Consider the following 144179-nt stretch of genomic DNA (forward strand, 5'->3'; position numbering starts at 1 on the left):
TCATAGACACCTAGGATCTCACGGCTGGCACAGGTCTGGGGGGTCTTGGAACGGTCTGTGACACACGAACAGGGACACCTATCGCCATTTAATTGCTCAATCACCCTAACTTTGGGGTCTGTCTCCAGCTAATCCTCTACACTTTAACTTCCTATGTATCTCAAATAAAAGAACACCGTTAGGTAACTCTTACGTTGCCAAAGCTTTGTTATTTTGAGACGTCTAATAAAACTAACGGCAAAATCATTTGACTCTAAGAGGCAGCCTCCATCTGAAACTTTGATAAACTCCAGGTTTTAGGTGATGATAATCGCTCTCCTGTAAGGACCCAAGGGCCAGGCACGATGTATGCATTCCCACAGAGCCCTTGGAGACCCCCTCGTGAGGCAGGAACTGTTACCCCGAGCTTGGAAACTGAAGCTTAGGCAGGCGAAATGACAGAGAAGCTGGATCTGAAGCCAGCCTGAGCCGAATGCTGGTCTACACGGCCTGGTGCTGGGCTGGGTTTGTGCGTCTTTCCCTATTCCACTGTCCCTGCTCCCAGACCCCTCCAGCACTCAGCGCCTGCCACGGCACTGACGGTTCCACGCCAACTGGACCCGCGTGGGGGTTAGATTTATCTCGTGACTAAATTGTAAGTACCACTGGGTCCCCATCCTCTAGCACATAACTCAGATAAAATAACCTATAAATCACAACTGGGCAAAGACTTGTAGATTAGGAATGGCTTTCTGCTGGCAAAGAACTTTTAATTAGCATATCATTTATATTTCAGTGACGTTTCAGTCAAACTTGAAAACAATCTCTCTCGCTGACTAAGCCTCAGAAACTTCGCACGTTTCACTTTCGGCTGCAGAGAAGAAGTATCTGCTAAGTGAACACATGCACGCGGGAGAAAGGTATTTGGTTTTGACTGGTCCTTAAACGCCTACAAACTTGGAAAATGCCTACGGAATTATCCAAACCTGGGAGGACTTGGATTTGAAGATCTTGAGAAGGATCAAGGTCGAAGTGACAATTTTGCTGCCCCTTTTGAGTGAGGGCAACAATGTTTGCTAATATGCAAGCTATGCAGTCTTGGCCGCATTTCTCTCTAGGCCTCTGTTTCTATTGTCGCAAAAGGACTTAAGTTGGTAGGCTGTTTTTTTCATACTTTGACCACCGGCCATAGCAAGAAATTAATTCTTCGTCATGACCTAGTACATACACACGTCTACCTGCAACAGATTTCATGAAACACAACTTATCCTTAACTTCTGCAGTACTTTACCTCCTGTCATGGTTTCTCTTAGAAAATACAGCTTCGCCACTCACTAAAATGATCCCCTATTTACAAATGTGTGAAAATCACTTTTGGTCTCATGCTATCTAAGAACAAAACTCTGTTAAGAGTAGGAAGGTAATTTCCATCTCCTTCTTCCCAATAATGCTTGAAAAATGATGAGATTTCCACCGTTGTGAGCACCGAGTGAAACGCAGTACCACCTCCTGTCGTTTGCTGGGATCCCTCCTGCCGGTTCAGGAGCACAGAAACATTCTTTTTAGGAACTTTAGAGGCTGCAACATCTTACAATGCGGCCAACAGGCTCGGGCCCTCCTCAGTGGGTCTCCCACCAAGTTGAGACATGGAGCGTAACTAGCCTTTCAATTGATCTTTTCCTGCAATAAAACTCACGAGGTCTCCTGCCCAGGTTCCTCTCCCTTTAAAGCAAAGAGGTGGCCAGGCTGGTACTGAAAATGGTTTTCCTGGGGTTAACCTAGAAGAAACATAAAACGTGAACTATTTTCTGTGGGCTGTTCTGCAATGTTTGCACAGTCCTGGCTTATCCTGCGTCTGTCAATGAGTCCGAGAGCTGGAGGGGACCTAGGTTCTCAGGACTTGAAAAATGCCAGGGCAGACAAAGCAGTCTCTAAGCAAAACCAAGAAGCACGCAATTAAAAACTTTGTTTGCACAGATGCGAAGGCATGGAAATTTATACGGCAAGGTCTGAATGCCAAAGTTTGTTTGTTTTAATTACACACCCAACCGAAGGCATAAAATTTCACAAAATGAGTGCCGTGAAAATGTCATCTGTTCTATTTTTAGATTGAAATATGGAGCTCTGAAAAGCAGGGCTGTCATAAATGTTCACACTTGGGGATAAGATGACTTCTAACCAGGGGGAAAAACACTCCCACACCCAGATCCAACAGTGGTAAACAGTTTTTATTCAGGCAATGAAACATGGAAAAAATATATTAGTAATCATTATAATAATTTCATTTGTGTGAGTATAACTTTTACAAATATTTACCTGACATATAAAAGGGAAAGTACTGTGCATATAAAATTTATGTAGATGATTATTCCACACAACACAATCCTGATAGCAGTAGTCGATGCAGCGTTCGCTTCTCCAGACGAGAGGCTCCTCACACGCGGCTCGGCGCCCGCGGGCACGCAGCGGAAGCAGATGTTGGCACGTGAGCACACATGGGCATCTACTGGCAAACACACACTTGCTAACAGCAACACTCAAAGGTTTGCTGCTACCTCTGAGGTCTGAAAGGAATGCCTGGATCCCGTCCCCCTGGGTGACAAGGACGGCGTGGAGGCGGCGCGTGGGGCCGGTAACCCGCAGGCGGCCTGCGTCGGGACTGGGCATGGTGTCCGAGTTCGAATCTGTACGTGTTCACGTGGAAATTATCCACAGAGCACGGGTTAACCACGTGACGAGGACACACTTCATGTATATTTCAGATACCACTGAAAGGCAGAGGGGGACAAAGTGATACCTTCACATATCTACAGTGAAGAAGGGACACAGGGAAGGTTCGAGCCACACCTCAGCTCTGTGCCTGGCCTCCTCCAATGAGCTGGAAGCGTTATTCGGGCTGCCACAGGCCAGCGTCACACGTGACATCTCCATATTAGAACTATAACCAGAATATATATATATATATGTAATAGCTGTAACCATATTATAGTTAATAAGGTCATTCCTTAGGAATCTTGTTTGTCCAAATCTAACTGCATGCTAAGAGGCACAGAAATGGGATCGCATTTGGACAAAGAACTACGAAAAGTGCAATCTTTAGTCTCCAGAACGCTGGCTCTGGGCACGAGGGCGTGGGTCTTCCCTGGAAATGCTGCCCTTGACATCATCTTCCAGAGGAGACCCTTAGAGAGAAGTGTCTAGAGTATCAGTTCCTTTACCTTTACTGTGGGAGACTCGAGGTTTGAGTGATCCACTGCTTTCCTAAAGCCACTGGAATCTGGAGGCCAGTCAAACCTTTTTGGACAGAAGTCTCCTCAAAATGCTGCTTCCTTAAAATCTTTGAAGATGACTTCTTAGACCTTTGGCTTGGCATTCTGGGATTCCCAGACTATATTTTATTCTTTTATAAGCAAATAATAATCTGTTATCTTTTAAATTCTTTAGAATATATACATCTTTACTTTAAAATCCTTTGCCTAAATCATTTAATCTTTCAACACCTAGTTTCTCTCTTGCCAACAAGAGGATAAAGTAAGAAACCCACGTCATCCGAGAACAAGCTCGCACGGTCACGGACTACAGAGGGACGACGGTTGTGTACGACTCTGGAGCCGGCTACCGCTGGTAGTGAAGAACCAAAGGAAATAAACAGGGAGCGTTAGAGCTTCTGCTCTAACACACCAAAAAAGGGTGTGCTGAATCATCTCCAACCACGGCACATCAGACTTCCCAAGGCCTGCTCTTCGAAATTCTATTCTGAGCCGTAGAGCCACCGCTGGGCCCTCTTGTTACCTGCCTCGATCGAAAATGAGTGTGTCACCCTGGCTGTTTAGTCAGCCCAGGAGCGTTCGGGGCACCTGATTCTGCCCGTGTATAAACGGCACTCAGTCAGGGCTGCCTCATAAATATCTAAGTGTTTGTGGGAGGGTGGCACAAAGCGTGGGATAAGAAGGAAGGGTAACTGGCTGGAAAGAAAGCTCAGCTTGAGCTAGCCTCCAAAATGAAACGTAAATCTCCCCTTAGATTCCATATCATTCTGGAAGGCTGCCAGAACCTCAGAGTTTTTCACCATCATGTGCTTCTGCACTTCCTAATTTGGGCTGGGTCTGAAGAAGCCAGAAACCACGTGAGAAAACTGGGCTTCTCAATATTTCCAGAACAGTTTTACAGAACAAAAGGTTTGGGCAGGTCACTGGCTTCCAGGAGCTTCTCCAAATTAAGTAAACCTCAGGAGGTCTGACTGTAACTGACCAGCCTACCAAGTGACAGACTAACCGTTCAGTCTGTCTCACGCTAAACCTTCCCATTAAAATTCTTTTAGGTAAAGACTATCGATCTACACTTTGGCAAAGTCAAAACCTTAAGAAATAGCTCTGGGTTCAGAGCCTCAACAAGACTGATCACCTAATACCCTCACACCCAGCTGGGACAGCAGCTTCCTTTCACCTCCCCTTCCCGCTCTTGTTAACGGGGTTTATTACTGCCAACCTAACAAGTCATGACCCTCATACGCTTTGAAACAAAACTCTAGGCTATATTCTTACTCTTTAGAACTCTGAAAAGTTTTTTTTTTCTTTTGCTTATTTTTAAAGAAAAACAAACACACTTCTGCCCAAGATATTCTCTTGATTTGCCACCTGAACAAGCTACATTTTTATTCTTGTTGGAGAACATCCATCTATTAAGTGAGGAGGAAGAACATTCCCTTGTACCGGCCACGGCTGAGAAGCCAGCGGCGGACACTGCTTAACCAGGGCCCTTTCATGGTCCTTGTGCGGCAACCTCATTCACTGGGGTCTTTTTAGGGGGTCTCTTCCACCAGCGTGCTACGGAAGGATTGTCGTCACCTTGGTTTTAACACACAGCTACTTTTTTTATATACATAAGAAGCCTAAACGGAGGACTGTGGATTTAGGATGGAGACAGCTATAAGCCTTTCATGCTTCAAACAGATCAATATAGAACAAATAAACGTGGATATCTCACCAAAACACAGCAGCAAAAAGGTTTAGCAACGCTTCTTTCTGCAAAATGCAAAGTTAACTTCCCTAGTAGTGGAGGACTGAGAGAGACCCGTTCCACCAGCTGGAGACACTTGCACGTCATCGATACTGTGACTAGTTATCGCACTCACACTGAACCACGGCGACTGCTTTCAGAGCCCAAATGATTGTCAAGTCACTTCTCCAACCACAGATCATTTCTGTTGTTCCTTTTTGTACAAAATATTAAGACAGTAGGCTTTAAAATACAGCCTAAGCACCAATTACGATAAATGCATATTGGTAAGATGTGACTTCTAGCTTTAAAAGACATTATGGACCTCCCTGGGGCTAAAGACTGCACCCATGTGAATAGTACACTGCTAAAGAAAAATGCATTTTTAAAGATCTACAGAGGTTCTCCACTAGGCACAATTCATTGCTGAAGTTGGATCATGCAAGAGTTTTTACAAGAAAGGTACGAAAACTTACAGGTACTGAATATAGTGCATATCACCATGAAGACTTTCAGGGTGTAAGATTAAGACAAAAGAGTGCTTTCAAACACTGCATGGATTTGGTTCTGCCTACCCAATGGAAGGGAGTTCACTGGCATTACATGGAAAATTTCCATCTCAGGGTTAATGGCCCCATCACTCTGACCCACATCCAGGAAGAGCTTTAGGAATTTGGCTTTGTGAGTGTGGCTCTGCTCCCTGCACTCCTCTCCTCCAGGATCCAAACGCTCTTTGTTTAACAATACTTAAAATGTGCTGATTTTTGGAGTGGTTCACATGATTTTTATAGCCCGTTTTGTTAAACATTCTACTAAGTTTGAAAGGATTTTTTTGCCTTAAAAAAAAAAATTCAAATAACAATGCACCACACTCGTAAAAAACCAACTGTTTCTTCACCTTGCAATTGCTGGCAGGATTACAGTTACCTTTTAACTCAATGAGATCGCCTAAGCCTTTTACAAGTAGATTTTGTTTGCATATTTGAAATAGAAAGATGACGAAGGGTCAATGCTGATTTTGTAGCAACAAACAGAAGCAGAGGAGACTGAACGGCTCTGGGACAGACTTGCCAGACCTCGGCTCGGAGGGAGTCCTGCCAGCGCTGCCCTTCGTGCAGTCTGGGGACGGACCCCAAAGGGGCCATCCCGGTCAGGGCAAAGAAACACTGTGGCAAAATGTCTCCCCCAGACGTAAAACCTGAGTCTGGGTCTTCACACCTTCAACGCCCCAAATTCTGAGGCTGGCATTCTGGGCCACGACTCTATTTCAAAACAGGGTTTTACATTTATGGAAATACGGTCTTGTGTGGAGAAGCCCTTATCTGACTCTGCTTCAGAGAACAAAACAGCAGCACATATATAGACACACGTGTGTGTGTGTGTGTGTGTGTGTGTGTGTGTGTGTGTGTAAACGGGTACTCAGAGTCCCTTCTTGTTTATAAACTAGAAGTAACAATAGGCCAGATTACTTCCTCCCTCCAATAAAACCACTGATGTTGAACACTAAATTTAAAAGATGAGATAAATAAGTCACCAAAAAATTCAGACAGGTGGTGGACAGCAGATGACCCAAACAGGAGCCACAAAATCCCAAATTCAACGTGCTCGGAAAAGAAAACGGACGAAAGACAGAAATCATGACCCCAAACTTAGCAGCCTGACCAAACCTGTCGGCGGACAGCGCTCGGACGCCGCTCCTCCCGGGACTATGCGGTGCTCCAGGGTTCCTTCCGGGGCTGTTGTGTCGGCAGCAAAGCGGGACAGGCAGCAGTAGGCATGTGCTTTTCTAAAGTTGTTTTTTTTTTTTTTAACTCTGCAAAGGGACAATTATTCCTGGATAAGGCAAGATAACTGTGGTTAAGAGAAAAGCAGCCAAATGCAGATCTGCTGAGCTAACGGGGAAACTCAGTCAGTCTTCCCCAGCTTCGCAATCAGCTCGTCGCAGATTTTCGTTAGTTCCTCGATTTCTTGGTTCTGAAAGACAAATGACATGGTTAATGTAGGCCACTTCGTATCCTGAGATCAAGGCAATGACAACCAAATAGTCTGAAGACTGGCTATGCTCTGCCTTGACATCCTAGCTCAGTGGTTCGTAACTTTTCTACATCAGAGACCCTTTAAAGAAAGGGACCCTTCTCCCCTAAAAAATGTTCCTGAGTTCACAAAGTCATGCTTCAGTTGAGGAGGGGATGAGGGTAACCACCAGCCCTCTGCAGCTCGTCCATGAACCTCTTAGTTCTCAAATTTTCTTGTTATCACAGGAATTACCTGCAATACTTGTTATAAACACAGGCATCTGGGACCTCACTCAGCCCATGAGCACCTCCAGGGACCTGGGATTCTGGAGTCTGAGCATACCAGGGAACATGGTCTAGGGGTTAGCAAACCCCATGGTAGAAACCCTTGCCCCCAGCTGAAGGGATGCCACAGGCATGAGTCCAGAATTGGAGACACAGTAGGAAAAACAGCAGAAGCACACAAAAAAAATGAAGTCCAAGAATCACCGAATACTGAGAAAAAGGGACCTGACTTTTATCTATATACAGTAGAATTTCTCAACCACGGCTCCACTGACGTTTTGGGCCGGACCAATCTTTGTTGTAGGGACTGTCCTGTGCATTGTTAGATGTTCAGTAGCATTTCTGGCCTCTACGAATGAGATGCCAGTTGTGACAACTAAATACACCTCCAGACGTTGCCCATGTCCCCGGGAGGGTAAAGCTGCAATGCGGGGGCAAGATGGCTTCGTGTATTACATAAAAAAACAAGAAGAAAGAAGAGACAGCCTCACAGCCTAAGAAGCGTCTGGTCCCCTAAACTTTAGTGAATGCAATTTCCTCTCTGCATCCTGCCTGGGGACGTTTCCTACTCATGTGCCTGGGAATTAATGATCTGCCTTGTTTGTGTCCACCTGAATCCGTCCCCAGAGGAGCTGGATCCAAGTGTCTGGGCAAAAAGACAAGGCTTCTCTTTCATCCAAATCCACTACAAGCTAGCCACTGCCAAGGGGGAAAACCAAGTGTCTCTCCCGCCGTCACACCACACCCTCTGTGTACCTTCTGCTGGAGGGCTCTTTCCAGGGACTCCACCTTCATCTGTTCCTTCCGGAGTCCGGCATGGAGAGCTGCGCTCTCGGCCTTTGCTTTTGTTCGAACCTGAGCAATCTCTTCATTGGCTCTGTTTGTGGTGTTTTGTTTGCAGGATAAAGGGACAAGAAGCACCTGGTTAGTCATCAGTCATTGGTAAGGAATCAAGATACTAATTGCGGACGTCTGTGAGACACAGACTAAAAGAAATGACAACACAGTAAGGGAAACGTCGGTGACCTAAATCATTCAATTTAAATTTATAAATATTCAACTGACACACAACTGCTAAGGAAATTTCCAAGGTGCAAACCAGTGGTAGAATTAATCTCACAGGCCACAGTGAGTTCAAAATTTATATGTCACTAGAAAATGGAATCATGTGACAGTTTCTACAGTAATCTTAGTTTTTTTTTTTAACCTAGGATAATAGCAGGCAGGGTCATCTGCGGGATTGTCACAGCTAGAGAGTCAGGACACTAACCGCTGACATCCGACACTAGAACTTAAAGTGACTTTACTAATGAGATACAGAAGAAATTTTAAAAGCCATAAATGTCAATTGATAAATAGACAATTAATTGATGAAAGGATGCTAAGAACTCATTAGTAGCCAGAGGCACGTAAATTTAAATGATAAACTTTTCAAAGTTATCAGATTGGCAAATATTAACCAGGATGATCTTATTCTATGATGGCCAAGATGCAAGGAAACAGGCTCACGGGCTGATGGGGGTAATGAAAACTGGTGCTGTTTTTGTGGAGGGTGATATGGTTGCAACTATTATGATTTAAAATGCACACATCTTCTGACCCAGTGATTCCCTTGAAGTAACGTATCTGCAGCAATACTCCCACTTTGCACAATTGTGAGCACAAGGATGTTCACTGCAGCATTGTTTACGACAGAAAAAGTGTGAAACTGTCTAAATGCCCATCAATAAAGGAATGTAATAATCCTACAATCTAATAAAATAACTAGACAGAACTATATGTTTTGACATGGAAAATGGCTATGACATACTATTAAGTAAAAAAAGAAATTTGTATTTTAGGACTCCGATATTATAAAAAAAAAGTCTAAAGCCATTTTGGGTAACATTTGTAAAGGCACAAAGAAAAAACTGGAAGGATACACAATAAGCCTTTGAAAGCAGTACGTCTGGGAGCAAGAATGAGAGAGGGGAACTTGAAATGTTTTACAAATAAAAAGATGATAGATAGCAAAAGTACAAGTAGGTATTGCCTTTTAGTTAAAGAGAAGTTGGAAGCATTTTTCAGACTGTTCCCCAGGATAAATTCCAAATGTGCCGGATTTAAGGGTTAAAAAAAAAAAAAGCCATAAGAGTATTAGAAGGAAAACATGGGAGAATATTTATATCCAGCCCAAAGAAGATCTTTGTTACCACGACAGAAAATCCTGAATAAAAGAAATGACTGACAAATTTCACTACATAAAAATAAATTCCTGCATTATCAAAAAACACTAGCAGACAAAAAACAAATTAGAAAAACCATTCACAACTCATATCACAAAGGGCTGGCATCCTTAGTGCATAAATATAATAATATATTTATATATACAATATATAAATTAGTAATAGAAAACCAGGCAAAGAATAGAATCATTCACGGTAAAATGAATATGCGTATAGACAGTTGCTAAAATATGTTCAATTTTACTTGTAAAATAAACACAATCAAAACTACACTGAATAAAATAAATGCTGTATTTTTTTATCAAAAAAAAAAAGAAAACCCCAAATAAACTGAAATACCACCTTTATCTACTGGATCTGCAGAAAACCAAAAATTTGGTGTGTTGTCCAAGCTGTAGGGAGAAGAGAAGCTCTCATACTTCATGTAGGGATAAACTGATGAAAGTTGAATGAGGGCAATTTGACAACATTTATCATAATTACAAATTCATATATTCTTTGGCCCAGCAATTCCTTTTCCAACATACAACCAGCTCACCAAATGCATGCCCAATGAAAATAATCCAAGGTTCCTTACTGCAGCCCTGTTTGTAGTGGATGGTAAATAACCTGAGTGTCCCACAGGAGAGGGGTTGGGTTAAATAATTGACACATTTCACACTGGAACATTATATGGCTGTTAAGAAAAATATGGGAGCTCTTCATGGATTGCTATGGAAAGATTTCCAAAATACACCGCTAACTGAAGAAAAACTAAAGTATGCTGTCATCTGCATAACAAAGGGAGACTCTCACCACAGTAAAAAAAAAAAATGGTGATCACATGGTGTGCTGGAGGTGTGACAGTTAAGGCTACTGTCCTGTGATATATAAATAGAGGAAATCAACAGGTTGTCCACCTTCCACTTGAACAATGATTTACATTAACTTTATCTCCTTAAAGCTGGGGGAGACGGAGAAGGGGAAAAAGTAGATCTGCAAGGACTGGAGGAACTAATGACCAAATTACCTGGGGTGAGGAAGTGTTGGGGGGGGAGGAAGTGGGATGGGGTGGGAGAGAGATACTGTGTATCTTTTTATTCTTTTTAATGTTTGAACCATGTGAAGGATCTACCTATTCGAAAAATTACATAATAAAACACACGTGCGCGCAAAGACACGCCAATGCAACCTGGAGTTGCCCAACAAGCTTGAGGGTTTTTTTGGCCTTTTTCAGCTTTCCCACCACACCATGAACCGTGAAACAGATCTTATCGCGAGCTCTCACTTGTCTAGTTTTTCTTCTGCGTGGATCTTCAGAGCCTGGTAACGCTGTTCCTCTTGTTTAACTCTGGCTAAGTAATCCTGAGCACATTTTTTCAAGGCTTCTTCATTCTGTTCCAAAGTGACAATTTAAAATAAAAGAAACTCATCATTTTATTTTTCTTCTACTAGTGACAAACCTTATGTACCAGAGTTTTCATTTGAGAAAACCTAATTAATTCAGATGCCTTTAGGTTATACCCCCTGATAATTCAAAACAGGCACAAATAATTCTTACGGAAGAAATTCTAGATAATTTCTACATGTATAAATTTTCAAAACACAGTAAGGTTCAGTTATACCAATATACCCAGTTTAGGGAGGCCGTCATTCAAAAGCGAATAGCAGAGGTGCCTGTCTGGCTGAGTCACTGGTGTCCATGACTTGGGGTTGTGAGTTCAAGACCCACGTTGGGTATAGAGATTACTTAAAAAATAAATCTTAAAAAAAAAAAAAAAAAGAACTCAAAAGCAAATGGCAACCTTAGCCTCATTTTAGGTAAATTGGCCATTCTCATTTTTATTTTACTATAAAAAAAAAAAAGAATGTTCCTATTGATGGTATGCAACTAAGGTGGGTAAATATGCCCACTTACATGTAAATTTGAAACATTATACTTATTTTCTTCCGGAATATGTAGACTGAATTTTTCAGTGCTAAATTTTCCCTTTACTAATATTAAATTAAATTGGTGAATTATCAAAACAATTTCTAGAATTCTCCTAGGGGTTCCACACTTCTTACACTCCTTGCCACACTCTGGCTGTGGCCTGACCCAGGAGGGGGACGACCAAGACGTGCCACCTGGTGGGTCAGATGCCTAAACCACCAGAGAGAGAGAAAAGGGGAAAGAAAGTCTCTAGCTTCACTGGAACAGAAGATACAAGGCAGGTGATGTATGGGCCCCGAGCCCCTATTTAGAAGGCTACCCACACCCCTGGCATGTAAGTTTAAAGATCCATTACGGAGAAAATACACTACTAAGGAGACAAAAAGAAAAGGACATGCTACCTTCTTGAACCCTTCCAGAACACCCTTCAGGTTCTCATATCTCCTGAAGAGATCAGAAAGGGACCTTTCCACAGAGTTGAGGTCGGCCAGGGCCTGCTCCTTCTCCATGGTCAGTTGCTGGAAGCTTTTCTGAGAGGTCATATTTGTCCTCTGTTCATCTTCTGTGAACCACAATCAAAAGAAAGGGCAGATTCATACAACAGATGGTTATCAGCTGTCCTCTGTGACCAAGCTGTATCCTTGGTGGGGGACCCAGCAGCAGACATAACAAAGTTCCTCTCAAGGACTTACATTAGAGGGGGATTCAGATGGTGACAAGTGATGGGGGAAAACCAAAGCGGAACAAGAGGGGTGGGGTTCCTTTTTCAAATAGAGTGGCCTCTCTCAGAGGAAAGATCTGAACGGGGACAGAAAGGAGCTGAGGGTGGGAGCCATGCAGCTACCGGGCAGGAGAATATTCCAGCATCAGAATAGCTGTGGCAGAGGCCCTACGCTGGGAAGGCATGAGGTGATGTGGACCGTAGAAAGTATGACTTCAGCGCTTGAGCAGAGAAAGACTTAGGCAGTCAGTCCTGACGATACTGGCTGCAGAGTCGTTTCTAAATTCAATGCAGGAGCACCAACCACTGTCGTTTTATAAAAGGTCCCAGTGCGTCGCGTACAGGGAAAAAGTACAAACTGCAGCAGAGTAAGGACACTGCACGCCGACGAAGAGCCCACCCAGGGGTTACTGACGATGCGGGTAGGTCATCAACACTCTGGGTGCCAGGTGGAGGGTTTTTCACAGAATTCAAGCGTTAGCTAGCCTCTCAAATGAACCTAACTACGGCTGATGCTCATGATCTGCAAATTCATCTCCTTTCTAATGTTTATTTGTAAACCCCAGATCGGTACTTGTGGTGCATTCCTGGTCACGCGCAGGGTGACAAAAAAATGTCAGTCACTTGACGTCACATTCTTGGCTGAGGCTGCACCAGGCGACACGCTGCCTCCTTGTTTCACACTGTAAACAAGTGTCCTTTTCAGTCCATTTAGTATCATGATTTTTGCGTCTTTGTACTTTCTGTGGGTGATTTTGCTGTCTAAACTGGTCCCCGAGTGCCATGCTGAAGTGCTATCGAGGGCTTCGAAGAGCAAGAAGGCTGCGATGTGCCTTAGGGAGAAAATGCCCTTGTGAGATCATCTTCATTCAGGCACCAACTACAGCACTGCGGGCCATGAGTTCAATGTTAATGAATAGACATTAAACCAGATGTCCTTAAACAGGAATACAGAAGACAAGGTTATGTATTGACAAAGATGTCGGGACCAGAGGCCCACAGGGACCTCACTCTGTACTTCCCCTAAAGCAATGGCTTGGTATTTGCTAATTCAGTGTTTGTGGCAACTCTGTAGAACGGAACCACTGCAAACAGTGAGCATCAGCTGAATCTAAACGAGGGACGAATGGGAGCTTGTATTTGGAATCATCTCTGGAACCTATGGATCACACCACAGAAAAAAAAGTCCAGGAGCGCCTGGGTGGCTCAGTGGGTTAAGCATCCACCTCTTGGTTTCGGCTCAGGTCATGATCTCAGGGTTGTGAGACTGAGCCCCAAGTCTGGCTCCCCGCTCAGTGGGAGTCTGCTTGAGAATCTCTCTCTCCTTCTTCCTCTGCCCCTCCCCCGCTCACGCCCGTACGTGCTCTCTCTCTCAAATAAACAAATAAAATCTTTTAAAAAAAATGTCCTTACCAATCATTTGGGCAATGGTCTTTTCATATTCAGCCACAATTTTCCTTTAAAAAAAAAAAAGATTATCAGAAGAGAATTTTCAATGGAAGTTGGGGAAATGCTGCCCTAAACAATTAAACACATTAACAAATGAACATTTGAACATCGCATATGATGTTCAATGAATATGTNATATATATATATATATATTACTGTAAGATTTGTTGATGGTCAAAAAGGTTTATCTGAAGATTCTATGTTTAACAAGCCTTCCATTTATTTTATCTACTTATAGAAACTGCCTTCACTTTCTCTGTACCTCACGTAAACGACCTCAAGGCAATACATTAATTTTGCCTGGACAACTCAATCTTTTACAAAATAAGTGAATGACATTCTTGGTGTTTTTCCTAAGGAGTCTGATCTGAGTTCAGGCTTTTCTGGCCCCCATCCACCCTTTGGGGCAGTCTGTGCTCTCTGATCCAGTCCATTTTACTGTCCTAGTTCCAAAAGCATTTCAGTTGTTCAAACACTTTAAAGATCACCCTGTCGTGTTAACCTTTCTTTCTGGAGAAGTGCAGTGAAGTTTCCCTGACCCTGTCCAGAGAGATGAGTGCTCTTCCCCGTGACCCCTCGGTGAGAAATGACAGCTCCCCCGCCCCTCACTGGTGGTGCCCATCACTTTGGTCCGAGTTTCTTCCGACAGCCGTTGTAAGCTAAGGGCAGGGGCTGTCCCCTCCTCTCTGCCACACCCAGCACGGGACCTCACGCCCAGTAAATGCTCACAAAGCAAATAATAGAAGAGCTACAATTCGAGTGGGCATAATTAAAATGTTTCTTCATCATTCAAGTGCTGACTGTACCAGTGTATAAATTATGCTTTTTTCTTCTTCTTTGATGCTATGTTAAATAACTTCACAGCTTCTAATTCTCCTTTCTAGGGAATGAGCAGCAAAAATAAAAAGATTTCAATTTAAGGTCAATCGATTTTGTTTCCTGTTAACATGCTTTTCTAATCTATTTGGTGGTTATGAAATTTGAAGCCATCATGAATCACTGATTTTAGAAAAGTATTATGAATTACAATGCCTCCATAACCGAATATGTCAATAAATCTTAGTGTAAGTGGATTTTTTCACATAAATTGATGTCTCTTCATAAGATGAGAATTATGTGGGTTCTGCTTACTTGTAATGTCCTCAACAACCCACAAGAAGCTACGTTATTTGAATAACTGGTCAGCAGCACTCATTAAAAAACACCGTCAATCACAAATTAAGATGCAAATATCAATGCCATCTAGTTCTCAACAGCTGGTTCTGTGGTAAGCAAATACTTAGATTACTACTAAATCTAATAACGCATGAAGGTACCCAACCCCTCCCCCAAACCTCTAGTCTAACCTCATCTCCAAGACTTCTTGTCGGGTTTCTTCGTATTTTTTCTTCCATTCATTTGCTTCAATTTCCTTAGTGATTATCTAAATTATAATAGAGATAAAGCTTGGTTTTAACTCCTGAATCCATTACAGTTTGAATTTGAAACTGAAAACACACAGCCAGGTCCATCCCAAGACATTCCAGCTACGTTGGGAATATAAAGCCCCAACATCTGTGTGTCATGCTCACAAGCATTTGGGAAAATCTCCTTTCTGCCACACGGGATGGTGGAGATGCAGCCCCCAGAGTTGAGGTGAATGGAACACCTCCCGGGGAAGTTCCAAGTGATAATCACAGTCTCTGTGAACTTTACGCAGGTCCAGAGTCTGGCTCTGCAGGCCCAGAACCATGACTGGGACAGGGCCCCAAAGGAAGAGCCATCGGCCTGGCAGAGGCTCACCTTAGTCAAAGTACTAATTGTACTTCAGCATAAGAAACAGGACTATGACAGCATCAGACCATTAGCATGACTAGCACATCCTCTTCTACGGAGATTTCTGACTGCTTGAGAAGAATGGAGTCATATGGTGACTAACATAATATAATAAAAAAACATTAAAAAAATAAAAAAGAATGGAGTCATAACTAGGGGCTCAGACACTCAAAGCCCCCAGCCAGGCGCCCCTGTAGCTCATCACCGGCAAGCTCCTGCTCGTCGGACGAGCACCCGTATCCCTGTTTGGGACGCCCTTGCTAAATCACGACCTCAAACTCCGCGTGCCTGAACAGAGCTTAGACGGGCATCACTGTTCTCCTTCTATTATACTTCTCTATGCTTCTCTCTAATTGATACAGTCTTTCTTTTGGTGCCTTTAACCAGAATCTCAAGAACCTAACAGCCAGCCCGTCTGCTTCAGGGGACGAGGCACATTCTTGCTCTGCTCCATCAGGCGGTCATCTCATCGCTGCACTCTCAGGAGGGAGGTGAGGTCGTCTTATTGATAAGATTCTGGTAGGCCTCCTCACCGCTGCTCCCAAGTTCTGACAAGGGGATCAGCTGACATCCCTCATTAACAATCTAATGTTATTTTTTAAAGCTTTAAAAGACTTATATATGAGGCTCTTAACTACTCTCGTACTATAAAAATAACATTGCTACACCAAGGGAATTCCCTTCTTAAAAAAAAAGGTGGAATCATCAAGAAACACACAAACCAAACCCATAAAATACAGCACAGAAATAAAACAGGAGAGGGTGGTAACTGAGTAAGAGTACACGACTGCATCTTCCATATTTCTCTGATCACCCAGAAAAGGCCCAGCAGTAATCTATTTTGAACAGAGGCTGTTCAAGAGACACAGGAAAGGAAGAGTTGATTTGTTTAATTAAAGAATGGCTCAAAGCAGGAAGCAATTTTACATTATTGCAAGTCTGTTAAACGAAGGCACTGATTTAGTTACATATGTGGGAAGAGTTGGCAGAATTTGAGATTTAAAAAACTTCAAGGCTGAAAGATAAAGAAGCGTTGTCAGCTTTCCCCCCGGGACTCCAGCACCAATGAGAGTTTTACAGGGAACCCTTTCTATGAGCTACACAAGCTGCAGGAAATCAGAACTTCCAGCCGGGGAAAACACAAGCCAAACAGAGATGGGATCTCCCTGCCGGTGCACAGGCTTCACAAAGACAGGGAGTGATAAGTGGACAGAACACGAGGGCCTTTACCTCTTCTCTTATGAGGGTGAGCACGGCTGTCTTATCTGATTCACTGAGGCAGATGCCATCCAGGGGGCTCTCCCCTCCACAGGCCACAGACACGGGGGCCTTCTCCACAGAGGACTCCAACAGTCCCTGCGGGGGCAAGAAGTTACACTTAATACCTTCAGCCTTCAGCTTCCTAACCCCAAGCATCCTTCAATAACTTCCACATTACTCAATCGGTTACAATGTTAAAAAACATGCTTGAAGACAAAAACACAGCAGGGGAAACTTTCCCCCCCAAAAAATCTAGTTACAGTACTATCTAAAGGAAAAAGTATGCTAATGAATATGGGGGTTGGGGGAACGAGTTAACTTCCATTTAACAGACAGCCTAGTGAAGTTTTCTTCTTATCCAAAAAGGAGAAAGTGTGATTGTCACAGTGACCGGTCACCAAAGAATCACATGCATGAAAAGGAAAAATGTCTCATTTTTCAGGGAGTTTCTGGGGATGATGCATTCCATGTAACTTTTCCAAAAAAAGTATCAACTTTTAAACATACTGAAGTATCAACTTTTAAACATATTGATAATTTCATGTACCTCCTTAGTCACTTTGGATGGAAACGTTTCTAAAATGGACTAGTAACTTTCAGGCCTCAGGAAGCAGAAATGGCAAACACATCCGAATGCTGACTCCCCTACCCCCACCCCCAGAATGAATGATTCAGGGCCACCAGGAACTTCAGTTGCTCTGTAGTGACGTCCCATCCCGCCCAGCGATGCTGTCAGATGGACAGCACGAATGGTCCCTGTACAAAGTGGCCACAGGTGAAGTCCAAGTCTGTGCCTGTACTTTCACTTTTTGGATTCTTGCTGTTCAGTTTTCAGTTCCCTTCTGATGCAGCAGCTTGCTTTTATTGTACACTCAGGTTCTAGAAAGCCACGGTGGTTAATATTTTTTCACATGAACATGGACTTCATTCCCTGCTCTTTCCTAACAGGCATTTTTGGCAGCTATTTCCTCCCACCTGTGTAAGTAAACATTTTTGTGTAAATAAGAAAAAAGCTGATCTAGTAACATCCAAAATGCCAGCCCAAGTGACTTGGCAATAATCTCAACACTTGTAAGAGTCCGTATAAACTAATCAGTTAGTGATTGGTTATAATTAATCAGTTCTCTGGTGTCTTGTTTCAACGAAGACTGAACGGAAAGTCCAAAGTCAACTTAGACCAGTGGCTTTTAAACTTTTCATGGTCATTACAACTCACTGTTTCTCTAGAAAATGCTGAAAAATTCACGCATAATTTTTGCATTTAGCTTCATGGAGACACGCCTGATACAGAGAACGCTGACTTAGGCCACGAAAATGGTGAATGAGAAAGCCACAAGCTGACAGTGCCTGTTTCAAGCAGCATCTGGAGGAAGCAGCCCACCCTGCTGACAGGAATCCACGGTTCCCCCAGAAACACTATCCTGGGGTACATCTATCACTAAGCCAGAAGCCACTTGTGGTGGGCAGCCTCAAACATGGCACCCGATGACCCCCACCGTGCTGGTACTCATCCTCTCATGTGGACCTGGGGACTCACTTCTAAAGAGACTATGGTAAAAGCCATGGGATGTCACTTTTGAGATTAGTTTACAAAAAGACCGGTCCAGCTTCCACATTGTGAAGAACTCTCTAGGGAGAGGCCCACGTGGCAAGGAATTGATGTCTCTGCCAACAGCTAGCGAGGACCTGAGACGTGCTGACAGCCACGTGAGTGAGCTTGGAAGTGGGTCCGCCCCAAATTGAGTCTGGAGGTGACCGCAGCTCTGGTCAACACCTTGACTGCAGCCTATGTAAGGTCAGAGGCACCCAGCAGAACCACGCCAGGATTCCAGAGCCAGAAAGGAAGACATCAGAAATGTTTCTTATGGATAATGAATAACCTCTGGACATTTGAGTCAGCCCATTAACTTCCTGTGCCCTGCTTCTCCTCAAGAAACTTGCTCATACCTTGCTTCCCATGTAACTTACCTACAGGGAGGTAACACCCTAGGTCAAGCTGACACATTTGGTTCACTTTGTTGTTAAATTTCTGATTCTAAGTTAATACATTTTAAAATCACTCTTTTGTGTTTTTATTGGTTGAAGCCAGAATCCCCAAGTCAAATCAATTCTAGGAAACAGCCCTCCTGTGCCTCCCAAGATTTTGGGAAATAAGCCAAGAGTTTTCTTAGTAAGGAAAATATCAACGTCTATTCTAGAGATTGCCATCTCATTCATTTGTTGAGGGGATAAATGAGCTGTCTCCCACTTGCTCAACAGCTTAATGTGCCTGGAGGAGGCAGCACTCCGAGTTGGAGGCAGGTAATCAGACCTCAGATGGGGGAAGATATATCCAGATGAGAGGGCTCGGCAGCATGCAGCCCTCCCCTGGTCACTCCCTTCCGCCTGGCCACGTGCTCTCCGGTCATGGCTCAAAATGCAACAGCTCTTACAAGGAATTTATGGCAATGGCCTATTTTGGCCACCTTTTTTCAAGAACCCTAGGATTTAGCTCTTCACCTTCTTAATCTTTTATGTTGCTTATCGAACAGCATGGAAAGCCTACAGAGGCAACCATCACAAAGAACTGACCCAACAATCTCATCCTGGGCTGGGCAATCTATTATGTTTAATAAAGATGTTAACCCAATCAGTCAGTCCCAGCCTTCCAAAAGGGTCCTATTTCATGTCCCCTAATCCTTTTCCCTGTTCCCAAAGCATTCACAACTGAGGGCCGAGAAAGACCTGTCTCTAGACAGTGGAACTCAGTGTAGTCCTGGTTGCAGACTGGCTGTGAGCATGGATGCCACCAAGGAAATCTCTCTGCTCACGTCCTTGTAGTGGGAAAATGAGCACCACTGGTCTCTCACAGCAAGCTGAGTTCATCCCATCTTTTGTCCTTGAACCCACTGGAGCAGTACCACTCCAGCCACTTTGCTCTAACAGAGACATCCTTGGAAAAATCAAATAAACTCAATTTTTAAGAAGTTTAAGCCTTCCTAAAAAAATAAATTGACTCCTAACTGAAAAAACGCTGCAGACAAAATAGCTGATAAGCAAGATGAGACTTATTGCCCACCACTGACTGTGCTCTGGCCTTAGTCACCTTGCCCTGGCTGCCACTGACTGTGGGCCACGAGACTGCAACAGGAATGCACTTCCAAGAAACGCAGAGAGGCTTAAACAAATGAAAGCTAGATGAACCACATGTCTTTATTCAATGGGTAGGTTCACAGAACTGAAAGGAATTCCATATGGTAAGAGTCAGATGTGTGAGGGAGAGAGGAGACAGGGGAGGCTGGGGAGAAAGGAAGAGTCCCAGCGCAGAAAGCCACATGGGCCACCGCAGGAGTCTGAACTTCTTCGAAAGACAAGGGAAGCCAACTAAGAGGTTTAAGCAAAGAGTAGCAAGATCAGTTTTGTGTTTAAAACATTACCTTGGCTTACGTAAAAGGGTGAGAGAACAGCCTGGAAACAGGCAGACTGGTTAGGAAACTACCACCATATTTAAAAAGACGGGTGGTGGCCACAGACTGGCGAAAAGTCCGTGGGTTTATAACATATGGTTTCTGGACATTGAAACCACAGATTTTGCTTGTGGGAATAAGGGGGCGGGAGAAGCCCAAGGGGTCCCCAGGTTTGCAGGGTGGGTTATCAGTAACACTGACCACTCAGACATTCAAGGAAGAAACCCTGGGTGACTTTCACCAACTTTGCTTCACCACCACTGCACTCCAGCCACCATGCGCGTCTCCCAAGTCACCAAACAGTGATGGTTCTACCTGATAAATCTCTCTCAGCCTCCACCCCATCCTTTGAACTCTTACCCATCATGATGCTCCTTACTTAAAACCCCACAATAGCTCCCTACTGCTTCTACCATGAATTTCAAACCTCCTGGCACCATGTCAATGGCCCCTGATGATCTGGCCCTCAGCTACTGTATGTAGACCACCCTCTGATCACATGAAATGACTAACACCTCCGCTTCCTCATAAAGCCCACGCTCCTCGCTCCCTGCCTCTGCGCAGACCAACTCTGCTGTCCCGAACGCCCGTCACTGCTTCATCTGGCAAACCCCGTTCTCTCTTTACAACTAAGTTCATATGGAGGAACCTAAGACGACACCACCTTGACCACGTGATCAAAATTAATTCCACCGATAACGGGACACCCTGGGATACACAAGGTACTTCTGATGGCTTTGTGCCCAAAATGCATAAACCGAATTTAATTATGAGGAAACACTGGACGGACCCAAAATGAAAGATATTCCATAAAACACGGACCTGTATTCTTCAAAAGCGTCAAGGTCAGGAAAGACAAAGAAAGACTGGAGAATTATCACAGACTACAGGAGGCTGAGAACCCGAGAACTAAAAGCAACATGGGATCCTGAGCTGGATCCTACACCAGAAAAAGGACATTACTGGGACACCCGACACAATTTAAATACGGCTTACAGCTTAGATAATAATACTGTACTGGTGTTCATCGATTTTGATAACTGTACTGTGATTTATAAAATGTTAACATTCAAGGAATATGGGTAAAGATTTACAGGAATTCTTTGCACTACTTTGTAAGTCTAAAAAGTGTAACATAATTTTGCTTTTAATGAGCTTAAATTCAGCCTCCCCAACACCTGCTGTGCAGGTGGTCAGCCCTGGCTCCCCCAGCCCCTGGAACACATACGATTACAACATGCACATTCACAGGTATCGTCAGGTTCCATTTTGTATCAACTACCAGGGTGTTCAAGAGAAATACAATGCAAGCCACTGGTAATTTAAAATGTTTCGGTAGCCATTCAGAAAGTAAAGAGATACACAAGTGAAATTAATTTTAATAATACAGCTCAGTTTACTAATATATCTAAAATATCATCTCAACATGTAATCAATATTAAAGTTCAAGAGTTCGAGACATTTTATTTTCCTTTTTTTTTTGTCCTAAGTCTTCAAGACTAGTTATATTTTATACGTACAAGACATCTCTATTCAGACTAGCTACAGGTCAGGTGCTCAGTGGTCACATGAGGCTGGTGGCTACTGGACAGCTCTCAGGATAGACTGTGAGCCCTCAAGTGAAGAAACTTTTATTTATATTTCAGCCCATCACCAAACGATGACTAGAATTTATTTAATGAATTAATGTGGGCTTTAAAATAAATACTGGAAAAAAAAAAAAAAACCAAACCTGAGCCCCATACCTCCCCGGCCCCCCACAAGTGTAGAACTTACGGTCATGGCGGATCCATCTTTTTCCATCTTCTGGCACGTCTCTTTCTCTATGCCTACAACACAGAGAGTCATTTTTACAGTTATCCCAAGAAGTCAGTTCCCGTCTTTCCCGGTGAAAAGACTCTGGAGACCCCAGTGCAGGTCCAGAGTGACGTCTATGAACCCATGAACAGCATTTCCAGATTTTCAAAGGCGCACTGGCACTTTGTTGATGGATGCATTGTCTGTGTTAAAAGTCCAAAATATTCAGGAGAAAGGGGAGGGTGCCGTCAGCCGGCCATATGCAGAATCACCATCTTCAGGTGGAAAGAACAGCAAGGCTGCCCCCTTGTGTCCGAAAAGTTTTGTAAATAAATCGTTATAACCAAGAGACTATGTCAGAAAGAGGGAACTACAACGTGAATGTTATTTTTATTACTGGACCTGAATGAATTTAAATTCCAGCCCAGAAGGGTACCCTCAGACTAATCAATGTAGCAGATAAAACAATAAGCTCTAAATTCCAATGCCCTAAAAACTAAGTTCATTGTCCCCATACGCTTTCAAACTCGTCTCCAATCTACATTCCACTCTACCACCACCAAAGGCAACATTTAAAAAAAATAATAATACTACGCTTTTTCTAATTAAAGGGACAGGTACTCATTGAAGAAAATTTTAAAATGAAAGAGCACACAATTTTAAAGCTATGATCCTCCATGTAGCAACAACGAACTATTTTAGTGTACTATCAACAGTGAATTTTTTTTTAAAAGATTTTATTTATTTATTCAACAGAGACAGAGACAGCCAGCGAGACAGGGAACACAGCAGGGGGAGCGGGAGAGGAAGAAGCAGGCTCCCAGCGGAGGAGCCTGATGCAGGGCTCGATCCCTTAACGCCAGGATCACGCCCTGAGCCGAAGGCAGACGCTTAACCGCTGTGCCACCCAGGCGCCCCAACAGTGAATTATTTAAAACACAAATGTGACCATCACCTGCTTCCAGACCTTCCAGACCTTCAGTGGCCCCCCTTTAGCTACAGGATCAAGTCCAGGTTCCTCAGTACGACCTTGTTTTCCCACTTGTCCTGAATTCACAGAGAACTGCTGAGCATTTCCCAACATGGCAGGTTCCTTCCCAGCCCGGGAGAGATTCTCGTTCCCTGGGGGCACATCTATGTATGCATTTATCAAGACCTGGCGCAAAGGCAGACGCCCCGGGAAACAGAGTCTGATGCTCCTGACGGAGCCAGAACTCCTCTCCCACCTCCACAGCGCCTACCACTCCGCATGACCGCAGCCTCTGCTTGCTCCCAGGACACGGCTCCTCAGTCACATACACTGGAGCACTAACTATTCACGAACTCTGAGGACAGCACCATGGCTAACCCAAGCTCTAGAAATTTCTGTTGGAGGAATGTCCTCCTAGTAAGGGAGAATATAATCCCATCAAATATCTACATGCTCCTATACCAGAGGAAATTCAAAGATGAATCACTCATAGTCCTTAACCTCAAGAAGTTTATCAAAGACACGTTATAATTACGGGGAACAGGAGCAGTAAGAAGAAATGCGGTGGGAACATAAAGTATATGACAGAAACCTGAAAGAACAGACAGAACTTTTATAGGAGATGGCAGGGAAAGGTATTTCAAATATAAGAAATAATGCAGGTACAAGGGTACTCAGCATCATCCCTGGGATGATGTCAGAGCAGAAACCAGCCTGGGAAGAAACATGGAACAGTGCCTGACACGTCTACTCTACAGATGGGAGATGGAGACGTGGGCAGTGGGGAAGAGGCTGAAGGGAGAACTCTCGAAAAGTATGGACTTCCACCTGCTTCCCTGGTTTGATGACATGTTGTGATTTCTGAAGTTCTAAGTATAAAAGTCCCCAGATCAAATTACATTGCTGCAAATCTGAGTTTTTAATAATGTTTATGGTAGTCAGGAACATGTTCTAAACATTACACAAGTCAAGTTTAAGGCCACAGATGTCACTTGCGACCTGGACAAGGGCCTCAGCTCTAGAATGTTCTTATAAGTTCAACAGCAAGAAGCTTCAGCATAGGTTAGTCTAGTTAGTTCTTATGAGAACATTAAGGATTTTTCAGGATATTGGTCGATTTTAAGCTACCACATCGGTGAGCGGGAAAATGTATATTCTAGTTATGAAAGCAATCTCTTCCATGTTAGCAGCGTGGTTAAAAGACCGTGAAACCAGATTCTTTTGAGGTTCAAATCCTAGTTCTACCATTTGCTAGTCAAGAGACCTTGGCTGGCTGACTTAACTTCTGTGTCTTACCTTCCTTCTCTGAAAAATGGGGGAAAAAAATACTACTGACCAAGGAGTAATCAGTTAATAGACGTAAAGCACTTAGGACTGTGGCTGCACGTGGCAAGGCACTACACGTGTTACTGTTATTTCTCTAAGTTGAACAACAATCACAACATGGCTACAGGCCATGATGTGGTCCTGGTCCCATAAAATCATTATTCAAGTAGTCTCATACATCAGTGTCTCCTGTGCATTCTGCCACTCATCCCTATGTCTCTGGTACTTCGATAAGACACCCTCCTGTGCCTCTTTTCTAGGTAAAGAAGCAAAATAAAATCAGCCACCTCTATGTATCCTCCAAGTGACCCAATTCTCTAATCTCTTTAAAGCGCCTCCTGCATTAGGCTTTCAGGCATTTCTAGGCTTATGTACATTAGAAAGATGAACATATACTTCCATACCTGCTTCTGAGGATGAAAACTCATGATTTATGGTAGACACGGGAACATTGGAACATTCAAAGTACTCCAGGTCTTCCTCTGGCTCACCTTTCACCTCGGCCCCAGCTGATTTCTGACCAGATGAAGTGGATGCCAATTTCTCCTCGTCAGTAGCGTGGCCATCCCTATTAGAAATGTCTGAAATCTGAGAGATCACTGCTCCTTCATCCTGGGAACGCAACAGACCAGATGCTACCGTTTAGGAGGACCAGCAGTGGGAAGGCCACATCTCAGCCACCATTCCACATAGATACCCAGTAAGACTTCACCATAGACTTCGGTACCAATCAGGGAGGAAGCTGGGGTCTCTCCATCATAGACTACTAAGCTTTCCAGAACCTAGCTTCTGTTATTCACACATGAGGTCCGAAAAATTAACCTTTTCCAGCCTAGATTTATAAGCAAGAATTTTAAGTGGTCCACAGTGGTTTTCAAATATTTTGCTCATATACCCCTCTGAATTGTTTTGGAATATCAATGTACCCCCATTGTATTTTCAGGTGACATCCAAAAACTTTTCAGCATAAATATAAAAAATTGCAAAGGATATAGTATCTGGTATACTTTAAAAATTGGCTTTGCTTAATTCAATCTAGTTACTCTAGTGATTTGATGATGCCCTATCATCTACTTAAAATCAAACATGAACACACACTCTTTAATAGTTTTAATAGTCAGACATTTGCATCATTGCTTTTCCTCTCTGAATTTTTATTTCCCTTCTACTTCCACCAAGAAATCGTCCTTAAAAAAAGCATTTGTATGCTTGAAAGTCTTTTGAAGTTCTCCCTATCATTTTTCTCATTTAAAAGTTAAAAACTAAAAAAAACTTCTATGACCACAGGTCTCTAAGTACTAATATTTTTTTCTTCTGGAGAGTTATCATTATAACTAACTAATGTACAATTTATCCTAAAATTACAACTTTTGATAAGTATTATCAAATACAAAAGTTTTTACTAAAACCAACTATCGATTATGTTTTGTTGTACCAATTATTTAAAACTTTTGCAGTGTGATACATGTTATTTTTCTGAATCATATCAAAGGTAAATTTCTCATGGTTCTTGTTGCCTGCTTTAGCAGTACTGGAAAGTGGATACTTCACACATTTGTAATAGATGAAAAAATAAATGAGGGCAAATCTTTTTTTTTTTTAATCTTCAGCCATGTACCAAGTTGTTGGTCCAAACTGTGTAAAATAAGTTAAATTTAAAATGCATTTTATTAACCAATGAATGTATTTCTGTAATCACAGTTATGCTAAAATAAAGTTTTAAAAAGGGGTCTCATCACAATCAAATGGGTCCGGAGTTTTGTTTCTTTTGTGTTTCCCAATTCATACAGTAATGGACAAGTATTTATTGCTACAAGGAAACAAGAGTCCATATGAATTTTAATCCTGTTTTTCATTTTTATAATTATAAATCAATAAGAAGCCTTAGATAGTTAAGCCTATTTATACAAATGAAAGAGAAAAAAGTTTTGCGGTAGAAATGTCTCTCAATTCTTGGAACCCCTTTCCAAGTTACGTACCAAAAATTCTAACATCAAAAATTATTTTGGGGGTGCCTCTGGGTGGCTCAGCCAGTTAAGCACCTGATTTTGGCCAAGGTCAAGGTCTCATGGTCCTGGGATAGAGCCTTGCTTCTGGGATCCCTGCTCAGTGGGAAGTTTGTTTGTCCCTCTGTCCCTACCCTGGGTCATTCTCTCTCTCTCAAATAAATAAAATCTTTTATTTTTAAAAAAATCATTTTTTACTGAGATATAATTGACATACGACATTGCGTCAAAGATAATTTTTTTTTAAAGATTTTGTTTATTTATTTGACAGAGAGAGAGACAGCCAGCGAGAGAGGGAACACAAGCAGGGGGAGTGGGAGAGGAAGAACCAGGCTCCCAGCTGAGGAGCCCGATGTGGGGCTCAAACCCAGAACGCCAGGATCACGCCCTGAGCCCAAGGCAGACGCTTAACACCTGCGCCACCCAGGCGCCCCATCAAAGATAATTTTTAATGATCTATCAGGTGACAACTCAGGTTCTCCTACTTTGTTGAAAGCAATGAATTAGAAAACCGTCTGACTTAAAAAAAATTATTATCCAATTATCAGAGTCAACCACTTTCTAAAAACATGCACCAATATTTCAAATCTGCCCTTTGTTTGGTGCCCAGACATTTCATACCCAGTGAAAATGCACCTTAGTAAGATTTAGAGTGAGAGGAAACTTTACCCCAAAGAAGTGGGAAAAGGGTTAATGTGAGGGGGCTCCCCTGTTCTCAGGAACCTTTTCAGGTCACTTTAGGAAGTTAAGGGTCTGGAAATTGGTTTCCTCAAAGCCGGATACTCAGACAGTTGGAAACTCTTCATTAATCCCCCAGCTCCCCACGCCCCACCAGGAGGATACAAACTCCAGTTTGGGGGACCCCTGGTCTAAGAGACATTCTGGTGATGGGCACAGACTCACCTGAGAACAGCCATCCAAAGTAAGAGACTGTGTTTCATATTTCTTCACCTTACAGCCACTCCTGGAAAGGAAAAAAACAAAAACAAAAAACAAAAACAGGCCATTTTGGAATCACATTGACAACTTCCAAGCTATGGGATGGAGCAGAGAAAGCAATGTGTGCAGAGAGAAGCCAAAGCATACAGCACCACACACGTTCTACACCTATACATTAGAGAGGGCAACACCTTTCACGTCTCTGAATCTCCTCCCAGGAGACAGGGCAAGCAAGGGACTATAGCTCAGCTCATTCTCTGAAAAGACCTCCTCACGTGCTTCTGTGGGATGTTTAACACCAGTACTCTGACCCCTACAGTTTCTGCTTACACACCACCAAGCCTTTCAGAGGTACCCTTAGCACCTAGAGACATTCAGTTAGTTCATCTGATCCTTACTCCCTTGGCTGTAACATTCATTAGAAAAATTACCACACTGGACCAGAGTCTTTAAAAAAGTTCTTTATTGCACTAAAAACCACATAAGTCTGATAAGACAGTTCCAGACCTGTGTGCTAACAGAGAAGAACTATGGTCAATGGAAAGTACAAAAATAAAAATATTTGTGTAAATGGTTACCATTCCTATTAAGCAGTAAGATGGAAAACGAATGTCATGTATTTGTGCAAAGATTGGAAGTGGGGAAAACTCCAAGCACCTGTTATTTTTTAACTAGCATAGAATTTATGACCCGAAGACTGGTTCAGATTCTGTTCTAACGAACGTAAAATTCCCAGTAAAAAAGCCACTCTGACAAAATTAATAAATAAATTTACAACTTCTTCTTCTGCGGGGAGGGGAGGTGCACATAAAGTTACCAGAATGTGCACGATCACTATCTAGTTTCCGGGGTTTTGTTCCTAATGCTCTTACTAAATGCCACCCCCTGCCACCGAACCACCAAACTGGAGTTGCCTCTAACATGTATCCCCTGCCCCAAGCCAGCAACCTTATCCTATCAAAAAAGTCAATTATTTCCAACAACAGCAGAGCAGTCCCTCAGACCACTGTCGGGATGATCTCGGGGCCAAGCCAGCGCTCATTATCAGAGTGCCACGTGAGGCGTGCCAAGCCAGAGGACGCAAGCTCTTGCACCTGAGGTGGAAGGCGCATCTCCACTCCTTTAGGTACAAATTGCAAGGCTAAGCTGACTCATGAAGTGGCAAATGAAATGCAAAAAATCATCAGAAGGTCAAACTCAGAAACAAGCCAACATGCTATGGAGAGATGGTCTGGGGAGAGGAACTGCCAACGGTCCCAGGGACAAACAGAAACAGCAGGAGTACTTACAACAGAAAACAGAGAAATTTCACTTGTTCAGTAGTCCTGATGCACCAATAAATCAGAGACAGAAAAGAGACAGACAGATGGAGAAAAAAATCATGTAAAGCCTGGAATATTTATCTGTAGTCTGGCAGATGTAAAGGCTGCAAAATTCTTTCTATGAGGTGGGATACAAATAAAAATGTCATACTCATGAATGTTATCACTGGTGAGCGAATGATTATCAGGAACCTCTCTCTAACAGACTAAGAGTAGTAGAAACACTCAGAAATGGCTCGTATTCGAATTTATAGATGAAAAGGGAACTTCCAAATATTTGTCAAAATATAAAACCAACATTTCACCACTGAGAACATTTACTCTTAGATGTCTCGTCATCCAGATTAAAGGCCATGTGTGAGTACGACAGTTGACAATGGATCTGCTTCTAACTACCGTAGGTGTGTATCACTAAGAAGCTTGCAGTGATTTTACATAATTTATCTTATTTGAGCTTTTAATATACCAATCATAGATGGTACAATGTCTCCACTTTACAGAAGAAGCTGAGATGCCAATTGCATGCATCTTTTAAAAAGCCCCACAAGTAACCTGCTAACAGAACTTCTGACTTTCCACTCGATCCTACTTCCACAGGCACACCTCCAGCCTTTCCCACCGACGAAGTGATTTTCTAAAAACCCCGGAGTCACACAAGAGGTGGAGCACCCTCTCTTACAGAAAGAACAAGGAGACAAGAGTTCTGATTGCATAAGTGTTTTAAAAAAAAAACCTATAAGGAATATTAAATCAAGAAGTTCACTCACCAAGCACAAAACAGGAGGAAAACGCCACTGGGTGAGGGCAGCAGGACCCGAGAGGGTACTTCTCGCTACTGAGAATTAGGTGTAGGATAAACTCCGTCCCTCTTTGGTCCAGATTTAATCCGATCTAACATGAATGCACTGGCTACACAGCGTCGACATGCAGCTAGAAGGGAGGCCCCGATGACTCCTTATCAACCTTGCTAGCCAGAAGCACCCCGTATTTCGGACATCCCACGTTTCCAAGCACCAAGGCAGTGACGGGGCCAACACATACCCGAAGCACTGACTAGAGAAGGTAACTAACCTCAGTCACAGAAGAGCACCCTAAGGGTGCCCAATCAGTATTTTCCAGCAACCATTTAACTGCTCATATGTATCGAAGAACAAATCAAGAACTACCACTGGCATTTCATTCACCTTAGACATTCTGGGGTTGCCGAGGAACTGATTTCTCATGGCTCAAGCTTCTTGGTCCTGATGCTTTCTGCTCTTTAAACTTTCTAACGTGATTCATCATGCCATCTAGCATGTTCCGTCAGGTCACAGTAATGCTGACCATTACTTCCCTGACTCGTCTATGGTGACAGCTGGAAATGATGGTACTTCTCATTCTCCCTTTTCACATTTCATCCTCCATGTCATTGGTCCTTCTCTGTATCTCATTTTTAGTAAAATGTCACAGCCATACAAAGGGATATATTGTCATCAACTCAAGTTCTGTGAAAAGGTAACTCTGTAACAAATATAAACTGAAACTTTAGACGAATAAGCTTGATCACTCTGAGAACTCCAAGGACCTTGGAAAAGTGGTTACCGAGGTCCCAGAAAGCGGGACAGGGTGGGGAGACAACATACGACAAAAGACCCATTTAGTCAGAGTTACACGAATGTTTAAAATGTTCTTGATTCTCATTGGACATTTCCTGCCTTACTGATGGAGCCAGAAGCTAAACACGGAGACATAAGAATTCTAATCAACTTTTAGCGGTAGGTTTGTTTCCAACAAAAATCACGGCTTCCTGTTTTAAGAACTTTCGGGACCATTTTGCACATGTTACTGATACTAGACAGGTAATCTGGAGGCTTGGAATTTTTGTTTTATCCACAGGAGAATCTGAAGGAGAATCTGGCTAGCTAGCACTGACACTTCAATTCTCTATATAAAGTAATTCCTGACAGCCCAGATAGGGTTTCAGAAAAATATCAAATCTCTACCTATCGTACACTATTCTTTTTTTTTTTTTTTTTAAATAAGAGAAAAGCACCCAAGGTGTGGAGCTCAATAAGCTGAGGATTCAGAAACAAGGCAGACGCCTGAAAAGGAAGCCTCTGGTACTGCTAACTGTACACCAGAGTCAAGCAGAACAGTGAGGACTGCCGCAGAAAGCTACGAGCCATGTGTCTGCCCTGATGCACCTCAAAGGTAACTTCAGTTGCCCAAAACAAGAGCAGCCGGCTGCCAAACTCAGAGAGTACACAGAACACAACACCCACACCCGTCGTCACTCACGTTATTAAACGCGACTTTGCCTTCTTGGGTGATTCTAAGATTTCATTAATAGGATTACCGGCGGGAGAACAGAAGTCACTGCTCACTAACGTAGTTGGTTTAAAGGGATCCATGGATTCGTCAAAGTGGTAGGAGCCCTTAGAGGAGAGAGGGGGGGAGTTCTGCAGAGTTGAGTGGCCCCCAAAGGGACTGAAGTTGTGGTGATCCCACTGGCTGGGATCCAGCTTCGCGGGTGCCTGGGACGGAGGACAACTGTCTGCAGCGGGGTCCACAGGCTGGTCCGCACCTTTGGCGCCTACCGGCTTACTAACGCTATCTTTCTGTACCTTGGGAGGCAGCCTGCTACCCAGTTTCCTGCCAAGCTTCCTTGGAAGGCCTTTCCTGGACTCTACATTTTCCACATCTTCTGTGAAATCAAACTCTAGTTTTAGAGGTGAGTTCCTCGACTCCTCCAGCAGCTCAACTCCTGAATCGTTGGTGTCACTGCTGGGAGCGCTTGATGTTTCCTTAATATCAGGGGGAGATTTCTGGATCCTGGCACCTCCTAGCAAAGGATGTGTGTTCCCATCCATCTCATCAGGGCAGAACTGATAAGACGCCTGGGGGAGAAGCGTGCCCTCCAGGGCAGTATCAGTTTCAAAGAATTCGCCAATGGTCTTCTTCCTCAGAGAGACGGGCTTGGGTTTTCTTAGTTTGCTTCTGCTGGGAACAGTCTCTGGACAGGAGCTGCCAGCCTTGAGGTCAGCTTCTGTGGAGGCCTCCAGTGTAACCCCCATGGTGCCTTCTGTCATTGCCTTGTCCGGGGTGGCTTCTGGTGTGTTGGAGGGCAAAGCCTCACCCGAGACCACAGTTACAGAGCCATAAGCAGCCTTTGTTCCTAGAGCTGCCGGGATATCCGGGGGATTCTTGGTTTCTATTGAAAATGGCCTCACTACTAAAATTTTGCTACTCTCATGTTCGGGTTCTTCTTTGAAATCCTTGACCGCGTAAGAATCAACAGCCTGCTGGGCTACCTCATTTCCTGAGGTTCTAGGACAAGTCTCAGATGAACACTGTTCAACCACTTCCGCTACCAGCTGTTCATCGGCTTCTTGTGATTCTAAAACAAAACACAAAAGCCATCTATTAAAGACTTATCTTTTTGGCATGGTTAAATATTCTCTACTAGCTGAATCCACAGAGACAAGCAGCAAGTTCCTCCCTCTTTGCTTTTATTAAGCATCTCTAAGATTCAGCAAGGTCAGCAGAGCAGCCTGAAAGGGAACAGCCGATGCTACACTCTAAAATCACTTTTCCTATCCCAAATTGTATATGTGTTTTAGCACAGTTATATAAACAATAATTATGCCAAATAGAGCTACTGAAGAAAGAGCTAAATAGATTGAGAGAGTATTCCACAGTCTAAAATAACTGGGTTGGAAAGAACGTTAGATAGTGCCAGCTTAGGTAGAGGGGTCAGATCTGGCCCCTGACAGCTTTAGGGTCCGAATGTTATGCAGGAAGCAGATTTTCATCTTTGGATGTCAAAAACAAGTGTTACCTCCTCCCCAGAAGATTGTTTAAATTATTGAACTGTTTCAAAATTAAATGAAAAACCCACCATGGCCTACCTGCCATGGCCTGCTCAGAGGAACTTCTCTGTAGACTTAAAAAACTAAAAGAACCAGGGGCACCTGGGTGGCCAGTCAGTAGGGCGTCTGCCTTCAGCTTGGGTTGTGATCCCAGGGTCCTGGGATCGAGCCCCGCATCAGGCTCTCTGCTCAGTGGGGAGTCTGCTTTTCCCTTTCCTTCTCCCCGCCACTCATGCTATCTCTCAAGTAAATAAATAAATAAAAATGTGTGTGTGTGTGCGCTTAGGAAAAAAAAAAAGCCTTGAAATAAAAAAAAAAACTAATTTGAAAAATCAGATGCAGAAATGAAACAAATAGTCCTGGGGCACCTGGCTGGCTTAGTCGATAGGGCATACATGCGACTCTTGATCCCAAGGGTTGTGAGTTCAAGCCCACGTTAGGCATAGAGCTTACCCAAAAAAGAAAAATCAACTGGATTTAATTAAACTTAAAAAAAAATTGATGTTATTTAAAAACAACAACAACAAATAGTCCTTATTTTACTAAGACAAAAATCATACAATAATAAAGTTATTTTTTCTTTAGAAGCTCTGTCACTAAGCTGGGCCAGGTACTCTCTCAAAGCACTTGTGAAGAATAAAGATCGTCTTTAACTTGGGTTTTATGAGAAGAAATGCTGCAGTCAGGGAGGTGTACATGAGGGTATTTCTTTAAAGCACAAACTAAGATAGTGCTTTCCTGACTGAGATACCTAAAGTAAGAACAGAAGAGCAGCAGCGAGAACCGAATAAATTGGTATGATCATGGTATCTCATGATTTTAAGGGGAACTCTGAGATGACTCTCTAATCCTACTTCCTAACCCTAATCCTAATCCAGGATCAAAAACACTGAGCCCCACGGGAAGAGTTTTTTAAAGCACTCAGATATGTTTTCTCGACTCCTTTCTGACTAGAATTAGGTACGCAGTGACTTACAAACTGTTCTGCACAGTCGCTTCAGATATTCCACAATGTCCAATGTCAGTTTTGTTTTCAAATATACATTTAACTACTATTAATACTGTACTTTTTAAGAAGCTCTCAATACATGGTATCTGGGATTTGCTTTAAAAATACTTCAAAAGAATTTCTTTTTAAAAATAGAAAGTAAAGGGGCACCTGGGTGGCTCAGTCGGTTAAGTGCCCAACTCTTGATTTTGGCTCAGGGTTGTCGGGCTCTGCACTGGGCATGCAGCCTGCTTAGGATTTTCTCTCCCCAACTCTCTCTGCTCCTAGGTAGCTTCAGGATGAGGGCTGGTCACCGGAAAGGCCAAGCCAGCATGATGGGATTGGAACGTTCAGCCCCACCCCACCCTCACCTCAGGGGAGGAGAGAAGCTGGAAGCGAAGCCTCATCACCAACAGCCAATGATTTAATCAAACATGCCTATATAATAAAACCTACATAAAAACCCCTGAACAACAGGGTCTGGGGAGCTTACAGGCTGATGACCTCCTCAAAGTGCTGGAGAGGTGGTGCACTCAGAGAGGAGAGGGCACGGATGTTCTGCACCTTCACCTCACTTTGCTCTTCGCAGCCTGAGTTCTGTGAGTCATCTAAACAAATCACCAAACCTAAGAGGAGGGCTGCGGGAACCCCCAAACTTAAAGCCAGTTGGTCGGAATTACTGAAACTATTTGTAACTGGCATCTGAATGAAGTGGGGGGGGGGAACACACAGTCTTGTGGGAATGAGCACTTAATGTGGGGCCAATGGAAACCATGGATAATTAGTGTCAGAATTCACTGAACTACTGATGCCAGGTTGGGGTCAGAGAACCCGAGAACATACAAAACAAGAAATTTGTCTTGAAACAGTGAATATTCAACAGAGATAGCCACAAAGGCTATTAATGATGCTGTTAAACACTGCAATACTGTATTTTTCCACCAAAAAGATTGAAACACATGAGGAACCACTTCATATACTTTTTCTAAATTTTACATCTGCAAAATTGTTAGATACTCCTAGTAACTCAACTTTGAAACACAAATTTCCTTCTGCTCCTCTTTCAGGCTTCCAGGACAGTTGAGCTAAAGTATATTTTCAGGTACTAAGTGTTTCAAATCCTCATTGGTCACTACTAGCTTGTATAAATCAAGGTTTTCTCAATAACATATAACCCAAACACAACTCAAATATACCGATTTAGATTCCAATTTCGTTATTTTGGATTTTTCAATTTCATAAATCCCCTTATTTTAAAAACTGATGCTTTGAATCTTTACAACTATAAGATATATCATTTCCCACGATCTATGCAGTCCTTTAATAAATAGCTCTATTTATATTTTTCAAGTGATACCAATAATAATGAGATGATCTCATCTCAGTGTAACCCACTGTGGCATAACTGAGCACAGAGCAAATGCAATATGGAGAAGAACTGCAAGAGGGTCGAAATTCTAGGGGCTTCGGCGAGGGTAATGAATAGGAAGAGAAATATGGAATATTTAAGAAAGAAAATGAGGTAAAATTGATAAGGCCAGTCCCTGGCTGGCCATAGGACTGAAGCCGATGGAGGTATCAAAGATGATTCGTAAGTTTTTAACTTATGGGAAGACAAGATGTATTACCATTCAATGACATTCCGGAAATACTAGCAAAAGAGTCTGGGGGCTGTGGGAGTGGGGCCAGGAGTTTGGCTTGGACACGCTGAGAGCTGTTTGGGTCTTTTAAGTAGAGATGTTGAGTAGGCAGTAAGCTCAGAGATCTGGGTTGCGAATAATACTTGACATAACTGAAACCATGGAGGTAGATGTGAGTCCCTTAAAAGCCACACGGAATACGACATAATTATAAGTTATCTCCATTTTACACTTTCATCGTTGAGCCTCAGCATATTTTAAATCTGAATTTTTAATTTATTTTATTTTTATTTTCTTTTTAAGATTTTTATTTATTTATTTGAAAGAGAGAGAGGGAGACACAGAGCACGGGCAGGGGAGGGGACGGGGCGNGGGGGGGGGGGGAGAGCAGAGGGAGAAGCAGGCTCCCTGCTGAACAGGGAACTGACACAGGGCTCAGTCCCAGGACCCTGGGATCATGACCTGAGCTGAAGGCAGATGCTTAACTGACTGAGCCACCCAGGTGCCCCAAACTTGAATTTTTTAAAGTTGGTATCTTTTATTAAGAAAAAAAAAAAAGTGTATCTAAAAGTGATTAATTCAATTTAAAATTAAACTTCAAGAAAAAATCAAGCTCATAGATACAGAGAGCAGATTGGTGGTTGCCAGGTGGAGGGTGAGTGACATGGGTCAAAAGGCACAAACTTCCAGTTATAAAATACGTAAGTCATAGGGTTGAAATGTATGGCATGGTGACTACAGTTAGTAACAGAGTACTGCATATTTGGAAGTTGCTAAGAGAGAACTTAAAAGTTCTCATCATAAAATAAACTTGAAGCTATGTATGGTGACAGATGTTAACTGGACTTACTGTGGTGATCATTTTGCAAAATATACAAATATTGAATCACTATGTTATACACCTGAAATTAATGTCAATTATATCTCAACAAAAAAAACCTGAATTTTAATCATCTGTGTAAATTAAGAATAACATTATTAATAATGGCATCATAGTTATATATAAAGTTGTCCAAATATTTTGGGGATGCATATTGAATGCACATAGGACATGATACCTGGAATTCGCTTTAAAAATATTTAAGCAACAAAACAAAAGAAAAAGGGAATGTTGGAAGCAAGCCCGAGAAAATCTTGATAATTGTTTCATCTCGGCAGTGGGAATATGGAAGTTCTACTTTTCTGTGTGATGTTGGGAACCAATCGCAACAAAATTTGTTTCTTTTCTCTTCCAGTGTCTTCTCCTTGCCATTGACTTGTAAACATTCACCATCAGTCTCCCTCATGGGATCCCTGGGTCCCCACACCTCCAGTCCTCTGTCCTTTCCTACAGGCTTGAGAGAACGTGAGGGGAGGGCGAGGCTACAGACAGGAGAGTAGCGTGACCCACACCTACCCACTTCTTAGAACCTCACCATCAACCCCATGCCTCCCAAAGATCAAGGGGGAAAGAGTCACCTTTCACTTACCTCTCTCCTAGCTTTTGGTTTCTGCCCTACTCTTCTCTATTCGAAAAGGGCAGGGCCTTCCCACCTTCCCCCACATCTGTGCACTCCTTTTAGATCCTCTCCCCTTTGTCCCCATCTCCACCGGCTGCGTTTGCCAAGCTGAGAACCTGAAACTCAGAGGGAGAGTACCTCACAGTGTGAGGGGACAGGACAGGCAGCCTGAAAGCTGGAGGGGGAGGAACGGCAAAGGAGCGGGATCTCAGTGTTAAGACAGAGTTCTAGCGCTGCCCTCGGCCCAGCCCCATCCCTGCAGCTCTAAGGATTCAGGAGCTTTGTGGGCTGCATCATAACGCCTGCCACCTATGATGGAACGGGGAAGGAAAGCAAACGCCCCTCATCTGAATTCAGCCTGAGCCGACAGGTGGAGGAGCGCTGCCAAGGGGACACCACCCAGGCACCAGGCCAATTAACATGCCCCGTCATGCACCCAGTCACTGAGGACCCCACCTCAGTCCAGGATCTTCAGTCCCCACCAGAAAGTACTTCCGGGTGGGGCAGAGCAGGTGGGAGAGGATTGCTCACTGACTTAAAAAGCCAGTTTGGGGAGTCGTGAGAACATAAAACAAGAAAACAAACCACAGAACTCAAAAAGATATGTCTGAGTAAGATTTGAATCTTACTGAATCTAAATCTGCCAAGTATCCCAGTACCAGCTGGGCCTACATACCAAGTGCTGCCCCCAAACAGAACCTACACTTCAAGGACCACAGAGCTAAGAGTACAATGCCCTTCTCAGCAGGCTCTGGTTCTCAATCTTCCATCAGTCTAGAGTTCCAGCCACAGCTGTCAGGGCTTGCTTTTCATCTGCAAACACTGTTATGTAACCGCCCTACCTCTATTCTTCCTTCTATTTTTACAAAAATCCTGTATTCCTTAAAAATCTTCCTCCAGGGTGCTGGAATGCTCTCTCCCTGAAATGAGTCTGATGAGTTCGGACGATTCTGACAAGCACAGCATTGCCTGGCGGCTTCCAGAACACAGACGGTTAGAGATTAGATCAGTAGATGAATTCAAAGCAAACACAGAGGAAATCCAAAAATAGACCCACATTTCCACTTCTGCCACATTTGTTGCTGTTAACACAACCCTTCCTTTCAATTATCAGCCTTCCCTACATCGAAAAGGCTGTGTGAATCGCCCAGGGGTGCTTTAAAACATAGATGCTTTTCATGCTTATTCAGAATATAGACTATTCCAATGTAAAAGATCTTCCCTTCATTTTACAGTATTTTCAAAAGAAAAAGCACAGAATACCAAAATTTTGAAGACTGAGGTAACAGTCTTCCGACACTGTGGTTTGCACTCCAGTATGTTGAAGATATACTGAGTTAGAAGTCAAGTTTGTGAAAAAGCTCTGAAAGCCTCAGAAGGGGGCAAATGCTATTAACACGAAGTATTTTTGAATCTGAGAAGCGTACTCACTAACAGACATGGAGAACCTACCCGGCTAGCTGCTTTCATGTGTATAATCTCATTTAAGAGGACACAGAACAGCACCATTTGGAAAACAATGCATATTAACACTTCTGGATTTGGCATTATTCTCAAATATGCTTGCCTTTTTCCTCTCAGATTTTAATTTTTTGGTGAAACATTGTCTGGAAGCTCCTTTAGATCTGTCCATCAGTTCCTTCCTGCAGAACGTCCCTTTTATGCATTCCTAAATACCTGACGTGTAAAGTGCGAAAGCTGGCAAAATTTGAACAGGCCTCCTGTATCACATGGACATATATACTGGCCTCTTTCTAACCTCAAAATCCAGTCTCTCACATCTAAGCTGAAGATACAAGGTCTGAGTCTAAGGCCTTAAAACAAAATCTGAGAACAAATACATGAAAATGAACATTTATAAAAATTCAGGAAGGGTTCGCAGATAAATTTTCAGGGGGTCCACAAAGCCCCTGAAACTCAAAGAAAAATTATGTCAGAGCATTCTCCAGTGGAGAAAATCCAAAGCCTTCTTCACAGCCTGGTACTTAGGAATGGCTGCTCTTGAAGACTGTTATTTCTGGACCACTTTTAGGGTCCTTGAAAGGGCTCCTCTCATTACTTTATAGTTGTAACTTTAATATCCCTTCAATCACTACACTGAGGTTTAAAAACTCTTCAGCTACGGGGGGGGGGGATTTTCACATCTAAGAATAAAGCTTGTCACTTCTGAGAACAGTCAAAAGGGATGCGTTGCAAGTGCCGTTTTAAGCACTTTTAAGTGTGGACTAAATCCTTGAAAGGGAACATTCACTAAAACATAAATTCAAATAGGTTTCGTTTAAACCCAATTCAGCCCCCTTACTTCATTCATGCTGGAGGGACACTAAACATCACATGGGAATGGGTGTGGGAAATGGTCTCTCCAGTACCAGGGTGTGGCAGGAAGGGAGCCTGGACAGACTACCCCAGGAAAGAGAATCAAACCCCAGGAACAAACTTGAGTAAATATTTTCCTTCTCTGGATGGTGGTTGAGGTTTTGCTGTACAGAGAGCAGCATAAATGTCAAGAGACGCCCAAAATATGGCCTAAGTCCGCAGACTTACGTGGAGCTCTTATCTAATAAATGCTGGATATTTAGAGAACAGTGATTTGAAGGGCGATGCACACTGCTGGCCTGCCTGGTGACCTTGGCCTTGTGCTGGCCACATTCAGAGGTCAGGTGTTGTGAAGGCCTGATAGACAGCAGAGAAGCAGCCACCCACCACGCCTGGTGTCATGCGAGAGAACAATGAGAGGGAAGAAAAAGGAGGAAGCAGCACTGACTACAGTGTCAGCCACGGTGACTGAGCATTTTACGAACAAAAACTCACAATGAAAAGGAGGATTAAAGAGAACACACAGAATCTCCTGTTTTAAGGAATCTCCGAATCGGAGGCAGCAAGCAGTTTTAGTGAGCAACCAGACCATAAATCCTCTTCCCAATTTCCCATTAAAAAAAAAAAAAAAAAATCCCTGGTGCTTTCCACTGAAATTAAGAATAAGTTCTATATGATAAAGGCTACAAGCAAGCAAGCAATTTTTTTGAATGGCCAAAACGTTTTTGAAAAACATGCTCACTTTCACATAATTAATAAGCAGGATACCATTTTTAACCCATCAGATGGGTAAAAATTAAACTACTGATGATACCCAGTAACAGCTGCTAAATAAGGAGGCCAGTAGGCACTCTCGTACATTTTGTGGGTCAGTCTGCTGTGGGATCGTTCAGAGTATTTAGCAATACCTATCAGAATCCAAAATGAATAGATTCTTGAATTCATCAATGCCACTGCTAGGAATTTAATTATGCTCACAAAAAGGGCCATACACACATGTATAAGGATGAAGATGTTCATTGAAGTGTTGGTTCCTACACACTGATTCTGGGCAATTACAAAGTACCACAGAGGGCTGAAAGATCACTAAACATGCAACATTGCACTGGAATACTATTGGGTGTTAAGCCATGAAGTAGATCTGTATGTGCTAACGGGACAGGATCTCCAAGACACGTCACATGGAAAAAGAAAGGGGAAGAGCAGTGTTTGAAGAGACAGTTACATAGTTATTCAATTTAAACATATAAAGACATAAAACTTATATTCTGAGGCCCAAAACCTTATTAAGCACAAAAATCTCTTCTTACCCAAACTTAATCCCCTTTTACCCATTTCTCTTTTGTCTCCATTTCACCACAGGATTCCTATTTCCAACCCCACCAGCTCCCCCTCTCCCCCTCCTCCCAAGACAGAGGGATGGAATTCATTGTAAAAGGCTATTTTTGAAGTGCCTCCTTTCTGAAAATTTTTTCTTAATTACAATATTGTTGTAACTGCTTGACACTCTAGATATATTACTTTATTTAATTCTCACAAAAACCCTGTGACCTATTTTTTTAATCCCATCTCACAGGTGAAGAAATCATGGCTCAGAACGGTTAACACAAATGAACGCACACACCTGCTCATACAAAGGAAGGTGGAGAGAGGGGAAGGCAGTTGGATTCTAGTTTGGGGCAAAGGCAAGCCATGGCTCAACCATGCTAGACAGTCCCCCAATTAATTCCAGAGCTATCTTCATTATCTAATTTCTCTTCATGCATGGGAAACCCCAAGTGGGATCATAAGCCAAGGAAGAAAGGGTCCAGAGTGGGGGTTCGACGCTATGGTGTGACACAAATGTATTGATTATGTTGTCAAATCCACGGAGGGGTGGGCATCTGAGAGTCAGGGAGCAGAGGGACAGTCTCTAGGAACAAAGCACCAGTGCTATGCTTCTGAGTGCTTAGAAGTGAGACGGAGAATTCACATGACCATGTTGGGACACACATCTCAAATACATGGAACTATTCCTACCTACTGCTCTAGTCTATCCTCATTGGTGGAGATAATCCCACAGTTGTACAATTTCCATGTGGTAACAGATCTCATAATTGGGAAACTTCAATTTATACAACTATAGAGTAGAACCCCTGGTTACCAAGACCTTGGCCTGGATTTCTGAACTCAAGCCCAAAATGTGGGTCTTTGCTATTCAGGGCCACATTAAAGATATGCAGAGAATAACACAAACTTGGAAGGCCCAGCAACGACAGTGAAGTTTTATAAATGTACAACAGCAATTGACTATAAGCCACAGTACTACAATATTCTACATAAAGATACAAACCAGATGTTCAATGTCACCACTCCCTAATTAATTTAAACCATTTGCTTCATCATGACTTAAGGCCCTAAAACCAAATTACAAAATATTTTCTAAGATAATCATCTAACCAACCAAGCACAGGCCTTTATGACCTGCAGCATACACTGCACTAGGCATAAAGAGACCACAAAGTGTGTGCGTGGGGCTTACAATCCAGTTAAGGAAACAAGAGTCACACTCAAAGCCCCTTCAGAGAACAATCAAGTGCTGAACAGTGAGGGGCAAAAGCTACCACCTTTCCATATGATTGCCACCTCACGTGTTTTTATGCAGAAAACACCAGTGCTCGTGGACTTCTGACTTTAGGGAGTCAGTTTCTTGTATCACCAACTTCTCTTCTCTTTCTAAAGGAGTGATTCCTTCTTTGAATTTGCCTTAATATTCAGCAAAAGAAGAGAATTTTCTAGAGCATTATATGAAATAACTCTTTATTTTTAAAAGCTGACTAGGTCATATTTTAAGAGAATCCTTTTGCGGGGGGCAGAGGGAGAGAGAGAAACTTTAGCAGGCTCCACGCCCAGTACATGAGGCCGACACGGGGCCTAATCTCACAACCCTGAGATCATGACCTGAGCTGAAATCAAGATCACAGCCCTGAGATCATGACCTGAGCTGAAATCAAGAGATGAACACTTAACTGACTGAGCCAGCCAGGCGCCCCTAAGAGAACATTCATTACTGACTTAGACGCGAGCTGGGAGGTGGGATAAAGGGAATACAGTATGTCTAAGGTATGGATTACAGGAGAGCTTAGGAAATCAGTGACTAGACCAAGCTCAGCATTTCCTCAGAGAGGAAAGTAAACAGCTGTTCTCAGTGCTGGCTGAGAGCAGACTAGGTCAGAGCCCACGGTCAATTTCCCGATGGGGCACTGATGCCCTCTGACCTTGACGGTGTAGGATCTATTTGTTCTACTACTCCTCAGGAAACAGGGAGAAACAGGCCCCAAAATCACTTCAATTCCCCCTCGAACCCAAACTTAGTTCATATTCCTTTGGTAACAAAGGCAACAATCATTCCCCTGAAATGCAACTGACAATGGAGGAACATAGTACAAATGTTGAACTGCAGACAGTGGTAAAACATGGTTATGTTTTCCTAGAACTAAGAATTTAGAACAAATAAAATACTTCACATTTATTTGATCCTCAAAACATTACCTAACTTGATCCGTAAATCAACCCTGTGAAAAAGGCACAGCAGGGCTTATTAATTCCAATTTAAAAATGAGACACTGTATGTTAACAAGTTAGGTAACTTAGAAAGTAGACAAATTCCTAGAAAGACACAAACTACTGATTCTGACTCAAGAGGAAATGGAAAATCTGAATAGATCTAAAGCAGGGATAGAGACTGAATTGGTAATTTAAAAACTCCCCCCAACACACACACACACACACACACACACACACACACACACACACACACAAAGACTTGAATCAGATTGGTGAATTCTACCAAATATGTAAAGAAGAATTAATATCGGGTGTCTGGGTGGCTCAGTCAGTCAAGCATCTGCCTTCGGCTCAGGTTGTGATCCCAGGGTCCTGGAATCAAGCCCTGCATCCGGCTCCCTGCTTCTCCCTCTGCCCCTCTCCCCTGCTCATGCTCTCTCTCTCTCTCAAATAAATAAAATCTTTAAAAAAGAAAAAAAAAAGAAGAATTAATGACAATTCTTCACAAACTCTTAACAAAAAATATTATGGGGAAAAGACTTCCCAATTCATTCCATCAGGCCAGTATTACCCTGATACCAAACCCAAAGCTATCACAAGAGAGAAAAAAAACTACAGACCAGTATCTCCTATTGAAAATAGAAGCAAAAATCCTCAACAAAATACTATCAAACTGAATCCACCAACACATAAGACAGATTATGCATCATGAATAGCGGGATTTATGTGAGGAATGCAAGGCTGGTTTAACATCTGCAAATCATTCAGGGTAATATATCACAGCAATAGAATGGAAGACAAAACCCACATGATCATCTCAATATATGCAGAAAAAGAGTCTGACAAAACCCAACAATCCTTTCATGACCAAAAACACCCAACAAACTGTAGCAAAGAACCCAGAAAAACTAAAACAATCAAAAAAACAAAGTTGGAGGAGTCATATTTCCTGATTTCAAAACTTACTACAAAGCTACCATAATCAAGACATTGTAGGATAAATAAACATAAGGAAAGGTATATAGATCAATAAAACAATTAAAAGTTCAGGAACCAACCCTTACATCTATGATCAATCGACTTTTGACAAGGTTTGTACAAAGGTACAAAATTAATTCAAACAGTCTTTTCAACAACTGATGCTGGGACAATTAACTGGACATCTACACGCAAAAGAAAGAATTTGCACCATTTCCCCACAACATATATAAAAATTAACTCAAAATCAATCATAGATCTAAATGTAAGAGTTCAAACTGTAAAACTCTTAGAAGAAAACATAGGAGTAAATCTTTGTGACTGTGGGTTAAAAAGCAAAGCCTTCTTGGATATGACACAAGGGACAAAAGAAAAAGTAGAAAACAACTTCATCAAAATTAAAAACTTTTACACATCAAATGATGCCATCAAAAAAGTGAAAAGAGGGGCTCCTGGGTGGCTCAGTCAGTTAGGCTATGTACAACTCTGACTTTGGGGGGCGAGATCACTCAGTGTTGGGCATGGAGCCTGCTTAAGATTCTCTCTCTCCCTCTGCCCTTCCCCCCCCGAAAAGTGAAAAGACAACCCCCAGAATGGGAAGAACTATTTACAGTCACGTATCTAACAGGGGACTTGTATCTAGAATACATAAAGTACTCTTACAACTCAATATAAAAAGATAAATAACCCAGTTAAAAAGTAGGCAAAGATTTTGCTCAAGAAGATATACAAACAGCCAACAAGTACATGAATAGCTGCTCAATACTGTTAGATGTTAGGGAAATGCAAATCAAAACCAGGAGATGCCACTTATCATACCTGCTACTTAGATGGCTAAAATCAGACAGACAGATAACAAGTGTTGGTGAGGACGTGGAGAAATTGAAACCCGCACACTTTCTTGGTAGGAATGTAAAATGGTGCAGCCACTTTGGAAAACAGTTTGACAGTTCCTCAGTGTCAGAGTTATCTTATGACCCAGCAATTCCACTACTAGGTATATACCCAAGAGATAGGAAAACACGTGTCCACACAAAAACCTGAAGAGGAAGTGTTCATGGCAGCATGAATCATAATAGCCCCAAAGTGGAAATAATCCTAATGTCCATCAACTGAACAAAATATGGCATATCCATGTAGGAATATTAATTGAGTAGGAATATTAATTGACAATAAAAATGAAGTACTGATACATGCTACAAGATGGACGTGAACAGAGGCAGTCACAAAAGACTATAGATTATATAGTTGTATTTATATAAAATGTCCAGAGTAAGCAAATCTACTAAAACACAAAGTAGATTATCAGTTGCCTAGGACTAGGGGGTGGAATGGCAAAGGAATGCTAACGGGTACAGAGTTTCTTTGGGGGTGATAAAGTGTTCTAAAAATTGGAAGGAGGCAATAGTTGTACAACTCTGTTAATATATTAAACACCATTGAATTGTAGATCCTTAAAATGGGTGAACTGTATGGCATGTGATTTAGATCTCAATAAAGAAAGAAAAAAGGACATGGCTCAAAGGCTCAGAGCAGGAGCAGTGTCCTGCAATTCCTAATAAAATGTTCTACTATACCAAAGACTTACATTTCAGAAAATGCTTTAAACAGTCTCTTATACATATCACTTGTAGGGACACAAATTTCAGAGAGGTGGTAGGTCTCACCATCACATCAATTTGGGATTTTAAATTTCTCTTAAGGAAGCCTACAACGTGCTAGATTTGCAGAAAAAGGTGAAAAAATGACATCACTCCTCTCTCCTACAACAGATGCAGCGCATATAGGAACCATCCTAGAGACAGGACAATTAGCAAGCTCCAAAAAAACCTTTTTGGCTTTGTTCTTGTTTGGGGAGGGGAAGTTGTTTTTTTCAACACTAAGTTTTAACATCTGACTTCTTCCAAGACCTCCCCCACACATTCCCTTGTTAAAACTATCTCTTTGCTGCTAAAACTTCTGGAGAAGTCTAGGAGGCCGAGAAGCCTGGGAAATAGAAGCGGGCTAGCTTCCTCCAGACTGCGCTCTGTGGGGGCCTTATGCCCTAGTCACCCCCCAAGCAGAACCAGAGCACCCAAAGCAGAGCTGATATTCAATCAGTGCTCGCCCACTGCTGGGCCAATGTCTGACACAGAAAGGACTTCCCTCTCAACTGGTTATCTTTCATATACAGAAAAAGTACATATAAGTAGTGGTAAAGCTGTGCAGCTTTAAACCAACAGCTGTAAAGGATTAACATTTGTTCTTCATATGACCCTTTCCCTTTGAAGAGCTCTCCTCCCTCAAATGTATGGCTTGGTCTTGCCCTCCCACTCCCTCCTCTCCTGTGTTTGAATCAGGGCTTCAGGATGGAAATAAGTGTGATTCTGGCACTTGTGCCCCCCTTCCTGCTAAAGTGATCTGACCTGAGGAGACTGTTAATAAGGTACATATTAGCATTTAGGCAAGAGTCCAAAATTCGAGGGTTTTTTTTTTTCCGTTTCATGTCTGAATTCCCAGTCCCTCTGATTACCCCAAGCTGAAATATATTTTATATATGTACGTTCTCAGCCACTTAGTCAAGAGCACGAGCCTTAAAATGGAGTAGAAGTGGACACGATGTATTGCCCAAGGGAGGGACAACAGTGCAAGCAGGCCTCTCCCAGGAACGCCGCGTAGAACGTCAGGTGTAGGCTGCACAGCTCACATTCCCCTGACAACCACCGGGGCTCCAGGTCACCCAGCAGCGTGAGAATAAGGAGGGGATTCCAAGTGGGTGAGTCAAGGCAGGAAAATACAGGACATGCTCTTAGGTATGCCATAATTTTAAGAAGTCACTACTTAAAGCAGAAAAACATCCAACACCCAACGCTCCCCCCCACACCCACCCCGGACCAAACCCAGACAGCAACAAACAAACTGTCCAAACTTCCTCCTCCCCGCCCATAAAAAACAAAACAAAACAAAAAAACAAAACCCTCCAAATAAAGCACTACTCAGGAGCTGGGAGGGGCAGGGAAGGGGGCAGGGGCAAGTTTAGTCGCTTTTTGTGAGAGACACAAGGCACCAGATGCCATTTCTCCTGAGATAAGCTTCTAACTCCTGACGGAGGCTCACCACAAAACATAAGACTCCACAGGTAAAGAATCTGGAAAGCCACCTGATAAGCTGAAAAAGCTTATACTAAGGATGAAGAAAATATTTCAAATCTCCAAACCAGCAAGTTATGCCATTTTACTTGTCCTCTGAAGGCCAAGATCACAATACGGTAAGAGGGAGGGGCCCACCAATCATGAGTGTCTGCCCACCAGGCAGCCAAACCTCCACAGAAACCCACCCAACATGGCAGGCCTGGGTTGCTCAGTCAGTTAAGCGGCTGCCTTCAGCTTGAGTCATGATCTCAAGGTCCTGCGATGGAGCCCCGCATTGGGCACCCTGCTCAGCAGGAATCTGCTTCTCCCTCTTTCTCTGACCCTAACCCCTGCTTATGCTCGCTTGCTCTCAAATAAATAAAATCTTTAAAAAAAGAAAGAAAGAAAGAAACCCATCCAACAATGAATATGTCTTCTCTTCTCACTCCTAGATGCCCCAGAGTTTCAGAAACATCTGGATTTGTTTGAGGTTACATTTCATTTTTTTTTAAAGATTTTATTTATTTATTTGACAGAGACAGAGACAGCCAGCGAGAGAGGGAACACAAGCAGGGGGAGTGGGAGAGGAAGAAGCAGGCTCATAGCAGAAGAGCCTGATGTGGGGCTTGATCCCACAAAGCCGGGATCACGCCCTGAGCCGAAGGCAGACGCTTAACCGTTGTGCCACCCAGGCGCCCCTGAGGTTACATTTCAAATACATTAGAAATCCCCCACCACAGAGAGAAATTGTAGAAGGCCCCCCCGTAGGACTTTTCCTCCATCCCCAACGCCTGCAGCAGGAGGAGCACAGAGAAAGAGCACGTGCTAACAGATGGGACTCCTCTGCAGAGATGTGAAATTGTGTAACTTCACCCCATTGCTGCCAAACAACCATAATGTGCATCTCTTCAGAAATAATTACTGGAGAATTCAAAATACCAACTGCCTCTCTCACAAAGTAGCAACCGCCCACACAGGACCTGGGGGCTGATGCAGGATAAAGGAAAAGAGAGAGGAGCCTCCAGACAGAGCAACAGCAGCCGGTTCACCAGGCACATTAGATGCCTCCACAACAGGACAGGGACCCTGGCTGAAGACCATGTTATTTCTGTCTCTTCTGCTCCTGCACTCTAAGAAAAGGGGCAAAAGGAAGCAGGGTGCTTGGGTGGCTCAGTCTTTAAGCATCTGCCTTTGGCTCGGGTGATGATCCCAGGGTCCTGGGATCAAGCCCTCCATCAGGCTCCCTGTTCAGCAAAAAGCCTGCTTCTCCCTCTCCCACTCCCCCTGCTTGTGTTCCCTCTCGTTGTGTCTCTCTGTGTCAAATAAATAAAATCTTAGAAAGAAAGAAAGAAAGAAAGAAAGAAAGAAAGAAAGAAAGAAAGAAAGAAAGAAAGAAAGAAGGGGCAAAAGGCAGGCAGGGAAGAGGCCCCAGAGGAAGAGAGTAATAAAAAAGTTGGAAGTCTCTGAAATTATACCCTTTGGTATAAGTTTTTTTAAAAAGTAGAAAACAGTCTTATGCTAGTCAACCTCCAAGATGGCCCCCAATGAAGGTGCCATTTACCAGGTGAGATGAATCCCATCTCCTGGCAATCATGCTGTTGGGCTGACCCATGTAACCAAAGATACTGTGGAAATAATAGTGTGACTTCTGAGGCTAAGTCATAAAAGACATTACAATTCCCATCTTTCTCTTGGATCACTCTGGCCAGTCAGCTGCCATGCTGGAAGAACACTCAAGCAACCTCATAGAGAGGTCCATCCACATGGTAAAGAACTTGCCAGGCAGGAGTGAGCTACCTGAGGAGAAGTTCTTCCAGCCCCAGTCAAGCTCTCAGATTAATACAGTCCCCGCCAACACCGTGACTGCATTCTCACAAGTAATCCTAAACCAGACCACCCAGGTAAGCTGCTCCCCAAATTCCAGGCCTCTGAAAGCTATGTGAAATAATATTTATTGTTCTAAGCGGCTAGTAAGTTTTGGAGTAATTTGTTATGCAGCAATAGAAAACTAATACAGGCCTCTTAGAAACTCCTCTTTCTATCCTGAAATAGGTGAAGAGTCCCAGGAGGCCACACACATCTGCATGCATGTGCCTCTTCTCACCCATGTGTGACTCACAGGCAGAGAGACAAAGCAAAAGCTACTACTGAATATGTCCCCTCCCTCTTAATTTCTCAGTGAACAGCTGAAGCTAAGCATCAAGGGCGCAAAATGTTTTCAACAGAGCTGCTTACCCGGTAATGCTGTTTTTCTTTCCTGCTTCTGGCTCTGTGTCTAAATTTTGCACAAACTTCTGACATTCAAAATTCCTGAAGTACATTTTATACTTCACATATTATACGTGCCAAGTTAATAAATGCGGAATATAAATCCCCAACTGAACTTTTTTTTTTTTATTACTATCACTTAATAGGATAATTCAGAGGCTCTCCTCACATCATACACTCTGTCCTGGCAACATTTTAAGAACCTTTATTTCTTCTGATAAGTTTTCTCTTCAATCACTGAAGAGAGAGAATCATGGATTCCCTGGGGAGAGAAGTTGTATAATATGTCCCATAAAGCTCTGGATGTGCGATCTTAAAAGCTGAATTAAGACCCCACTCTACTACTAGCAGTAAGGACGCTGGCCTTGATTTCCCAATCTTTGGAATGGAGGTCACATGTGTCCTACCTCATAACATCACTGTTCTAAAAATCAAGTGAGATGCTGAAAAGGGAAAAAAAAAAAAAAAGGCTACTTGCTTCCAATACATTCAATAAACTCAGCTGACACAGAAAGCAAGATAGTCTGCTGCGGGGGGCCGGGGAGGGGGGAAGTCTTACAGGGGAAGCTGGAGATCAATAATTTGTTGTTACATTTCCAGCAATGATATGGGAAAGAGGGTACCTGGATTGGCTAGGAAAATGTCTGTATCTGCCAAACAGAACTGCCAGATTATGTTTTTTTCATTTGTGAAATAATGAAATATCCATTCTGCCATTAGCAGTCTAACCCCTGGAGATCCAATCATGTTTGTGGAAACTCATAAAATTAGGTTCATGTACAAGTAAAGGTGAGGGGTCCTGAACTTAGAAGCAGCAATCCCTTTCTAGGCCCAATGCGAACAGTTTTCAGGCAGTTCAGCAACCCTCATTTATCACATCCCCACCAAGACGGCTGTTTTGTTTTGGGGAGATAAGCCAGGATTTTCCCATCACTGACCTGAGGTTAGGAGATTGTGACGAGATGGTTTAGGCTGCCAGGACTTCCTATGAAGAGTGTTACTGCCCACTTGAAAAAGTCACTACAAGTACTCTTTAACCTAAATGTTTAAATGGCTTTAGACCACATCTATTTTTTTAAGTGGAACATTAAATGGCAGCAACATCATTTTGGAAGGGTTGACCCCAGCACAACACACACAACTGACGCCTTCAACCACCAGAAATTGTCAAAGTAAGCTATCTCGCTTTGTTTGGAGGCTCAGGTAAGCCCCAAACTGCACAGTACAAGTCAAATGAGTTGAATCCTTACAACATTCCTTATAACATCTCTCAAGAAGATCCTGAATTTACTATTCATTTTGAAAGAAAAATACTGCTTTATAGTTATTAAAATGTCTACTTTCAGCAGGCAGACTTTTCCCCTGCCTCTAAGTTTTTGATTCAAACATTGTGGCTCCGCACTTTCTGAGATGTCTGCTGGAAAAACTATACTTTTTCCCCAAGAAAACTTTCTCTTTGGGCGGAACACCATATAGAAGCTCTACACGGCTCATTTACACTGGTATAAATAAAGCAACAAAGAAACATGGCTCCGATCCCATTTACTAACTAGAAGGAATCTCCAAAGTTGAGAGCTAAAAATGTTATCTGGGGGGAAAAAAAAAAAAGAATTGTACCATGCTGCTGCGGTTTTCAAGCCTTAAATATCTTACAATGATATAATATAAAAATTTAAATTTAACTGTGAAAGAGCCAATTACATCAAAAAATAAAAAATAAAAGGGATTGGGATGGCTTCAGATATTGTTGAAGGAGCCATAGGGGTTGAACTATTGGACTAGGTAACATTAAGGGTCATTATTAGTCCCATTATTACTAGGAAATTCTAATAACGCAATCCCTGCGGTAGGGGCAGACAGAGAATGTGAAACTAAATTCTTTCTTTTTTTTTTTTTTTAAGATTTTATTTATTTATTTGACAGAGAGAGAGAGCACAATTAGGGGGAGAGGGAGAAGCAGGCTCCCTGCTCAGCAAGGAGCCCGACTCGGGGCTCGATCCCAGGACCCTGGGATCATGACCTGAGCCGAAGGCAGCTGCTTAACCAACTGAACCACCTGGGGATACTCATGGATTCGACTGGAACACTTCAATAAATACTTAATGAAAAATGTCTGCCTACTATTTTCTTATATATGTAACCCAAAGCCTTAGAATCAAAAACCTAAGGCTTACATTTTAACAAGATTTTCATTCTAGGTCTTATAATATGTACAGTCTGAAACAATCCAATAAATATACCATTTCAACCCTACAACATATACCAACAATATACCACATCAACCATCAAATAAATTCTGAAACACCCAATTAAAACCATTAAATGAAATTAAAACCATTAAATTAAAACCATTAAAAAACACTTAATGGGCAAAAGTTTAAAGTCTATATATGTGCACTTACATTTAATGATTCTCAAACTCTCTTCATTCTTCCCTTATTTCCTTTTTTGATAACTCCTTGGATCTTTTAATTCATTGAAAATCAGGTACACTGACAGACCAATGACATTTGTGTTTTGCAAGGGAGACAAACAGCCAGCCCAAACTAGTCTTACCCTAAAGCCTTACCTGACCATACAGGCCTACACTAATGGCACCTGGCGCCACACTTCATTGCTAATTAATCATGGATGGCCTTGCCGCTTTCTTTAAAGTTATCCCAAATTACTTAAGCTTTAGATTTTTATCAAAACTGTCATAAGTGTGGATCTAGGTCAGCAAACGTTTTTGTCAAGAGCCAAATAATAAATATTTTAGGCTTTTGCCGGCCAGTCTCTGTTCCAAGTACTCAACTATAACTATTGCTATTGCTATTGCTATTGCTATTGCTATTGCCATTTCAGGGGCGCCTGGCTGGCTCAGTAGACAGAGCATATGACTCTGAATCTCAGGGTTGTGAGTTCAAGCCCTACAGTGGATGCCGAGCCTACTTACAAACAAACAAACAGAAAAACCTCGCTAATTTAGTGTGAAAGCAGCCATATTAGACAACACTGAAGTGAACAAGTGTGGCTGCACTCTCACAAAACTTTATTTATGGGCCCTAAAATTTGAATTTCATATAATTTTCACACAGCACAATTTTTCCCAACCATTTCAAAATGTAAAAATAATTCTTAGCTCCCAGGCAGAACAATAATCGGCCTCAGCAGGCAGCAGGCCACATTTGGTCTGTGAGCCACAGTCTGATTCCTGATCTAGACTACCCAAAGCATGTCAACAAACAACTCTGCATTCACCCCAGGCCTCCAGCAGTAAATATCAGTGGTGTGATCCTGTTTATCTTTCCTTCTCTTCTGGAGGACTATCCTATGACTTTGAAATACTGAGGCATCTAATTAACACATCAAACGGTAGATTTACCGAGTGGTTCCAAGGGCATATGAGAGCTTCAGCATGAATTAAGATTCTCTTTCTCAAACAAAGGTAACAAACTATAAATGAAGGTATGTGTGTGGTAAGGAGGTTTCTAGTAGCAGAGGACATTCAATTTAAAGTCTAAAACAATGGACAAAACCACAGTCCACCCAAAAAAAAAAGGATAAACTTGAGATTGAACCTTCTGCAAAAGTCCTCTCGAAGGTATGTCTCTTCACTGATCTATCCCACAGCAAAGAGAAAGAACAGTAACAGCAGCAGCTTAAACACTTTGCTGGGGGAGGCAGACAGAAAACACAGAATTACCAGCCCAAATAGTACAGCCACTACTCTGGTATTTTCAAGGAAGCTCTTTAGCTCAAGTTTTATTTTAGCAGTTAGTCTGAAACAGCTTCTATCTGTGGCTTAAAAAAATCCCCACAGGGGCGCCTGGGTGGCACAGCGGTTAAGTGTCTGCCTTCGGCTCAGGGCGTGATCCCGGCGTTATGGGATCGAGCCCCACATCAGGCTCCTCCACTGGGAGCCTGCTTCTTCCTCTCCCACTCCCCCTGCTTGTGTTACCTCTCTCGCTGGCTGTCTCTATCTCTGTCAAATAAATAAATAAAATCTTAAAAAAAAAAAAAATCCCCACAACCTCATCCACCGTTTAATTGCTAGAATGGCATATAACTTTGTCTCAATAAGCATTATTACAGAGTTCAGATACCGTTAAGTTCCCCCCAAAAAACTTCCAATAAAAAGAAAATTAACTTCAAATAGATGTAGAAAATTAACTTCAAATGTTTCCCTGTGTTCAAAGAATTAGATGGAGTTAGGGGTGGGGGCAAGGGTATAGGATATGGGATGCAGCCCATACACTGGAGGGCCGTTATATACTAGGAAGCCAGGATCTTTTACATATGTTATCTCCAACCCCTGACTAACAACTCATAAATCATCCCTCCAGAAGATACAGTCTTATATAATCTCTACCTGCTGCCCCACCATGTCCTGAACCCACAGAAATATGAAAGACTAACGTTATCGGGAGCCAAATGATCAACAATTTCAGGAGAAAGAGGACCATCCAAGCCCAGAAATTAAGACTTCAACCTGAAATGAGTCTCTGGGAATTTTTGTCCACTGATACCTTTCCTGGTCAGACCTGTGCTTTGGTCGTATTTTTGTATTTACTGTGTATGTATAACAAGGCCATCAACAAGACTCTGGACTAACAGTCTCATTCTACATGCTGGGCAGAAAGAGTTCTAAAAGGCAGGATACTACCACGTTGATATGCAATCATCCTATTATTTAAAGACCCTAAATTGAAAGATCTCTTAATTGGAGGGTTATTTCCCAGACTCTACACCTTCCCCCCCATCCCCTACCAAGTACATGGCCTTCAGTCATGACCTACTCCACAGAGCTTCCCTGGTCCATGACTCTCTAAAAAGAAACCTTTTAGAGATGGTGAGAAAAAGAGTCTGAGCTACAAGTTACCAAAACATGTAAAAAAGAGTCAGTGGCACAGGAAGGACCAAACAATTGGGTCTCTATGGCTCTGGGGGCCTGAGCCATACAGGCCTCTATGCAATTAGCAAAGAATTTGTCAAGATGAATCAGACTACCAGCTGACAGAACCGTGAGGAAGGGGCCGCCCAAGCTGAAGGCAATTCAAAGAGACTTTCAAGTAGCTACTTAACATGTCTGGTGAGCATTATTTAAATTTGATGGGAAAGCCTCACAATAGTTCTTTCCAGCTTTCAAATCTCCTTTCTGATCTGCCAATCTTAAGAGAGGAAAAGGGAAGCTATGAAGAACAAATGCATCTTCCGTGCTGTAAAGCTAAGTGCCCCACACGAGCGCTCCAATACATAAACTTGCCTGTTCCCACGCGGTCTCTTCCGAAAACAATGGTGAAAAGCAACCCAGGGTGAGTTGAGAATATGGCTGAATTCTCCGCTCTCGAGTCAAAGCAAAATCAAATCAGAAAAAGCTGGCATCATTTCACCAATAATTCCAGCTCCATCATGAAGTCTATCACAGAGCACCTGCCTTCCCTAAGCAACCTATGAGGAAGTTATGAAGCCATAAAATATGGTAACTGTTCGGAGAAAAAAAGTCATCATTGGGTCAGAAACTAGTTAACAGGATAACTGAAAACTGGTTCTATCTGCCCTCATAGGGTGACAGTGACAGACACTGGAAAAAGGAAAGCACTCAAAAAGGACATCCATGCTAGAGAGTCCCTTCTCCAGACAGCAGCTAAGTAGCCTATTAAAAAGGATGTCAAAGCATGATGTCTCTGCTCCAAGCGCTCTGTTGTGGGTTAAACTGTGTCCCTCAAAAAGCTATGTTGAAGAACACCTGGGTGGCTCAGTTGGTTAAGTGTCCGATTCTTAATTTCGCTCAGGTCATAATCTCAGGGTCGTGAGATGGAGCCCTGTGTGGGGTTCTGTGCTGGGCACGCAGCCTGCTTAAGATTCTCTCTCTCCCTCTTCCTCTTCCCCCTTCAAGAACTCTTTCTCTCTTAAAAAAAAAAAAAAAAAAGATACGTCGAATTCCTAACTCCCCATACCTGCCAATGTGACCTTATTTGGAAATAGTACCTTTGCAGATGTAATCAAGTTAAGATGAGGTCATACCGGATTCGGAGGGTCCCTATGTCCACTAACTGGTGTCCTTAAAAGTATGTCGTGTGAAGGCACAGAGACACACAGGGAGAAGCCTGTCATGTAATGAAGGAGGCAGAGACTGAAGTTATGCTGCCACAAGCCAAGGAACACCAAGAATTACTAGCAACCACCAGAAGCTAGAGGAGACAAGAAAGGATTCTTCCCTAGAACCTTTGGAGGGAACATGTCTCTGTGGCTCTGATGACACCTTGATTTTGGACTTCCAGCCTCCAAATCTGTGAGAGAATACATTTTTGTCATTTTACGCCATTACAAAATGTTCCAGACTTCCCTTTATCTAGCTAACAGCTCCTACTGTTCCCGCCCCAGTCACTCCACTCAAGGTACCCTGGCCTCTTCATTGTCCTCAGAACCCTCCCACCACCCGGCCTCACCCCGCCCCAGGCTGGTCCTGCTTCAGGCCTTTGAGAATACCATTCACTCTGCTGAAAGGGTTCCCTCCCCAAGAATCTGCCAGGCTGTTCCCTCAATCTTCCCTCAGGGCTCTGCTCAAGTTCCCTTATAGGCAAGGCTCCGCCTAATTACCCTCTAGCATCTCTTATCCCCACCCCATACATCCTATTCCTCCTTCCAGTGCTGTATTTTTCTCCGCAATACTTAAGACAAGATGACATATATATCTTGCTTAACCTTTAAGAGATCCATTTCCCTCCATAATATTAGCTCAGTAGAGCAAGACTTTTTCACTGCTTAATCACAGCGCACTCTTTTGACTGGATAAACAGATTCTATCAGGACAGGTGAAATTTTACTCAAAACTGGCTGTGTGACAAAAAAGGTTTCTACTATTAAATGGAACAACAGAAGCTTTTGTAGATGAAGGGCAGGCTCAAAGTTGAGCTCTGAGGGGGCTAGGAGACAATCTCTGTGCCAGGTTTTCTTAGGTAGACTGGGAAGCTCACCCATTCCTACCTATGTAGATGAGGGGAGAGGTAAACAATTTTACAACAGCCTCTTAAGATTCCTTCTTATCTAAAAAAATTCGACTTCCACCTATAATTTTTGTCTCCGGCCACACACACCCCTGGAGAAAGTAACTTAGCTTGAGAGATACCCAAAGCCAAATTTAAACATACCTCCCTCCACCTCTGCATTACTATACACATTTTTGGTTTTGGGGGGCTGAGGGGAGGGGCCCAGCAGGAATGTTTGATAATGGTAATCTCATCCTGCAAATGTACAAACTACTTAGGAAGAAAGCCTCTGACCACCACATTCCTAAAAAACAAACAAAAACATTTCAAATAAGCCAGGAGCTTTAAAACAGCTCTTTCCTAGTAAGTACTCAATCCAAAGCTTTTTAAATGGTCCTAAATTAACACTCTTCCTTCCCTCATTTACATTTTCAAAACTTTAAAACAAAAGAGGCAGAAAATAAAGTCTTTCTTTACCTTGGGTTTTGGCCCCCTGTCCTGCCAATCCTAGGGATGAATCACAGGATTCCTTGAGAGGCGATCTGATTGGTGTTTCGGCTTCAGGGGTCTCAAAATTACCTTCAGAATCCGAGCTGCCAAGGGGGAAAAATGAGGAATTACCACTTTCAACGGTACTTCCGACACCCTTTACAGTCTACATATTGACAAAGGCTTAAGTCCAGCATTTTTGCCTAACTTTACAACCCACTCGTCCTCAGCAGGGACTGGCCTGTGGGAGCTCACCACAAGGTTTTGTCGCCGGGCCCTCCTTGGCTTTCTGCCTGCCAACCTGTCTCCCTGATATTCCTCCATCCTCCGGAGCTTTTCTCCATCACCATTTATTTTTGAGGTCATCCTTTCTTCTGATATCCCCCCAAAAGCGCTTTTCAACGGACTCCTTTTCTAACAAGAACCTTTTCTCATAGGCTTCAAAATTAAGATTGCCCCCTCCTCCTAAAAATTAAGTCAGCTCTCGCCATGATGCCTTTATCTTAGGCAGGCCTCTACCTGTTTGGAACTCACTCGGCCCGAAGCTGAGAATACCGTCACCTGCCTTCCTCAATCACTCCGTGACAGCTCAGCAAAGACCACCATTTCTCACCAGCTGCCAGGGGCCTGTCATCACGCGACCTTCTTTACCAAGGCTGCATTTTCGGGACACAGAGGAACACCAGGAGGACCTGGGAGCGACTTCTTCCCCACAGGGAGGGCCCCAAGTTCTACCGGGTGTGATCAATGACACTCTGTGTGTGCAGGGGCGGGGGCTGGGGGCTCGAAGCTTAAGAGAAAGTGACTGAAGCAGACTGGGATGCGGAAAGACTGCAGATTCTGGGTTAGGTTCTGAAAGCTCACACTGAAACGGGGGAAAGGTAATGCCGGACAGAACATCCTGAACTTTCGAATGCACAGCGGGGACCCGGTTATGGGCAGGGACGCAGCATTGCGATGATAATGGTTACGCGGGTGAGCGACCACACACACGCACACAGAATGAGCCGCAGATGGATGGATGGCAGCACGTCTGCATCTCGGCAGGGATGCGTGTACTTGCCTGAAACTCAAGGATTTGGTCTCGGCTTGCGAGTCCTCCTCCTCGGGGTCGCCCTCTGGCCCTCCGGCCTCGTCCTCTCCGGCGCCCCCGCCGCGCACCGCGGACCAGGTCCATTTCGCCCACTGCACTGGGGACAGGATCTGCCAAGGGCTGAACGCCATGAGCGCGGCTCCTCCGGCTCCAGCTCCTAAGAGTAGGGAAGGGGGAGAGCCTTTTTTCCCTTTCAAAATGGAGGGAACGGGTGACAGGCGCCTGTAAGCGTTTCCAGCGGAGGCGCGGATGTGGTTAAACGAGCGCCGTCGGGGGCCCGGGTGGAGCGCTTCCTCTCCGCCCGCAGGCAGCGCCGCTTCCTCCTCGTCCTCCTTCCCGAACGGTGCGGCCGCGGCCACCCCCGCGCCGGCGACTCCCGCCGGGAAGATGCCTCTCCTGGGGCCTCCTCAGGGCCCCGGCCCGCAGCGCCGGGCGGCTCGGGTCTCGGGGTCTCTGGCTCCCGCCTCCGGGCCGGCGGGGCGCGCATCAGCTGCCGCGGGAGCCGCGCCCCAGGAGCCGCCCCCTTGGACCGTACTATTCGTGCGCGCGGGCGGGGGAGGCGGCGGCGGCGGCGCTGGGCCTTTGAAGTCCTCGGCGCGCCCGCCCGATCCCCCCGCCGCGGCGCCGCTCTGGTCGCGCCCGGACTGCGGGAAGGGGGCTACCCCGCTGCGACTCCGGCGGGCTGGGCACCCAGGCGCCCCCAACAGCTCCGTCAGCGGCAGGAGCAGGGCAGATCCATTTTCTGCGTCCGTGCACGCTGGACTTTTCCTCCTTCCCTTCTCATTTTTTCATCTTGCTACTGTGACTTAATGGCGTTGTGACATTGGACCGCACAGAAGTGAAGCCCCTTATTAAAAAAAAAAAAAAAAAAAAAATTTTGAGGCTGCTGTTGCCTGATGTTTCTCCCCCTCCCTGACATTGACAGCGTGGAAGATTTCAGCCCGTTCACCTCCGACCCTGTCACTCCCAGGATTTGGAAATTCCTCAGCAACGCTGCAGGAGTAGCCAAGCACTGGAATTGGAGATGTTTCGTCCCTCCCCAAACCGCACTCGTGGACGCTCTGAGGCCAGGTCTCTGGCAAAGGGTGCCAAATTACCCTGTGAAATTATAGCCTGATCGGTTTCCCATTCTCCTTTTCTGAGGCTTTTCTCTTCATAACTTCTAAGTCTCTGATTCTTGACTTCGTCTGCTGCTTCAGAAGTATGCCAACAGGCCTGGTAAGGCAACCTTCAAAATACAAACCCTCTTTATGTTGGAAGGCAGAAGAAAATAGCAGCGCTCTCCTCGGATTTTCTTCATTTTCCATATAGAGATTGCTCTCCTCAGAATTTCCAACGCACCAAGGACGCCGGCTGCAGCAAATCACAAACACCAGGCTTCACGATCTCCTTGCCTGGATAGGGCGTTTCTTGGGCTATTGTTAATTTCCCAGAGTTGTGGTGAATCTGTGAGGTGACTTCAGGTTCTCGCACAGAGTGCGGCTCCCGAATTTAGGAACAGAGTCTTGCTGAAGCTGCACGACGCAGACCATCTCCCCTGAAAGGGGATGGCACTGTTGAGGAGTCGTGACTGTCTCGCACATTCGATAACAAAAACAAGCAAAAATCATGCAAGATAAGCCATGGGAAGTGGTCTTACCATAACAGAAGGGCAAAGGTTTGCCTGAAGTCTAGATAAAAGGGTTGGGGGTGGCAGGATGCTTTAGAATTCATCCAGCTCCTTCCCAGAGACAAACACAACTGTCATGACTGTTCTGGAGACTACAACAATGGGAAATAAGTAGGAGTCATTTTTTTTTTCTACGTCCACATGAAATACATCACAACGTTATCCAATTCTTTGTATTTTTAGGTTTATGGCTCACCACTTACACCTTCAGGTTGTAAGGTCCCCTAGGTTCCTGGATGTCACACAAGTGTTTTGTTGCCTGGAAATAATATTACCCCATGTAAATTAGTAGCTGGCATATCCTAGCTCCTGTTCATTCTTCCTCCTGAGTAGTTCTCTAATCTTTTCACTCCTCTGCATTCCCATTGTAACTGACATATAGTTCCCACGTTGTCCATTTTTCATAGGTCTACTGTAAATGTCTTCCAACTAGTTCAACTTCTGAGGGTTTTCACACCTGGGGTCACCCCACCTGACTGATATGTGACTTGTGCTCTAGGCTTACTGTTCCTGTTCCTCTTTACTCCCAGCCCTTTGTATTCCTTGCCATAATCAGTGGAGAATTGGTTCTGAAATTTCAGTATGTCCCAGAATCATCTGCATGCTTCTTTAAAAATACTAATCCAGATTACCAGCAGGACCTGGAAATCTGTATTTTTTACCAAGTATCTTGGGGAATTTTTTTCACAGGATAAATTTGGGAAACAATGACTAGCTTGGACTGACTAATTGCTGCTTCCGGAACAATTTCCCTTTTGCCTGCTGAGTTTTGCACGTTTCAGGGAGCCTGGGTGGCTCAGTCAGTTAAGCGTGTGCCTTTGGCTCAGGTCATGATCCCAGGGTCCTGGGATAGAGCCCCACATCAGGCTCCCTGCTCAGCGGGGATCCTACTTCCTCTCCTGCTCCCCCTGCTTATGCTCTCTCTGTCAAACAAATAAATAAAATCTAAAAAAAAAAAAAAAAAAAGAGTTTTGCACGTTCCCCTCCCCCTTACCCCCCACCTTGAGCTCCCAGACCTTGACTGCCCAAACTTCTTTCATCACCCAGCTCAAGTGTCTACTCGGGAAAAACAGGCTGATTTCTCCCCCCCCCCCACCGTCTACTATCTCTATACTGCAAACGTTAATAGAAACCTTTATTGTGGCCCTTAGATGGTTTTGAAAGGGGGCACTATTAATACTTACACCACACAGCAGGCATAAGCCAGGATGTCCCCAAGATGTAAGGTCACCCTACACTTAGCACATGATATATAATGAATTTGTTTACATATCTGTCCCACTTCTACACCATGAGCTTCTAAATGGCAGTGACATCATATTTGTGATTTATTTTTATTTCTCCAGACAGTAGGACAGGGCCACACACTTAGTAGGTGTTCAGTAAATGAACAGAGAGGGAATATTCTAGGTTAGTAATAGATCTTATGAATTTGGCTAGGATGACATAAATTCCTAAAGCCTGACTCCTCCTGGGGAAATCAAGTTTTGGAACCAGCACAGAATGGAACTTGGAGCAAGTAATGGTCCCAGTAAGACAAAGCCCAACTTACAGAGCAATTTCTTGAAACTGGAGAAGCAAATGCTCAGGTTTCTGAACATTACTCCCCAGCAAGCTCCTGGACTAATGTGAACAACAATAAAGGAAGTAATGACTCACTAGCTTGAATTTATTTTATTGTCTAGAAGTTCAGGTAATGAGGCTAATATACCAATTTTCCTGTAATTCTGGGAAAGAATGGGCAAAGTTTGAAAACAGATATCCTAACCAAGGTAAACCGTTTTGCTGCTGTGTCCTCAGAACCACAGAGCAAAATGTCTGGAAATACATGACCACATAACCAAATGAAACATATTTGTTTTGGAAATGACCAAAAGCGCAGGAAGGGCCCCATCTGTTCTCTTCCCTCCTCTGCTTCTTGCCCTTTACAGAAGCTTTGGATCAATACAGCATGAAAATCTGAAATGTAACTCCCTTGAAACACTCCATAATTGTGGTGTGGCCAAGCCAGGCACACCCCTTGTCTGTAATGGATACTCCAGAGGGATCTGCAAGATGGGTCTCTTCAGTTAAAAAAAATAACAAAATAAAACAAAATGAAAGGGTAAGCAAACTCAAACAGGCAAACAACTAACCATTTCAGAGCACAGCTGTTCTAGAAAAGCCTGTAGGGATGGGGCAGGAGTTGGGGGCAGATGTAGCTGGGGCCTAATTGGTATGGGATCATTGGTATGGATCCCATAAGTAGATCTTAACGCAAGTTGAACTTGATCCTGCAGTGGGGGGAACAAACAGCAGAACCTCCCTAGATAACGTAAGGGAGTGACGAGGCAGAGCAGTAGCGTGCCATCTGGAGAAGCCTGCTGTGGCTAAGGGGCAGCCCTACCCAGTTCCTGGTGCCCAGCGTTGCCATCTAACAGCCTTCCAAGAGAAACTCAAATTGTGGATTTTACAAGACCTCTTCCAATCTTTAATGTTCTTACTGACTTAAATTGTTTTAAACCTTGTGGAGGCCAATATGGTGCTGGGCCGAAACAGAGCCATCCAGGTGCCTGGTGGCCCAGGGAGCCTGGATGAGCAAAGGGGAGTCATCAGGCTTTGAGCAAGTAAGTAACATTTCCATTTAGAAAGACCATTCTGGTAACAATCTGGGGGATGGGAGGGAAGGAGGCAAGACTGGGGGACCCAGAGAACCACATTTCCCTGCCCCAAACTACCTAGAGAAAACAGACAGCCTCTGCCTCCGAGGGTAAAGAAGCAGGACTGACATTTGTGTTCTTAGCTTTCACTCCACTTCTTTGGGAAGTAAGCAATCCCAGCATGATGGGAACACCTTTACAGGGGAGCGACAGGAAACGGAGCTCCTGACAGCCAGTAATGAGAAAGCACCTGCTCTGAGATGATGTGAGGGAGTAGAGAGAGTCAAGGCAGGAGGGTAGGGCCAGGATGGCACGAGGGAATCGGGGCTGAAGGAGCCACAGAGAAAACCGAAAGGTCAGGCAGGCAGGCAGACAAACCCATCAATTGTATCCGTATTCTCTCACAATTTAGGAATCTGGTGAGCAGGAGATACATCGAATTCAACTGAGATTACACGCCAGATGGATGATGTCACTGAAGCGGCCGGGCGGCTCTGAAGCCTGTAGGAAAAGCACTGGCCCAGAAAGCAGCAACTCAGTTGACGTGCCTCAGCAGAACCCCCGCCGACGTCTCCCACTCCCCAGCCCTGCTTTTTGAGAGCCATCTGTTCACTGGGTGGGGTTTCCGAGACGCTGTGGGGAGTTCCCCGCACGTGGTGACGCCATCCACCTGACCCCTGAACGTTCTCTCCTTACTCACCAAGCTAAACGTCCTCGGGAGCTCCCATAGACATAATGACTTAACGGGACCTTATGTCAGTCACGTTTCATCTGCGCCTTATAATCATTCCCTCCGGTAGTGGGGCAGGTCTTCTCATTCTCAGCTGGAAGGTGAGGTGGCTGAAGCAGAAAGGGCAGCCACCTGCCTGAAGTCACACAGCTAACTGGCGCCAGCACCGAATCTGGAACGCTGGTCTCCTGTCAGTACCTTTGGCGCTATATCACATTGGAAGAAAGCAGAATGTCCTCGAAACCACTGGGTAGTTGCCATTCCATCAGCTAGGCACTCCTCTCAAAATGCTGCTGCTGCAGTTCCCGCTTCCTGCTTACCTGGCATGAAAGCCGAAGCTAAGAATACCTAGCTCTTCCCACCGGCCCCCCACTGCCAGCAGGAGGCCTGCTTTCCTGGCCATCCTCAGTCTAACCAGGCAACAACGTGCTGATGTCTGCACAAGACAACATGGCCAATAAGGGCATCTGACACATTCAAATATGTTAATATTACAGTCTTAACCTTGTGAGGTCAGATGTGATTCTTACCTATAGGCTACAATCACCTGTAGAATTACAGTCTTCCCTCCACTACCCAAGCACACCCACATCAGAATATGCACGATGCCTTTGCACTGAAAATTCTATCATAAGGAGAACCTCCTTTCTAATTTTTTAAGAGAAGAGCCAGATTTATGTCCATGGTTAACACTCTTTCAGCGCTCCAGAAAGATTAAAGGGGATCTAGATTGCATCCTTTAGAGACTTGGCCAAGCTCCCCACCGAGGGCCGGCTCAGGGACCCTCGTTCAGGCTTTGCTCTGCTGAATGATTCTTGTCAGGTCAGCCCTCTGATCTATTTTGTTCTGTATCACAAAAGTAAAGTCTGACTTTCCCAGAAAGTATGACATTCAGCCTAGGTCACGATCAGACTTATAGCAGAACTGCCACATAGCAGAGTTAAGCTGTGTCAGCTTTCAGTGGGAAGTGGGGAAAAAAAATAAATCTATTTTATGATGTTTACACTGAACCAGTGTCATTTAAGGGCCAGTTCTATGAGAGATCCTCTCCCGTCCCCATCAGACAGCATGACTGTATGTTTATTGCCTTTATGAGAAAGTTCACTTTAGCTCTACCCTGGGATGTAGGAGTATTAAAGAAACTGTTGTTGAGGGGCACCTGGGTGGCACAGCGGTTAAGCGTCTGCCTTCGGCTCAGGGCATGATCCCGGTGTTATGGGATGGAGCCCCACATCAGGCTCCTCCACTATGAGCCTGCTTCTTCCTCTCCCACTCCCCCTGCTTGTGTTCCCTCTCTCGCTGGCTGTCTCTATCTCTGTCGAATAAATAAATAAAATCTTTAAAAAAAAAAAACTGTTGTTGAGTACAAAGGACACAAACAGAAATAGGTCAGTCTGTTCATTCTAAGTGAGAAAAATAACCCCAATACTATCCCTAATTCTTCCCACCAACGACCACAAATCCAAAACTGAAAACAAGCCTAAAATAAACACAAAAGATCCAATTAAAGCAGTGAACTATCTTTAAATTTAGAAATATCTTCCATTCCAGAAGATACAAGTGGTTTTTCTAGCTAAACAGCATTATTGCAATTGCAGAGCCTGTTAAACAGATAGTCTATTTTGTAAAATTATTGTTATTGATTTAGCACATTTTGTGTTCTATTTTTTTAAAGATTTTATTTATTTACTTGAGAGAGAGAGCACAAGCAGGCAGAGGGGCAGAGGGAGAGGGAGAAGCAGACTCCCTGCTGAGCAGGGAGCCCGATGTGGGACTCGGTTCCAGGACACTGGGATCATGACCTGAGCCAAAGGCAGACGCTTAACTGACTGAGCCACCCAGGCGCACTTGTGTTCTTCTGTTGAACTTATATTCCTTTTCATCAGATTAGGCATTAAGAAAAGTGGGCCCTCTGAATCAAGCAGCTTTACATGTTAAGCCTCAGACAAGAAAACCATCTGAAACCCTAAGTTGTTTATGAATTTGAGTTTCTAATAATGAATATTACTCCAAATTTGAGAGATCTACATTACTTTATTTACCGTGGTTAGGCAGCGAGGGGAATCTAAGGCTTGGGTTAAGGAGGATGAAGGAATTTAGCAAACTGAAGTGGAATAATATTCCTTCTTCTGAGGGCGTTTTACTCCCTCTCCTGTATCCTACCTCCAAAATAAATCTCCCAAATAACACACCCGGAACACTACAGCAACACAGCTCACATGACCCAGGCTTTCTGAGGTCACCCTGAGAGCACATATCCTACCCACTCTCCTTGTAAACACATGTCCCCGTTTTCAGTTTACGAAATATTGTCACTAGGGAGTTGGAAGATAACAGATTGGGATGACAACTGGAAAGGACAGCAGAGATGGGGGGGAGCAGTTAGGAGGGAGGGTTGTGTCCACCCAGAGAAAGAATAAAGTCACCAAAAGCTTTCCAAAATAATTGGGACACCCACTCCACCTAAATCCTCATTTGTGGCTGGGATTTCACGACAGTAATTCTTTATGACTGATAATCTTCCTGTGTTTCTAAGAGAAAAAGGTGGGAAAGTAAGTAGCAAACTCCATGACATGATATGCAGCCTTCTGTTACTTCCAGCCTTTATCTTTTTAGAGCAAAAGTTCAACTGCCATATTTGGGTTCTGAAACCACATGTGTGTGAAAACTGAAGGAAAATATGTCCTTTTACTTCTCTGTTATAGTACGAAGTGGGGAGAAGGGAAACCTGTCCTTTTTAAGTACGTTAAAATTGTTTTAAAACTCCGAATGTTAACACATTGCTCATTTTCATCGCTAATAAATATAAACCAACCAGCGGAACAAATGGAAAGACACTACAATGTTTCAAGTTGGTAAAACTAAATATTTAAAGATGGCAATACTACCCAATTGATCAATAAATCTAATGCAATTTCAATCAAAATTCCTAGGGTTTTTTTTCTTGGGATTTGTGAATATTTTCCAAAAGTTTATTTAGAAAAATAAACAAGTGCGCATATTTTAGATTCTTTTTAAAAAAAAAGAGTCAAGAAGGGGATTAGGTCTACAAGATATTAAGACACGTTGATGCCAAAATAGGCATATCCTTGTTCTGTGAAACAGGATGGAAAGCCAAGAAAAAGACGCTTACAAAATACAGGAATGTGTTCTATGATAAAGAAGATGTTATAATACAGTGGGGAGGGGAAGGTTATTTAATAAGTGGTTGGGGAAAAAGTGGTTGGCAATGGAGAAAAAGATCAAGTTAAACCCCTCCCCCAGAACATATACCAAGATAAAGTCCAGATGGATGAGAATGCTAACTATTAAAAATCAAACCATGGGGAGAAAACAATCCAGAAGCAACAGAATCTGTCAAAGCTCTGTCAGAAGCATGACTGGCCAATCTTTCAAGTAATTAATGAAATCACACACAAAATAAAGATTGCAGATTTGGCTACATAAGATGGGTAAAGCTACTAAATGTTTGCCTTCAAATTAAAAGGCAAACGAAAGGCTGGGGAAAACAATAGCAACCAAAAGCTAATACTGTTATTACTTAAGGAACTCATGCAAATCGTGAGGATAATCAAAACCCCAGCAGAAATGAGCAATTAGGGGCGCCTGGGTGGCACAGCGGTTAAGTGTCTGCCTTCGGCTCAGGGCGTGATCCCGGAGTTATGGGATCGAGCCCCACATCAGGCTCCTCCGCTATGAGCCTGCTTCTTCCTCTCCCACTCCCCCTGCTTGTGTTCCCTCTCTCGCTGGCTGTCTCTATCTTTGTCAAATAAATAAATAAAATCTTAAAAAAAAAAAAAAGAAATGAGCAATTAGACCTGCTTGCTATGTGTCAGACACTATGCTAAGCGCTCTTTACCTGAATTATCTCCTCTGATCCCCACCCTCTGGCCCCACAGTATTAAAGGGTATTATTATGAGGAAGTTATTAGTATGGCCTTTAAAAAAAAAAAAACAGGTCAAATTGACTACATTTGCAACTTCTGGCGCAGGGGCTTAACGAGGGGTTTCAGATGATCGTGACCTCTGAAATTATATGCAAAAAATTATGTGTGTTGTGTATTTGCACCGGTCTCTCCCTGCCTCTTCACCATAGAGCCTCAAGTTCCACCCAGAAAAAATGCTTTAGACTGATTAAAGATTAACTTCTGAATCCGAAAGCGGAACCAAAAGATTCTCTTCCTCTAACAGTTACAGGGAAGTTCTAACCAAAAGGGCCCTTACACAGAGAACCCAAACCCGCCAGAGATTAATACAAGAAGCGGCAAAAGCTCGGATGACACGCAGCGTGATGAGGCCACGGGTACTAGTGGGCAGCCTGGGGGTCTAATCTAAGTGACACCCTCATTCCAAGGAGGCATTTGCCTGCGGAGCCAAGGTGCCATTGAAAAGGAGATTTTCCCAGGGACTTCGTACTGACCTACGTGAGCATCCTCAAGGACACACAAAATTGGGCCAGGGTATCAAAGGTGTGCTTTATGGGGGGGGGGGCGGCCCTGGGTGGCTCAGCCATTAAGCTTCTGCCTTCGGTCGTGATCCCAGCGCTCTGGGATCGAGCCCCGCATTGGGCTCCCTGCTCGGCGGGAAGCCTGCGTCTCCCTCTCCCACTCCCCTTGATTGTGTTCCCTCTCTCGCTGTCTCTCTGTCAAATAAATAAATAAAATCATTAAAAAAAAAAGGTGTGCTTTATGTGGAAGGGGCAAAGGACTCATTTTTAACATGTGTCTCTTTGGGGTACTTCCCTTTTAGAGTGGTTTCTTCCAAGAAACCATGTTGATGAGGTACACCGGACTCCAGGAGTCCCCCCGCTTATCCACCATGTCCCTTTTTGTAATTTCAGTTACCTGTGATCAGTCAGGGTCTGGATGCGGACGATTCTCCTCACACACTGTCAGAAGGTCAACAGCAGCCTAACACTGGGTCCCAATGTGGACGCCATTCCCCTTGCTTCCTCTCATCACATAGGCATTTTATCACCTCACATCACGTAGGCATTTTATCACCTCACATCATCACAAGAAGAAGGGTGAGTGCAGTACAATAAGACATTTTGAAAGAAAGACCACGTTCACATAACTTTCCTTATAGTATGGTGTTATAATAGTTCTATTTTATGGTTAATTATTGTTGTTAATCTCTTACTGTACCTAACAGATAAATTAAACCAAATCATAGGTATGTAGAGGAAGAACATAGTGTATATTGGGTTCGGTACTACCTGTGGTTTAGGCATCCACTGGGGGTTTGTCTCTGGTGGGTAAAGGGGAACTACTGTACTAGGTGGGAGCCTCTTCCCATCTGGGAAAAAGCGGGAACAGTGGTGGGGCTCGGTGGTGGGACCGAGGCATGCGACACGTTGCCAAGGCCCGGTTCTGTGCAGCAGGAAGCTTAAGGATCTGGGGAGCTCTCTTTAAGAAAAATACAAAAGCAACTTGTGAATACAATGCTAGGGCTCTTCTGGAGACCCTGGAGGGGGCCTACCCAAGTGGGGGGTCCTGAAATTTAAGCTGCATTCACTTCGTGGTAAACTCAACTCTGTTCAGAGAGCAAAAGAGATCCTTGTGTCTCTGGAGTGTCCAGCAAAGCCCCAACTTGGTGGAAATATTGATATATTGAAGGAAGGGGTCGCATTGCCCTCCTCTATCTTCCAAAAGGCATTGAAAAATTTTAACTGTTGGAAGCTTGATAAAACTGTCAAAAGTGATCTCCTGTACAAAATGTGAAACATAACTCATGGTTCTATTGTTTCTGTACAAGTGTAAATGCGCGCGCACACACACACATATTTTAATCATGATAAAAAATAAACACTCTAACACTTCTCTAGCACCCTTACCCTTCGGATTTCCACAGCTACCAGAGCAGAATCTACCCCCAGCCCCCGCCACAGCCATTATTTCCTTATTTCTTCTGGTAAAAGAGCTCCCTGAGTTTCCACTGGGCACATGGCCATCCAGACGGCCACATTGCCCTGCCCTTTCTGCAGGCAGGCATTGTCTTGTGACTTAGTTCTGGCCCGTGGGAAGGGAGGCAGATGGCCGGTACGACTTTGGGGTGATGTCTTTAAAAAGAAAACTGCTGTCCTTGCCCCGTGTTGTGGACTGGTGCTGAGCCAGCTTCTACTGTGGGGACGGGGACCACGCTTGGGAGATGGCAGAAGAGATGGACGGAGCCAAGCCAGGCTAACCTCTGGAGCAGAGCGGCCTGCAGCCCTGGACCAACACACCTGACAGCTGTTATGTAAGAGGGAAATAAAAGTCCATCCTTGTGCTGCTGCACTGTTGAGTCTCTTGGGGACAAGCAGCCTCACTTCCCCTTCACAATACAACCTCTTTTGGGGCATTTTAGCGTCTTCAGTTCCCTCAGATGGTAATATGGGAAGAGCCTGCCTTAAATGTCATTCCATATCATCGTGAGAAAGATGACATTTTGGTTCTTTCAAAAATACATCTTATATCACAGTGCTGTCTTTTTCTTAAAGCCAGAAAATTGCCCAGCCGTGAGACTCAGACCCGCCACATGGATGAGGTGGTCTAACTATCCTGAAAACAGGACTGAGGCCACCTTCCCCCTACTGTAATGACTTGAGTTGAAATATCACCTTTGTGGAAGTCAGGCAGTAGTGTCTTTAAAGATGACAGGCGTGGACGAGAAAGCTGAAGGGAAGAGGAAGTCAACACTCAGTCTTCCAGGCAGGATGCCTTTGGATGTTGTATGAAGGATATAATCTTCTTTGGGAGAATATTCTCTTCTTGAATTCTTCTTCAATATTTCTTGAAAATATGATTTTATAAATCCAGAAATACTATATAATAAATATGTGTATTTGCCAATTCAAAGGCTAAAATCATAACTGACCCACATTCTACAAAGAAATTCGTCATTGTTGTTGTTTGGCTTTTACACCAACTGGTGTTAAGGATTTCCAGTACACACCCATCAAATATTGTTTTAGAAACATTTCATACGGACTCGTGGTGAGTCAGTTATTTGGTTGTATTATCTTCCAGGAGTGCCCTCAGTAAGGTTATCCTCACTCTTCCTCTCAGTACCGCAGCGCCTAGGATGTGGTAATACCGTAGGAAGCTTCTACTGCCTCTCGCCAAGGCTTAGACAACTACTGAGTACAATGTATTTGCTTCAAATCGTCTTCTGAACAAATGATAAGTCAGTCAGTGACTCCAAACCTAAGCTCCCACCCTGGATCTCACAGAACCACAGGAATTGTTAGATGGAAAGGACCTTTGCCGAAGATCACTGGGCTGAATATCTTTGTTTTCAGATGATCACATGAGTCCCTGAGACATTAGGGATTGCCCCAGGGGCAGTCAGGCACCAACGTCTGTAACAACTAGGGCTCATACCTTTCTGGCGGGAAGTATAAATTCCAGGCTCTCTCCCCAACCCTAATGGATATACACACTTGGTATATGTAATAGAGATAAAACTCCACCCCCCCCAATATTTCCCTCATTTTATTTTATCTTTTTTTTTAAGTAGGCTCCATGCCCAACATGGAGCCCATCACCTCCTCCTAAAAAGCAACTTCAACTGTTTTATAAAGCAAAGAACTTCTTTATACAAATAACATCGTGCTTTGTTTTAGAAGTATTTGAAATACCATTAAGGGAAAATAATACATATGTTCATCCTTTCATTCAATCGTTCCACAAATTTTACAAATGACAAAACAAATCCAGTTCCTGTCCACATGGAACTTGCGCATTCCTGAGTTTAGGAAGCAAAGAAATAAATATGTAACTTACAAACTGTGCAGTGTGGTTTATCAGAAAAGCGCAGGGGCAATGGCAAAGGCCAAGGGAGGAGGTGGTTCATGGAGATAAATCAGGGAGGGGACAGGCTGAGGCCTGAGGGATGGATGTGGGAGGTGTCGGGGTGACGCGTCCTGGTAAAGGGAACAGCAGCCTCTGCTTTAGAGCAAGTGTAGCTAAAGCAAAGTGAGTCGGGGGCGGAATTGTCCAGGTGATGCTGGTGGAGTAGGAAAGGCACAGGTGGCCAGGGGACCTACAGGATCACGGTCTTTGAAAAGGTGAGTTTTTGATGACACAGAAAAGAACAAAGATGAAAGGAAAACTCACCCATCATTGTGCTTTTGATAAACAGCCACCGTTAAAATGTGGGTGAACAATATACCCTGTTTTTATCTTTTTCAAAGCACTTTTTACATCTGGCATCAAATTATTGCTATTTTTCTAATTATTATCTGTCTTTCCCGACTAGAAGTGGCCCCATGAACACAAAGCACCCTGTCTACTTTGCTGTGTCTGCTAATAATATTTGATGACTGAATGAATAGACAAAAACTTCCAAATACCCTTCTTAAAATATATAATATTATATATATAAATAAATATTATATATATAAATATATACGCATGTACTTATAAACATGGATAGACAGAAAGGTAGACAGATACTTTTTACACAAATGAGATTTAAAAATCATACCACCCTCTGCTAGAGGTGAGGACTTAATCCCACTTCTCCAGTTTTAAGCTGGAGCTCTGCTCCCCAGGGGAGGAAGTGGGGACCAGGATATGAAACCAGTGCCCTTCCTGACCTTGTAGAGCCCAAGTGTTCTGCCCTCTCTCGCTTAGTTGCAGTAATAAGCCTTTCGTTGTCTACAACATTTACATCATTTGTTCCCCATGGAGGGAAATTTAGGGGGTTCACTGTTCCTCATTATAAGTGAAACTGTGGTGAATAACCCTACACATGCATCTTTTCACATGTAGACAATGATTTCTTAAGAGTTAAAACTCTAGAAATGGGATCGTAGTGTCAAAACACATTTTAATATTTGGAAACGTACAGCAAAACTGCCTTCCAGAAAGGCTGTACTAATTTACCTTTTTAAATGACAGTGTTTGAGATAGCCTTTTCCCTCAACCTTAATCAACACTGAGTTCAGTTCATCTAAAACTATGGCAAGTAGGTGGACCTGACACACCATTGTTGGTTTTATTTGAACACACTTGATTGCTAAAGGAAGTCTGAACATCCTTTAACGTATTTGTTGAACCGCTGGCTGACTCCCTTCCTTTCCTTCTTTCTTTGGTAAATGGAGCGTTTAAGTCCTTTGCCTTAAATCAGTAGTTCAGTATGGTTCCTGGACCAGTAGCGTCCCACTGCCTGGGAATCAGCAATGCACATTCTCAAGACCCATCTTGAATGGACCCAATTAGAAACTGGATGGGGGGGGGAGCCTCTGTGTGCCCACCAGTGCGAAGCAGCCACACGGCAGACCCTTACTCTCTACGCAGGACATGTGTCTCTACCTTCAAACTAGAGACAAAAAGCTTTTTGATCACCAGCAAGTTCCATGTTTCCTCCACAAAATGCTATTGTGGACCGAATTTCACTTACTATTTCCTTTCATTCAAAATACTCTGAATTACCTCAACAAGACCCATAAGTCCACTGCACCACCAGTACCCACGTCACAAGGGTACCGCCGGATACCTGTAAGAAGTATTCCCTGTGCTTGTCTGCCTGGCATCATTAACCCGTTCTCTGAGCAAAAATCACATTTTCTTTGAGGAGCCACCCCCTCCCACTCTCAGGGCTTGTGGTTTGGGTAGCCGGCTCCCGATGCAGGGGTGGGAGAGTGAGTCAGGCGTGACTAAACACTACATTCCACAGCCGGCCACCCTGACCCCCCCCACTTGGTTCTGCAAAGGGCACATGACCCAAGCCCATCCAACTTACGTCTCCTGACAACCTCTCTAAACTTTGCCACCACTACCTCTCCTCTGCCCTGTATCAAACCTGGGCCCTGTGACAGGATTCGGAAGGAGATCCAGCATCCCGAGGGAGGGAGACACCCTAAAAGCTACCCACAGGAGCCGCCTGTAGGAGAAGCGGCCTTTACCATGGTAACTGCAGTGTACTCGGCAGGCATCCCAGGGCGATATCCGCGGACAGTACGTGCGCAAATGTGACTCTGCACTGGGATTAGCCCAACATGATGGGCGTTTTCATTAGTCACTGGCCTCTTGGTTCAATAATCCCTTTATTTAAGAAGCTCTGTAAGCCTCAAGTAATGACAGCTGGTGGATACATTTCCCAGGCTGGTGGGTGCCAGGAATGGAGATGAGGAGTTTGTGTGGTAACATTCTCCAGCCTCATTCCAGGGCTCCTCATACATCTGTCTGGTAAAAAGTGGCTTCAGTTGTTCCCAGAATTCCCTCTCCCTCGCCAGCACCACCAAGGGCCACATTTAAAGAAACTCCCTCTCAGATATTATTAAAGTGTCCTCGTGCTGGAATCTGTCTTTTCACCCTGTGGTTGTTGATTTTTTTTTCCCCTCGAATAAGATATTCAGAATTGTTTTATCATTAGTACCTACCCTTTAATTAAATTCGCTCGTTCAAAAACAACTATTGAGTGCCTCAGCATGGGCAAGGCAGGCCAAAGGAACTCCTTATTCTCTCTGGAATCGACATACAAAACAGGCACATTACGGACAGCATAATGCAAGGAACTGCTCTGTTTCACACATCCCGAGCCTCTGCCTGATGAAAGTGGAGGAAAGCTCAAGTATGACCAAAAAAGGAAACAACATGATTCAGCTTCCATAGAGGGTTTTCAAATGCGCGAAGGGGAAAAGTACGGGGGAGAGGAAGAAAAGAGGGAGGGAGGGAGGGAAACCCGAGCGTGGTGATGTTACCGATTGCAAAAGAGGAATGTGAGCCCAAGTCCATGCTCCCGTCAGGATTATTCTGCTCCTGGGAAGCTATTTTCATGCTGATAAATAATGTAGCATCAAAAAAGCTCTCTGCTTTGTACAGAACATGAGGAATCTGGGATTTGATACTGTCAGCTAGAGTATTCATATATACTCTATTCAAGACACACAGACAGCCCTAAATACAGCAATTCGGCTCAGCAGGGGAAACCACAGTCATGACATCTCTCTGTCTGCCACCGTCACAGCTCTGGGAGGAAGGCTGCGTGGGAAAATCAGGGCCGGCAGCACAGGCCCATGTTTGTGCACACACACACACCATGTACACACCTCACACTCATGCGTGTGTGCACACACACAGTCACACACAGAGACCCACATATGCACACCCACACACCCCTACACACAGTCACACGCACACCACACACAGACATATACAACGGAACCTCACACACACACTCCCACTCATCGTCACACACATACCACACTCCCCCACATACATACACACACCTCACACACATATGGTACAGACACACACACACACACATACACGGACACACATAGCCCCCCCCACGCATACACAGGCATACACACCCCTCAAACACTTTAGTCCCGACACAAGCCCCAGCCCCACTGACCATTCATTCATACAGAGGTATGGAATCAAACAAGAGAGACAATCATCAGGGGTATAAAAACGACTCCCACTTAAAAGAAAAAGACCACAAAACTGGGAAAGGACTGCCAAAGGAGAAATTAAAAAGTGTGGGCCTAGGGAAACAAAGACTGAGAAAAAGAGCCGTTGAAAGCGCCAGTCAAGTTTGGATTTGGTTTGGTTTGGGTTTTGGTCTCTGAAGAACATGCCTCAAAAGCAGGGCTAACCCACTCTTGTTAGAAGAACTGGCATCCTGCTGGGTGGGGGAAGCAACCGGGCCCCCTCCTCTCTCTGCGAAAGAAACCTCCTACCTTACAGAGTTGCCGGCCAGGAGACACAGCGGCCACCAGAGGGCGCCAGAAAGTTCTATCACACATTCAATCAACAAACACTTTTAAAAGAGAATTTCTTCAAGGTTTGTATTTCTGGAAATACAAAAAGTCACCATGAGTCCCCTCTGCATCCAACACAGGGTGTTTATCCTGCAATTCAGCCCTTGCACACCAATGAACAACACATGAAGGGGGCAGAAGCCTTCCAACCTCTCCCGAGCCACAAAAAAAACGCTCACAACCATGTCATTTGGAGTGAAGAAAAACACACCCATGAGAGGTAGGGATCCCAGCCAGCAGAAGGAAAGAGAAGTATCGAAAAATTCAAATTCGTCCTCCCTCGTTCCCTGTTTTCCTTTCTCTGACATGTACTATAAGTTGGTATCAGATGACTCTCATTTTACCCCACCCAGCAAAGGAGTCGCGGAAGAAACTCTCACCTCAGACCAACGCCCCGCCAAGAGCTAAGCGGATGGCGGATGGCGCCCCCTGGTGGGAGCACTGGCGAACAGCGCCTTCTACGGGCCAGGAAGCGGGCGAAAGAGGCCAGCTCCACACCGTCCTACCTCTCTCTCTCTTCCTCCCGCTCGTTAGCTACTTTTGAAATTTGGACACATCTGTTAGTTCTAATCTTGTCCTCAAGGGAACCTTCCAACAACCACGTCAGCTATCAACTGTAAAGGTCGCCCATGTTCTTCAGAACTTGACTTGTGCTCCCAAATGTCATCACTAAGGGCCACTGGACTTCTACTGGAACCGTGGCTTCGCGCACGTGCATACACAGGTTTGCGAAGGCAAAGGAAGGAATGGGGGAAGGGACTGGACTCACAGAAATGCTTCAAAGGTGGTGTCTGGCAGGTAAAATGTCAGTCAGCTTCCCACCATTACTTCATGTCCGAGCCTTCCTAGTTTTGTTTTCTCAAACCCCTATTTAAGAACAATTTTGATGTAGCCATAGAAACATAACATTTTGCAGTTGTTAGGAAAGCAAGACTCACAGACAAAAATAATTCTGCAAAGAAACCCTGGAAAAGCATTCTATCTGCTCTGTGTAAATGCAATTCAGCATATGGGTATTTACCTACAGAATGGGCTGGACGATGTTTCTCAAACATTGACTTTGCTGAAGCCACGTATCACTAGGGAAGGAGCCATAAAAACTTATTTTCTAGCAGATAAACAGAAGCCTCTGCTGGTTAATGAGTTGCCTATGTGGCCTACCACCTCTGGAAATGACTGGTAATTTTGTTTCTTTTGCTTCAGCCAAGTGCGTTAGACCATTTACTAGCTTTTAACTTTGTCCAGGTCTCAGTTTATTTATCTGTAAAATTGAGATAATAATATCTACTTCATAAGGTCTAGGAAAGGGTTTTTTAAAAACATTTATTTATTTTAAAGAGACAGTACATGAAAGCAGGGGGAAGGGCAGAGGGAGAGAGAGAATCTCAAGCAGACTCCCCATGAGCGTGGAGCCCGACATGGGGGTCGATCCCACAACCTTGAGATCATGACCCCATGCCCCTGAGATCATGACCTGAGCTGAAACCAAGAGTCAGACACTCAGCTGACTGAGCCACCCAGGCGTTCCGGGTCTAGGAAAGGATTAAACAAGATTATGCAATGGCTTCAGGACCCCTGACACTCCTAAATGGTTATATATAGTATATATGTGTACTTTCATTCAGAAAAAGTCTACATTTTTCATAGACTTACATTACATTTTATCATATTATCAAGGCATCTGTGATCGAAAGGAGTTTTGAGAGCTGGTGCTCCAGAGTACAGCATCTTTGTAAGATTCCTAGGGCTCTCACCCTCCCCAGCGACATACCACGCTGTCAGGCTTTTATGGGGACGTGCGGTCGGAGACAAATGTATGGGTTATATTAGAAACAGAACTAGCCTGCTTTCAGAAAATAGATATGACTCCAAAGTTCCTATGTAATACCCCTAAATTTAAGCAAGCCAAATATAATTCCTTTTGCCTACAATTGTTATTAATAGCATTTGCAGCAGGCATACCATAAGATTGGTCAAGGCAAAACTGTACTATGTACAGGCAAAAAAAAATTACATCCACAGTGTCCTTAACAGTGAGAATTCTGAAAATGAAGAAATGTCAGTGTGAGGAACTCTCTTACTCTCCAGAGTTACCAAGTCTCTACAGGTAGACGAGCTGGCAGATGAAGGAAGAGTAGAGGATAGTGGTTAAGCATTTGCCATTCCTTATAGAAATCCGCAATGACTTTATATCATATTACCGTGAAAAATAGAGTCTGGACTATCCAAGGAACGTGTAAGCATGACCAAGCATGTAGATGACCTAAGAGTATCTGAAGGCACCGCTGTTTCCATATGGGAAGTTAAACTGTTTAAAATGAAACCTTCAAAGGTACCGCAGATTGACCTATGTCAGTGTAAAATCTATGAAAAAATCTTGATTATGAATATTCTTTTTTCCCAAGCTCCAAATATCCCCCTCCATTCCCAAAGTCACCTCCACTTGTCTGACTCTCTGGCAAATGTCTTGCCCCCCCCCCCAATTATAAATGAATACTCAGATTTTAAAGCATTTAAAAATGCTTTTCTCTGCTCATGTAAATTCCTACATAAATAATAAATAATATTCACAGGGCCTGAACACAAGAAGGCAATCAGTTAATATTTGTTGAATGGATAAGAATGGAAAGACCAAAAACAAGAAATGTTAAACAGAAGGAAAGAGAGGTTATAATACTCAGTTTTTAAAATGGTGTTACAATCTGTGGGAAGACGGGGATTATTTAATGCAGGTTTGCCTCAGTTTACAGTGGGGTTACGTCCTGATAAACCCATTATAAGTTGAAAATATCATAAGTCAAAAATGCATTAATACGCTTAATCTACCAAACACCATAGCTTAGCCTTGCCGACCTTAAACGTGCACAGAACCACTCACATTAGCCTGCAGTTGGGCAAAATCACCTAACACAAAGCCTATTTCATAATAAAGTGTTGGATGTCTCCTGTGACTGACTGAACACTGTACTGACAGAAACAGAATGGCTGTCAGTGTAACTCCTGTGGCTCCCTGCCACTAACCAGCATCACCAGAGAGGCTCGTCCTGCCTCTGGCCAGCCCACAAAAGGACCAAAACTCAAAACTCGAAGTATGGTTTCTACTGGATGTGTGTGGCTTTCATACCATCCTCAAGTTGAAAAATCCTAAATCAAACCATAGTAAATCAGGGACTGTCTATACTTAAGACTAGTATTGGGGTAACTTGGCTAGCTTTTTTGGAAGAAAAAAAAAAGTTAGTGCCTTATCTTACACTACTGTTTCTAGACATTTCACATAGAATAGGTGGTTTATCATAAAAGGAAGTCATAAAACAACTAGAAGAAAAAAATTATCTCATCTTGGGATAGGGAAGAACTCACTAAGCATAAAAGCAGAGGAAGAAACCCTAGAGGAAAACATGATAGGTTTATTCATATTAAAAAGTAACAGGACTACTAAATGCAATGTGTTATTATGGATAGGATTCTGTAACAGAAAAAGGCATAAGTCCAGGTTGATTTATTTATTTATTTATTTATTTAAAAGATTTTATTTATTTGTCAGAGAGAGAGAGCACACAAGCAGGGGGAATGGCAGGCAAAGGGAGAAGCAGGCTCCCCGCTGAGCAAGGAGCCTGACACAGGACTCAATCCCAGGACCCTGGGATCATGACCTGAGCTGAAGGCAGATGCTTAACCAACTGAGCCACCCAGTTTTCCCCAAGGTTGCTTTTAATAAGTAGATGCCTATTTTGTTATATGCTGCATTTTTATTCTTAATCATCATGAATTATGAGATTTTCACACAATAAAAATAATTTATATAAAAAAAGAAAAAGGATATCAGATAAAAACTACATAAATCTGAATAAAGTATAGCCTTTAGTTAATATATCAGTAACGGTTTCATGAATTGTAAAAAATGTACTATACTGGGACACCTGGGTGGATCAGTCAGTTAAGCACCTGCCTTTGGCTCAGGTCATGATCCCGGGGTCCTGGGATTGAGTCCCTCATCTGGGCTCCATGCTCAGCAGGGAGCCTGCTTCTCCCTCTCTCTCTCTGCCTGCTGCTCCCCCTGATTGTGCTCTCGCTCTCTCTCTGGCAAATGAGTAAATAAAACCTTTAAAAACAACAACAACAACAAATGCGCTATACTAATATGAGATGGTGATAATAGGGAGACTGTGTGTGGCATCTACAGGACCTCTGCAAGTCTGCTGAATTTTTCTGCATATCTAAAACTGTTCTAAAATAAAAATTTAGAAAATACCTCCCCCTTGGGGTGCCTGGGTGGCTCAGTTGGTTGAGCATTAGCCTCTTGGTTTTGGCCCAGGTCATGATCTCAGCGTCCCGAAAACCAGGCCTTCATTGGGCTCTGTGCTCAGCAGGGAGTCTGCTTGAGATTCTATTTCTCTCTCTGCCCCTCCCTCACCCCCAGGGGCAAGAGCATGCTCTCTCGCTCTCTCTCAAATAAATAAACAAATCTTTAAATAAAAATACCTCCCTGTCAAAACAACAAATAAATAGTGGACAAGGGTTATTAGATTTGTACGACACAACAGCTAGGCATTTAGGTCTCTGGATTCAGGCTGTCTAGGTTTAAATCTCAATTTTGTCACTCATTAGCTGTGAGACCTTGGGCAAGTTGTTCAATCTCTCTATGCCCGTTTCCTCATGTATAAAATAGGAATTTAAAATCGTACCTACTTTATAGGGCTATTTTGAGAATCATGTACGTTAATGTACGTAAGACAATAACATTTTCCTAGCACATAGCAAGTGCTCAATGGATGTTACCTGACCTCATCATATAAAGAACCCTCACAAACAAATATGAAAAAATTAATATTTCACTACAAATTGGCCAACAGAAATATATTAAAAATTGCAGTTGGCTAATAACATATGGAAAAAAGTTTATTCTCGCTGATGATAGACACAAAAATTAAATCAAGATTATATATTTTTTTCTTACCAAACTGGCAAAGATTCAAAATGATAGTGCCCACCATTGGAAAGGATGCTATACTGCTGGGGGGTGGGGGAGGAGTGTAATTGATACTAGTTTGGGGGGGATTCTTTGACAATTATAGCCAATATATTTATATATATTATATATATAATATATAACAAAACATTCAGAATGTTCACATTCTTTGATCCTGTAATTAAACTTCTAAGAAAGTATCCTAAGTTATTAAGCAGAGATGTACAAAGAATTATAAGGATATTTATTAACTGTGTTATTTACAGGAGCAAGAACAGTTACCAACCTAAATGTCAACCATGTAGGAAAAAACTGAATAAACTACGGTACATGTAGATAATGTACCACCTCCGTATAATGATTCAGAGAAATGTTAATAACATTAAGTCAAAAAATCAGAATGTACAACATAGTATAACCCCACTTTTGTATTGCATGGAGCCCTGGGTGTTATACGCAAACAATGAATCATGGAACACTACATCAAAAACTAACGATGTACTGTATGGTGACTAACATATCATAATAAAAAGGAAAATAAAAAAAAGAAAAATATATTTACTGGGAAAAAAGAGATAGCAAAAAAATGTACCAAGATATTAACAGTCATTGCTGGGTAATGAGATTATGAAAATAAAATTTATAAAATTTTATAAAATTTATAAAAATATATCTATTTTTTTCTTTATAGTTTTCTGGGTTTTCTAAATTTTCCAATTTTTTATATACTTCAGGATTGTAAAAAGGAATATATGCTTCTCATAGAAAATTTGGAAAATCAGGCGTGGGGGTGATGGGGTAACTGGGTGATGGGTATCAAGGAGGGCACGTGATATGATGAGCACAATTAATGAATCATTGAACATTATATCAAAAACTAATGATATACTATATGTTGGCTAATTGAATTTTAATAAAAAAAGAAAATTTGGACAATCAGAAAAATGGAAATGTTTATATATGCTACTGAATAGCTAATAAACAGAAATGAAGACAAGGTAAGGGGTTGAAAAAGGAAACTCTAGTCCCCTGGATGTGCTTCCCGGGGTAGGCAGTGAGGTGCTGGGGAGAATCACAGGAAGTTGTGGTTTACTGGACCCCCCACCATTTGGTTGAGCTACTCTGCAAGAATACTTCTCCCCAGTTTTGTCCAGGGCTACCATGGTGGTTTGGCCAACCCCTCAGCTGAAAATTTCCATCTATGGTTCCTGAAATTAAGTCCAAAGCCACATAGCCACAAAGACCTCATAGCCACATAGCCACAACGACCTCATAGCCACATAGCCACAAAGACCTCATCACCCAGACTTTATCCATTTCTCCAAAGTCACTGCTTCTCAATCCCACCAGTCCATTCCGCATCCACCTTACTCCCAAATCCTCACCACTCCGCAGATAAGGCAAGCCCCTGACACCACGGGGCCATGCTTCACACAGGCTTTCCTTTCATCTGGACTGCCCTTCCCTGACCCCCTCACCTGGCAACTCACTCTTCCTTCAGGACTCCTTCCAGACTCAGTTTCTTCTCTGGGAACAGGTGGACTCCCTAATGCTCATCTCTCAGGACCTCGGACCCTCACAGTGGTTCCACTCTCCTGCCTGCATCTCAGGGGCTCTTGTCCACATCTACATCTAGGTCCTCTCTGGATACTCGGTACCTGAGTGTCTGGCCAGGGCAGGTTCCCAGCAGATATCTTGGGGTGTAAAGTCTGGTTTTAGGTGGGGAAGCAGGGACAGCAGAGGAGAATTTCTGGGGCATACTGCCATTTGAAGGCAGTCTAGCATTCTCTCATGCAAGGCTGGCTGACTGTCACCAGTCAAGAAGAAAAAAGGACAGAGAGAGAGAGAGAGAGACAGAGACAGAGAGACAGAGAAAGATTAACACACACACACACAAAAAAAAAATCTGAAGGATTCATAATTTCTAATTTCAAACTTACTGCAAAGTTACAGTAATCTCAACAGTGTGGTGCTACCATAAGGAGAGACATAAAGATGAATCAAACAGAATAGAGAGCCCAGAAATAAAACCTCACATATATGGTCAGTTGATTTTCAACAAGGGTACCAAAACCATTCAGTGGGGAAAGGATAATCTTTTCAACAAATGGTGCCAGAAAAACAACCCACATGCAAAAGAATGAGGGAGCCCTTACCTTATGCCAGATGCAAAACTTACTCTCAAAATGAATACAAGACCTAAACTTAAGAACTAAAACTAGAAAACTCCTAGAATAAGACATAGGGCAAAATCTTCATGACATCGGGTCTTGCAGTTATTTCTTGGCTATGACACTAAAAGCACAGCCAACACAACAAAGAGTAGATAAACTGGACTTCATCAAAATTAAGAACTTTTGTGCATCAAAGGATACCATCAACATAGTGAAAAGGCAACCCACAGAACGGGAGAAAATATTTGAAACCACAAATCTGATAAGGGATTAATATCCAGGATATCTGAAGAACACCTCTAACTCAACAACAAAACAAACAACCCAATTCAAACCTGGGCGAAGGACTCGAATAGACATTTCTCCAAAGGAGAAATACAAATGGTCCATAAGCACGTGAAGAGATGCCCAACATCACTGATCACCAGGCAAATGCAAATCAAAACAAAGCGAGGTGCCACTTCACACCCATTAGGCTAGATATTAGTTTAAAAAGAAGCAAAAAAAAGAACGTGTTGGAAGGATATGGAGAAACTGGAACCCTCGTGCATTGCTGGTGAGAATGTAAAATGAAGTCCTAGGGAAAACCATTTGGTGGTTCCTCAAAAAGTTAAACACAGAGTTACCATAGGACCCAGCAATTCCACTCCTGGGCGTATACCCCAAAGAACTGAAAGTAGAGACTTGAACAGACACCAACCTGCACAGCAGAATTATTCACAATGGCCAAAAGAGCTCTTAGAAAACCCACCCTGGCCACACTGCCAAAACTAACCACCTAAGGAACCAGTGATGTCAAACATTTCACCAAACTGCGTATTCCCAAACACACGCCCGTCCTCTTGATCGTGCATCTTTCTGGAAAATGTAAATTAACTAAGGGAAAAAAATTAACTCAAAAAGTTATTGCCTTGCTTCTTCTCTAAGAGGCCTTGCTGAATTAGGACACAAGCCGACCTTCCCTTCAGAAAAGACCCTGCCTTCTTCAAAAATATACATCCCAAGGAACCCAGCATAGTATCTGGTTTATGGGTTCATTTACATACAAGCATTACAATAACTCAGGTATTGTGCTGTCAGCAAGTGCAAGGCCCTGCACTAACATACAAACCACTTCAAAAAGTAGTTACAACTACTGTCATTTTATTTATTTATTTATTTATTAAAGATTTATTTGAGCACGCATGCGTGCACCAAAGCGGNACAAAGGGGGGGGGGGGGGGGAATGCTGTTGCAGAGGGAGGGAATCTCAAGCCGACTCTGGGCTTGATCTCACAACCCTGAGATCACCACCTGAGGCAAAATCAAGAGTGGCCGCTCCACCGACTGAGTCACCCAGGTACTCCACAATTATTGCCATTTTAAAGATGTAGAAATTTTGCCCAACAGAAGAATTAAGTGATTATTTTCCAAGGCTTCCCGAACCAAGCTAGTAAGCTATCTAGCTGGAATTCTAACCCAGGTCTGCCTCGCTCTGCAGCTTCTGTTCCTAATCACCACATTGTGCAGCTTCCCTGAATAAATGAGTGAAATTTCCCCTACTTTTTACCAAGGCCAGCAATTTTGTTTCCTTGGGTTTGGGGAAGGTAGACAGCTACAATTTTTAATAATAATGAGCATTATCTTAAAATCGGACATTTCTTCACCCAGACTGTGCACAGGGACTGCGTAAAAAAAAAACAAAAACAAAACAAAACAAAAAAAACCCAGACATTTCTTTTCATGTACATCCATATTCCTTTATATTTCACAATAGAGCTCTGCTATGAGAGATTTATCTGGTTAATTTTAGCACTTGATTAAATTATTCTGAAATATAAATTGTGAACATCCTGAAACATAATTTCTCCCTCAAAAGACAAATGCCAGTAGTAATGCTTTCCTTGTGAGATTCTCATGTATTTGTTTATTTTTTTTAAAGGAACAATAGATTTTGAAAATGCAACTGAAAAGGCTTGAGTAGGAGAACTTCCTGGAGGTCAGCGTTATCCACAACAGCCATACGTCCGGCAGGAAATCTGCGGCCACGTGACATTAACAATGAATTCCCCACTTTCTTAGACCCTGTCTACATCTAAAAAAGGCAGGGCTTGGATAAAGGGCACACTTTTAGCTTTTTATACTACAGGCACGGAATCTCATATTTCTCGTCTTTGACCTGGTGCACGCCAAGTGCTTTGTAGGGTTCACTCCTTAAGCTGAGTCTGCACACTCTGAGACCCAATAATCCTATCTGCCTACATGAGTTTATGTGCTTCTTAATGTATGCAACTGAGTGGAGAAGGGCATCTCTGGGCTGCATTCCCACATCCCAGGTGAAGATCAAAGATGGGCTTTTATGTGATCACATTTAGGCCAGCTTGCTAAATGTCTAAGGTACATGTAAAGAGAGATGTTCTATCTATCGCCAAGGCATTGAATAATCTAACAATGGGGACTCAAATTCCTCACCCTAACCACTGAACCTTACAGGTTCAGCACGCTGAGTTCAGCATGCTCCCAGTGAATGAGTCCAATATTTACTTTCAAATTACACAGTAAACCCTGCCACATGTTCACAAAGATTAAATAGCCAACTTTTATCCTTTGCTAAAACAAAATCTTGCTCAGAGATAAAACTATAACTTGCTTTTCATATATCCATGATCTTATGTCCTCTTCAGAACAGCCTGTGAAGTGGACATTGTTTTCATTCCCATTTTACAAATAAGGAAATAGACACAGAGAGGTTAAGGAACAGATAAAAGAGCTCCAGCTGTTAAGCAGCAGAGCCTGGAATCAAACCAAGGGCACCGTGCTTCCAAAACTCTTAACTTCATCTCAATGTTACACTGCCGCTTGTGTTTGCTTTTTAAAAGGTTAAATCCACTTCGGCAATTTCCTCTGAATAGGTACTAAGCATTGCTAATTCAGATTTCTCCCTTATTCAGGAATAATTAGAGAAAAAAAAGTGAGATGTATTCTGCCAGCCCAGACAAAAGTTGGCTTTCTAAGATAGCCCCAACTCTCCTGTGGGAGGTAGCTTCAAGAGTTCTGGAGTCAGAGAAGCTGAGTCCATCCCTTTCTAGCTGTGTGACCTTGGACAAGTCACTTAATCTCTCTGTCCTTCAGTTTTCTTATCAGTAAAATGAGGACAATGATAGAAACTAACTCCATGTTCTCGGGGATTAAACGACAGAGTATTTAAGTGTGTTGCACATTTTAGATGCTGGATAATTCTCAGCTATCCCTATGATTAATAAGCTTCCTGAACTAAGTTTAGTGATCATAAGCAGCACGAGGCGTAACTAACACGTCTATCATTTGGAAATTCGAAAGCTACCTTGCCTCGAAAAGATGACCAAAAAGCCCTCCAAGGGCCCAAGCTGCTATATGTGAAGCCTAAGTGTATCTTTCTCAAATGAAATACGTTTGTCATGGGCTGAATTAAAATACAGTGTGGATTCCTCAACATGACCTCACCTCCAAGATACACACACGCTCTCAAATTATTTTAAATTAAAAGCCTAACGATTGTTTGGGTTCTCAAGTAGTTATCAACGCATCCTCCCTGGCGAGAACCGTGCAACTAACTTGCTCTAAATCTACGTTCTCTAAAAATGTTCCTTCGCAGCTTGCATTTCAGTTACATGGTGTCCCCAATTGTTGTTGTCCCAGAACAAAAGCCTAATTGCTGCTGCTACAATACAGCCCTTTTTCTGAAATCATCATGAAGCCCTTGGAGCAAACAAGAGAGGGAGTTCTTAGGCGCAGCAAGCACTGCATCCAAATTCCTGCACTCCGAAGGCCAACACGAGCCAAATTACCGGAGACTCGAGCTCCTTTTCTCCGATCTACACCTCCCTGCAAATACCTGTCTCGCGAATACTTCAGAGCCCTTTAGGACACGTGTGTTTTCCTGCTTGGACGAGTTCGGGAAAACTCGGGGTCCCCTTCTCCCACCCGCGCAGCGTGAACAGGAGCAGGGCAGCGGCCCCTCCTGGGCGCGACTCTGTCGCGGGGGGCTCGTGGCCGGGCGCCCCGGGACCCCGCGGGACCAAGCTCGGGGCGGGACGTCCCGCCAGGCCCACCCCGGAGCCCCCGGCCCCCCGCGGGCGCAGGCGGGAGCCCCACCTTCCCAGCCCCTGCGGGACCGGCGCCGTGCACTCGCATCCCGGGCTGGCACGCAAACCCCCGAACGGCGGCCCCGGGGAGGGCTCGGGACTCACGCGCTCTCTCGGGCTGTCGGGGGCCTGTCCCCGGCCGGCTCCCGGCCCCGCGGGCTCAGAGAGTGCGAGCCTCCCATGGCTCGGAGCTTGGCGCCTGGCTGCGCCCGCNGCGGAGGGGCGGGCGGTGGAGGGGAGCCCTGCCTCAGGGTCCCGGCCGCGGGGAAAGCCGGCTGAAGGGCGTTGCTCGAGACGCCGCCAACTTCGCGGCCAATTGCAGGGCTCGGCCTGCGCCGCGGCCGGGGACTCCCGCCCGGGGAGATGCTGAGCGCCCGGCTGTCGCCGGGGCCCCGCGACACTGCCCGGGGGACCGGGCCGCGGGGGCCGCACTCCCAGCCGGGAAGTCCCTTGGCCGCGAACGAAAACAGGTGGAGTGGGCGGGATGCTTGGACGCACCCCGGAGGCCCCGCGGACGGGAAGCCGTCGCCTTCTGCCCGCCCGGCCCGGGGCGGTCGGCGGCGCCTGGGGAGCCCCTGCTGCAGGCTAGAAGGGGAGCGGCTCTGCAGGGAAGCACCGGAAGGGGGCGCGTGTGTGTGTGTGTGTGTGTGTGTGTGTGTGTGTGTGTGTGTGTGTGTCGGGATCCCAAGACCGAGGCTGCATTTCCTAGCGGCCTCCCCACCGTAGCTTCGCCTGAAAGCGAGGCCAGGGCTGAGCTGTGGAGAACAACGCGTGTATGCCGGTTCTGCCCCCGACTAGCTGGGTGACTTGGGACAAATTACTTCACCCTCTGCGAGTCTTGTTTTCTTCGTCTGTAAAATGAGGGAGTATGTTCATTTTTATCTCTAATGTCCCTTCTGGTTCTGATATTCAGTTTGGAATGAATTCTCTTCCAAACTCTGTCTTAGGGAAAAACGCACCCTATCCCTCCCATTGCACCTGTGATCCACCCAGTGATACACCTAATAAGCCCCTTTGCAGAACATTCATGCCCTTTCTCACCCATTCCCACCTCCTACGTCCCTCCTCTCCAGCCATCTCTTCTCCATCCCCGTGTTTTGTTTTGTTTTTAAACAAATTTTGGAATGCCCTTTTCTGCTATCACCTATTTGTCCTTCCAGACCAACTCAGACCTCCCTTCTGTAACACTATTCTGCATCCTGATGGTACATCTTTTTTGTTATTGCCTGTCTCTTTCATTAGAGTGTAAACTCAGCAAAGACAGGGAATTGTTTTGTTTTCCCTGGTCCCCCAACACTGCCTGGTGCATAGTAGACACTAATAATTGTCGATAAATGCATGTTATCGTTTCCCTCCCCAGTGTTCCTACACCATGTGTTAATTCCTCTAACATAGCACTTACAATCTTATTTTGTAACCATTTCTTTATTTGTCTGTCTTTCCACTAGAATATGAGTTCTGTAATGAAAAGAATGCTTTGTTACCTGTGTATGCAAGCTTGGTTCCTGGCCCAGTGCCTGTACCCTGCCTTATATATCATAAGTATTTGCTGAATGAATGAATGAATGAATGAATGAATGAATGAATGAATGAGACTGTGGCAAAGCACACAGAATGGTGTTCAACATTAACTTCGTTCCATGGGGCGCCTGGGTGGCACAGCGGTTAAGCGTCTGCCTTCGGCTCAGGGCGTGATCCCGGCGTTATGGGATTGAGCCCCACGTCAGGCTCCTCCGCTATGAGCCTGCTTCTTCCTCTCCCACTCCCCCTGCTTGTGTTCCCTCTCTCGCTGGCTGTCTCTATCTCTGTCTAATAAATAAATAAAATCTTTAAAAAAAAAAACATTAACTTCGTTCCTGACTCGAAGCTTTAGGCAATAAAGATATACATGCCTACATTTTAATGTTTCCAGAAAGGGAGGGAAAACTCATAATGGAGGCTTGTATTTACAACAGATCTTTTTTTATGTCGAATTTTGACTTCCTGTTTATACATTATCTTCTCTGTACCCTAGCCAGAGAGTTCCTAGGGTTCAGGATGCTGCCACATTGTAGGCATAGACAGGCGGAGTATTTGGGCATGGGAAAATAAATATTAATTAGTACAGGTGTAGTGAGACAGGAATTGATATTGTGTGGGAAGGATTTCAAACAGCTGAAGAAAAGTTGACTCTTGGCCGATGATTTTTTTAAAAAGCTCACATTCTTCACACATTCTGTCTGGAATACTTCGGCAATGTGATTGAAGTGCCATTGATAACGCAAACATAACCCTGTCAGAGCTGCGGTCCCTTTCAGAGGAACACTCAGCCTCTCCTAGTGAGAAAGGTCTTTATTCCCAGTGGATCACTCCAAGGGAAAAATGGGAGGGGAAACAACAGGAGAGGAGGGGAAGGAGGGGAAAGGTTTCTTTCTACTGGGTAGACAAGACGGGCTGTTGGGGAAAGTTTTATTATTATTAGTGGAGAAAGGCACAGAGTAACATCACTAACATTGTTTGAAAGAAAAGGAAAAGAGTGAAGCCCACACCCCATTGTGATGCAGAGAAACCAATGAGGAGAAAAAGAGTCTGCAAAATAATGAGAAAGTTTGGCTATAGGGGGCCAAGGAGCATCTCTGCATAGATGCTTGTTTTTACTGGTTTTGCTGCCTTGGCCGGTACAGAGACTTGGGCAGCTGGGGCTGCAGACCCAGGGGAGTGAAGACAGTGAAGGGGAAGTCTTGTCTTTGGGAAGTAAACGTTTGAGGGCTTTTCAGGGAAAATGCCCAGGATAGACCTGAGAGACCCAAACAGCCCTCTTCCCGGCAACACGTAATGATTGGCCCTTCACCTAGAAGCAAAGCCAACCAAGTTCTGTTTCCCCATCTCAGAGACGGGCTGCAGATCTTCAACAAAAGGATAGGCTCTGAGATATCTACAAATCCTCTGCTTAATGTCTCTTGGTTTAAAATCCTTCTGGCTTTTTATATTTCAATGAGAACGCAACATTTAAAAGCTCAGCAACCCTAATGAAAATACAGAGCTGTTACCATGCAATCATGAGTCCTTCTCTGAGGAAAATTATTAAAGAAATGGAAGCACTTCCTCTCCCTCAGTGTGGTTCTGAGGTTGTGCGCTCAAAGGCCAGCTCTAAGGTGTGGATGACCCTGCTGTCATCTGACCCTTTGACCGAGCAAGGAATGCCAGTTCTGGGGCTCAGAACTATTCGCGCAGCCGAGGAGTTGTCCTTCAAGGATAACAGCTGGACACCACTTGCTATTGCATTTGATACAGAATAAAGGGAGAACAGAACCTTCTGGCTGTTTTATGGTGTCCTGTAGCTTCTGCCTAACGCGACCAAAGGAGAAGAAAGGGAAGAGGGGAGGAGGGAGGCAGCCAGCATTTTGCAGTCCCTGGGCAATGGGCTGCTAAGCATGACAGCCACATGGGATCAAAGCAGATAAATGGCCTGTGATGGAGTCTTGGAGGGGTAGTATTTGATATCCGGTGTTAAGGTTTCCATTTTGTGTTACAATTCTGTCAGTAGGCATTTTTTAAACATTGAAGAAATAGTCAAGAAAGAAAATTTAAGAAATGGAAATTTATCATTGCCCCCTATATCGCAAAATACTCTCGTCAGTGTCAAGCCCTACCCCTAGAATGCTACTTAGGCTCCGCAGAAGGATGGGAGCTAGCATTTAGTGGATACTGGGGGCTTTGCTTGGTGGTTGATGAAAGTAACCACATTTCCTCCTGATAACACAAGGAAATGATAACAACAGGAGGTAGCAGTTTTTTGAGGACTTTTTATATGCCAGACTGTTCTAAGTGCTTTACATTTATTAATTCATTTAATGTCCATTACAGTGTTTATCGGCACTTTAGTATCCTCGGTTTACAAATGAGTAAAGTGAAGCATGGAAAGGCTCAGCATTCCCAAGCCCACACAGCTACAAAATGGCAGAGACAGGAATAGAATCCAGGTTAGCTCCAGAGTTATAACACAGCTATGTGTTACAACTCTGTGCTGTATTTCCTTAATTTTTACACTGTGCACCCCATTTTAAGATGAAGAAACTAAGGTTTACTTTTTTTAAAAGATTTTATGTATTTATTTGAGAGAGGGAGAGAGGCAACATGAGCAGGGGGGAAGGGGCAGGGGAAGAAGGACAAGCAGACTCCCTGCTGAACAGGGAGCCTGATGCAGGGCTCGATCCCAGGACCCCGGCATCATGACCTGAGCTGAAGGCAGACGCTTAATTGACTGAGCCACCCAGGTGCCCAGAAAATGAGGTTTAGAGAGGTAAGTGGTGTATCCAGTATTTAAACCCAGTTCTGTCTTGATCACAAAGCTTATGGTCAGCATGGATTTTTCTCCCCAGCAATCATGCCAAATGAGCATTACCCTTCATAGTAGCCATCTTGGGAAATTACATGCTTATCTCAGAGCTGCACCACCTTTCCTTTTTTGGAAGTTACTGAAATGCCAATTTATAAGCCAAAAGAATAAAATTAGGTTTACCACATATTGTTAGTAAAGGCCACATATTGTTACTGCAAGAGCCACATATTTTTCTTGAAATTGGGTAGTGTAAGTGCTCCAACATTGTTCTCCTTTTTCTAAATAGTTTTAGCTATTCTCGGTTCTTTGTCTTCTCATATAAAGTTTAAAAGAAATTTGTAAATTTCTTTAAAAAAAAAACCCTTTTCTGGATTTCCACAGGGATTACACTGAATCTATTGACTAACTTAAGAAGGCCTGCTAGTTTAACAACATTGAGACTTCTGATCTATGAACATGGTATAACTCTATTTACGGAAGTCTTGACTTTCCCATAAGGTTTTATAGTCTTCAGCCTATAGGTCTTGCACATCTTTTGCTAAATTTATTCCTAAATGTTTTAATGCTATTTTTAAATATTTTTTACAGATTCTATTTATTCATTTGAGATAAAGAGAGAGCACAAGTGGTGGAGAGGAGCAGAGGGAGAGGGAGAAAAAAAAATCCCTGCTGGCAGGGAGCCCCATTTGGGGCTTGATCCCAGAACCCTGGGATCATGACCTGAGCTGAAGGCAGATGCTTAACTGAACCACCCAGGAGCCCCTTTATGCTATTTTAGATAAAGAAATAAAATTGATTATTGTATGTTGTATCCTGCAACCTTGCTAAGTTTATTATTACTTCTAATAGTTTTTTTGTGGATTCCTTAAGGTTTTCTGTATGTCACTTGCAAATAAAGACAATTTTACTTCTTCCTTTATACTCTGTATACTAGTGCCTAGCACAGGTATTCCACTGGCTAGGCACTACAATATTAAATGAAAGTGGTTAGAGCTAACATCTTAGCCTTTTCCCTGATCTTAGGTGGCAAGCATTGAATCCTTCATGTTGTAGCATGACATTAGCTGTCATCTTTTGTAGATTGCCTTAAATTGGGAAGTTTGCTTTTATTCATAATTTGCTGAGTTTTTTTTTAAAAAATGATAAAAGGGTATTGAATTTCAAAAATGCTATTTCTGTACTTATTAAGATGATCATATTATTTTCCTCTTATATTCATTAATTTGTTGAATTACATTGATTGATTTCAGATGTCAAGCCAGACTTGCATTGCCCCTTGATTATGGCATATAATCTTTTTATATGCTGCTAGATTTGATTTGATAATATGTTATTGAGGATTTTTGTATCTATATTCATGAGGGATATTGATCTGTAGTTTTCCTTCTTATGATGTTTTCATCTGGTTTTGGTATCAGGATAATACTGGCATTATAAAATGAGTTGAAAAGTATTTCCTACTACTTTATTTTCTGGAAGAGTTTTTGTAGGACTGGTATTATTTCTTCTTTAAATGTTTGATAGAATTCACCAGTGAAGCCATCTGAGCCAGAAGTTTTCTTTGTTAGAATGTTTATAAATTCCAAATTTCATTTCTTTGTCATAAGGTTGTTCAAGCATTCTGTTTCTTCTTGAGTCAGCTTTGTAGTTTATGTCTTTCCCAGAATGTGCCCATTTCACCTAAATGATCACATTTAATGGCATAAAGATGCTCATCCTAATAATAATGGAGTATTTGGGGCACCTGGGTGTCACCTCAATTGGTTGGGCATCAGGTTTTGGCTCAGGTCATGATCACATGAGTAGTAAGATCCAACCCAGAGTCAGACTCCAAGCTCAGCAGGGAGTCTGTGTGAAGATTCTCTCCCTTTGCCCCTCCCCCCACTCTCCTGCTGTCTCAAATAAATAAATAAATAAATCTTTAAAAAAATTTTAAAAATAATAATGGGGTGTTCTTCTTTTAATGTCCGAAGGATCTGCAATAGGGTCCTCTCTTTCATCACTGATACAGCAATTTCTTTCTTTCCTTTTTTCCTCGATCAGTTGGGATTGAGATTTACCAATTTTATTAGTTTTTTCAACTGACCAGCTTTGGATTTTATTAATTTTTGCTTTTTTTTTTCCTGTTCTCTATTTCATTGACTTCTGTCTTATCTTTATTATTTCCTTCCTTCTGATTGCTTTGGGTTTAATTTGTTCCTTTTTCTAGTTTTTAAAGGTGGAAATTTAGGTGGAAAGGTGAAAAATTGATTTGAGAGCTTTCTTCTTTTGTCTTCTAGGTATTCAAAGCTATAACTTATTTCCCTCTAGGTAGTAATTAGCATATCCCACAAATTTTGATATGTTGTATTTTTTTTTTAAGATTTTATTTATTTATTTGACAGAGATAGAGACAGCCAGCGAGAGAGGGAACACAAGCAGGAGGAGTGGGAGAGGAAGAAGCAGGCTCATAGCGGAGGAGCCTGATGTGGGGCTCGATCCCATAATGCCGGGATCACTCCCTGAGCCGAAGGCAGATGCTTAACCGCTGTGCCACCCAGGCGCCCCTGATATGTTGTATTTTGATTATCATTCAGTACAAAATATTTTCTAATCTCTTGTAATTTCTTCTTCAATCTACTGAATATTTAAAGTGTTTAGTTTCCAAATAGTTATGATTTTCCTAGTTATCTTACTGTTCTTAGTTTCTAATTTAATTTCAATGTGGTCAGAGAACAAATTCAAAATTTACTGAGACGAGTTTATGGTCTAGAATATGGTCTATCCTGGTAAACATATCGAACACTTGAAAAGAATGTGCATTTTGCTGTTGTTGGGCGAAGTGTTCTATAAATATCAATTAGGTCAAGGTGGTTGATAGTATTGTTAACATTCTCCTTCTTTGCTGATTTTTGTTTGTTTACTCTATCAATTTCTGGGAGACATTATAATCTCCAGTTATGATTACATATTTCTTCCTTTAATTCTGTCAATTTTTGCCTCATATATTTTGAAGCTGTTATTGAGCGTAGGCAAATTTGTGATTTTTATGTCACCTTGACTAATTAAAACTTTCATTATTCTGAAGTGCCCTTCTTTATCTTTGGTAATACATTTTGTTTAGAAATCTATTTTGTTTGATACTAATATAGCCACTCCAGCCTTCTTGTGCTTACTATTTACATGATATATCATTTTCTTTTTTTTTTTTTAAAGATTTTATTTATTTATTCGACAGAGATAGAGACAGCCAGCGAGAGAGGGAACACAAGCAGGGGGAGTGGGAGAGGAAGAAGCAGGCTCATAGTGAAGGAGCCTGATGTGGGGCTCGATCCCATAACGCCGGGATCATGCCCTGAGCCGAAGGCAGACGCTTAACCGCTGTGCCACCCAGGCGCCCCATGATATAACATTTTCTAACCATCCATTTTTTAATCTATCTCTGTCTTTATATTTAAAGTATGTCTATTTGTTTTTTTAAACAGACTTTATTTTTTAGAGCAGTTTTAGGTCCACAACTACACTGAGCAGAAAGTACAGAGAGTTCCCATGTACAGAGAGTTCCCACGTACCCCCTGCCCCCAAACACACACACCCTCCCCAATATCAATATCCCACACCAGAGTGGTCCATATGTTACAACCAACACCGACATCATCGTCACCCAAAGTCCATAGTTTACATTAGGATTCACACTTGGTATTGTACATTCTGTGAGTTTTAACAAACATATAATAACATGTATCCACCATTGTACTAGCATACAGAATAGTTTCACTCCTCTAAAAACCTGCTGTGTTCTGCCTACTCATCCTCCCCCAGCCCCAATTCCCTGGCAATCAGATATTTTTACTGTTTTTGTAGTTTTGCCTTTTCCAGAATGTCATAATAGAATCAATAGTATATAGCCTTTCAGACTGGCTTGTCTCATTTAGTAATATGCATTTAAGGTTCTTCCATGTCTTTTTGGTGGCTTGATAACCCAATTCTTTTCAGCCTTGAATAATATTGCTTGTCTGGATGTACCACAGTTTATCCATTCCCCTACTAAAGGACATCTTGGTTAATTAGGGTATTTTCGGCAATTATGAATAAAGCTGCTGTAAACATCATGTGAAGATTCTTGTTTGCACAAAAGCTTTTAACTAATTTGGGTAAATACCAAGGAATATAATTGCTGGATCATATGCTTTATTTGTAAGAAACCACCAAACTATCTTCCAAAGGTACTGTACCATTTTGCACTCCTACCAGCAATGGATGAGAGTTCCCGTTGATCCACATCCTCACCAGTATTTAGTGTCACCAGTGTTCTAAATCTTTGCCATTCTACTAGGTGTGCAGTGGTATCTCTTTGTTTTAATTTGTAGACTCCTGATGACATATGATGTGGCACAGCTTTCATATGTTTATTTGCCATCTATATAACTTTTTCACTGAAGTGTTACATTCGGCTTTTCTAATCCATTTAAAAATAATCATCAATTTTAGTCTTTTGATTGGAATGTTTAAGTTATTAACATTTAATGTAATTATTGATATGGTTGGATTGGGTACTTTTATTTTATTTTATTTAAGATTTTATTTATTTATTTGACAGAGAGAGAGAGAGACAGCACAAGCAGGGGGAGCTGCAGGCAGAAGGAGAAGCAGTCTCCCTGCTGAGCAGGGATTCCCAACGCAGGGCTTGATCCCAGGACCCTGGGATCATGACCTGAGCCAAAGGCAGACGCTTAATCAACTGAGCCACCAAATGAGTTCTATCATTTTATATCTTTGTTTTCTACTTTTTTCTCCTGACATTTGCTTCTCCATTTCCTGCCTTTTTTAAACATACTACTTTAATATTTTATAAATTATTCCATTTTTGTTTTATTGATGGCTTTTTAGTTACAGTGCTTGCATTTTTATTTTAGCAGTTGACCTATAAATTACAAAATATATCCTTAACCTTTCCTAGTTCATTTAAAGTTAACAATGTATTTCTTCATGTAAATTCTAGAGATGAAAAGTTCAATTAGTGAAAAAAATTTAACAGATGGACTTAACTACCAAATGGATGTGTTAAATGAAAGAATAATAAACTTTTAGATAGATCAACCAAAATTACTCAAGCTCATGCCACACCAGAATCTATTTACTTCCATTTCCTCTTCAGTACCTTCTGGTAGTCACTTTATTTATGATGTCCAGGTTTTCGAGTTATTTTCTGCAAGAATGGTCGTAACACCCAGAACGGCCCATGATATCTAGAGGCAGAAGCCCCCGTACATTGTTCTTATGAGATGATTAAGCTCAGCTTTATCACCCACCTTACACATCACAGTTATCCTGAGTGACTGCAGTTTCAAAAACCAAATCCACCTCCACGAGATGAAGACTCATCTAGAACACCGTGAATAATTTGCTATGTGCCCTGAAGACAATTCTAAGGGCATCGAGCAATGGAAGTATAATTGCACTAGGTCTGTAATATCTTAAGGTGACAGAGACTAATACTCCCTAATATCTGTTCTTCTCTTCTCTCTTAGTAAAACAAACAAGTAAGAAACAACCCTGACCTTTAGCCATTATGAATAATAGCTACATTTCCCAGTCTCCATTGCATATAGGTATGGTCATGTGACTAAGTTTGGGTCAATGGGATAAAAATAAAAGTGCCAAGTTCCACTTACATGAAGTATCATTAATGGGAGGTACTATGGTCTGAATGTTTGTGTCTCCTCAAATTCATATGTTGAATAATCCCCAAAAGTGATGGTATTAGGAGATGGAACATTTAGGGGGTGCTTAAATCCTGAAGGTGGAGCCCTCATGAAAGAGATGGTGAAAAGGGTCCCAGAGAGATTCCTTGCCCCTTCCACCATTTGAGGACAACAGCTAGAAAACACTGGCTATGAACCCGGAAGAGAGCCCTCACCTTTTGCTGGCACCCCAATCTTGGACTTTCAGCCTCCAAAACTGTAAGAAATAAATGTATAAGCTACACTGTCTGTGGTATTTTGTTATTTTGTTATAGCAGCCCAAAGAGACTAATTAGGCGGTGAGCCCTTTTTGGCTCTTTCTTTTCCCTGCGGGCTGGCATGTAGATGGGATAGCTCAGTGCATGCGGCCATACTTCTTGAGGTTGAAGGAGCCTGGATCCATGACACCACGGAGCCCCTAAGTCTGCCCTACAGACCTTTTATGTGAGACAAAAAATAAACTTACATATTGCTTAAGCACTCTTATTTTGGATTTCTGTAAAACTGAGCCAAAGCAAATACTAATTATATTCTGGTCATTAAATTATGGAGACAAAAATTCCCACCACCTTGTAGTCGAACCATCTGTACTGGAAGAAAGGTAATACTAAGTGGTCCTGCCAGCAATCATCCTACCTACTCTTAAATAAAGAGTGTATGTAAATGAGGGGCGCCTGGGTGGCTCAGTTGGTTAAGCACCCAACTCTTGGTTTCAACTCAGGTCATCATCATCTCAGGGTCGTGAGATCGAGCTCCACACTGCAGGGTGTCTGCTTGTCCCTCTCCCTCTGTACCTCCCCCTGATCTCTTTCTCTCTCTCGAATAAATAAGTAAAATCTTAAAAAAAAAAAAAGTGTGTGTAAATTAGCCCGTAACCCTAATACTTCCTAGGGCTGAATGTGTCCTGCTGAATGTGTCCATAAAATCGATCCCCAGCCATCATTGCCACCCACGCAAATCTGTGCTCTATCCCAAGTAAACGTCCTCCAACTGAATGCTTCCATTCTCTTCTCCCTCAGTCCTACCCTGAGTGATTCGTTCATTTGTGCATTCATTCATTCAACAAATACATACAGACACGTAACTCAATGTCTATCTGACTCTGAATTCATCTTTGCAAAGACGTTGCAGAAGGTGAGAGTTGCCTGAGACCTGCCGCCAGCCTCACAATGACCCTGTTGACCCTAATTCCGCCTCACATCATTGTTATGGCACGGCCTAAACTTAACAAAAAAGTCAAAACTAAGAGACTGATTTCTAGAACAGAGCTGGAGAGGACCTTAGAGGCCATCTAGTTCCAGGTTCTTTTATTAATGTAAGTGAACCGAGGCCCTGACACACTTGAGACTTGCCCAAGGTCACAGAGACAGTGCCAAAGCCGCAATCAGGACTCAGGTTTCCCCAGCCCGCCCAGTCCTTTGTCCTTTCCTCCCTTCTTATTCCTTCATTCACACTTAATCCAAATACAGAGGTTACGTATCTATTACTTTGATTAGAAAATAAGAACATTTTACTTTAAAAACCATCCCACTTATACTCAGCGTCAAAGAAAGAAATTACCTTTGGTGATTTCTTTGAATTTATTCTCAGTTTACCCTGAAGAGTGAACATGCCAGCAACCCAGAGCAGGACCTTTGCTCTGACTGGAGCCCTTGGGACTGAAGAAAATTAAGTCAGGTGAACGTCACATGATCATTTACAAGGTAGGTTTTCAGTGCAAGTTTCCCGTCAAATGCGTTTTGTCTAAGGCTAATTCTCAGAAATTCCTCTGTGGTTCCACCGTGTGTATCACTGCTCTCTTACACTCTGTGCTAGCAAAGCTGAATTCTGGCGTGTGCACGCGCACACACACACACACACACACACACACACACAGAGTCTTTATTCCCCCAATTCAAGGTGATACAACCGTCATCCATAGCAGTTTCCAGAAGAAAGCTTGTGCTTCAGACCTGTGATTCTGCCCTCCTACTGGGAACAGCTGGCAAGTTCACAATTTCAACCTGTGTTCTCCAGGAGAGCAATGAAAGCACTTAAAAAAAAATTCTTTTGTTTTTTATTTCATTTACTTGTCATTTCTACTCCTACGTAATGGTTCCGGGACTATACCCTTTGTGTGCTTTCTATTGATTTTGTTTTTAAAGCAGGATGTTTTTTGTGCCCTGGCATTGCCTTCAGAACCTACCTATCATTTAAACATCCTGGACTCAGTCACCTCAAGTGTCTTCTTGGAACATTAACTCTTGATACTTTTTTGGGTCTCATCAAACTCAGGGGTAGAGACCTGGAGCAACCTTTGGGTATTTATTTTTAACTCATCTCTACATCTAACGTGGGGCTCAAACTCCCAACCCCGAGATCAAAAGTCACATGATCCATTGACTGAGCCCGCCAGGTGCCCCAACCTTTGGGTATTTAAACATGGATTCCAACCCCCCTGTCTGGTGCTGAGGGCTGGAGAGTCGGGAGAATATGCCGTGCATCTACTCTCCAACCCGGCAGGCTCCAACTTCAGTCATTGCACGAAGAAATGAAAAAGCGGGTAGAAAAAAACAGAAAGTTGGCAAGAGTCCCGAGGGCCTGGGTTCAAGGAAGTGCTTGAACTTGTGAACATTAAATTTGGAATTAAATATCAGTATGATGGTTCCTTGTACCAAAATAGCAGCATAAATATTTTTAAAAAGTTACTGCTTTCTGGCTGGGCAAACACCAGGATGTACGGAATTAGAGGTAGGTTCTGTCTTTGAAGACAATGCCAGGGCGCAAAAAAAGCTGCAAGCAGAGGCAAACTTTCAAAGGAAATCTCTAAAGCAAGACGAAGTAAATATAAAACGTTCTTTGGCTTAGAAGTTAAGACTGTCCTTAGAGGGCACGTCGGGTCCTTAATTATTTATCCTAGGACATTTGTGAGCCAGCCAGAGCTGCCAAGTTACAAGAATAAAACAGGCTTTCACCATAGGGATAAATCCAAAGGAGATTAAGTGCAGGTAGAACACAACCTCAGAGCCGCTCTTTCCTCGAGCAGTCTCAAAGTGTCCCGCCTTCCTGCAGAGAAAGACCAGATTGCACTGGAGTAATTCTGAACCTGCAGGTGGAAAATCCAGGGCTCCCCATGGGAGTCAGGATGGGAGAAAATAAAAATATGACACTTTGCCAGATGTAGTGCAGGCACTGATCAGTGGGGAGTACTCCTGTTTACCTCTTTTCCGTGCTCCAGGGAAGGGTGCTATCAGACCAGGATTTGCTTTGGGTAGTCTTAGCTCTGAATTGTCCAACTTTCTGGCTTGGGCTCGCAAGTTTTTTAAATCTGCATTCAACTCCATGATCCACATTGCTATTATTGTACTATCACTATTTTCTTGAGCATCTGGGATCCAAAAGGTGTGGGCAGCACAAGTGGAAGGTATAGACTCCATCATTTGGCTCCTCCACCCCTCTGTGAATAGTCCCTGGGAGGGACTAATCCTACCGCTAGGACGGAGCAGGGCGTGAGACAGTTGATGCAAGAAGGGAAACAGAAGCTTGAGCAAGGTGATGTAAATTCGAGAAACATAATACCTGGATTGCCTGGTCAAAACACGCTGAAGGACGCTCACAGGGCCCAAGAACTGAAAGGGGCCAACGGGATCATCTGATTCCAAATTCCACCTGATTCAGGAATCCTCTGCTTGAGAATCGTGACCAATGGTCAGCCAACCTCTGCTTGCAATTTTCAAAGATATTTTTGGCAGAGGAAGAATTGCAGCGCTCAGATCCCTTTCCCAGAAAGGACTTAGCAACCCAGCTTCAAGGAATGTGGTTAGCTGATAACCTCCAGCTGTTAGTGCCCTCGGGGTCCGCCTCAGCTTTTCAATCTTCTCTGGGAGTCCACAGCCAACGACTGAGCAAAGTGGTGGTATAAAGACCTGACCATTTCTGCCCAGAGGGCACTCCTCTTAGTGGACAATGTTTGCTTTGGAGCTCCTCACTGGCCTGGCAGAGACTTAGTCAGAAGTGCAGTCTGAAGGTTCTCCTGCCCAATCTTGCTTTCTCTCCTGTCCCAGTGTTACATCTCAGTAAGCCTTAAGACATGAAGCACAGGGGATTTTTTAAGGGCACGAGCTATTCCTTTATTTTATTTTAATTTTTTTTTAATTAAGTAAATTTTACCCCCAACGTGGGGCTCGAACTCATGACCCTGAGACTAAGAGTTGCATGTTCTACTGACGGAGCCAGCCAGGTGCCCTGGGCATAAGCTATTCTTTATGATACTGTAATAGTGGAAACATTACACTACACATTTGTCAAAACCCACAGAATTTTACGGCACAAAAAGTGAACCTTATTAAAGAAAAATCACTTAGGAGGTCAGGAGATCCTGGGATGGAATGCAGTCTGACAAAACGATCTAACTGTATTACAAATATACAAAACCCCTTTACTTGAAGGGGTTGAGGGGGAAAAGGTGCTGACCTGAGTAACCTTGGAAACAAGAGGAGTCTGTAAGTCTAACAGCCATTAAACTACACATAAGCACTGTATTCTGGCTGATAAAGTTGTTTCCCACAGGAGCACACGTTCACAATTCTAGTAACGCTATATGTGTAGATTGCAATGGAACAATGAAGTAAATGGAAGGCAGATGGTGAGAGCCAGTTTTCTCGGCTGAAGTGGGAAGTTACAGGCAAGCAAAGGGAGGTCTAGAAAGAGCCATGTGGTAATAGATTATAGTTGGGGCCATCACTATGAATCATGTTTTGTTCCATATAGATTCAGATGGTTCCATATAGAAATATTTATAAATATGTATATATACACAGGTTAGGATACACACATATATCTTGCTCCATCCGCTGAAAGGGCATAAAAGCAACAGCCCCTCAGTAGCAACAAGCATATATAGCACCCAGATCTTGGTTTTCAATTTCTTTCCCCAAAAAAAGGAACCAGGACTACTTGGAGAAATGGATGATTCTAGGACTGGGGCAAGAAACATACAAGAAGATTGGCAGCATCTTATAGTTCTGGAAAGTAAAGAAGTGCTCAAGAAAGAAACACACACAACACCAACACCCACAGTGATAGAGGTATAACACAGGGGCACATAAGCCAACTGAAAGAGTTCCCGCTGGCCAAAGCTGGAACAAGTTGAGAAATGAAATTAACAAATTAGTGTTGGATTATAACCTGAAGTATGAAATAATTCCGTGTAAGTTTCTACAACATAAGTAAATGATTTAACAAATAAATAAATGAAGAGATAAATGTTCCATGAAGAAAAATTCTGAATAACTTATGTAGAGACTCCAATCTCAGTGAGGCAATTCTTAATTCTCCACTCCTTAAGCATGGGCGGCACGCAGTGACTTCCTTTCAAAGAGTACCATATGGAAAGAGGAAAAAAAAGAGTCACTTTACAGTGGAGAAATCTGACAAACACTGCATCAGCCATATGATCAAGGTAAACATCAGTAGTGATAAGTCATGTTGACAGTATGTATCCTTTTTTTTAAAAGATTTCAGTTATTTATTTGACAAAGAGAGCACAAGCAGGGGTAGCAGCAGAGGAGGAGAAGCAGGATTCCCTCTGAGCAAGGAGCTGATGTGGGGCTCGATCCAGGACCCTGAGATTATGACCTGAGCTGAAGGCAGACGCTTAACCAGCTGAGCCACCCAGGCGTCCCAGACAGTATGTATTCTTGATATGATGCAAGGAAACGGTACTTTACTCCTGTGGTCTTCCTTCTAAGAACCCACAACCGCAGTGTAATCATGAAAACAACATAAAACAAATTCCAACTGAGACATTTTACAAAATATGGGATCAACAGTCCTCAAAACTTTCCAGGCTGTTAAAAACATGGAACATCTGAGAAACTGTCAAACTAAAAGTAACCAGAATAGGTATAACTAGTAAATACAATATGGCATCCTGGATGGGATCTTGGAACAAAAAGGGGACATTAGGCAAAAACTAAAGAAATTAAATAAAGTATGGACTTTAGTTAATAATAATGTATCGATACTGGTTCATTAATTGTGACATACGTTCCACACAAATGTTAAATGTTAATTACAGGGGATTCTGCACGTGGGTTATATTGGAACACTCTATACTAGCTTCATAATTTTTCTGTAAATCTAAAACCACTGTAAAATGAAAAGGTTGTTTTTAAAAACACTCCCTTATATTGTTGAAACTGACTTTCTTATATTTAGCTAACATATGCCTGCCAAGAGTCTTTACCCCCTTGAGTGATGTTTGCTGATTCTCTGCCTGGATCTCTCCTACCCTCGATCTTCACGTGGCTGCCTTCGTTGTCACTCAGGACTCGACTCAAACGTCACCACCTCAGTGAGGGGGCTTCTAACGACCCAGTCTGAAAAAGTATCTCCCAATCCCCACCCCTATCACCTTATCTTGTTTTGGTTTCTCCTGAAATTATTTTTATTTTTACGTATGCTCTCATAACCACCCCCACCCATGAGGCCCAGAACCTCATAATTCTTGCCCACAGCAGTCTTTGAAAGTACCTAGAAAAGAGTCTGGAAATACAGTGAGCACTCAAAAAGATTTATTCATTGAATGAACAAATGAAAAATTGGCCTACTTTCTTCGACATGGTAGTTCTTCGAACATATGGACTTACATCCCTCCAAGTTTTCTTTACTTCAAGCTGGAAACCTCTAGATTCTTCCCATGTTTCTCTCTTACCATAGGCACCTGGTATGGGATGATGATACAGTAGTAATAAAATTATTTATTTATTTATTTATTTATTTATTTATTTATTTAATGCTTTATCATATACTGGGCACTATGGTAAGTAAGCACTTAAAAAAAAACCTTCTCTTTTATCTGCACAAAATTTATGTTCTATAAATTGGCATTGTTGGATGATTTCTGGAATGTCATTATCCCCCTTAAAAATGGCCCCAAGATCTGGACTGTAGCTATGAAATGCATTCTGGACAGAGGAACTATTACCTTCTCTGCTTTGTCTATCAACATGACCTATTTGGGGGATAGGTCTGCTTAAGCAGCAGGGCAGCCATGTTGTCCTCTAGCCAGTGGTCATCACACTGGTCTGTGATGAGATAAGGAGCTTGTAGCAGACTGTGAACCAACCACATCACTAAGGACACTGTTCAGTTCAGCTGGTTTGTTTTTCACAGCAAGACCTTCTCAATGAAGGAAGCTGTGTGTTGGTTTCTATTCTGACACCAGCTCTTCATCTTGTAGACTGTCTCTCTGAGTAGCACTGATCTAAGCCACAATTCTCAGCATTGTTTTCTTACTCTGTGTCATAACAGACTCAATATCTAGTTCATTCCTGCTGACAACCAACTTCGAGCAAATGGAACTACTCAGGGGAGAAATCCTACAAAGAATACTCAAAGATTTCCCAGAAGAAGGCAAGTTGGTGAGAAGGTGTGAGAAGAAGGTGAGAGGGTGGCATAGTGGAGAAGTCCTTAGACTGAGTCCTACGACTTCTATTTTAGTCTCGGATCTGTCATTTGCCAGCCATAGGTAGAGAAATTCCCCTCTTCAGGTCTCATTTTCCTCATCTGTGAAAGAAGGTGATGGAGGTAGGTAATTTCTTTTAGTTTTTGTGCTCTAGGTTTTAACTCCTTGAGTCAAATGGCTTCCACATACTAAATGTCCCTAGGCTAAGCCTTCCCACAACTTGCATGTCCCTATCACATCTGCCACCATTTTGTTTCCCACAGCATTTTGCCTGGTGATGACACAACTGGCTTCAGAAAGGGAATGTCACAGTGATATCCAGCAGCCAGGCCCAAAGATAAGGGAGTTAGAGTCTAGGGGCTGAAAGGCATCTTCAGTAGTATGTGTCTCCCAATGATTGAGCAATGCTTTTGTCAAACATAGAGGTATCCATAAATGAGTGCCATTAAAATTGTTCTGGAGTTTTCCAGTACTGCATGTAAAGGGCTTGGAAGTTACTACTCTGTCCGAACAGCAAGTAAAAAGCTGAACTGACTGAAAAATCAACAACTCTTCTTGGATCCATAGGAGAGGGAAGGACATTGGACAAACCACTGCCCCCAAGATTGGAGAGACCGACAGGTGAGTATAGAAAGTCATTGCTTACCACAGCAGAGATTCGTAAGCAGAACGACCATGGAAATCATTTGGATATCAACAAATTGATTCTAAAGTTTAAATGGAAAGGCAGAAGACCCAGAATGGCCAACACAATTTCGAAGGACAGGAACAAAGTTGTAGAACCGACACTACCCAACTTCAAGACTTACTATGAAGCTACAGTACTCAAGTGCGGTATGGGTGAAAGAATAGACAAATCAACGGAACAGAACAGAGCGCACAGAAGACCCATATACATACAGTCAAAGGAGCAAAGGCAAGACAACGAAGCAAAGATAGTCTTTTCAACAAATGGTGCTGGAACAACTGGACATTATACCTTCACAAAATTATCTCAAAATGGATCACGGACCTAAGTGTAAAATGCAAAACTAGGGGCCCCTGGGTGGCTCAGTCGGTTAAGCGTCTGCCTTCTCCTCAGGTCCTAGTCTCAGGGTCCTGGGATTGAGCTCTGGGTCAGGCTCTCTGCTCAGTAGGGAGTCTGCTTGTCCCTCTGCCCCTCCCCCTGCTTTTTCTCTCTGGCTCACTCACACTGTCTCTCAAATCAATAAAATCTTATAAAAAGAATTGTTCTGAAGGGAGTCATCAGTGCTTCTATCACTCTCTAGTAAGCTGAACAATGACCCCAAAGATATCAAGTCCCACTCCCTAGAACCTGTAAATGTGACATTATTTAGAAAAATGTCATTTTATTTGCAAATGTAATTAAGGATTTTGAAACGGACAGATTATCCTGGATTATCCGGGTGGGCCCTAAATGCAATCACCAGAGTCCCTATAAAAGGGAGGCAGAAGATTTCACACAGGGGCGCCTGGGTGGCACAGCGGTTAAGCGTCTGCCTTCGGCTCAGGGCGTGACCCTGGCGTTATGGGATCGAGCCCCACATCAGGCTCCTCTGCTATGAGCCTGCTTCTTCCTCTCCCACTCCCCCTGCCTTGTGTTCCCTCTCTCGCTGGCTGTCTCTATCTCTGTCAAATAAATAAAATCTTTAAAAAAAAAAAAAAAGATTTCACACAGAGAAGAGGAACCGGCAATGCGACCATGGAGGCCGATACTGAAGTCACGTGGCCACAAGCTGAGAAAGAGAGGCGACCAGCAGACGCTGAGGAAGGCGAGGCACAGGTCCTCTCCTACAGCCTCTGGAGAAGCATGGCCCTGGTGAGACCTCGGTTTCTGCCCAGTGACACTGACTCCGGCCTTCTGGCCTCCAGACCAGTAAAAGAAAACATTTCTGCTGTTTGAAGCCGCCGAGTGTGTGGTCATTTGTTGAAGCAGCCACAGGAAACCTGTCCACCATCTTCCTAAATTTCACCTTGCTTTCATACAGATTTTTCTTTCTGTGATAAACAAAGCCACCCACACATATCGGTCAGGACCCTCCCCAGTTTGAGAGTTCAATAAAGGGACTGTATATGAATGTCTGAGTAGAGTTTGAGAGACATCAAGAGAGCGCCGTTTCACAGAGCTGAACGGTGGGGGGGACACCACCCCAGGCCTCCAGGGTTAAGGGGGACAGAGCTGTGTAGAAACAGAGGGCCGGACAGGAGTTGTGGCCTGCAGTCAGGGGACACAGTCGGCAGTAACGCAGCAACAAAGCAGCAGGGGAAGAGGCACCTCATATCACCCTCTTCCCTTGCTCTGACTTCCTCCCAGTGGCCTCTGGTCCCAAATGCAAGGGAGCCATTCAGGTCAGCCTCCTGGACACAGAGAAGAGTGGAGAAGAGTGGAGAGTGGATTTATAGGGGCAAATGGAAATCTCTGGCACCCATATAACTCCAATCCCTTCTCAAGACCGCCCACATAACAGACTGGCTTTGCAAGGCTGAGGGCCCCCTGGATCCTAGCTCTGTGGCCTTGGGCAAGTCCCTACTTCCCTAGGCTTCCTTCTCCTCACCTGTAGGATGAAGAAATTAGACTAGAAAGTCTTTAAGATCCCTTATAGCTCTAATGCTTGGGATTCTAGAAGCAGACTAAATGCCTTACCAGGCTGAGGCTGACATGTGTCTGGAGTCCTGACAGCTGTTTACTTACTAAAATATAAGCAGGCCTCTCTTTCCATGACGCATCTCTGCCTGTGTGCAAGGATGAGCCGGGGAGGCTGGTTATCAAGCCCCTCCAAGGAGAGGAGCAGACTGTGCTCTCTCACCATGTGGACATATCGCAGGCATGCTAGAAAGGGGAACGTGGGGCCAGAAAACCAGAGCGGGCCCTAGACAGCCAACGTCATGATGGGAGGAGGCAGACAGAAAGGCAAGCCACCCACCCACGGCCAGGACGCAGTCAGTGGGCACGTCTGCTCGGTCCTCAAGAAAACTCCGGGGGGCCTCAGCAGCTGGCAGCAGCTGGTGCGGCCCTCGGCCTGGCCCGGCGACTCCACTGGCAGGCCCGGCACAGGGGTGGCTGCCAGCAACCACACAGATGGTAATAATTAGCCCGAGAGTCAAACTGTGGAAAGTTCCAAGGGTCCAGGAGAGCCCCACACTGAACAATGAACATATACCAAGCCTTCCCCTGCTGCCTTGAGACATTTTGTTCTCAATTATGCCTGCCTTTCCAACTACTCCTGTCTGCTTCAGTCTCTTTGGCACCTCTTTTTCAAAATGGAGGATGAGGCAAAGGAAGAGAGTATCTTCATGAGCCCTCCAGGCCTGAAAGCGCAGACGGTGTAAACCACCCGCCCCTCCCACCCCATCCCCACATACTTTGGGTGGCCTGGGATAAACAAGATTGCCTCCCTGCCCCTAGCCCCACCTGTCATCATTAACCGGGACCCTCCACAACTCCTGATGGGCCCCACATGAGCACTGGTTTATAAGTGTATGTTCTGGGGGTGGGGGGGTCTAACCAGGACCTCTAGCCCTAAAAACCCTCCCCAAACTGCTGATTCCTAAATTCCATTGTCATCTTGTGCTCAGCAATACAATTTGAATCTCATTGTACACACACCCACACTTGGGAAATGTGTGCCTTAAGGTTGCTCAGGGAGTTAAGGGCCGGCCCGAAGGTCCTACTGGAGACAGGAAGAAAGAGGAGTCTGCATGTGAGAGACGGAGGCGGGAGGAAGAGGGGTCACCAGGAAGGACAAAAGGACAGAGAGAAAGGGCCCTGCGCACTGAGGGATGGCTTCACCCACTTCACACGGCCGCCCAGAGCTGCCCGCTTGCGACGGTACCATAAATGTTTTCTGAGAATTCAGATAAGCAGCTTCTCTGTCAAGAACACGAGATAAGAAATAACGCAGAGGATCACAGGGGACGGGAGGAAAATCTGAAAGGGAAGTCATCAGAGAAGGGAGACAAACCATGAGAGCCTCTTAACTCTAGGAAACAGACTGAGGGTTGCTGGAGGGGTGGGGGGTGGGGTAACTGGGTGATGGACATTAAGGAGGGCACGTGATGTGATGAGCGCTGGGTGTTACACGCAACTGATGAATTATTGACCTCTACATCTGAAATTAATGATGTCCTATATGTTGGCTAATTGAGTTAAAAAAAAAAAAGAACATAAGAGAGGCTTGCGCTGTGGACCTCAGACCCTCAGAAAGGAGCTTGCCTTTCCAGCGATGGGGTAGATTACAACCCTGGAATACGGTTAGGGGGTGCCTGGGGGGGTTCTCCCTCTTCCAATATGCTTCTCCTATTCATAGCCACCGCGACATCTGACTCCCAGTAGAGCCGCACCTGCACATCAACGCGTTTATTAATCACTTCCCAGTGGTTTGCTAAAAGTCAAGCACTGGCCCAAGGGCGTTCTGATGGACAAGAACTAGGATTAATTTTAGATACAGGGTACTGAGGGTATTAGGTGCAGAGCAGGGCCCAGTGGGAGGCTGCAGCTGGGACCTTCTCTGCCTTGTCAGTAAGCAACAGATTCTTGCAGAAAAGGAGGGAGGAATCCCTGGACACAGGGCCTCTGGGAGAGCACGGAGATAGCTTAAGATGGCAACCCGCTCCACGGGTTTACCCACACCGGGCCCTGCCTGACGGTAGGCCTGCTTAGATGCGGGTGCGCCGTGCCCCTCCCCGCCCATATCAGGCACCCTTTGTATCTTCTGCCCCCTGTTCTCCAAAACGTCTAGCGCTGCGCTCAGACCTCATGCTGTGGGTGTCCTGCTCCCTCCATCCTCTTCCAAACACGGCAGATTTCAAACAGACAGAAATGGACTCAGTCAGGGAGGACTAGACCTACGAGAACCAAACTGCAAGCTTTAAGCACCCACAGGCAAATCAGACAGTCCTGAGTCGGTGGTGCCGCCCCCCCCCCAGTGCTTACCAGCTGTGTGTGTTTGGTCCTCATCTGCAAACTGGGGGTAACAAGAGTAGCCTCTTGATATGCAGTTTTGAGGATTAAACAAATGAGAAAATGCATATGAAGCACTTAGCACAGGGCCCGGCTCCTAGTAAGTGCTCAATAAATGTCAATTATTAATTTATTTCTTGCCCACTTTTACTTCCAGTAAAGGCTGGCAAGATGCTCATAACTTTCAGAATCATTGCAAATTTAATCTAGACTTAAGCTAGGCTCACAGATTTGTTCTTTGAAAAGCCACAAAATTCTTTTTTAATTCATGATCTCCTTACTGGTTTTTTTATCTGCTATATTTAGCTCTTAAATTTTATATCTCAGCTTGAAATCCTAAAGTCATCCTTCCAAAAATACAAGTGGTTCAGCCAATGGCATTTACTCACTGAAAAAAACAAGCAAATTTGTTTTTTGAAATAACAATAAGTCAGAGGTGGGACTAATTTCCATAACTTGAAAGATAAAGAAATTACACATCATTTAATCGAAGGGTCCAATTTGACAAGGCGACCCTAAAAACTAGTTGCTTCAGTTCCACCCCTTTAATCTCTGGGAGAACAGCTCGGCTCCTTCTCCGAGGTCCTAAGCTGTCTTTCAGGGACCTTGGGCCTTTCTGGGTGAGGTCCAGAAGTAGCCTTCTCCCCCGAGCTCACAGTAGAAATTGTTAGTGTCCATTTTATAGTCTCGAACAGCAGTTACTTATTTCCAGACGGCTGCCCAACCACCTCAGGTTAATCCAAAACAACCTCTTTCACGCATAATAACATGTTCACTGAGTGTTTACTATGTGCCAGACACAGCTCTAAATGCTTTCTGTGGACTACATCATTTTATCATAATAATCTCTCTGTGAGATAGAACTGTCATTAACGTCCCTCTACATGGGACAGCATTACTTTGATAATTTGCCTACGATGACCTAGCTAATATGTGGCAGGACTGGGATTTGAACCCAAGGAGTCCGGCTACCGAGCTGCTCTCTCCCACTAAACCATACCACCTCTGAGAGAAGAGGTGAAGTTTATCGGGGATACCGCTTGAACCAAACTCCTGACTCCACTCTTTCACAGAAGCACCCTTCCTTCCACGGAACATTCTGTCCTGACCCCGTCACTCCATTCCTTCCAGCCTTCTCTCTGGGGCATCCTTTGCCAAAACTATGAACAAAACACACTCACCACAATACCCCTCTTACATCTGTCAAACAGGGCTGCAAAAATATTCGAGGCAGTGTGGCTCAGTCTCGGAGGATGGGGCTCCAAACCCACTGTCAGCACTAATTGGCCGGGTGCCCTTGAGCAAGTCAATTCACGTCTCTACCTTTACATGCCTTATCAGCAGAGTGGGCAACATGCCGAGCTGCCTTATAGGACCTTTGTGGGGATTACATGAGCTAATCCGTGTAATGTGCTCACACAGTGCCTGGCTCAATCAGTAAGCTGTTATCATTAAGGAAGATCGATCACAGCTATTAAGATTATTGATCATGCAGTCCATAACTGTGAGCAGAGTTGAGAAGGGCACATTCAGAAAAGACTCAGAGAGCAGCAGGGTTGTAACCCAAGCTCTCCGGAACTCTTTCCTTGCTTGTCCCTGCACACGAGGACGGCCTGCCTGGAATGGAAGAGTCCATCCGCACACCTGGCTGGCACACAGCTCCACTTCGTGTCCCTGGGCAGGAGGTGACCACGAAGTAGGAGGGAGTGGGAGGGCCAAGTGAGCGCTTAGACAGAGGAGCTAGAAATCCCGCTGTGAATCAACTCGGCTCCTGAAGCAGTCACTTTCAGCCCACTTTAGTCGTTCCAGATTAGCAGTTCTGAAAATGGTTTTCAAAACTTTCTTTCAAGTGGGCACCCCAACTTATAAGTCAGGAAAGCTGGAATTGCTTCTGGAGTGCTTGCGGGCTCCCGGTTGAGCTCCTCCCCCAAAAGGACCCCGTGTCCCTTCTAAACAGCAATGATGTCCTCAGACCACAGTTTGAGAAGCATTTTTTAAGAGAAACAAACGCATATGCTACATGAACCTTGCCCTTAGGGAGCTTGGAGTCCAGTGAGCTGGCAGCTACAGTCCTGAACTGGCTGGCAAGTGGGCTCCAGTGTCCCTCGCGGGGGGTGCAAATCCTAACACAGCACTCTTGCTAGCTCCTACCGAACTTCGAGGCTTTTCAGTTGCACGAGCTCCTTCTACATTTACACCACACACTAGAGGGACGGGGAGGAGCTTGTTCGCCTTGTTCATTTGTTTCAGTGAAATAATCTTCTAAAACTAATTTACCTCCCACAACACTTCTGTGAGGTGGGGTGATTACTATCCCATGTTACAGATGAGGAGCCTGAGGCCGAGGTCATTTAACTTATCCAGAGCCACCCAGCCAGGCAATGCTGGATCCAAATCCTGCTCTGCCTGGTTCCAGAGCAGGGCCGCAGGGACTTGAGGCTGAGGCTACCTCAGTGCAGGTCCCATCTCTGCCATGGACTAGTCGTTTCTGCCGAGTCAACGCCCTCATCTGTAACTAAGGATGGTGACAACGACGCCTACCGCCCTTAGAACGGTGCTTGGCACACAGCCCGTGCCCACCAAGAGTTAGTTGCTGTCTTGGGCTCACCCGCTAAGAGGTTAGGACTCGTTTGTTCAACGCACAGTCTCATTGATCTGGCCTGTGAAGAGAGCAGGGCAAGGCAGTATGTGTGTGGCCGCGGACTGCATGTGTGCTATCGATGAGTAAAAGCCAAGGGTTCAAACAAAGGGGCGTTTGAAATGCCTCACTTACAACTGCTTCGGAAATTTTTGAGTACTCCTTGTGCAGAAGCCACGCTGAGTTCTCCGTGTCAGTCCAATGTCAGCACGCGTGGTGTCAAGGCTAGCCTTCCAGCCACTGACAGCCGGGAGCGCGTTCCCAACAAAGCCAAGGGCTCCACGCAGCCTCCTGGGTGCACAGGTTACCTCTGCCACGGTCACCTGGGTCTCCCACGGCACCTGGGCTCTGCCCAGAATCGCACAGCACTGGTGCTCCAGGGCCCTCGGGGGCACGCACGGGCCGCATCCGCAGGCCTGGAGGGGCAACTCCAGAGTGCGGGTGGGGGGCAGGGAAGGAGAGAGCACCGGGAGCTATTAGAACACATGGTCCTGGTCCTTGCACGTCACTCATGTCTCCGTCAGTCTCCCCAGAGCTGAAGGTGTCCATGAATGCTCCTTAACATTCCAGACACTCAAAACAAAACAAAACAAACACAAACACCCACCCCAGAATTCAGGGAACTCTCAGAATTCTGCCACGACGCTTTCCATACCAGAGCTCCAACAAAACGTGTGCTTCCAGAAGCCCAAAATTTAAAGTTCAGTTTGGAAAGAGAGGGGTAAGAAATGTCTGACCTTATGCCTGAGTCCGCCCACCCACCACGCACACCCGTGGGCAAGAAAACGCCCTCAGCCCAAGGCTTAAAGGACAAGTGCCTCCTTTTGCTCAATAAATGTCAGGCGATTGCAAGAATGTCCAGTCCCCCGTTCCTACCTCTCCGGCTGGGGTCCCCAGGGTCGTCTCGCTGCCGTTCGCACCACCTGCTACCGCGGACGCATCATCCCTCCTTGGGAAGCCGGCGCTGCTGCTCAGGGAGGGGTTCCGGGGAAGGAAGGGGAGGGCAGGCACTGAGATCACCGACGTGGGAAGGGGATGGTCTCCGAACCAAGCACTTGGTCAGAGGGAAAAGGATGTTTTGTAATTTTTGGCCTGAATTTCCAGAGGCAGAACAGGAAATGTCCACTGGGGCTGGGAGCTCCAGGGAGAAATGGGCTGCGGTCTCCCTTCAGAGGGGGACTTCCGTGGGCGCCCTGTCTGGAATTTAAAGCTCCGTCTGATTTCTCGTGCCCCTTTTCCCCTTACTCTTTCCCTTAGCACATTTTTTTTTTCTTAATGGAACGTCAGTTTCGTTCCTGACATGCTGGAGAAATTTCCCCCTGCCTAAACTTGGCTCAGAAACACTCTCTCCTTGTGAGAGAATTTCTCCTGTTACAAAGTTCAGTTTAAAAAAAAAAAAAAAAGGCTATTTGTTTTGCCAACTTCTGTACTAAGGACATTTTTGATGGATTGTTTTTCTCATCTGAAGCTCTGGGTTTCAAGAAATATACACACCCATATTCCTCTTGACTGTTCCCCCTCCCTTCAGATGGAAAAACAACAATAATAAAAAGTCCTTGAACTGTGGGTCTCGGTCAGCCTTGTCTCTGCTCACATCTCTGCCCACAGTGCAGGGTGCGAGGTGTATGGTAAGAAGGGGGAATGCTGGTCTCCAAGACCCTCTCTTAGTTCTAGGTCTTTCTATGATGGTGACACAGGAACTGACTACCTTTCCCAAATGGGGTCCAGTTCCACGTAACAAACTGTGTCCTCAGCCCCTCAGGGATGGAGCTTCAACATTGCGGGCTGTACTTCTCGGAGGTGGTGGGTGGGGGTGCATGGAGTGAGAAGCCATCGTAAGATTTAGCTGTTGGTAACCGCCTGAGGGTGGCATGTCTGTGAATTGTCACATGCCACCACAAATTGGGAACCTTTAGGGTACTTGTTGACCCTTGCAATAAAACTCAGTAGTTCTCACAGTGCTAATTGGGGATTAGTTTACAAAAAGGAAATGAGGACATCCCCTCTGCTCTGCTTATTAAAAGAAGGTAATAAACAAATTAATAGTGTAAGCAAGATAAAAACAAATTTTTTTTGCCAATTCATGAGGTTAGAAAATTTCAAATGTTTTAGAAGTCTCCTTCATTTACCAAAATTATACTGCATAGATAGTAGGCTGAGGCTAGTGATTTTTAGATTTTTGAGTTGATTTATTGATAACATATTTTTATCTAGTCAGTAAAGCAAGACTGATGTAGGTGATATTTTTTTATTCGTTTCTACCTTGAGTTTTGTAAATAAACTTGAATGTAATTGAAATGCATTCATATTCTGAAATTTAGAGATACTGTCATTTCAGTTTTGGTTTTAGTGTGGAAATAATCCCAATCAACAAAATTTAACCCATCATGAAAGTATTTAACTAGATGCCCGTTTTGTTTTTTTAACATATCTTAACATCATAGTATATGTAATATACTATACTCCCTCACTTGGTTTTTGTTCCCAAATGATCTCAAGAATCACACTCTGAAAAGACGTAGACAGGTTGAGTCTATGTGATATCTAAACAATAGACGAACTATGTTCTAAAAAGGTTGATCATGCCCCCAACTGAGGGCAAAAGTCTAATTCGCCAGATGTGGAGTGTGCAGCTTTTGGTGGGCACAACTCGCCACAGGGATGGGGAAATGTTGCCAAGCAGAATTGGTGGGGTGATATTTTTTTTAAAAATATGTATTTATTTATTTGAGAGAGAAAGGGGGGGAGAGAGAGAGCGAGAGCATGCAGGGTGCAGGGGCAGAGGGAGGGAGAAAGTCAAGCAGACTCTGCACTGAGCATAGACCCCCATATGGGGCTCGATCTCACCACACTGAGATCAGACCCAAGCCAGAACCAAAAGTCAGATGCTTAACCAAGTGCACCCCCAAAGGCACCCCAGTGGGGCGGTATTTCTAATTCTTACCCTGAGAGCAAGTGTCACTAGATAAGTCAGTCATGTCTTTCCACTTGCTAAACTAACTGCTTTGATATGCAGACAGATGCATGACAATTTTATGGGCAGCAAAAGACAGCACTGAAGGTGAAATGAAAACCCAGCTTTTTCAAGTTTACAAGGTTTCAAAGCCAGACAAGATGTCACAAAAGGCCAAAGTATGGATTGGTTTGTGGGTGAGGGACCGTCCCGAATTTAACCAGCTACATAGTTAGTGTTGGTTGAGTGCCTAGTGTGTGTGCCAACTCTATTTGAGGCCTCTTCAGACAGAAAATGGTTTTCACACAACAACTCCGTAAGGTATTGTTGTTCTCATTTTACAGAAGGGATGGTGGGGTTCTGAGAAGTATCTTTTGCAATTTTACTTCCAGTGTCAAGATTGTTCATGATTTTATTTTATTTTATTTTTTTATTTTTTATTTTTTTAGATTTTATCTATTCATTTGACAGAGAGACAGCCAGCGAGAGAGGGAACACAAGCAGGGGGAGTGGGAGAGGAAGAAGCAGGCTCATAGCGGAAGAGCCTGATGTGGGGCTCGATCCCATAACGCCGGGATCACGCCCTGAGCTGAAGGCAGACGCTTAACTGCCATGCCACCCAGGCGCCCCTCCAGTCAATGAATATTGAATGAACATCTATGTACATAGGACTGGGCCAGGAGATGAAGGCCTCGAGCTCTGCCCTGGGGTGTTTGTAATCTAGTAGGGGGAGGAAAGAAACACCTCTGTATCACTGGATGCAACAATTCTCCTTCTAGCTATATACCCGAGAGAGCTGAAAATGTATGTCTGCACAAAGACCTGTACATGACTACTTATAGTAGCACTATGCATTATAGCTGCTGATGGAAACAACCCAAATGTACATTAACTGATGAGAGGGTAAACAAAATTGATATAGCCATAACAATACAATATTACTCAGTCATAAAAAGAAATAAGTATTGACACATGCTACATACAACATGGGTGAACTTTGAATACACTCTGCTAGGTGAAAGCAATTGGACATAAAACACCACATATTACATGATTTCGTTTATGTGAAATATCCAGAATGAGCAAATCTTTAGAGACAGAGAATAAGTAAGTGGTTGCCAAGGGCCAGGGTGGTGCTGAAGCTGGGGTTGATAGTTAAAACCACAGGGTTTCTTTGGGGGCTGATGAAAATGTTCTAAAACGGGTGGTGGCAACAGATGCACAACTTTGTGAATATACTAAAAACCATTGACTCATACATTCTAAACAGGTGAATTTATGGTACGTGAATGATATCGAAATAAAGCTATTGCAAAAACAATACACGTGCCTGAAAAAAAAAAGTAGCTACATCTGTTTAGTGTGTAACCCACCCCAACTTGCAAAGTGCTGTTATTCCACATCCAGTTTCTTGTTTCCTTGGCTAAATCATTTTGAGGTTTTATTTTGAGATGATATGGGAGACTCAAGGAAAGAATCATTTCTTACAGGAGCAAATTCTTCTGCATATTGTGATTCTTTGATGATCTGCTTTCCTAGGGAGACCAATATCCCTGGGCTCTTTCCATTCTGTCCTCTACCACGACTCATATTCAGGCAAGGATTGCAAAAGTGTAATTACCCTGAGATTCAGGAACCAATTACTGTAGGATTACTCTGTGTGCATTTAATTAATAAGCCAATGTTTGATTGTCTTAAGCTACTGAAATAAATTCACTCTGATTTTAAATCTCTCAAAAACTCCTACTTATTCTGGGTACCCTGAAAGGTGCAGGAACTGAAAGTCTGGCAGAGGAAGCAAGCAAGCAAACAAATGTAGTTGGCAGTTCCAGGTGCTATGATGGGAAATACAGGTATGGTAAGGACGGCATGGGGGCAATGAGTGTATGGTGTGGGGGATGGCTGGAGTGGCAGGTGTGTTAACCAGGAGGCCTGTGGAATCACTTCCGGATTTGATGGGAGCCACCGAAGAAAAGTTGGAAGCAAGAGAACATCATGTTTTGGAAGAGATCTGGAGATACTGAGAACGGACACTGGAACTTTCACTCTAGAATTCCTGGCAAGTGAGTGAAAGAGGTCTCATTATTTTTGTTGTCATCGTTTTGTTTTACTTTTAGAATTTTTTGTTTTAATTTTTAGAATTTTTTTCTTAAGCTCCAGGCCCAGCATGGAGCCCAAGGCGTGGCTTGAACTCATGACTCTGAGATCAAGATCTGAGCTGAGATCAAGAGTCAGATGCTTCACGGACTGAACCACCCCGGCGCCCCTCTTGTTGTTTTATCTTAAAGGATGGATTATGTAGGGGTAATGTAGTAGGGGCTTTCTGATCCCTGAGATATGGTTTAGACTGAAACAGAAGAGAAAGACAATTCAGCTGCTCTTGTTTAAAATCCAGGACCAGCACAATAAACTTCCCTTCTCCGTGTGGGTCAGATGTCATTCTCACATCTGTCCAGTAGATGGAGGCATTGCTGTTCCAGAAAGAAAACTCTTTCCAAACTTGGTATTGGAACTAAGCCCCAGGAGTGGCTGCCATTTACTCCTTTCCATTGGGAGGCAGACAGGACAAACAGCCTAGAATTATGCCTTAGAAAGAGCAATCCGTTTCCAGTCCGGACTCCGTGCCTCAGTACAGTGACCTTGCGCACCCTACTTCGTCTCTCTGGACCTCAGTTGCTTCATCTAAAAAGTGAGGGTTTCCCAGGTCTAGAATCCCTTGTCCACATTTCCAAACTCCCACACTCAGAAAACCAGAAGCAATTCATAATTCACTTGGCAGCAAGACCTGAAATAAACTGACCTGAAGCTATGTATTTTCCTACTTAGCGCGAATGTTCTTACATTTTGCTGCGAAAGGGCTTCTATGTTTGACTACAAGGTGCCTCCCCCTGCCTACTGGGGGCTTGCTATAATAAAAGGTATAATGCAGAATAAGCTTCCTAAAATCTGAAAACAATCAGAATCCTGCAGCACACCTGGCTTTTGGGTAAGAGCTCACAGACCTGTGATACTGATTGCAAGGGTGCTGTGGGAGTGAAAGGAGGTGTCTAAAGCATTAAAGCACAACATTGCAGTCTCCTCCCTTGTGCCCAAGCCAATCAGATTTGGGGTCTGGCAAATAAGAGAACACTCAGGGAGAAAAACAAGGCAAAGAATCCCTATTGATGCATTCGTATCACTCATTCATACGACAAAGATACATTTAAGCACCTCCCACGTGCTCGTTCTGAGAACAGGACGCAGATGTGTATGTGTCCCTGAGTATGTATGGAGACAAAGATGGTGGGTAAGGATGCCAGCAAGGTGGGGTGGTGGCCAAGTGGAGCACTGCCATGCAAACATTTCTAACCATTACAAACTGATTCCTCTTCTGTCTTTAAAAAGTCTTCCTTTAAAATTCAAAGACTTCTGGGTCCCACCTTACGTTATCTTAACATCAGAGAATTTCATGAAGCCAGAAAGGAATTTAGGGGTAACACCTCAGCTATCCCATCAAAACCTTGCGGGTTTGGTTGATGGGCAACTAGAATGGGACAGCTCTGACAGGAGCTGGCTAATAAGCCCCAGTGAGACCTGTTGATAGGGTGAAAGAAGGTACGCTAGCAAATTTCTCCGACTTGGCTAGTTTCTCCTCTAGTCGTTATCAGTAATGCAAGCACTTCTACAAAAGCAGAACTTCTGCTCCAAATACAAGGTATTCTCCACCTCCCCATACATCTCTCGTGGCTTCCCGCCACCATACACCAGTTGCTCAAACCAAAGACTTGGAGATCATCCTCTCCCTCCCCCATCTCCAACACTCAATCCATTTGTAAATCCTGCCATCCCTGGTCTGACCACTTCTCACTGGGAGAACTCAGGTCAAAGTCACTGCCGCCTTGCTGGAACTAAAGCTTCAGCTTTCTAATTGGGTACCTGCCTCTATTCCTGTGCCCTTGACAACATTCTCTTTTATGGCAGCCGGAACCAGCTTCTCCAACTTAAACCCTCCAATGGCTTCCACTAGAGAAGGATCCGAACTCCTTACCACGTTGCAAGGCCCCTGCCCACCTCTCCAACCTTACCATCCAGGCTGCAGCCACGCTGGCCTTTCTGTCCCTCCAACATGCCAAACATTCTGCTGTTTCAGGGCCTTTGAACGTTCTCCTGCCTCTTCCCCCCGATCTTCATACACAGGCCCAGCCCTAGTATTAGTGGGGCCCAGGGCAAGGGTACAAATGAATGGGGGCTCACACACCACTAAGAACTGTTACATAAGATATGTTCTCTCCTCTTGCCATCACAAATGCCTTCATAATGACAAAATTGAAAAATATGTGTAAACATATGGTTTTCATGACTCTAAATTAGCAAACAATAAAAGACAATTGAAGTTAATTATTACTCTCATATTTGAGTGTTCTGTTGCCTGGTTGGTGATATTTAAATGACTAACAAAATTGAGACATACATTATTCATAACTTGTTATATATTTATTTCACAGAAATTCACTCTTTGCTTTCATTTAAGTGAAATCACTAATGTAATCATTTTCAAATAATTTGTGTTCTATTGAGATGAGTGATATAAAAGATTTTTTAAATGTTGTTGTCCTCAAAGTGTACAAAACTTGAATATATTATCATTACAAACACTGTGAGGGGCGCCTGGGATCAAGACTGGTGTAGGGCTCCCTGCTCAGTGGGGAGTCTGCTTCTCCCTCTCCCTCTGCCCCTCCCCAAGCTTGTGTTTTCCCTCTCTCCCTCACTTTCTCTCAAATAAATAAATTAAATCTTTTTAAAAATGATTTTAAAAAACACAGCTGAAGGTATATATAAAAAATTAAAAATTAAAATGATTTTCACACATGCTTTCAAAAAGTTCCCTTTTTCAAACATTTAAAATTATTTAAAAGTAGACAAATGTGTATTATAATTATTGAGTGTGAAATTTTAAAATTAATTTTATTTAAATAGAACTGAATAAGCTTTTTGGAAACTTTAGCCAAATTACATTAAATATTCTTATTAAAAATATGATTCTCATTATTAGTGTGCAAGGTCTGTGTGGTTGCTAGGGTAAAGAATTGGTATGCTTCAAGCATCTTGCATCTAGACAAACATATACAGGAAATATGAAGTATTTAACATTGTAAAATGTCCTTCCCAAACCATGTGCAAATGTTGCAAATACTGTTATGATCCATGATCATCTCCCAAACACAAAGCAGAGGGGGAAAAAAGATGCTCAGAAACTCTGGGAAACAATTATTATTATTTTTTTAAGATTTTAAAAATTTCTTTTAGAGAGAGACACAGGATGAGTGGGAGGGGCAGAGGGAGAGGGAGAAAGAGAATCTCAAGCAGACTCTGTGCTGAGCACAGAGCCCCATGCGGTGCTCAATCCCAGGACCCCAAGATCATAACCTGAGCTGAAACCAAGAGTCAGTCGTTCACCCGACTATGCCACCCAGGCGCCCTTGGGAAACAATTCTTTATGCAACGACCTATTGCACTGATGCTATCTGAGAAGCAGGGTTTAACAAATTAATTAATTTGTCCTTTCTCTTACCTAAGCATTTCCGCATGCCCACTGTCTCTGTTTTAGTTTGTGTGTGGGGGCAGAGCTGGAAAAGTATGTCCCTGGGGTCCAGCGTCAAGTAAGGAGAGTGATGTCAAGCAGGGGCTGCAGGGTAGGGGCCCCTACTGCCTCACTCCAAGGGTAGCGCTGTTCGTAAGGTCACCTCCTTCCACGTCTCAGCCATAGAAAGGCCTTCCCAGACCACCCCGGCTGACTGCAGTGATGCCCACCTCCCCGCCCCAGCCGTCCTCCAACCCGTTGTCCTGGATGCCTTTCTTCACAGCGATGAACGCTCTCCGAGATCACATTCTACCTTATTTACTAATTGTTTACTATGTTTCTCCCCCCACCATGGACTTTGTGGTGTTTACTTTATATACTCAGCAATTACAAGAGAGCATGGCAAATGATTTGTTAATTGAACATCTCTGACTTTTTAATTCTGCAGGTACAGCAGCTGTGTACTTTTATTTATGGACTTTTATTTGTTAATGCTTACGCAGTGCCGGCTCGTCCATGCTCCTAACCTCGGAAGTCCCAAGAGCCTGAATGGGGCTGCCAGTGTGAGAGCTGGGGCTTGAAACCATCCCTCCTAACCATAAAATTAGGGTTCTTCCCCGTGTACCGCTAGAGGGAAGAAGGGGCCTTGAGGCCTCATCAAACCACCTGGAAACAGAAACCCACGCTAAGCCGCCCTGAGCATTCCTTCCCCTAGGGGGCAGTGGCTGCACACTCCACCTGACCGAGTTGGTCCGACACTGGAAGGCGGTGATGAGTGGCCACATCTTCATCTTCGCAAAGATCTCAGAAGCCCCCCAAGACATTCTGATCGCACGGAGGCTGCACTACCAGCTCTGTAGATGTCAGCTCTCTGTGTTTCCAGAAAGGATAGATTCCCTGCCTGCACCCCATCTTTGTCCAAGGTGAAAGTGAGAATTTAAAGCCAATACATCTCTGTTCCGTTTTGCATTTCAAATACCTTATGGCCAGGGGTTCTCAATCTCCGCAACACTCACATGTTGGACTGGAAAATGTTTTGTTGGGGAGGGACTGTCCTGGGCATCGTAGGATGTTTAACAGCATCCTGGACGTCTGCACACCAGTCACCCGAGGTGCTCACAACCCTCTCCCCGCCCCCGCCCCACACGGTTGTGACAACCCAAAATGTCTACGGACCTCACCAAATGTCCCCAGGGAAGGGAGGGGTGAGATCGCACTATCAGCCTGGTTTGAGAACCGCTGGGTCCTTATAAAACACGAACCCCAAACTGCCCGTGGAAGAGACGTCATGGGGTCCCGTTGTGAGTTGTGCTTCCCGACTGCTGAGCAGGAATTCACAAACGTTGTCAACATTGGATCTCGCGATTTCCGTGGAAACTTTTCTTCCAGGGACATTTAATTTTTTATCATCTCCAAATGGCAATCATTTGCAAATTAAGTGGTGTTTATCCTCCTGGCTATGAACTCTCAAAGGAGTGCCGGGGATTTGGGTGGTGGTGGTGGTTGTTGTTTTGTCTGCACAGATCCTAGTCCCTGGGAGTCGTTGATCTCCCTCTTACTGTTGCCGCTGCTCGCTCGGCCTCCCCCTCCACCAGACAGGCTTAATAACTGGCAGTCATCACAGCGCAGGGCAAAGCGGTCGGCAGCCACCCCCGCACCGGCGGAATCAGACGCTCCGCGGAGCCTGTGCTCGCTGGAGCCCTTGCTTCTTTTGTTTTCGTCAGGCTGACTGCAGTTTTGTCTCTTGGCTCTCCCTGAATGAAGAGGATCTTAAACATCGTGCGGCTGCAAATGGCTTCGTCTAAGCTGGAAGGCGCAGTAAACAGGAAGTCGACAGAAAAGAAGAAATAAAAGTGATCAGTTAATTAGGCTGCTAGGACGACTTAAATCCTCTCGCCCCTCCCCGGCCCCCCAGGCATCTTTGGGCAAAGCCGGGCTGCCTGAATCAGGCTCGGGTATACAGGCCCCCGGAGCAGACCGGCAGGGAGGCCTGCAGGGAGCCAGCGAGGGCTGCGGGTGCCAAACCGCCCTGAAAGCCAGAGATCTGCCAGGAGAGGCAGCACAATGCGGCCCACATGCGTGCGTGGAAGTCGTCACAGTCAAGCTGCAGAACTTACATGACAATTTTTTATCCTTTCCTGGCCTCGGATGAAAGGCTGCTCTGTGAGTGGGGGAGCTCCGCTGCCCTGGCAGCCCGTCGCACATCTGGCCGCTCTCGGGGCACTCCAGACTTGCACACTCAGAAAGAGGCGCCCCACCGTGTTCTTGAGACACGAGGGCACTGAGACTCCAGCTGAGCCCAGGAGTCTGCTTCTGGGGACCCTGACTGCCCTTCTCGGGCCGCCGCCCAGCCCCTCCGGCTTCTGAGCCCAGTATCCCCACCCAGCCGTGCCTCTCCGGAACCGAATCACTGCCACACCGGTGTAGACCCTGATCGGCCCTCCCCGGGACTCTTTCCTGAAAGCGGCATCACAGAGAATTTGGGGGATGATACAGAGACTTCATTGATGTCAGTCTTAAAGGGAAGGGATGCCTCCCAAAACTAAGAGAGAAAAGAGAGACGGAGAGATACCACCGGGGTCTGCGTCTTATTTCACAAGGAAGGTCAGATTGTGCAGACAGGCAGCTTAAGGGGGGAGAAAAGGACGTAGGAGGCGGCAAACTAGTTTGAAGTCGAAGGTTAAGAAACATTTTAAAGCCAGTTTCTAAGGCTTCCTCGGGGCAGCAGGGGAAGCACCATGTAGACCGCTCTGATTGAAAAGTAAGGCTCTCGGGCACCTGGGTGGCTCAGTCGTTCAGCGTCTGCCTTCAGCTCAGGGCGTGATCCCGGTGTTCTGGGAATGAGCCCCACATCAGGCTCCTCCGCTTGTGTTCCCTCTCTCACTGGCTGTCTCTCTCTGTCAAATAAATAAAATCTTAAAAAAAAAAAAGTAACCCCCTCTTCAATCGCTCGCCCCCAGGTCCCCTTACTCTGTCCCAGGCTGTTCTACGAATGGAAGCGCAGGGGGTTGTCTCCCTACCAGTGGTTCCACTGTGGAGAGTGGGGACGTTTTCAAGGAGGCCCCTGAGAAGACTCGAGTTCTGCATGAGGTAAAACAGGTAGATGATGGCAGAGCTCTGCCCTCAGTTCCTGAACTAGAATCGTAATTAGCAAGCTGTTTTCCGAAGGCGACACCCTTGTGACCAGACTGGAAGGTGGTTGGTCTCTAGCTTCTGGTTCAGCAAAGGTCCCCCTTCCTGGAGACACTCCTGCTGTCTGGGCTCTGGCCTGCTGTGTCAGAGCCACTTGGGGGAAGAACCCACTGCTGCTCTCCCTGCCCACTGCCCGCGGGCAGGCCCCGAGGACGAGAGGACGAGCTCAAGAGACCCCCGCCCCCCAGCCTCACACTTCTCAGTTTGATCAGCCTCTGCATGAATGTCCAGCTTCTTCTTAAGCAGACCCAACAGGAATCACGCAAGCACAACTACGTAACTTTGCCACAACTTGGACATGTGGTAGCAGGACACACATTCTGCTGGGGTGGGGAAGGCCTCTCAGTAAAGCTTCCATTTCCCAGATAAACCAAGTGCCATGACTTGACCCAGCCACTCATCACGGACAAGAGATGAGTCAGTGGACAAGAGCCTCTGCCGTGTGTCTGGCCTGTGTTGGGTCCTGCAGGTCTTATTAAAGAGGCCCAAACGGTCCTGGCTTGTTCCACACACAAGACTAACAAACGTGCAAGGCCAAGACCCTAATAGAAGGTCACATGATCCTTCTGGCCCTCAGGGAGCTCCAGCCTGAACATTTAGGTAGAGCTTGGGACTTCATTAAAGAACATCTCACATTGTTATTTAATTTGTCCTGTATCAGCCTGTGACTTAGAAACCCCTCCAGAGTAGGAAGCACAGCTTACTTTTCTTAGGGTCTCATCTCTCACACACACACACACACACGCACACACCTTCTAGAACAGTGCTGCACACACAGCGAGCTTCTCATTATGCTGTCACTGAATGCTCCAGTAAGTATGACCGTGTAGAATGGAACCTGATGGCAGCCGNTGTGACTTAGAAACCCCTCCAGAGTAGGAAGCACAGCTTACTTTTCTTAGGGTCTCATCTCTCTCTCTCACACACACACACACACACACACACGCACACACCTTCTAGAACAGTGCTGCACACACAGAGAGCTTCTCATTATGCTGTCACTGAATGCTCCAGTAAGTATGACCGTGTAGAATGGAACCTGATGGCAGCCGGGGTTTGCGTAAGGGCGCCATCTGGGTGGGCAAGAGGAGCTGGAGGAGGGAGACTTCACCAGAGACGCAAGAGGCAACTGACAGTAAACCCTCTCTGGTTCTTTTATTTCTTTTCTTTTGAAAGTAGTGATTAAAGATAACATTTAAAAAATTATAAAAGTGTACATATTCATTATGGAAAATTTGTAAAAATACAGAAAAATATAAAGAAGAAAATTTAAATCACAGATAATTTGACTCCCAGACGTGTGTAAACATACAAAATGTATAATTATAAACTTGCAACGAGAGCTAGGAAGGCATGGATGCATAAGAAAATAGTGGGAGACCCAGTCGAGAGAGAGCAGGGAGGCCTCTCTGCGGCTGTGACATTTACGCTGGGACTGAATGGCGGGCAGGGATTGGACAGGTGAAGAGACGAGAGAGAGCATAAGAGGCAGGTGTGTGTTAGGGAAGATAGTTTTTAAAAAGGTAAATCGGGGCGTCTGGGTGGCTCAGTTGGTTAAACATCTGCCTTTGGCTCAGGTCATGATCTCGCGGTCCTGGGATCGAGCTCCGAGTCAGGCTCCCTGCAGGGAGCCTGCTTCTCCCTCCGCCTCTGCCCCCTTTTCCCCACTCCTGCGTGCACACGCTGTCTCTCTCAAATAAATATAATCTTTTTAAAAAATAAAATGAAAATACATAAAAAGGTAAATCACACAAATATAAAATGAACATGTGCCAAAGATTTTTTTTTTAACTCATTAATAAATGAAGAGGTCGTTAAGATGTTACAAGTGTTTCACAGGAGAATTCCAAGTATATATACATGGACTGGCCAAATTGGGTGGAGGAAAATCAGCTGCCCTTCCCCTGGGCAGAATTTACTGGCACATGGAAATAATCGTTGGCACTGCCCTCAGTTATCCACAGCTTCCAGAGCTGTAAACGAGCTCACAGAAAAGGAAAGAGGGAGATAGATGACCAGGACGGGTAAGTTAATCAGGACACCCACAAATTTTTTTTTCTCTTTTAAAGTCTTTCACGTTTTTTCCTGACATGTGCAAATGCCCTGGGGAAGGAAAGAGCTTATTAGAGCTGAAAGAAGAGGAATGTTGCTGGGATGTCATGAGCAAGGAGGAGATGGGTTGAGATGGGGGTCATGGCATACCTTCCAGTTTGTAGCCTGCTTTTTTTCATTTAACAATATAGGGTGAACGTTTCTCCATATCATCCAATATCCATCTGAAGCATGATGCTTTTTTTTCTTTTTGGTTTATTTATTTATTTAAGTAATCTTTACAACCCAGCATAGGGCTCGAACTCATGACCCTGAGATCAAGAGTCGAGTCCTCTGACCGAGGTAGCCAGGTGCCCTCAAAGCATGATTCTTAATGGTAGCACCATGTTCCCTTGAAGAGGACTCCTAATGTATTTACCAAGCATCCCCCCTTGGCCACTGAAGTTGTTCTCACTTATTCTTGTGTGTGAATCTTTGTTCTCACGTATCTCTGATTACTTCCTTAGGACAGATTTTTTTTTTTTTAATTTTTAAGATCATGTTGCTTTAAGACTTATTTATTTATTTTAGAGAGAGAGGTGGAGAGAGAGAGGCTGCAAGCAAGTGTGGTGTGGGGCAGAGGGAGAGGGAGAAGGAGAGAAGCAGACTCCCTCCTAGGTGGGGAGCCCACCTAGGGATCCCAGGATCCTGAGATCACGACCTGAGCCAAATCAAGAGTTGGATGTTAACCGACTGCGCCCCCCAGGCACCCCCCCAATTTTAAAAAAGATTTATTCATTTATTTGGAGAGAAAGAGAGAGAGAGTGGGAGAGGGGCAGAGAGAGAGTGAGGGAGACAGAAGCTCCAGCCAACTCCCGTTGAGCATGGAGCCAGACGCGGGGCTTGATCTCAGGACCCTGAAACCGTGACAAAAACTGCCTTAAAATGAAATGTTTTTTTCTTAAAGATTTTATTTCTTTATTTTGAGAGAGAGAGAGCAGGAGCAGAGGGAGAGGCACAGGGAGAGGGAGAAGCAGACTCCCCGCTGAGCAGGGTACCCGATACCGGGCTCGATCCCAGGACCCTGAGATCATGACCTGAGTCGAAGAAGCTTAACCTTAACTGACTGAGCCACCCAGGCGCCCCTCAGTGAAATGTTTTAGGAAAATAATGGGTCAAGGAGAGATAGAAGTTGAGATGAGCTAGAAGGCCCATGTAACAAGGGGGCGTGAGGTGGGAGGAGAGTGAACTAGGGCAAGAGGAAGGAGCGGGAGAGAGGGTCAGGGTGAGAGGCGTTTAGAAGCAGCAGCAGACTGGTCTGGGTGTGCAGAATGGAAGTGGGGGAGGGGCAGGCTTTGGGCTTGCCTTTGTCTTAGTCACCCTTTGGAAAAGGGCATGTCTGGAAGAGGAGCTGATTTGAGGGACGTGGAGGGTGTGGGATAACCATAGGAGCATTCAGGAGCGCAGGGGCAGGGGCAGGGTCGGGGTGGAGTCACACAGAGATCTGCTCGTTGAAACCAGGAGCTAGGGGATGCCCAAGTGAAAGGAGCCCTGGAGGAACCCCCACAATCAGGGGTGCGCTTGGGGACCCAGCAAGTGAGCAAGCAGGAAAGAAGAAGGTAGGGAAGACTGTGCGGGAGGCGGGTAACTAACAACTAAATTTTGCCACGAGGTCACAGAGGACGAGGGCTAAGGAGGAAAACCATTGTGTTTGGCCTGAAGAAAGTCATCGTGACCTTGACAAGAGAAGTTTCCATAGAATTGTGGGGGCGGAAGTCAGCGGTTAAGGGAATAGGAGAAGCAGGCATTGAGTGTCCACCGCAATGTTGGAGGGTTTTGGCAGCAAAGGGAATATGCAAGTGTGGAAATGAGCTAGAAAGGAGGAGAGCCCAGCATTATTGTGTGCGAGTGTGTGTCTTGTTCGTGTGCCAACCCAGCAGCTTCCGTCGGCCTTCCCACACCCCCCACCACAGTTTCCTCCGCTTCTTTTTCGATCCTAAGTATTTTTTCAACCTCAGAGGATATTATGTGGCTACATGTGACAAGCCTTCACACAGAGCCAGCGCACAATAAGTGTAGCTATTGTTATTTTTATTAAGAGTCCTTAGAAGCAAAACACGCAAACAAAAAGGAAGGACAGTACGCCAGGCGGGGACAGAGTGAGCACAGATGAGGTTAAGGCGGGCCTGTGTCCTTAGCAGTGCCATTTTTAGAAACATAATAGGCCCTTTTTCTTTTCGTGGCCTTAATTCTAGATCCATTGTTGGCTTAATTCTAGGTGCAGTTTCTATAGAAGATGTCCTGAAGGCCCCTGCCTATTGTCAGTCTGCGGGTAGCTTTGCGACTCTTCTCAAGGATTTCTTTCTGCATTTGCATTCATTGCTGTTGAGGTCAGTCCGAGCTGTAGGTCTGGCCCTTGGAACAGTGGAAGGGAACACAGGAGAAGTCCCCAAGGGACGAGATTTGGGAAGAGAATGTGCGGGGTGGGGGGGGGAAATAAGCAGACACCAAGGATGTGAGCAAGTCGCAGTGAGTGCAAGTGAGGGATAGAAGAGCCCAAGAGCCCACGTCTTCAGCAGTGGACTGAGCCATGTCACGGCCAGTCATCAACGGGGAGGATCTGGGCGAGAACAAAAGCCCAGAGGACTCTGTGTTCAGGTGAAGGTGTAGGAACAGTGCGGGCTAAGGAGCAGAGGGGCCAGTCCTGCTTCTCCTGTCATCAGGGGACGGAATCAATCCACACTGCAGCAGGGCTGTGGGGAGAAGCTACGGTTACTTTATTTTGTCTGTAACTTCGCTGGCCTTCCTCCTCTGTTCTCCTCACCCACTAGTTAGAAGGCGGAAAAAGTAACTAACCGTCCAACTTAGTTTAAAGCTTCAATAATTTAAACAGTCCCCTTTGCATGGAGTTCAGTCTTTCATGGATAAAAATGCTCCTCCTCCATCTCACCCGAGGACAGCCTCTGAGTCACAGAGGAAGGGCCCAGTGTGGCTTCCAGCAAGGAGGGCCTCCGAGGCGTCCTGGGAAGCACCGCGAACTTTCCTGTGTCTTCCTGGTTGCTACTTGCTCTGGTGGCCTTCTCAGGTGAAGTGGCGGCTGTTTAATACGTGCTCTGGCCCCTCTTGGCCTGACCAGAGCTCCGCGTACTCCCAGATAAGTTGACTTGGCTCTCCTCTTGCCGCATGCCCCCCAGAGGCTGTCTGTGACGGCCATTAGTTCCCAGTGCCAAGATTCAACTCTTGCTGCCCTGGCTACAGGGACACCCGTCCCAGGGATAATTCTCGTCTTTCTCTCAGCAGCATTGCTGGTCGCATTCCTTTTCAGTAGCAGAGGCCCTACTGTTACAAAAGCTGACCGTCTCACTGCTTGATTTTACAACTGGACTAAATGTCAGCCTGGGGGTGGGGGTGGGGGTGGGGAAATCTGTTCTTGAGGCTACCCACAGGATGAGCCATGAGCCCCCGGAATTCCCCTGCACGGAACGATGCTTCGGACCCAATTGTTTGAACGGACCAGTTGCATTGGCATTCGGTGGACACGGCTGTTTTTGGCCAGGCCTGCAAACCTGAGAGTCTTTTATTTCAAACCCTCTAAACTCTGTGCTCAATGAGTATGGAAAGTGTTGCATGTGGAAATTGCTTGGGCGACTGGGGGAAACGTTGCCAAAAGAGAAACTTTCCAGTTCTTAGCTTTCAAAGTGTGCACTGTGCCACATGTCGTGAAGTAATGCAGATTCTCTGAATGGGGGCGCCACAGCCAATGAAAGCCGTGACCTCGACAATCAGCAAATACAGTTCTGGTCGCTAATCAGAGGCCAAAGAATGGCTAAGAAAGAGCAAAAGTACGGGCCACGAGAATCTAAGGAGCACAAAATGGGGGGAAGCCGCCCTTGGGCCCAGAGCTTCATTTTGTTTAGGAGGAGAAAATAAGCGCCGAAGTGTTCCTGAAGCAGCAGTGTTAACGTTAACAGATACCATCTGGAAATCAACAAAACTCAGATTTTGTTTTTACAGATTTGCACCGAAACCCAGTTCCAGCCAGGGACTCTCAAACCTCAGAAGTCTCCAGCGGGGCACTAAGATATAAACAACCATTTAGCAAAATCCGCAGTCACAATGACAGATGAAGGCTGCTGTCTTGTCCTCTTTACTGAAATCAGGACATGAGGTCAGACGTGACCAAGCGTGTGGAGACGTGATAGTCTGCGGTGGTGCATTTTAAATAATTTTAATACATACAGCCCAGCCTCAGAGACAGGCAAAATTGACCTTTAAGACTTCATTCCCCCCAAATATCTAGTGCCCTCATTCTGGCCCCCACAGATTTCTGTTCTTGAAAGATAATGATTTAATGGACTCGTTAGTCTTTTTCCTCAACTACCCTACTGTCTCCCCATATTTGCATTTAACGGGGCTTTTCAGGGACATAGGTATCCCCCGCTTGTAGAAAGTTCGCCTTACGTCACTTCGCTTTTACGAAAAAGACCTGTTCGCACTAAGTGAAAGAAATTCAGAGTATCTTTGCTTTTATGCATGAAGGTGGAAAGCAAAATAAAAAATAGCATTCAGAGTCTGTTTTGCACCCCTGAGCAGGGAGGGCCGCCTGGCCAAGCTCCTTCCCCAGAAGCCACACTGAGCATCTCAGCATTAAGCCAACGGAGCTCGAGCTACGTCTATGAACATCCGTGCTTATCTTGATTTATTTTGTGCATTCATTAGCTAGATGTGTCCTAAGGTATCAGAAAAGCCTAAGATAGGTTATTTTCGGGGTCTGGGAATGTTCAAAANTGGGGTCTGGGAATGTTCAAAAAAATTACCAATGGTAATTGCTTTTTGTTGTTGTTGTTTGCTTTATACCATTTCAGCTTATGAAAGGTTGCANCGGGGTCTGGGAATGTTCAAAATTACCAATGGTAATTGCTTTTTGTTGTTGTTGTTTGCTTTATACCATTTCAGCTTATGAAAGGTTGCATAGACACTCTACTTTCAGATATCGGGGGGAATAGCTGTAATACCTCTAAAAGAATTGTCTGAATTGTGGGAATTTCAGACAGCAACCTGGGGGCCTTGAAGGGGTGAGAGTTGCATTTTGGGAGTTGGTACATCCGTCAAGTTACCATTCTGCAGACAGTTACCTGCACATGCGCATTCCCTGGTCTGAGGCTCACTGTAAGTGCCTTTGGCTGGGCCCCCCATCTCCTTCCTTATCCTGGCTGGTGTGAGCAGGGATATCTGGGACCGTCTTGCACCAATTACTCTATGTCGTTGGTGGAGAACAATGAGTGCAGGTTTCCCTGCGTAACTGGGCGAAAAACAGGCTTCATGCATTATTCCCTGCCTGTGTGTGCCTATTTCCAAGCAAATGTTCCGAGCAGAAGGCCTCAGCTTCTCAGAGAGCCTCATGCCTGGCTTCTCTCTGGCCCTGCCCTGAACTGGGATTCGGCAGGTCACAATTCCAAGGCTGCCCAGATGCACTTTGGTGCTTCCTGCTGCTTCACACTGGGCTGTGGGTCATTCCTGCGCTAGGGAAGGTCACAGGCTTGTTAATTAGACGGAAAGCAAAGACAGACAGGATACAAATTTTCCTAGAAGGACACCAGCATGTGTGATGTCAATACCATCAACTTTTAGTGGTGATTATGGCCACCACCCTTTCCTGCTTCCTGAGGACAACAGTTCAATAGGACTTCCAGCACAATTAAAGTGGACAGCTTAGACCGAGCCAAGATTAAGCGGGGTGGAGGCCTCAGACCCACAACGCACTGATTTTTTTCATTTGACAACTCAAGGGGGTGCTCAGGCAAAACAGCAACTGGGAACACACACGATTTCCTAGTTTTATTTTTATTTGTATGCGAGGTATGTTTGCATGACATTTTATTTTTGGCATTCACATACATTTTGGCATACATTCACAATCTCATTTGAGCTACCAGAATCATCTGAGGTAGGTAAGGTGGGAATAAATCTTTCCCTTCGATAAATAAGGTATCTGAAGCTGACAGAAAAGGTAGGGATAATTCCAGGTTTCCTGGCTCCTTGACCCTATTTCTATCATACCAAATCACCATTCATTACAACCCAGAGAGATCTGTGGGTTGGCCAAATCCCACTAAATCTGCTCAAATGGACCTGGGCTTTTTTTTTTTTCTTCTGTCCGGCATCCCTTCCTTTGGGAATCCCCCAGCCCCCAATTCTGCAGTATCCATCTACTTTGACCGCGGTAGAACCCACCATATTCCTAACCGAGGACAGGGAACTATAAAGCCTGGCCAATCAGAGAATTCTATTATCCTGGTCACATGATTGGCTCAGGCATGAACACATGATCTAAGCTGGCCAATCACAGTCTTTTCTGGGCCTTTTGTTAAAGCTTTTGGGAAAGGTGTATTCTTTTTCTCTGGGTTCTTGCTGATAAGAAACAAGAGTCTGACTGGCAATGAAGGCAAGCAGAAGCTGCCAGAGCTGAGAGATGGAGAGGGTCCCGATATTATTATTTGAAACGTTGTGCCTGAAACTCTCCAGTGAGCCAATAGATTGCTTTTTTACTTAAGCCAATTGGAGTTGTATTTATGACACTTGCAAATACAAATAAGTTATTGACTAATAAAACTGCCATTTCTGTCTCTCCCAGGATTAGGAAATTACCTCTTTAAAACTGTTTATTTGTAGGGGTGCCTGGGTGGCTCAGTTGTTTGAGCGACTGACTCTTGGTTTTGGCTCCATTCATGATACTGAGGTCATGGGATTGAGCCCCTCCCCTATCGCCTGTCGAGCCCTGCTTCAGGCTCCACACTCAGCAGGGAGTCTGCTCTAGATTCTCTCTCTCCCTCTCCCTCTGCCCCTCCCCCGACTCACAAAGGCACTCTCTCTCTCTCTCTCAAATAAGTAAATAAATCTTTTGAAAAAACGTGTATGTTTGTAATATGCCTTATTCCCTTCCACAAAAAAAAATTCTGAGGCACCTTATAAAAATAAATATTCAAAAATCCAAAATCAAATGGTAAGTTTAAATTAAAAAAAAATTTTTTTTTAAGAGACTGAGAGAGAGTGCATGCATGAACACAGGGTCGGGGAGGTGGGGCAGAGGGAGGGAGAATCTTAAGCAGGGTCCACCCCCAATGCTGAGCCTGACCCAGGCTTGATCTCAGGACTCCAAGATCATGACCTGAGCCAAAATCAAGAGTCAAATGCTTNAAATCAAATGGTAAGTTTAAATTAAAAAAAAAAATTTTTTTTAAGAGACTGAGAGAGAGAGAGTGCATGCATGAACACAGGGTCGGGGAGGTGGGGCAGAGGGAGGGAGAATCTTAAGCAGGGTCCACCCCCAATGCTGAGCCTGACCCAGGCTTGATCTCAGGACTCCAAGATCATGACCTGAGCCAAAATCAAGAGTCAAATGCTTAACCAACTGAGCCACCCAGCCACCCCTCAAAGGGTAAGTTTAATACACAAAATCCATATCATACATATATGTATAGCACAATCTTTATATTCAACTGACAAAACTATTTTCGAATTAAAATAAATTATAATAAATTATAATTACATGTGGAAGGAGCTAGGAAATGGACACTTTTGGAGAAATTATAAATTGGTGCAAACTTCTTGGAGAGAAATTTGATGACAACAACAACAATTCTACTTTGAGGAATACATCTGAAGGAAATAATTACATAAAAAAGGATTTTGCAAAAATTTAGCTATAGAAATGACTTATAATCACCAAAAATTGGAAAAGAGCCTGGATATCCAGGGACAAATTACAAGTCAAAATAATGGAATACCATTGGAATACCATGTGTATATTAAAATAATGATGTGGATTGTTATTTACTGGCCTGGAATAATATTCACATATTATGGAATGGCTTTGGGCTAGCACACCTAAATTCTCCCTAAGCTGCAGTCAGATTCGTATAAATTGTTCACTCTTAATCCCATGTTTTTTAACAAAACAAAAAAAAAAAACCTATTCATGGATTATGGTAATTAAAAGAGGAAAAATATAGAAGTGGCAAAAATTGCCCCTCTACTTTTTACAGTTTGGGTACTCTTATTTGGGTTGAATTTGGTTCTCCATAGATGTGTGGTTAATTATCCCCTTTTGGACCATGTGTTATCAATACACTCTCCATTTTCAAACACTTCACTAGTATTGGAGGGTTATTTATTGGCAATGAGTTGAGTCTCAAGTACCATGTCTTCCAGACCACTGATCACCAAAATGTGCATATGCGCAAAACAAACCACTGGGTTATAAGAAGAAAATTTTAGTATTTCTATTTATGGATAACTCTTTTTTTATTTTCTATTTCTGTTACGTTTTATAATGCATATAATACAACTGCATAATATATAACAAGTATACAAAGATTGCTAAATGGTTTTGATGATAAAGTTCTGGTTATCTAACTGCTGCATAACAAACAAACTGGAAACCGAGTGGCTTAAAACACCATTTTATTTTGTTCACAGTCTTGTGGATCAGTAATTTGTGAAGGACTCGCCTGGGCAGTCGATCTTTGCAAGAAGCAGCATTAGTTGGAACAGCTCAACTGGATCTAGAAGATCCACTTCCAAGATGGCTGGCAAATTGGCACTTGTTATCCGCTGGGAGCTCAGCCGGGAAGACTGGTTAGGGGAGGCAGTATCTCAGTTCTTTTCCATATGGCATCTGAGTTGCACTGCTTGGGCTTCCTCACAGAATGGTAGCTGGGTTTTGAGAGGGCCACAGTTTATCTATTTTATTTTTATTATTTATTTTTTTATTAAAAAAATTTTTATTTATTTATTTGAGAGAGAATGAGAGCACAAGAGAGAACATGAAGGGAGGGGAGAAGCAGAGGGAGAAGCAGACTCCCCGCTGAGCAGGGAGCCCGATGCAGAGTTCCATCCCAGGACCGTGGGACCATGGCCTGAGCCACAGACGCTTAACCGACTGAGCCACCCAGGCACCCCCTGAGAGGGAGTATTTTCAAAGACAGGAGGTAGGAACCTGCCAGTCTCTTAAGGCCTGGAGCAAGAAAATAGCAAAGTGTCATTTCTATCATATTCTCCTGGTAAAGGCTATTCAGGAGTCCATTCAAGTTTCAAGGGGAAGAGGCATAGAACCTATGTCTAGTGAATGGTCTGTCAAAGAATTTACGGCCATCTGAATTTAAATTTTTTCCCTCTTTTTTTGTGACTGGCTTTATAAATAAGCATTCTGTCACTCAAGAATGGAAAACCTAACATGTTCAATTTCACAGCAAGAAAATATGGCTTTTAAAATTAAATGTCATTTTAAAATGAAGTATCAATTTAGCTTACTTTTTAAAACTTCTTATTAAAGTATCATTGACATACAATATTACATTAGTTTCAGGCATACGACATAGTGAATCCACAATTACATACATACATAATGAATTGCTTATAAGTTTAGCTACCATCTGTTACCTTACCAAATTGTTACAGTATCATGGGTATATTTCCTATGCTGCATTTTTCATCGCCCTGACTTATTTATTTTATAATCATCATATTTAGGGTCTTTTGTGGTTCCATACAACTTTTAAGATTATTTATTCTAGTTCTGGGAGCAATACTATTAATATTTTCGTTGGGATGGCATTGAATCTGTAGAATGCTTTGGGTGGAATGGACATTTTGACAGTGTTAATTCTTCCAATCCAAGCACAGTGTATCTTTCTATTTATTTGTGTCATCGCCAATTTCTTTCATTAATGGCTTATAGTTTTCAGAGTACAAGTCTTTCATCTCCTTGGTTAAATTTATCCTTAGGTATTTGTGTGGCCATCTTTAATTCGCCACATGGTATGTGATCACAAGTGTCTGAAGACTACTGAGTTAGATAAAGGGAATGTGTCCCAGCAGCTCTGCCCCCAGACGGGGGCTCAGCTCTCTTACTTGAGGAATTCCTGGCCATCAGAAGCAGGTCTGCTCCCACTGGTGCCCCTCCTCAAAGCTGGTTCATCAGAAGTGAGGCTCAGGCTTTTCTGTTCATGGCTTTTTTAATCCAAAAGCATAGACAGAAGAATATATGCAGGACAATGTGGGGAAAATAGAGTTTAACTCTTACTGGCACCACTGCTTTGTCTCATCGGATAAAAATGGTTTGACTAATAGCAGAAATAAAACATTTATCTGGTCTGGTTTTGATGACCTTTTAAAAAATGTCTCCTTTACAACAGAATACTCTAAACCAAAATTTATTGAAAATTAACCTAACTATAGTCAGGATGACTTTTATGACTCAGAGGATATGATTGTAACAGTATTCTACCAGAAATTTCCCAGTGCACAGGCTGACACCTGCTTTGCCTTTCACATCAATCAAGTAAAATAATCACAAACAGAACTTCAGGATTTCTCCCATAACACATACTCTTAAAGAAAACAAAATGGGTTACTAAACAATATAAACCCATTTTTGTAAAAAAATATGTGTGAGAGAGACAAGAGTAAAATTTCTCACTATTGATGATCTTAACCTCTACCGTTAAAAAGAAAGGATCCTGAGAAGAACACGTTGTTTTCCCAAGCAGGGTGATGGGCGAGGGAGTAAATTAGAAAAAGCGAGATAACGAAAATTTGTTTCTCAGAAGAGGAAGAGCTGTCTGAAGGCGGCAGACGCAGAGAGGATGAGTAGTTTAAAAGTGTGAGTCGGGGATAATTTTGCTGCGTGGGCTGAGGGGACTTTCCTCCAGGTTGTCACAAACCCTCCGGTAAAATCTGTCATCGTAAGTAACATCGAATTAGAAAAGTCCAAGATCTACATACAGACCCCAAATTGTGACAGTGAAGAGCTCTGGGTCGTGGATTACAAAGGGTATTTCTTTCATTTCTTCTTCATTTTTGCATTTTTTATTTATTTGACACAGAGAGAGAGAGAGCACAAGCAGGGGGAGCTGCGGGCAGAGGGAGAAGCAGGCTCCCCGCTGAGCGACTCGATCCCAGGACCCTGAGATCGTGACCTGAGTCAAAGGCAGATGTTTAACCAACTGAGCCATCCAGGCACCCCATCATTTTCGTATTTTTAAATTTTGCTGTTAGTTGTGTTGTTAAAAGGAAATTATTCGGAAACATATTTGTGACCAGACAGATCTATGTTAGAACCCAGCTCCACTTCTTAAATGTGTGATCTTGGACAAGTTCCTTGATTTTGTAAACCTCGGTCTTCTCATTTGTATGAAAAGAATAATAATAAATTATATCTGATGCATGGGTAGTTGAGATCATGCGTGAAATTCTGTGCATAAAGTTCTTCAGACAGCGCCTTAGACCTGAGCAGCTATACAATGAATGGTATAAATTATTATCGTTTTGCTGATAACCAACACCTGATGGTAGTTCTCAGATCCTGAAAAGGACCAGCTTTTCCTGCTCACGGCCAAAAGTTAAGGCAGCACCTGACCATGTCTATATTCTTGAGAGAACCGGCAGAGTAAATTCAACCGAGTTTTATCCCTACCACCGTAAGTCACACAACATATCATCATCCCGAAGAAAAGCCCTTCTGAGTACCTACTGTCTGCAGGTCATTTAAGTTCTCGAGAAGACACATGAAGTGTAGCCTTCATCTCAGAGTCCGGTCAATTTTGGCCACTAACGCCCAAGTGTCTCAATTCCTAATTAAAAACACTTTAAGGGTAGGCTATACTTGGGACTGGGCCCACATGTTCTTAATTCCCAGTGAAGAACACACATTACATTTCAGGACTTCTACACTCGCCAAAGCGTTCTGATGTGGGGTTTGAGTTCCTTGGCGCTCTCATGTGACTGGCTTTTTGATGTGGTTTCTGTTCCAGTAAGTTAGACTCTGGCAACTCACAACTGGCACAGCCTGCCATGCTCCAGATGAATTCTGAGCGCAGACGAAGGCTGAATCCGCATGCCTGCGGCCCGATGGAACCACAAACCGCCACGGGATTAATTAGCCCGAGGCTTTTAGCTGCAGCGTGGCCCCGCTCTTCAGAGTTTTCTCGTTGCTGCCATGGAGCCTGGCTATGTAAAACAGTGCTCCTCAAAATATTTTTGGTCTTTGACCTCTTCCATGGAAGGAAAAAAAAAAAAACCTCTGAACTTGGCATATTCCTGCTGGAAGCTAGAGAAGCCAACTTACTAGGATTTATGAAACATCTCACTGTTCTGGGTGAGGTCTCCCCTAGGGTGCCTGGCATCTGTGTAGTCATTCCATTACATAAATCAATCAATCAATCAATCCTGGCTGAACAAAGTATAAACATTGTGGTAAATATTAGTAGTGTGCCCACCAATATCTGGCTCTCCTCTCCAGGCACATAGAAGGCCGGACAGCCCAGCCATCTGTGGTTAGACGGTTACGGGGCTGGTTTAGGTCAATAGACCGTTAGCTGCAGTGACATCTCTCGCTTCTCGGCCGAAGCGTGGAAGCACTGGGAGCAGGTGAGAGGTCCAGCCTCTTTCTGCCTGCTGAGGAGACCAAAGGAGTCGTGTGTGCTGGACGTTGCAGCAACAATGGTAGAGGCTCCATCAGCCTGGATCCTTGAGTATCTGCTGCAGCTGAATTTTCCCAGCACACATACCCCCATCCTTGACTTGCAAGGGACATATGCAAGAAATCAATCTTGTTTGTCTCCAACGCTGGGATCTGGAGGTTAATTTGTTATCACAGCACAACCTAGCCTATTCTAACTAATGCAATTATCTTGTGAACATTAGTAACGCAGAAAGCGGTGTGCTGTTCACCTGTCAGACCTGTCACTGGGGGTAGGCCAAGGCCGTCTATGGTGCAAGATAGAGGACAAAAGGAATGCAGCAGTTCAAATGGCCAAGTTCAAGGGTCCTGGACTACACTGCGGTCTACGGTGGGAAGCCTGGAGGCAGGGCAGAACTTCCAGGCAACGCTCAGTCTCTGGAGCTGCTTATCCCAGGTACATCAGACTCCAGACCCAGGTCAGTCAAGCATGGCAGCCCAACTCCCAAGGATGTAAAGCATTCCCAGTTGACCGTGGACCTTGGCCTCATTGGTTCAGAGCCTTAGTTTCCTAGAAAGTGAAAGATACTTCATGGGTCACTCCAGATGCACAGGGTGTTAGACTATGATGAGAACTGATCAACGGGTCTGTATTGTTTTTTTGTTTTTTGGCTTTTGGAGTTTTGTTTTGTTTTGGGGTCTTTTGTTTGTTTGTTTGTTTGCATAGACCCTGAGTGTTTCTGCGTTCTGTGCAAAATTATCCAGATGGGAGTTAAGACATACATAGCCACCACGTAAGGCTCAGTGAAATGCACCATAAACTGTAAGTTAACAACTCTGGTGTGACAGGAGTCAGTGCTGCACTTTCCAACCTGAAATTGCAGCTGCCTCATCCAAAGCCATGCACGGCTGAGTAAACTGGACAGAGAAGAACCTGGAAAGGGAATAAGGAGAAGTTTTCTTTCTTGTCATCACTGATGACATGGCTTAGTGACCAGAAGTCAAACTTACCATCTCTCCTCTGCCCGACTAGCCTGGAGCAAGGTGGCTTTCAGTGGACAGCAGCAGAATGATGTGTGTAACCTAGCTCCTCATGGTGCCCACCTGCCTTCTTATTAGAACTGGAAGAAAGAAGGAACAATGTTGAATTAATCTTCTCATGACTCCCTGGGCTGGAATTGCTAAGTGTTTATACTTCTGTGTAAGGTTGTCTTTGTAGAAACCTACCTCTCTGAATTCACTGGGAATGCAGAGCCAGGAGTCTGGCAACAGTGAGATGAAAGTGTTCCCTGGAACCCAATTTTTTTTTTTTTTTTTTTGCTACCTTTCTACTTAGTAGAACTTTTACGCTAAAGTCTCTCAGGATTTCTAATTTTTACAAGGTAATTATTTTCAAAGTCAAAAAGGTGCAGTTTCCCTTACTGAAAACCTCCTGATGCAAGAGAAATGGGATCTTTTTCAAATTACTTAAGTGACCCGGCTTCCTCTGTCTAAATCCACTCTGCTGGGAAGGCTAGCTGGAAGATGAAAACCACAGTTTCATTCCCAGGTACACTGCTGTAAAATAATTACAACAGATGTTGTCATGGTGAATCCATTTGAATGGAGATAAGTTCCAAATGCAAATATATCTTTACTTGGAATATAATGCACTTAAAAAAAGAGAATGCCTGGACAGCTACATGCAGAAAAATGAAACTGGACCATTTTCTCACACCATACACAAAAATAAACTAAAAATGGATTAAGGATCTAAATGTGAGACCTAAAACCAAAAAATCCTAGAAGAGAGCACAGGCAGTACTTTCTCTGACACTGAACATTTTTCTAGATAGGTCTCCTGAGGTGAGGGAAACAGAAGCAAAAATAAAATACTGGGATTAGATCAAAATGAAAAGCTTCTGACATCAAAAGGAACAATCAACAAAACTAAAGACAACCTATGGAATGGGAGAAGATATTTGCAAATGACATATCCGATAAAGGGTTAGTATCCAAAACATATAAAGAACTTGCACAGCTCAACACCAAAAAACCCCCAAATAATCCAACTTAGAAATGGGAAGAAGACATGAACAGATACTTCTTCAAAGAAGACAACCAGATGGCCAACAGGCACATGAAAAGATGCTCTCCATCACTAATCATCAGGGAAATGCAAATCAAAACCACAATGAAATATCACCTCGCACCCATTAGAATGGCTAAAATCCAAAACATAAGAAACAACAAATGTTAGTGAGGATGTGGAGAAAAAGGAACCCTCTTGCACTGCTGGTGGGAATGCAAAGTGGTGCAGCCACTGTGGAAAACAGTGTGTAGGTTCCCCAGAAACTTAAAAATAGAGCTACCATATGATCTGGTAATTCTACCACTAGTATTTACCCAAAGAATCTGAAAACACTAACCTGAGAAGATATAATCACCTCTATGTTTATTACAGCATTATTTATAATAACCAAACTATGGAAGAGGCCCAGGTCTGTCGATAGATGAATGGATAAAGAAAAGATGGTATATATACACACACACACCCCGAAATATTGCTCAGCCATAAAAAAGAATGAAATCTCACCATTTGCAATGACATGGATGGAGCTGGAGAGCATAATGCTAGGAGAAATATGTCAGAGAGAGACAAATACCATACAACTTCATGTTCCTAAATTCATGTTCCTAAATTCATGTGTGGAATTTAGGAAACAAGACAAATGAACAAAGAAAAAGAGATAAACCAAAATAACAGACTCTGAACTACAGAGAACACACTGCTGGTTACCAGAGGGGAGGTGGGTGGGGGATGGGTGAGACAGGTGATGGGGACTAAGAGCACACTTACCATGATGAGCACTGAGAAATGTATAGAGTTGTCGAATCACTATACTGTACACCTAAAGCTAATAAAACACTGTATGTTAACTGTACTGTAATTTTTTTTAAAAAAGCTGGGTAAATGGGGCGCCTGAGTGGCTCAGTCGGCTAAGTGTCTGCCTTTGGCTCGGGTCACGGTCCCAGGGTCCTGGGATCGAGCCCCACGTCGGGCTCCCTGCTCAGCAGGAAGCCTGCTTCTCCCTCTCCCTCTGCCTGCCACTCTCTCTGCTTGTGCTCTCTCTCAGTCTGTCAAATAAATAAATAATTAATTTTTTAAAAAAAGCTGGATAAGAAACTTACATATGATTGCATGTGAACCACAAGAATGAACAGATTGTTTGCTTATAATTATATGCAGATAATACACAAAAAATTCACTTTGAAAAAAGAAAGAAAGAAGAAAGAAAGAAAGAAAGAAAGAAAGAAAGAAAGAAAGAAAGAACGAACCTGTGCTTTTAGAATAGAAGCCAGGTTTCTGACCTTCCGCCCTGACCAAATAAAGGATTTGGAGAGAGTGAATAATGTCAGTTGAAAAACATTGGCAAGAACCTATGTAGTGGTTCTCGACCTTTTAAAATCCATATCCACAGTACTAAACATGTACTTTAATCATGATTTCCAAATCTCACCTCAATCCTCTGTGAAGTGAAAGAAAAAGTCCCAGATCCTGGGATGTATCATAGTCACTTATTTTTCAGGTGCTCTGAGAGCACTTTATTCCCAGAGGTTGCTGCTAGAAAGACTCCTGGGAGCTGGGGGGCAGGCAAAGCCCCTTGCTCAGAACCCCTCAAGGACTGAGCCAGACCTGGAGCCAGTTCCGTCATCTACTGTTATTGCCACATGCCCGGAGGAATGAGGCCCTGGATGGGCCTCTGTTGATGCAGCTGTAAGTTGTACCTCGTGTGTAGAAAACGTACCTTTGGGGGCGCCTGGGTGGCGCAGTCGTTAAGTGTCTGCCTTGGGCTCGGGGCATGATCCCGGCGTTCTGGTATCGAGCCCCACATCAGGCTCCTCCGCAGGGAGCCTGCTTCTTCCTCTCACACTCCCCCTGGTGCGCTCCCTCTCTAACTGGCTGTCTCTCTGTCAAATAAATTAAAAAAAAAAAGAAAAGAAAAGAAAAGAAAACGTACCTTTGTTCACATCTAGCCGGGCCAAGGCTCTACAGAACGGCTATTCACAGCTCAAGTTAGGAGGCGTGTGCCATTTTTGCAAGCAACAACTAGAATTTTCCATGCCTACTTAGAACTTAAAAGTAAATGAATGGAATCTCCAAACAATTAAAACTGCACAAACAAACAATGAAAGGAAGGGAGAGAGGAGGTTGTCTTTCTCATATGCCAGAGGAAGGTGATGTCAACTTCAAACCCGTGCTTCGTTCTGGTCCAAGGCCATCAGAACAAAGTTCTGGGAAGGAGCACAAAGAGACTAAAGAAACAGACTCTTAACAAGCTCGCATAATGAATGGCCATCCTTGCTGCCTGAAGCATCACACCTGATTGAAGGGCCCGCGATCTCTGCTCCCGCCCTGCCAACCCCGGAGAGCTGAGACTGATGGGCAGAGTGGGAACACGAACCCCGGGCTTCACAAGCGGTTTGAGGTCGAGTCAGAATTTGTTTCTGTCCTGCCTTTCAAAGCGTTGTTTTTATATGAACCATCCATATTAATGACTCAGCATTGCTGGGCTGGGGAAGCGGGGGGTGGGAGACTTTGCAGAGATGCAGTTCAGAATGGACAATCCATTAGAAATGAGGGAGGTTGGGGCTTTTCCTAAAAGCATTGACTAGAACTGGAATTCTGTTTAACTGGCTACCGGGATACTCTATCTCCACCCATCAAATCCCACCCCTCGTGCTGCTGGTGGCCTTAACTAGAATAAGTAACACATGTGGAAAGGCCAACAGGGAGTCTATTCAGAGTTACCGCCACCCATTTCCAAAGCCCAGGCCAATGTAAAGTAACCCAAGACTCCACTTCTCTTCGGGAGGCTACCGAACATCCTTCGAGGCAAAGGAATCCTGGGGGCTGTGCAAATAAGATTTTAATGCAATGCTATTTCCAGACATGGTGAATGCATTTGCAATGAATTGAGTAGTTATTCTGTGACATGTAAATGAAGCATAGTTCTTGGATATACTAATGATGATAACAGCTCATTAATGGCTTTCCTTTGTAAAACATTTATAGTTCACAAAACAGCTTCACATGAAACACCTCTCTTATCTTCGAAATGGTATGGCGGGTAGGATGTACACCATTATTTACATTAAGTGAGTAAGGAAGCTGAGAGCTGGAGGTTAAGAGGCTTATCTGGAGCTAATTGATGTTGCATATAGGATTAGAACAAAGATCCCAGGTCCAGTGCTTTTTCCAATCCATCCCACTGTCTCTACAAAACAAACAAACAAATAAAGTCTTCCTGTTTCTTGAAAGCTTAGAAACTTATAAATTGTTTAGTACTTATTATTTTGTTTGATGGAAATGAAAAATAGCTAATGTTTGTTGACTCATTTCAAAGTTGAGTCATCATGTTGACTATCAAGTGCTCAACGTAATTCTTCTCATTTGTGAGTAGGTATTATTGTCCCCATTGCTATAGATGAGGAAACGGAGCACAGAGAGGTTTCTGTAATTTGTCCAAACCACACAGCTAGTAAGCCGAGGAGCAAGGATCTGGAAACAGTCAACGTGACTCCAGCACCTTCACTACAGTGCTGTGCAGGCTCCTATCGTCACATGCCTCTGGTGAGGGAGGCAGTTTGTGTTTCTTTAACTGATGATCGAAGAACCATAGGTCCAGATGCTAGTACATGGAACTACCCACGTTGGCAAGATGTTTCACATTGTTTGAGTCCTTGTTGACTGCTACAGCTGAGGGGCAAAGTTGGAACCAACAGACATAACTAAAAACCAATAGATATAAACCAAATAACCAATTGAAACCAATCCCTCTGCTCTTAGATTTGGTTCTTCACCTGCCACTGTCCCACCCCATGAGAGCCCTCCTTTCCCATCAGCTAATTTTTTCTTCACAATGGCACCACTTTGCCTCTTATTTCTGATCCTAAAAGCCCCCTTTCTCTCAGTTCCCATACCCAGTCAATTATCAGGGATTCCTATTTCCTGGTTGTATATGCATCTAGACCTTGCTTTTCCCCTCTTCTGTCCTATTGCCACTACTATAGTCAGGTTGAATGACCAGACATTGGCCTCTCCACTTTCAGACACTTTTCACAGCAGAGTCCAACCTGTCCCCAACCATCCTAAGAGCACAGCTTTCCTTATCACATTGCATGCTATGAAACCACAATGGCACCCTGTTGTCTATACATCTCGTCTACTTTTCCTACTAATCCATTCTCTCTCCTTTTTCTATTGTCAAGAAGGTCTCCTTCTTATACCCAACACATGTCCATCTCTTCATCACTGTGCCTTTGTTGTTATGTTCCCTGTTGGGTTATTTCTCTTCTCTCATGCTTATTCTAATCCAGGTGTCCCTCCAGTCTTCTAGGAGATGTTTTCAGAGTCCTCTTCCTCTTGGACTCCTACTGTTCCTATAGAAAGTGCCCCAGACTTTAGTGTTTGATAGTGTTTTCTAATTGTCTCAGTATGAATTTCATCTTTTCCTGTAGACTGTCAGTTTCCAGGGTCAAGGATCTCCTCAGCTTTTTTCATGATCCTTGCCAAGTGTACCAGAGTACTGAACTCGGAGAAGGAACTTGTTTGGTTGGCTGATTTCATTTGGTGGAGGTCATTGGCATCAGACCAGAAGGCAAACTAACACAGGTTGATTCAGTAGTTCTGATGAGCAATCCAGGGGCCTCTCTCTGGGACAGTTACTCCTCCAGTACTTGATGCCAACATCAAATTCATTTGAAGGTCAGGAAATTATAAGAAGGCCAATTCACTTTCTGTAGTGGAGCTGTTTGCCCACCTTCTCGAACAGTTGAGGAACCCACCTTCTCTGATTCCTTTCCCAGGTCTCAGTAACTGTTCTCTAAGGGGGTATGATAATGGAGGGGTGGGGGTGAGAGGAAAATGAGTTAACCAAGTGAAAGACCACGCAAGTGGAAGCTGATTTATAATCTCCAAAGTGATACATTAGAGAGTGGAAAGTAGCTCAAGGCAGATGTTTTAAAATAATTCATGGGGGCACCTGGGTAGCGCAGTCGTTAAGCGTCTGCCTTCGGCTCAGGGCGTGATCCCGGCGTTATGGGATCGAGTCCCACATCAGGCTCCTTCGCTATGAGCCTGCTTCTTCCTCTCCCACTCCTCCTGCTTGTGTTCCCTCTCTCGCTGGCTGTCTCTGTCAAATAAATAAATAAAATCTTTAAAAAAATAAAATAAAATAAAATAAAATAAAATAATTCATGAAACAGTTTTCACCAGAAGAGGAGAAGTTGCAGGATACAGCTAAGCACTGTTCAGAACCAGCATGTTAAATGGCCATTCATCAAAGTTAAAGTTGCCCCAGGCAGATTTCTGAGAGACTAGTACATTGGAAATATAATAATGATAATAATAAGGTTAGTATATATGTACACATTTGAAAAGTGTGTCATACTTTCCGAACTATGTTCTCCAGCACCATTAGGAATCAAATCCTTTTGAGTTGGAAGGAGTTCTGAAGGTTATCTGGTTGAAATAGGGCTAACATTTTTTTGAATACTATTTATATACTTTTATTTTGTCAGAGACATAAATCTATCTTTAGATTTCTACAGCGTGAATGCAAAAAGAAGAAGGAGAAGGAGAAGGAGAAGAAGAGAATATTC

The 144179-nt window shown here is 43.9% G+C and overlaps 1 protein-coding gene across 11 annotated transcripts; it reads right to left on the bottom strand.

Moving 5' to 3' along the window:
- Positions 1–2188: 2188 nt before the first annotated feature.
- On the bottom strand, positions 2189–111327 carry TACC1 (transforming acidic coiled-coil containing protein 1). 11 transcript variants are annotated; one of them, XR_004621940.1, is made up of 16 exons: positions 85356–85463; positions 58309–58748; positions 57182–58058; positions 56107–56222; positions 30743–31841; positions 27108–27168; positions 24603–24810; positions 21882–21934; positions 16630–16755; positions 14931–15007; positions 13549–13592; positions 11816–11976; positions 10770–10876; positions 8034–8154; positions 6645–6951; positions 2189–2917 (listed from the first exon to the last, which is right to left on the bottom strand). XR_004621940.1 is itself a non-coding variant. In XM_034647625.1 (16 exons), exons 3-15 carry the CDS (start codon positions 57340–57342, stop codon positions 8069–8071), a joined length of 2349 nt encoding a protein of 782 aa, XP_034503516.1. In that variant the 5' UTR covers positions 57343–58058; positions 58309–58748; positions 85356–85463; the 3' UTR covers positions 2189–6951; positions 8034–8068. The 11 variants fall into 11 exon arrangements, 10 of the variants coding, with proteins under 10 accessions (XP_034503516.1, XP_034503518.1, XP_034503514.1 ...); XM_034647625.1 differs by adding an exon at positions 9845–9894 and having other exon boundaries at positions 2189–6951; XM_034647627.1 differs by having other exon boundaries at positions 2189–6951; positions 24690–24810.
- Between the last annotated feature and the right edge of the window lie 32852 nt (positions 111328–144179).

The sequence above is a fragment of the Ailuropoda melanoleuca genome, chromosome 18 (assembly GCF_002007445.2).
Source record: "Ailuropoda melanoleuca isolate Jingjing chromosome 18, ASM200744v2, whole genome shotgun sequence".
In the NCBI taxonomy this organism is placed as follows: domain Eukaryota; kingdom Metazoa; phylum Chordata; class Mammalia; order Carnivora; family Ursidae; genus Ailuropoda; species Ailuropoda melanoleuca.

Coding starts and splice junctions, on each gene's coding strand:
- TACC1 (XM_019805968.2), bottom strand. CDS start 57,342: ATGGCGTTCAGCCCTTGGCAGATCCTGTCCCCAGTGCAGTGGGCGAAA. Junction 56,223..57,181: donor ACCAAATCCTTGAGTTTCAG/GCAAGTACACGC, acceptor CCCCCTTGGCAG/CTCGGATTCTGAAGGTAATT. Junction 6,952..8,033: donor AAAGAGCCCTCCAGCAGAAG/GTACACAGAGGG, acceptor TTTGTCTTTCAG/AACCAAGAAATCGAGGAACT.